This window comes from Sorex araneus, chromosome 3 (assembly GCF_027595985.1).
Source record: "Sorex araneus isolate mSorAra2 chromosome 3, mSorAra2.pri, whole genome shotgun sequence".
Taxonomy (NCBI): domain Eukaryota; kingdom Metazoa; phylum Chordata; class Mammalia; order Eulipotyphla; family Soricidae; genus Sorex; species Sorex araneus.
Window position 1 is genome coordinate 174,352,568 of NC_073304.1, and position 124,528 is coordinate 174,477,095.

Below are 124,528 nucleotides of genomic sequence, written 5' to 3' on the forward strand. Positions count from 1 at the left end.
TTAAAGAGGACTTATTCCCAATCCTCTTTAAGATTTTCCAGGAAATTGAAGTATCAAAAACACTTCCAAACAGTTTCTATGAATCAAATATCACCCTGATACCAAAAACAGACAAAGACACCACAAAGAAAGAGAATTACAGACCGATATCCCTGATGAACACAGACGGAAAGATCTTCAACAAAATATTAGCACACAGAATCCAACAACTGATCAGAAAGATCATACACAATGAGCAAGTAGGATTCATTCCAGGGATGCAAGGTTGGTTTAACATTCGCAAGTCAATCAACATAATTCATCATATTAATAAAATAAATAATAAAAATCATATGATCATCTCAATAGATGCAGAGAAAGAATTTGACAAGATTCAGCACACGTTTATGATGAAAACTCTCAGCAGAATGGGCATCGAGGAACTTTCCTCAATATAGTCAGAGCCATCTACCAAAAGCCCACAGAGAGTATCATTCTCAATGGGGAAAAACTGAAAGCCTTCCCTCTGAGATAAGGCACAGGCAAGGTTGCCTGCTTTTGCCACTCCTATCCAATATAGTACTGGAGTCCTGGCCATAGAAGTTAGACAAGAAAAAGATATCAAGGGCATACATATAGGAGAGGAAGAGATCAAGTTATCACTATTTGCAGATGATAGGATACTAGGAAAACCCTAAAGACTCTACAGAAAAGCTCCTAGAAACAATATGTCTATATAGTAAAGTGGCAGGCTACAAAATCAACACCAAAAGTTCATGGCTTTCTTATATACAAATAATGAAAGAGAAGAAAGAGATATTTAAAAAAATCCCGTTCACAATAGTACCTCAGAAAATCAAGTACCTTGGAATCAGCTTAACCAAAGTGGTAAAGGACCTATACAAGGAAAATTACAAAACACTACTTCAAGAAATAAAGGAGGACACTAAGGAAATGGAGACACATCCCCTCCTCATGGATAGGAAGAATTAACATTACTAAAATGGCAATACTGCCCAAAGCAGTATGCAGGTTTAATGCAGTCCCTATCAGGATACCCATGACATTTTTTAAAGAAATAGACAAAACACTCCTGAAATTTATATGGAACAATAAACCCCCACGAATAGCTAAAGCAATCCTTGGAAAAAAAGAAGATGGGTGGCGTTATCTTCCCCAACTTCAAACTCTACTACAAAGCCATAGTAATTAAAACAGCATGGTATTGGGATAAAAACAGACCTGCAGACCAATGGAACAAGAGTTGAATATCCTGTCACAGATCCCCAAATATATGGCCACTTAATCTTTGACAAAGGAACAAGAAATGCAAAGTGGAACAAGGAAAGCCTCTTCAACAAGTGGTGCTGGGAAAACTGGATAGCTGCCTGCAAAAAAATGAACTCTGACCTCTGTCTAATGTCAGACACAAAAGTCATATCAAAATGGATTAAAGACCTTATTGTCAGACATGAATCTATAAGTTTCATAGAACAAAATGTAGACAGAACTCTCCATGATACTTAAGATAAAAGCATCTTTAAGTACAGAACAGTACTGACCATGCATGTTGAAGCAAACATAAACAAATGGGATTATATCAAACTAACAAGCTTCTGCACTTCTAAAGAAACAGTGACCTAATTACAGAAAAAGCCCACAGAATGGGAAAGAATATTTACCCAATACCCATCTGATAAGGGATTAATATCTAGGATATACAAGACACTTGTAGAACTGTATAAGAAAAAAAAACCTCCAACCTGATCAAAAATGGGGAGAAGAAATAAACAGAAGTCTCCTCAAAAAATAAATTCAAATGGCCAAAAGGCACATGAAAAAATGCTCCACATCGCTAGTCATCAGGGAGATGCAAATCAAAACAACAATGAGATATCATCTCACACCATAGAGACTGACACACATTCAAAAGAACAAAAGCAACCAGTGCTGGCATAGATGTGGGGGAAGAGGGATGTTCTTTCACTGTTGGTGGGAATGCCAACTGGTCCAGCCTTTCTGGAAAACAATATGGACAGTCCTTCAAAAACTAAAAATTGAGCTTCCATATGACCCCGCAATACCACTTGTGGGAATATATCCCGAGATTGCAAAAAAGCACCGTAGAAATGACATCTGTACCTATACATTCACTGCAGCACTGTTCAAAATAGCCAAAATCTGGAAACAACCCGAGTGCCCTAAAACAGATGACTGGTTAAAGAAACTTTGGTACATCTACACAATGAAATACTATGCAGCTGTTAGGAGAGATGAAGTCATGATATTTGCTTATAAATCGATAAACATGGAGAGTATCATGCTAAGTGAAATGAGCCAGAAAGAGAGGGACAGACATAGAAGGACTTCACTCATTTGTGGAATGTAGGGTAGCATCACATGAGGCTGACACCCAAGGATGGTAGATACAAGGGCCAGGGGGATTGCCCTATAGCTGGAAGACTGCTTCATGAGTGGAGGGGAGAAGGCAGATGGAATAGAGAAGTGATCACTAAGAAAATGAGGAACCAATTGGAATGGGAGATGCATGCCAAAATTAGTTAATGGACCAAACATGATGACCTCTCAGTGTCTGTGTTGTAAACTATAATGCCCCAAAGTACAGAGAGAGTATGGGGAATATTGTCTGACTTAGAGCTGGGGGAGGGTGGGAAAGAGGGTGTATACCCGGGATATTGGTGGTGGGGAATGTGCACTGGTGGAGGGACGGGTGTTTGATCATTGTGAGATTGTAACCCAAACATGAAAGCTTGTAACTAACTCATGGTGATTCAATAAAATTTAAAAAATAAAAAAAATATATAACATGGTCTAATAAGAATCATTAATCAACTAAGGAGAGGGAGGGTTAGGGTCTAGGTTGCAAGTGTTTCAAGAGCTGGTAGAGGCATCTTAACATCTACCGAGTTAGGAATTGAAAAATAATTCTGAACCAATGTGTGAAGGTTATCAACTTGGAAATGCTAGAGTTTCAGTTTGCATTCAGTTGGTTGCACCATTCCAACCCTTCATTATATATTCCTGGGAAACCACCCAATTCTCTGATTCACTGTTTGTGCTAACACCCACCTTAAATTCATGTTGAAGATTGTAAAAGATTAGACTTTACAACATCCATAAAAGTACACCCACCTATAAGCTCCATTTTTCCATAATTGAGCTGATTAAGATGAACACAGATTTTGAAAATTGCTACCTAATATTTCACAGAGGATAGGCTATTATTATTCAAATGTTCCTGAGATAAAACAATTTTTCTCACTCCAGAAGTGACAGATTTTTTCTCCTTACCAGTTAAAGAATGAACAACCAAACAGATCAAAACTTAAACACAAAACTCATAAATCTATAAATTGAGATGAGTAAGACAGAGAAAAAAAGGTAGGATTATGAGAACATATTTTCAATGAGAAATGTATATTATCCCAAACAACAATAAATAATAAAACTTTTAGAATAAAATTTTTCTGCTAGTTTATAAATGTTTCCTCATCCAAAACTCACCTTTACCTATGAAATATTACTGCAACATGATTTTCTAAATTACAGTGTTATTTCATAGGAAAAGGAGAAATGCTAAGAATAGTAGAGCAAGTGAGAAATTATGTGAGTTTCACAGTGGAGCCTTCTCTTCTCCATGGTGGCTACTCTCAGTGATGGTACAATTCCCTCTATAACCATAAGAAGGAAGAAAACAATTTCACAGTCTAAAACTGATAGAGAGTAGTTTCACTTCCTAAGGTATACAGTGACAAAACGGGAAGTGTCCCCAGGACCAAAAACAGAGTGGGTGGGGAATTCACAACTTGAAAAAGTCCCAATTAATTTACTTGTTCTTCTAAGTACTGTGCACAAATACCCTTGAGCTCTCTCAGCTGCCAGCATTTAATTTTTCCCTATACTACACTCAGAAGTTTCCTGCTCCCTGTGTCTTGGGATAAACTATGATTAAAGCTCCAGAGAGACTATGAGATAATTTTAAAAGCTGCAAAGATCAGGAGAGACTTTCACTTCTCACTCTGAGCAAATCACCCAGGAGAGAGGACAGAGAGCAGATTACAGCATCTTGTCTCTCAGTGATTTGACCGAAACAAGATAGTCTGGGTCTGTTGTTCTAAAACCCAAACCAAAGTCCATGGCCCCTGGGAGGCTGGGGATGAGAGCTCCACAGCACCACAGAGAATCTGCAGATGGAAGGAGGGGAAATTCTGTGTTGACCTCCCTGAGCCAGCCATGAACCCATGGACCAGGTGAGTGCTCAGGGCATCACTGCTTCTCCATTTTTACTTTCTCCTTCAAAGCCCTGTGCATCAACGATTTTGGGAGAGCTTGCAGAGAAGTAATCCTTCTTGTTTTACACAATGGAAAAAGAGGACTTTGCTCTTGTCCCCATATCAGACAACCTGCAGACATTTGCTCCTTTACACTTAGCCTCTAAATTATTAATTCAGCATCTCTCTCTATCTGAGCACCACGGAATCACATAGTTACTAATAAAATTTTCACTCAGGGCCATAAAGAATGTGTCTCAGTGATAGACTACCTACCTTACATGTGTGAAGTGCTGGATTCCAGCTGAAGAAGACACATGTACATACATACTAACCAACACAGGTCAGATAGTTCCCCAGTGGGGAGAAAATATGTTTCTATTTCTTAGGAAAAGATGACCTTTATGATGCACAGATATGGAAGTACATTCTTTTTGTCTCGGCTCATTCTCTAAAGCATGTGCATTTTACATAGTAAGGATAGCACACTTACTTTACACATGGCCAATGTGGGTTCGATCCCTGGTACTATATGTGGCCCCCTAAGTAGAGAGCCAGAAGTAAGCTGTGGGGAAAAAGTGATATGAAACAGTCTAAAGACCAACAGAAGCATTTCAGAGAGTCCTAAACATTTTATTAAGCAGTGAACATATTTATGCGGGCTAAAATTTCATAATACCTAGAGATAAGATGGTCACAATACTAGGTTACTCTATGGAACATAATCATAATATGTTCATAATAAATTCCCTTTTTAATTTTCTTATTTACATAGAAGATACTTAATTGCCAGCTATTCCCAGACAGTGTGAATAACATTGCTGAGTCAATCACAGATGTCTGTGTTTCCTGTAGATTTTCCAAATATCTTTCAAGTCCAAAAAAACCCAAATTCAATTTTGAAAGAATTTCTTTTGGTAGATGCTACAAACCAATATTTTCAAATTCAATCTTTCTTACAAGATAAAATTACAATTAGTATTAAGAATCTGAATTGACCTGTAATCATACTTCAAGAAGGCAGAATGTTCATAATTAAACAATTTTCATAAGCTTTGGCTCTGAAAAAAATTACAGAAATAAAAAAATGAAGCAAAAAACACTCTTTTACATAAGTCACTATTTTTTTAATCAAGACATTTAGGGGCGGGATATAGGGATATGGTGTTTGCCCTCCATGCAGCTGACTCTGGTTCAATCCCTGGAACTATATATGCTTCACCGAGCACAGCCAGGGTTGATCCCTGAACACAGAACCAGTAATAAGCACTGAACACCGCTGGATATGGTCCAGAAGTCCAATAAATATGATAAAAATAGAATAAAGTCAAAAATTATAATGGAAATTAATCCCATATTAGTTTAAACCTCTTTGACATTCACTTTGAGCTGACTTAACAATATTTTTTAACTAACAGAATACTTTTGTTAAAATTATAGAGGGAAACAGTATGGCTAATCAAAGGGTATGAAGTCAATAATGCAAGATGAAAATATTCCAGATATATGCTCAGCAGAATGCCTACAGGTAATACTGTATTATCCACTTTACAGTTAAGAGGGTAGATCTAATTTGTTTACCAAAATAAAAGCATTTAATTACATGAAAAATCAGAAAAAATATTTAAATTTCCAAACAATAAAAAGTTTGTGTACCTAAAAATCTAATTGCACCAATAATTCAAAAATTACAATGAACGAAGATCAAATGTCACCACTGATTGGTATGTGTATTCATCACCTAATTTACTAAAAAGTAACATGTATATAATACAACTAAACCTATAAACAACGTTGAAATTAAAGATAATATCCAATTACATCACTGCTAATTTTTAAATTTTCTTTGCAAGGCTTGGGTCACACAAGGCAGTACTCAAAGATCACTCCTGGTGGTGCTTGGGGAACCATATGTGGTACCATGAATTAAACCAGGGTTGATCACATGCACGATAAGTGCATTAATTCTGGTACTGTCACTCTGTCCCTAGTTTTAAAAATGAACATTGAGGTAATTAACACGAAGTAAGAAATTTATCAAATATGATCACAAAGACATGAACAAAACCTCAAATTCATTGTACTCTCCAATAGAGATATCATTAGAAGTGCAGGGATCCCAAAGTCTGTGGTGGAGGGGGATGGGTAAAGTGTGGGACATCTGAATTCAATGTCACATACACATGTGCTAAAGAATCCAAGAGCACAAGGATTCCAAGCAGGTATTGTTTCAAATAGTTTTGGACCCACATTCAGGAGAAAAATAGGATATCATGAAGTTACAAAGTCATGGATTTGCCTTATTCTCCTGAAAATAACTTTAGCAGAAACCCTATTTTCTTGTATCACTATAAAGATCAGTCATATGAATTGATTGATTGGATGATCAATATGCACATTTTGTGTCTGTCAATTTTTGGTCTCCATGTTCATGCTTTCACGAGTTTTGTCTCTCCCCAGATGAGTCCTGCAGGAACATGAGGAACCACACGAAGCTGAGTGAGTTCATCCTGCTGGGAATCCCTCAGACCCAGGGAGTGGAGATTGTGCTCTTTGTCGTCTTCTTATTCATTTACCTCTTCACCGTGGTCGGCAATTTACTCATCCTCATAGCAATCCTTTCCTCCTCTGCCCTTCACACCCCCATGTACTTCTTCTTAGGGCTGCTGGCCACTTTTGATATCGTTTTGCCCGCTGTGATCTGTCCCAAGATGCTGTTCTATCTCTCTGGCCAGAGCCGGGCCATTTCTTACAATGGCTGTGCCACACAGCTCTTTTTCTACCACTTCCTGGGGACAGCTGAAGCTTGCCTCTACTCTGTGATGTCCTATGACCGCTATGTGGCCATCTGTTACCCCCTGAGGTATTCACTCATCATGAGACCCGAAGTCTGTGTGGGGTTGGTCGTGGGAGCCTGGCTCCTGGGCTGTGTTAATGGCTCCATCCTGACCTCCTTCACTTTTAGACTGACCTACTGTGGTCCGAATCAGGTAGATTTCTTCTTCTGTGACATCCCTGCTGTCTTGCCCCTGGCCTGTGAAGATACCTCGCTGGCCCACACCGTGAGTTCCGCATCTGTTAGCTTTTTTATTTTATCATTTTGGTTGACTATTTGCTTCTCTTACACACACATTGGGATTGCCATTTTGAGGATCCGGTCCACAGAGGGCAGGAAGAAAGCCTTCTCCACCTGCAGTGCACACCTCGCTGCTGTTCTCTGTTACCTTGCACCTGTAATTATCATCTACCTGCTGCCCACACGCAACCACTTGGTTGATGCCATTGTGCAAATATTTACTAATATTGTCTCTCCTATGCTGAACTCATTGATCTTTTCTTTAAGAAACAAAGAAGTAAAGAGTTCCTTGAAAAAAGCATATCACAAAGTAGTACTTGTGTCTCGAGAATAAATGATGGATTTTATAATTGACTTAGAAAATGTATTGTCTCCTAACATTATCCTTCTGGTTCCTCTTCTTAAGTAAATAAGTAGCACTGTAGCACTGTAGCCCTGTTGTTCATCAATTTGCTCGAGCTGGCACCAGTAACTTCTCCATTGTGAGGCTTGTTGTTATGGCTGTTTTTTTCACATTAAATATACTAAGGACAGCTTGATAGACTCTGCCGGGTGGGCAGGATGCTCTCAATAGCTTACTGGGCTCTCCGAGAGGGACAGAGGAATTGAACCTAGGTCAGCTGCATGCAAGGCAATAGCCCTACCCGCTGTGCTACTGCTCCAGTCCTAGTAAATAAGTAAATAAACATATAATTGTAAAGGCTTTGTTCAGTGTGTTTCTTTATTTAAAACAAACACTAGTTAAAAAAATCTATACTTGTTTTTCTTTAGCCCATGAGAATCAATTAATAATAACCCTATAACTATTATATTTCTAACTATATTACTAATGGGTAAGAATTCTAAATGATATAGAAAATATCAGATACTAAACAAGTGTTATATACTTCTTTTCTTTCTTTTTTTTAAATTTTATTTTATTGAATCACTGTGACAAAAGTCACAAAGCTTTTAAAGCGTTTAAGTCTCAAGTCATATAATGATCAAACCCCCATCCCTTCACAAGTGCCCCTATTCCCCCACCAAGAACCCCAATACCCCTCTCCCGCCCACCCCCGCCCCCGCAACTGAGTGGCCAATGATCTTCACTTTATTCTCTCTATATTTTGAATACATTCAATATTTCAACAGAGAACTGACTATTATTATTCGGAATTTTCCCCCAACATTCAAACCTGCTGAAAAGCCATCATTTGATAGTTTGTTTTCCATGGCTGAGAATGAAGATTATAGGATTTGGTTTTGGATTTCTGTTGTTTTAGCTCAGTTTATAATCTAGATGCATTTCTCTAAGTCTCTGGGTGCCAAAATTGGTTAGTTGAACCTCCCGGATCATAGTCTTTAAGGAGCAGAGGGGCCGTGTCATGCTTGGCCGCTCCAGATCTCATCTGGGCCGAGGGCATACCAGTAACACCCCCATCCCATGATCTCTTGTGCGCCACTTCACTACAAAGCGAGTACCTCTGGGTTGTGAGTCCTAGAAAATGGTGGACACCACATGGGCACTGGTGCTGCTTCCGCTGCTCTCTTTCCCCATAGAAAGAAAGTGCCGGGAGAGAAAATTCTTCCCCCTCCCTGGGCGGCATGGGGTCATAACTCAGCTCACAGTCTAGATGCACTTCTATAAGTTTCTGTGTGCCAAAGTGGGTTAGTAGAACCTCCTGGATCATAGTCTTTAAGGAGCAGAGGGGCCGGGCCGTGTCATGCACGGCTGCTCTGGATCCAGGTGTTATATATTTCATATAGCAAAATAAACCACATTTTTCAGATCAAAATAATTTCATAACAGCGCCAATTCCTTGTTTGTAAATAAGTTGAGTTACAGGTAATCAACTATAAGGCAACTTTAAAAAACAAACAAACTAGAGGCATTCAACAGTGTAAATGGGACAGGCTGAGTTAAAACAGAGGTCATTATTTTCAGAAATTTATTCTTATTGCCCCCGACCTGCCCTTCCCGCGTCCCAGCCTGCACCTCGGACCCAGACCGTCCCAGCCGCCCCTTGCCCCACACCCAACACCAGATTGCTGCCCTGGCTGGTGGCACGACTATCCCCAGCACTGCAGCCATTTTCTCTTCCAGCCCAGGTGTGTGAAGTCCCCACCCCCCACAACCGCCCTTCCCTCCGTCTCAGCTATAGTGTGGCAAGGGGCGTGACCTAATCCTCAGGGGGCGTGGCCTCGGCCGAAGTGGGTGTGGCCTCTTTTGGGGCCTGCAGCCATTCATTCAGCAGCAGTTAATTTCTTGAAACCCAGCAATCTGTTCTTACATCTCAGCCTTCATTACCTATGTCCATGAGTAACATCCTAGCTATCCAAAAACCAGTAGAACAATAGGCCACTAGTCTATCCAAATTTTACCCAAACATCAATGAATACAAGTACCTGTGCAAAGCCCAATGTAAAAGAGCACATTCTCTGAAAGCATCACTTTAGGTCTCACATAAGGATTAGAGGAACATCTGAGAGTAAGGACATGTTCTTGAAAGGGAAAATAAAAAGGCAACCACCATTGATCAAGCCCATCCAGAATCCTTTTTCAGAACAAGAGGGAACAGGAATAGTGAACTTGAAGGTCCCTCTTCCATACCACAACATGAAGAAACAGCACAGTTCCCCACCACAAGGAGAGAATGATGAAAGGTGTCCAGAAGCCTCAACAGGCGTTTCTTACAAACCTGAACTCTCCGATAAAGAATTGAGAGTTGAAATGCTGAAGATGTTTGGATTGGAAGAATTAATATTGTCAAAATGGCAATTCTCCCCAAAGCATTGTACAAATTCAATGCGATCCCTATAGGGATACCCTTGACATTCTTCAAAGAAATGGAGCAAGCGCTCCTGAAATTCATATGGAACAATAAGCCCCCACGAATAGCTAAAGCAATCCTTGGGAAAAAGAAAATGGGAGGAATCAACCTCCCCAACTTCCAACTCTACTACAAAGCGGTAGTCATTAAAACAGCATGGTACTGGAACAAAGGCAGAGCGGCAGACCAATGGAACAGGGTTGAATACTCTGACATACACCCCCAAATATATGATCATCTAATCTTTGATAAGGGAGCAAGAAATGTGAAGTGGAGCAAGGAAAGCATGTTTAACAAATTGTGCTGGCAAAACTGGACGGCTACATGCAAAAAAATGGGCTTAGACCTCCATCTATCACCATGTACAAAAATCAGATCAAACTGGATTAAAGACCTCAACATCAGACCAGAATCCCTAAGGTACATTGAAGATAAGGTCGGCAAAACCCTCCACGACATTGAAGCCAAAGGTATCTTCAAAGCTGACACGCCACTGGCTAAGCTAGTGAAAACAAAGATAAATAAATGGGACTATCTCAAACTAAGAAGCTTCTGCAACTCAAAAGAAACAGTGACCAAAATACAAAGACAGTCTACAGAATGGGAAAGGATATTTATGCAGTACCCATCTGATAAAGGGTTGATAACAAGGATACACAATGCACTGGTTGAACTCCACAAGAAGAAAACTGCCAACCCGATCAAAAAATGGGCTGATGAAATGAACAGAAACTTTTCCAAAGAAGAAATCCGAATGACTAAGAGGCACATGAGAAAATGTTCAACATCACTAATCATCAGGGAGATGCAGATCAAAACAACAATGAGATATCATCTCACACCACAGAGACTGGCCCACATCCCCAAAAACAAAAGCAACCGGTGTTGGCGTGGATGTGGGGAGAAAGGGACTCTCCTTCACTGCTGGTGGGAATGCCGACTGGTTCAGCCCTTTTGGAAAACAATATGGACGATTCTTAAAAAGTTAGAAATTGAGCTCCCATTCGACCCAGCAATACCACTCCTCGGAATATATCCCGGAGAGGCAAAAAGGTATAGTAGAGATGACATCTGCATTTCCATGTTCATTGCCGCTCTGTTCACAATAGCCACAATATGGAAAAAACCAGAGTGCCCGAAAACAGATGATTGGCTAAAGAAACTCTGGTATATTTACACAATGGAATACTATGTAGCTGTCAGGAAACATGAAGTCATGAAATTTGCATACAAGTGGATCAACATGGAAAGTATCATGTTGAGTGAAATGAGTCAGAAAGAAAGAGACAGACATAGAAAGATTGCACTCATATGTGGAATATAATGTAACTAGGAAGTACAAGTTGGCAACGATGCAACTTCTGGCAGATATCTCTCTGGACTTAGTTACTAAAATACTAAATTACAGAAACCCAAAACTGAGAGGCCGCTAAGTGTGGTCACTCGACCTCATACCTCTTCATCCTCAGCAATGGAAAACAAATTATCTAATGCTTCCTTTTCAGCAGGTCTGATTTTAGGGGACAGACTCTCCAAACAATAATAGTAAGTTTTGTTGAAATATTGTATGCAATCAAAGTGAAAGTAAAGTGAAATTTATTAGTTACACAGGCGGGGGGGGGGCTGAGGGGGGGGCTAGGGGTGTGGGGGGGTTTGGGGTGTGAGGGGGCGGGGTGGAGCTATACTGGGATTCTTGGTGGTGGAATATGAACACTGGTGAAGGGATGGGTATTCGAGCATTGTATAACTGAGATTTAAACCTGAAAACTTTGTAACTGTCCACATGGTGACTCAATAAAAAATTAAAAAAAAAAGAAATGCTGAAGATGTTTAATTAACTCAATGTAAAGATTGAAAAGATATCCATTAAATTAAAGGAGGACCTGACAGAAACAATAGAACAGACAGCCAACAAAAATACAAGAAGAAATGAGAGCAGAAATAAAAAAAAGCTACAAAAAGAAATGTCATGAATGAAGGATTCCGTAGATGAAATAAAAAACTCAGTGGGTGCCCTCAACAATAGAATTGCTACAGCGGAAGACAGAATCAGTGAGCTTGAAGATGAGCTTCAGGAAGCCTACAGGCAACAACAAACTATGGGAAGAGAACTCAAAATAGTTCTAGGGCAAATCAGAGTTTTAGGGGATAATTTCAAGAGGAACAACATTAGAATCATTGGAGTACCAGAAGGACAGGGACGCAACCCCAATGAAAAAGCCACAGTCAAAGAAATCATTGCTGAAAAGTTCCCAGAGCTGGAGAATGCAGGTATCTAGATTCAAGGAGCCCAAAGGGTGCCAGCTAAAAGAGACCCTAACAGAAAATCTCCAAGACATGTCATAGTTAGAATGATGGATATCATGGATAGAGACACAATACTGCAAGCAGCAAGGTCAAAGAAGGAAATCACATACAAAGGAACACCTCTTAGATTCACAGCAGACCTAGCAGAGGAAACCCTCCAAACCTAAAGACAGTGGTGGGATATAGTGAAAAAAACTCAATGAAATGAACACTTCACCAAGAATACTTTATGAGGTGAAACTCTCATTCAAACTCAAAGGAATGATACACTATTTTGTAGATAAACAACAGCTCAGGAACTTCAAAGACTCAAAACCAAACCTAAAAGAAGGACTAAAGGGGCTACTGTAAGGCAAGAAAACCCCCCAACAAGCACAACAAACCTTTACAGAAAGATGGCGCAAAACCCCATAACAATAATCTCTCACAATGTCAATAGTCTACACTCACCAATGAAGAGACACAGAGTGGGAAAATGGATTCAGAGACTAAACCCAACATTCTGCTGCCTTCAAGAAACACATCTGAATAGCCAGAACAAACACAGACTCAAAGTCAAAGGATGGAATACAATCCTGTAAGCAAACAACTCTCAAAAAAGCTGGGGTGCCCTTACTAGTATCAGACAACATAGATGTCAGATTGAAAAGGATTAGAAGGGATAGTGAAGGCCATTTTTTATTAATAAAGGGATATGTACAAAAGGAAGAAATCACACTCCTAAACGTGTATGCACACAATGAGGGACCAACCGAATACCTACAACAACCGCTAATAGACTTAAGAAAGACATTTCGAGCAACACGATAGTAGTTGGAGACTTCAACACCACCCTATCTGGATAGATCAAGAAGATTAAAAGTCACCAAGAAAATACTGGCTTTGAAGGAAGTCATAGAAGAGAGAGGGCTAATAGATCAATACAGGGCTTTATATCCCCAAATAAAGGAATACACATTCTTTTCCAGTGCACATGGAACACTTTCAAGAATAGAACATGTGCTGGGCCACATAACATACCTTAACAGAATCAGGAAGATAGACACTGTATAAGCTATCTTTTCAGACCATGATGCACTGAAGATAGAAGTTAATCATGTACAGATGCAGAAAACCAAATCAAACACCTGGAAATTCAACAACTCGACGTTGAACAATGAGTGGGCCAGGAAGGAAATCAAGGAAGAAATAAAAAGGTCCCTGGAAACAAATGTGAATGAAGACACTAGCTACCAAAACCTGTGAGACGCAGCTAAAGCCATGTTAAGGGGAAAATATATAGCTCTGCCAGCATTTCTCAGGAAGGAAGAAAGGGACGCCATAAATAACTTGACTTCTCAGCTTAAGATTTTAGAAAAGGACCAAAAAAAGGAACCCAAACGAGGCAGAAGGAAAGAAATAATAAAACGTAGAGCAGAAATCAACGAGATGGAAACCCAAAAGACAATCTGAAAGATCAGTGAAACCAAGATTTAGTTCTTTGAGAAAATAAACAAGATTGATTAAACACTAGCAAGACTCACAAAGAGAGAGAGAGAACACTTTTAAACCGAATCATAAATGAAAAAGGGGATATCACAACAGAAATTAAAGAAATTCAAAAGATCATCAGAGACTACTTTGAAAATCTGTATGCCACGAAACGACAGAACCTAGAAGAAATGGATAAATTCCTGGATTCCAAATAATCTCCCAAAGCTGAACCAAGAAGACCTGGAGTACCTGAATAATCCACTTAATATCAAGGACATTGAAACTGTAATCAAAAGTCTTCCCCAAAACAAAAACCCAAGTACAGACGGATTCACTGGCGAATTCTACCAAATATTTAAAGAGGACCTATTGCCAGTTCTCCTCAAACTTTTCAAAAAAATTGAAGAAACAGAAATCCTCCCAAACAGTTTCTACGAGGCTCATAACTCTCTAATATCAAAAGCAAACAAAGACACACAAAAAAAAACCTACAGGCCAATATCCCTGATGAACACAGATGCGAAGATCCTCAACAAAATATTATCAAACAGAATTCAACAACTCATCAAAAAGACCATACACCACGACCAAGTGGAATTAATCCTGGGGATGCAAGGATGGTTTAACATCTGGAAATCAATCACACAATCCATCATATCAACAAAAGAAAAGATTAAAATCATATGATCATATTAATAGATGTAGAGAAAGCATTTGACAAGATCCAGCACCCATTTATGATGAAAACGCTTGCCAAAATGGGTATAGAAGGGACTTTCCTCAATATAGTCAAAGCCATTTATCACAAGCCTACGGCAAGCATCATCCTCAATGGGGAAAAACTAAGAGCCTTCCCTCTAAGAACAGGGATGAGACAAGGATGCCCACTCTCTCCACTTCACTTCTGTTCAATATAGTACTGAAAATGCTTGCAATAGCGATTAGGCAAGAAAAAAAGATATTAAGGACATTCAGATAGGGAAGGAAGAAATTAAGCTCTCACTATTCACAGATGTTATGATACTATACTTAGGGAACCCTAAAACCTCTATCAAGAAGCTCCTAGAAACAATAGACTTGTATAGTAAAGTTGCAGGCTATAAAATCAATAACCAAAAGTCCATCGCTTTCCTATAAGCAAATAATGAGAGAGAAGAAAGCGACATGATAAAAGCAATCCCGTTCACGCTTGTGTCTCAAAAGATAAAGTACCTCGGAATCAGCTTAGCTAACGAGGTAAAGGACTCGTATAAAGAAAACTACAAAATGCTACTTCAGGAAATAAAAGAGGACACAAGAAAATGGAAAGATATCCCCTGCTCATGGATTGGAAGAATTTATATAGTCAAAATGACAATACTGCCCAATGCATTGTACAAAGTCAATGCGATCCCTATGAGGACACCCTTGACATTTTCAAAGAAATGGAGCAATCACTCCTGAAATTCATATGGAACCATAAGCCCCCAAGAATAGCTAATGCAATTCTTGGGAGAAAGAAAATAGGAGCAATCAACCTCCCCAACTTCAAACTCTTCTACAAAGCAGTAGTAATTAAAATAGCATGGTAATGGAACAAAGGCAGAACAGAAAACCAATGGAACAGGGTTGGATATTCTGACACAAACCCCCAAATATATGATATAGTCTTTTATAAGGGAGCAATAAATGTGAAGTGGGGAAAGAAAAGAATTTTTAACAAATTGTGCTGACAAAACTGGACAGCTACATGCAAAAAAAATGGGCTTAGATCTCCACCGATCACCATGTACAAAAGTCAGATCAAAATGGAATAAAGACCTCTACATCAGACCGGAATCTCTAAGGTACATTGAAGACAAGGCTGACAAAACCCTCCACGACATTGAAGCCAAGGGTATCTTCAAAGATGACACGCCACTGGCCAAGCAAGTGAGAACAGAGATAAATAAATGGGACTATCTCAAACTAAGAAGCTTCTTCACCTCAAAAGAAACAGTGTCCAAAATACAAAGACAGTCTACAGAATGGGAAAGGATATTTACCCAGTACCCATCCGATAAAGGGTTGGGACACTAACACCCAAGAATAGTAGAGACAAGAACCAGGAGGTCTGGCCCACATCTTGGAAACTGGCCTCACATGCTGGGGGTAAAAGCAGCTGAGATAGAGAAGGGAACACCAACTAGAGAACGTTGGGAGGACCCACTCGGGTTGAAAACTGCGTACCAAAAGTAGACTATAGACCGAGCATGATGGCCACTCAATACCTCTATTGCAAACTACAACACACTACAGAATAGAGAACAAAAGGGAACGCCCTGCCGCAGAGGCAGGGTGGAGTGGTGGGGATTGGGGTGGGGGTGGTGGGAGGGATACTGGCATCATTGGTGGAGGAAAATGGGCACTGGTGGAGGGATGTAAACTAAATACAAACATGAAATTTCATAAGTATGTAGCTGTAACCCACAGTGATTCACTAATAAAAATTTAAAAAAAATTTTTTTTCTGAAGAGAAAAAGAGAGAACCAGCTACTCCCAGAACTCCAGCAACTCAGAATGAAGTTGAAGACCACCTAAAGTTAGAGTTAGTCATGGCCTGAATTTCCCTGGATGTCATCCTTGTCTTGTATATGTGAATTCCTTGGTCACTTTTGCTAGAGGAAATGTCCCTGCTTAACAGGAACCAAACACAAAACTGTTCTATAAAGCCACGGAAATACTTTTTAAAAAATAAATCTTTGATAGGGGGCTGGGCAATAGCACAGATTTAGGACATTTGCTTTGCATGTGACTGACCCGGGTTCTATTCCCAGCATCCCGTTTGGTCCCCTGAGCACTGCCAGGGGTAATTCCTGAGTGCATGAGCTAGGAGTAGCCTCTGAGCATCTGAGCATTGCCAGGGCACACCTGCAAGGGGTACCACGCACAAGGGAACCCTGTGCATCTGCATGTAAAGCCTCTGCCTTCAGCCTTGGAGACACTGCTCTTGGTCTTGATGTTCTTTTGACCTACTTCCTCAGTTGGCACTAAAGGTGGTGAGCATGTTTCTTAGTTCATCTACATGTTATTCTGGTCCCAAAGATATTCCTTTACTACCCATGGACAGGGATTAAATTTCATGTTCAGCTTATGGATTTCTTCTCTTCGATTCTTCGGTGTAGATCTGGTTTGCCTGGATACATAAAATGCATCCAGACAATGGAGAGTCTTTCAGACCATGGAGAGTCTTTCAGACCATGGAGAGTCATTCTATTCTACAGAGATGTCTTCACAACTTCAGCACTCTCTGGAGGGTGAAGTTTTTCACATCTCCATTGTGAATAAAAGGGAGTAAAACTATGATGTGATTCGACAGACAGAGATATTGGTATGTATTGCTTTCACATTTTGCATAGAAATGAGCAGATGGATTGATGCTTCTAAACTCTACCTATTAGAAGCACTTCTTAGGGATTCCAGAGTCTCATCTGAAATTGATGTTTTGGGCTCAACCACATACTTTGTATTCAAAGTCCTTGTAATCATTTTTCTGCCCCAAATCCTGCATATCCCCTCAAGCACAGAGAGACCCTTGTACAGGTAGTTCCACTGGGTGTGGCACAAAACATTGACAGCAGCAGCACCACCAACCAGTAAAAATAAGGGCAGAAAACTTTAACACCTCTTTTGGAAATCATGCAGTTATATTAGAATACTTCTTGAGTAATATAGTCTTAAATAGCTAGACAAATAGTTTATATGAAAGGGGGATAGTTAGACTATTGTCCAATAAACATATGTCAAGGTACAGTTTTCACCAGTGGTGTGTGTCATCAGTCTTTCCATTCCTCCATCTAACCCCCATCAGGAAATGTTTACTATATTCAGCAGAGTGAACCCCTCTGGAAACCCTACAAATTTCCTCATTTCCTGCATATCTCCACTCACTGCTCAGCTGTGTTTTCTGTCACTGTATGTTACTTTTGCTTCCCCTAATTCCTGCAGATCAATGCAGGAATTGATCTTATTGTTTTTATTTTCAAGCTTATCATGTGTAGAGTTCATTCTTTTTTATTCTGAAGTAGTATCCCCATAGACTTATGTACGAATATGTTTACTTAAGCTGTGATAGAGGACGTTGGATTGGTTTTGGTATGGGGCTATATAAAACACAGTATTTGTGTCTGTGTGCAAGTGTTTTTGTGAGGCTTTTTTTATGAGTTTGTTTTATTTTATTCTTTTTAGTTTTAGGACCATGACTGATGGTGCTCTGGGATTACTCCTGGATCTGCACTCGGAATAACTCCTGGAAGTGCTCAAGGGACTATATGCTATGCTGGGGATCAAACCTGGCTTGGCAGTGTGAAAATCAGAAGGCCTATCTGCTGTCCTATTGCTCCAGCCCCCTTCTGTGTATTTATGCATTTATGCTTTTATTTCATTTCATATATTCACCTGAATAAATATATGAGAATGGAATTTCTGGATCATGTTCTAAGTGTGAATATAGATTCCTTTAGACTAAAACTATGTGGCCACCCAATCTTACATTTTAGCCTACTGTTTAACAGATTCACAGTTCTTCATTGATTAGAAGCTTTTATTGTGATTATTCTTTCCATTTTTAAAAAATCTGATATATGTGATTTAACACACTGGAGCAATAGCACAGCGGGTAGAGTGTTTGGCTTGCGTGAGGCCGACACAGGTTTGATTCTTCTGTCCCTTTTGAAGAGGCCAACAAGCTACTGAGAGTATCCCGATCACATGGCAGAACCTGGCAAGCTACCCATGGAATATTCGATATGACATTTTGAGTCATTTTGATCGATATGCCAAAAACTGTAACAAGTCTCACAATGGAGTTGTTATGGGTGCCTGCTCGAGCAAATCGATGAGCAACGGGGAATCAATTAAATTATATGAGTATAAGAATTATATAATACAATTAATGTTTTGAATTAAAAATTTTAGATTTTATTTTATAAAGTAGCTCATAATATTTGATTACATTTAATATTCAAACACCAATCCCACCACCATTACCCCTTCACACCACCATATTTTGAGTGTTTCTATCTCAAACCCAATCTCTGCCTCAAAACAGAACCAAAATAATGTAATATTTCCACTTATGGTTGTCTGCCTCCTTCTTTGGATCATCATCAAATGTGGTGGAGTACTCTTGGAGTATGGGCAGGGTGTGTCCTATGAAGTGTCACAAATGTGTGAATGTGGCTGAGTGGTTCAGGAAAAGATTCACTTGTGGGTAAGGCTCAGACAGAGCCTGTGGAGAGTGGTTGTGAGCATGGATGCAGTTTTTGGTTGCTGGGTCTGGGTCCCTTAGGGCATAGAGGGGTCTTACCCACTCCCCTCTGGGGCGTCCCAAGTGAAACAACCTGGTACAGGGTCCGGCAGCGGGGTTATAGTGAGTGTCATGACATGATAAATTGACTTTTGTACAGTAAAATGATACCCGGTAGGACTGCTGTGATCACTTAGTTCCAGAAGAATTTTAAATTTTCTACATAGACAGTCTTGACATTTTGAGTCAGAAAATGGTATTTTCCTGTATATTTTAATTTTTTAAATCACACTATTATTTCCCATATGAGCTTTCTTCCATTTGGTACCAGGAATCCATCTCAGGGCCTCATACATTATGTACCTGTTGTCTCTACCCTGGGCCACACGTCAGCTTCTTCCAGCACCAGTACAGTGGTAAGGAAGTAGATTAAGTGTCTTGTACTTAATCTTAGCAGAAAAGCATAGAATTTTATTCTATAAAGTACTATGGGGCTATAGAAGTCACATGTAAATTTGCGAGATAAATTCCTAATATAATTGCTCAAATCCATAAGAACATACAAAGGAGAGAGGAGACTTTTTATATAGATTATAATTGCTCCCATTAGGATCCTTTGTCATTATTCCAGGAGAATTCATCTAAATTGGCTCTAATGGTGGTAAAAAGAGTTAAAAATCTAAGAGAAGTTGTGAGTGTGCCATGATTCTGGACACAGAGCAGAGGGCTGGGGCTCTATATTGACCTGACTGACAACAGCCTCACCAAAATACTGCCTGTCTCTGTGTAATCATCTTCCTGTAATTCCAGTGGGATTCATCACCATATTCTGCCCAATGTTTACTCCTTCCAAGGAGAAATCAAGTACATTGGGAGTTCCAGTTTGCTGCTCTCCTGGGTGCAGAGATAATTGTGAATTGCTTTTCTTCTTCTTGGAAGAATTTCCCCTCTGAGACTGGTCCTTGGAGGATACCAGAATATTTCGTCTCCTTAGAGGTCAAAGTCTTGTGAACAAGTCCAAGTATTCCCTTGTTAGAAAGGTAGGAACAAGATACAGGAATCAAAGGAGACGAGATAACTGTTCACCTGTTGTCTCTAAACCTTAGTGCACTCACAGATCCTACAGATCACCCAGCTCCATCCTTTGTAGGAAAGCAGAGTGGACGGGCTTTTCCTGAAGAGACACAGTGACTTCATGACACAGCTGGAGTAGAAACAGAACTTTACGATGGTGAGATGAGGCTTTCTTTCTTTTTCATTTTCAATAAGTGCCCTTTGATTTCTTTCTTTATTTTTTTATTGATTAGATCCTGTGGCTTGTAACTCAATCGATAATGGTTTCTCACTAATAAAATTCCAATGCCACATTAAAAAAATCTTTGATGATGATACTTTAAAGCTAGACAGCAATTTACTGATAGGTAATGCCTGTCCTTTAACTGATGATGAGAGAAGATCTCAAATTCCATGAAAGAAAGCATATATTCCTGATACCATTCAAGTTAATAAATTCCTTTCCAAAAGCTTTCCCATGGATGTGGTATTATTTAGGGAGAATAGTATTACTATAAGAATAGAATGGTCTTCTGTACACTGATCTTCATTATACTTTTTTTGGCATATTGAATATGCCATGGGTAACATGGCAGGCTCTGCCGCGAGGGCGATATACTCTCGGTAGCTTGCTGGGCTCTCTGAGAGGACTGAGGAATCCAACTCATGTTGGCCACATGCAAGGTAAATGGCCTACCTGCTGTGCTATTGCTCCAGCCCAACTTTTGTAGGACTTAACAAAATCTTAATGTCACCATTAATGAGGTACTAGATATCTCAGGTTTAATCCTGACCTATTGTTGCTGAGTGCCTGCTTGTTCCAGATAGCAATTTAATCTATGAGAACACATATAGCAACTTTGATGGATCAGATATTCTATGAGAATTTTGAGCACAGTATATTGATTTAACTTCTTTATAACGTAAACATATAATTATAAACATAATTAAGTTTTATCATAATTGTATAAATAAAAATAAATTAGGACGTACTAAGATATGTACCATTTTAATTATTTTTATTTCTTTTACAAAACTTAAAATTATTAGTTGTCGAAACATATATTGTGTAATTTCTATGGTTTCTTTTTTTGAAGTCACACATCCCCTGTCTCCTGAAGGAAATGACCAGGTGCAATTATTCCACCGTGACTGAGTTTATCCTGGATGGATTAACACACCGGCCAGAACTCCAGCTGCCTCTCTTCTCCCTGTTTCTAGGAATCTATGGTGTGACGGTAGTGGGGAACCTGGGCATGATCCTCCTGATTACTCTCAACTCCAAGCTCCAGTCTCCTATGTACTTTTTCCTTGGTAATTTGTCATTTTTAGATCTCTCTTATTCTTCAGTTGTCACCCCCAAACTCCTAGGAAACTTTGTATTGGAGAAAAATGTAATTTCCTACTCTGGCTGTATGAGCCAGCTCTTTTTCTTCTGTGTTTTTATTATTGGAGAGTGTTTTATGTTGACAGCAATGGCGTATGACAGGTACGTAGCTATCTGCAATCCTCTGTTGTACAATGTCACCATGTCCCCCAAAATGTGCAATATGTTGGTTATTGGGGTCTATTCCATATCTACAATGGGCTCTTTAGCCCACACAGTTGCCATGACTAGACTTTCCTTCTGTGGGGACAATGTCATCCGCCATTTCTACTGTGACATATTTCCTCTTCTCAAGCTCTCCTGCTCCAGCACCCATGTCAATGAGCTTTTGTTGATCTTAATAGCTGGATTCAATGTCCTGGCATCTACTCCTCCAATCTTAATTTCTTATGCCTTTATTTTTGTCAAAATTTTTCAAATGCCTTCAACTGAGAGCAGGTCTAAAGCCTTTGGTACCTGTGGTTCTCACTTGACTACAGTAGGGGTCTTTTATGGCTCTGCCATATTTATGTATCTTAAGCCATCCTCCAGCAACATGGCCCAGGAGAAGGTGGCTTCTGTGTTCTATGCCACAGTGATCCCCATGCTGAATCCCCTGATCTATAGTTTGAGAAATAAGGATGTAAAGAATGTGCTGAGGAAGGTCCTGGGGAAAGCATAAAGACCTCCATTCTGGCTTACCAGGATTATAGCAGCCCTGGCAATCAACTATAAATATGTTTTCCATTACATGAAAGTGAAATCTCTTTCTAAGGGTTACATCCCCTTCTCATTTCCTGCATCATATATGTCAGATATTCCCCATTCATGTTTGTGTATGTACACCCCTTCCCGGTTGCATACAGTTTTACCTGTTCATAGAACAAGCATTTATGTGATATTATGATTCACTGGGTCATTGACACTGTCTGAGCCATTTGAAAAATACTTTTCTGAGGTCAATTTTTATTTTTTTGTTTTTTTCTTTTCCTTTAAAAAATTATTTTTTAAAAATTTATTTTTTCAATTGAATCACTGTGACACACAGTTGCAAAGTGGTTCATTTTGTGGGTTTTAGTTGTACAATGTTACAACACCCATTCATTCATGCAGTGGATTTTTACAGTCCTTATTCCTTTCATTTGAGGGGGACATGAACATGACAATACAGCCCTAACCATTGGAGAGAGTCCCCAAATAACTGGCAACTTGCAGATTTCCCAGGCACTCATACATCTTCTATGCACATTATTTCCCCTGAGAGTGTATTTCTCACATTAATAAACCTTCTTCAAAGTATATGAACAAATCATAATAGCAGGTATGTCAGTGAAGTAGTTTATCTGAAAGGATAAACTGAAAGTGATCTTGTGAAGTGAGATGCTACAGAGGGTTCTGCCTATCCAGAGTTCAACTCTGTAACCAACAGCTCTACCATTTGGATATCCAGCTACTGAGAATAGGGACACGTTCCTAAAGTCAGCCCTAAGGAAATCGGTGTTCTCTCTCTCCTCCTGTTTCATTGTAGATCGTATTTCCCAAGAAATCCCTCCCACAGGTTATATGGCTCAAGTGTGGTTGCCCCAAAGTTCTTTCCCCCAGTTTGGACTTGGATAGTGATTATTTTTCTCTTATTTCTCTGACTCTTATTCTGTTTTAAAAAATATTGAATCACTATCAGATAGACCATTACAAAACTGTTCATGATTGGGTGTCAGTCATACAGTGGTCCAATATCTATCTCTCCAGCAGTGTAATTTTCCAGCACCAATGTCCCCAGTTTTCCTCCCACCTCTCCTACCCCCTTCTCTCTCTCTCTCTCTCTCTCTCTCTCTCTTTCTCTCTCTCTCACCCCCCCTTTTCTGCATTGTGGTTTGCAATACGGATACTGAAAAGAAAGATATATATTCTTGTACTTTCAGCACTCAGTTCTTATCCAATGTGATCATTTCTAACTATTATTGTCCTAGCGGCCCCTTACCTGTCTTACCTACTCTCCACCTCTGACACTTTTGTGGTAGATTAAAACCATTGACCAGTTTTCGTGGCCCCTGTTTTCCTTGAATATTAGTCTTATACTATTTTTAATATACCACAAATAAATGCCGTCATTCTATATCTCTCCCTCTTGTTGTGACTCATTTTACTCAGCATGATACTCTCCATGTCCATCCATTTATAGACAAATTTCATGGCTTCATTTTTCCTAATAGCTGTGTCATATTCCATTGTGTAGATTTTCCATAGTTTCTTTATCCAGTCTTCTGTTCTCAGGCACTCAGGTGGTTTCCAGATTCTGACTATTGTGAATCATGGTACAGTGGACATAGAAGTGCAGCTGTTGTTTCTGCTGTGCATTTTTGATCCCTCAAGGTATAGTCCCAGTAGTGGTATTGCTGGTCTGACACTCAGTCTGAGAAGGGCACTCAGGGAATCACGTGGTAATGGTCATTTGATCCTGTGTGCTCTAATGTAAATCTTATATTTCAAGCACACCGAGTGGCCTCCCAGCTCCTGATATTCTCTTTGTTTTCTCAGCAGGCATAAAAGACATTGAGAAATTCTCTTTTGTTTCTCTCCTTTTTATTTTATTCCAAAGTTATCATTTTACTAACCTAAAGAGATAGAGTAATGTTTATCCAGGTCTTTGAGTGTGACTCCTGTCTGGTGATATAAATTAGCTGTACTCTCCAAGAGGGTCCTTGTAATTCCCAGATAAGTGAAGTATAGGTCAGGATCTTCCTTGTAATCCCCATATGAGTGAAACATTGATCATGATATTTGAGTATCAGTGGTTCTTGACCATCCAAATTCTCACATATGCATTAGTATAAAATAGGGAAGACTTTGTCATATAATTCAAATGATAGAAGACTGTAACGTATGTTGTTTTCACATTTTTCATACAATTAGTCAGATGGATCAGTGAAATTTCACTTCTGTAGTTCTACTCATATTTTATTCACTTAAGAGATTCCAGAGTCTCATTATAAATCAACATCTTGGGCTCAAACACATGCTTTGCACTGGTTCAGTCCATATCTGTATGTTCCCTGGACCATCAACAGGAGTGACTTCTGAGGCAGAGTCAAGAGCATCATTTGAGCACTGCTCAATGTGGATCAACGACAAAAATGAGGAAATCATACACTAACACATTTTGTTGGAGAACAAACATATATGTCAGAATCAGTCTTGATCAAGGATAATGTTAAGTAACCTAGTCAAATACCCTGTGTTCATGGGCTATGATTATTCTAATAAGATATACATATTTAAGTATAGTATTTGATTATCAATGACAGATATATGTGTATCTATCAATCTATGCATCCATTCATCCATCTACTCGTGGAATTGTCACTGTGTTCAACAGAGTAAATACACCCATAACCTTAAATGTTTCCCCATTTCCCTGGATTGTCTTTATCTATGACACTGCTATGTTTGTTTTTGTCACTGTTCAATACTTACATTCTCAAGAATAGGTGCAAATTGAGTCATTCAATCATACTACTTTATCTTCCCTGGTGTACTTATTTTTAATTTCATGTTGTTGCATATATTGATTGGTCAGTATTTTATTATTGAGATAGTATTTTGATATATGAATAAACCATATCAAGCTCATCTATTAACCTGGTAATGATGGATTTTTTTTTCTTATTGCGGCTCTAAAAATATAGCATGCATATCTGTGTGCAAGACTTTTTGTGGGGTTATACTTTAGTTAAATAAATGAGAATGGAATATAAGGATCAGACTACATGCATTTTGAGTTCTTAAACTAAAATTTGGTGGCCACCTCATTTTACACATCATCCTAAAGTTTATCAAGTTGCAGTTTCTGGATTGTTTGTTTCGCTTTGTGGTGTTGTTAGGGTTTGGGCCACACCTCAGGGTTCTCAGGACTTATTTCTGATTCTGTTTGGGCTTCACTCTTGGCAGTGCCCAGGGATTGAGCCAAGGTTGGCTGTGTGCAGGGCAACTTATCCCCTGTACTATCTGTCCCACCCTTTTTATTTTTTAAATTCAGGTCACTTTAATTTACCACATTGTGAATTTTAGCAACACAGCTCCCTCCTTCACTAGTTGTATGTTAGTGCACCACACCCATAACCAAAGTTTCAAGTTTGCACTTTTGTTTTATAGTGGTTGAACTTGGTCTTTCTAATGACTAATATTGCTGAACTTTTCTTCTCTGGTCTGATGGCTGTCTGGGTATCTTCTTGGTGAAAAAGCATATCCAGTATTAAAAAAATTTCCCATTGATGAATTTGGAAAGTTTTTATATATATTCTGTGTCATTTATCAAATAACACATTTGTAAATATGAAGAATAAATATAGTCAAATGGCAATACTCCCCCAAGCATTGTACAAATTCAATGGGATCCCTATAAAGATAATCTTGAAATTCTTCAAAGAAATGGAGCAATCACTCCTGAAATTCATATGGAAAAATAAACCCCCACGAATAGCTAAAGCAGTTCTTGGAAGAAAGAAATTAGAGGAATCAACCTCCCCAACTTCAAATTTTACTATAAAGTGATAGTAATTAATACAGCATGGCACTGGAACAAAGGCAGAACCGCAGACCAATGGGACAGGGTTGAATACTCTGACACACAGCCCCAAGTATATGACCATCTAATCTTTGATGAGGGAGCAAGAAATTTGAAGTGGAGCAAGGAAAGCTTTTTTAACAAATTGTGCTGACAAAACTGGACAGCTACATGCAAAAATAATGGGCTTAAGTCTCCACCTAACACCATGTACAAAGTCAGATCAAAATGCATTAAAGACCTCAATATCAGACCAGAATCCCTAAGGTATATTGAATACAAGTTTGGCAAAACCCTCTACAACATTGAAGCCAATGGTATCATCAAAGCTGACAGGCCACTGGCCAAGCAAGTGAAAACAGAGATAAATAAATGGGACTATCTCAAAGTAAGATGCTCTGCACCTCAAAAGAAACAGTGACCAAAATACAAAGACAGTCTACAGAGAGCGAAAGGATATTTACCCAGTACCCATCTGATACGGGGTTGATATCAAGGATATACAAGGCACTGGTTGAACTCCACAAGAAGAAAACTGCCAACCAGATCAAAAAATGGGGTGAAGAAATAAACAGAAACTTCTCCAAAGAAGAAATCCATATGGCTGAGAGGCACATTAGAAAATGTCCAACATGTGGGGCTGGAGTGATAGCACAGCGGGTAGGGCATTTGCCTTACACGCGGCCGACCCAGGTTCTAATCCCAGCATCCCATATGGTCCCCTGAGCACCTCCAGGGGTAAATCCTGAGTGAAGAGCCAGGAGTAACCCCTGTGCATCGCCGGGTGTGACCCAAAAAACCAAAAAAAAAAAAGAAAATGTCCAACATGACTAATCATCAGGGATATGCAGATCAAAACAATAATGAGATATCATCTCACACCACAGAGACAGCCCACATCCAAAAAAAAACAAAAGCAACCGGTGTTGGCATGGATGTGGGGAGAAAGGGACTCTCCTTCCCTGCTGGTGGGAATGCCAACAGACTCAGCCCTTTTGGAAAACAATATGGATCGTTCTCAAAAAATTAGAAATTGAACTTCCAGTTGACTCAGCAATACCACTCCTGGTAATATATCCTGAAGAGGCAAAAAGGTATAATAGAAATGACATTTGAATTTCTATGTTCATTGCAGCAGTGTTTACAATAGCCACAATCTGGAAAAAAACGGAGTGCCCCAAAACAGATGACTTGTTAAAGAAATTCTGGTACATCTACACAATGGAATACTATGCAGCTGTTATAAAAGATGAAGTCATGAAATATGCATATAAGTGGATCAAAATGGAAAGTATCATGTTAAGTGAAATGATTCAGAAAGAAAGAGACAGACATAGAAAGATCGCATTCATATGTGGAATATAAAGTAGCAGATGGGACACTTACAACCAAGAGTAGTAGAGACAAGAACCAGGAGGTCTGCCCTAAGCTTGGAAACTGGCCTCACATGCTGGGGGAAAAGGCAACTGAGATAGCGGATGGAACACCTAGTAGAGAATGTTGGGAGGACCAATGTGGGTTAAAAACTGCATCCCAAAAGTAGACTATAAACCAAATATAAGGGCCACTCAATACCTCTATTGAAACTATAACATACAACAGGAGAGAGAACAAAACGGAATGCCCTGCCGCAGAGACAGGATTGGGTGGTGTGAGTTGGGATGGGGGCGGTGGGAGGGATACTGGCATCATTGGTGGAGGAGAATGGGCACTGGTGGAGGGATGTATACTAAATACAAACATGAAATTTTATAACTTTGTAACTGTATCCCACGGTGATTCACTAATAAAGTTTTTTTTAAAAAAAGCAAAAAAAGAAAGGAATTTTTTCTGAAGAGAAAAAGAGAGAACCAGCTACTTCCAAGACTCCAGCAACTCCGAATGAAGTTGAAGACCACAAAGGTTAGAGTTAGTCATGGCCTGAATTTCCCTGGATGTCATATTTGTCTTGTATGTATGAATTCCTTGGCCACTTGTTGCTGGAGGAAATGTCCTTGCTGAACAGGAACCAAACACAAAACTGTTCTATGAAGTCACGGAAATACTTTTTTTTTAAATAAATCTTTGATAGGGGACTGGAGCAATAGCACAGATTTAGGGTGTTTGCCTTGCATGTGGTCGACCAGGGTTCGATTCCCAGCATCCTATATGATCCCCTGAGCACTGCCAGTGGTAATTCCTGAGTGCATGAGCCAGGAGTAGCCCTTGAGCATCTGAGCATTGCCGGGTGTGACCCAAAAAGCAATAAATAAATAAATAAATCTTTGATAACAAGACCACTGATATGCTAATGCTTTGAGATATCATCCCTGACAGTTGTAATTGTTGGGTACCTAGTGATTCCAATACTAGAAATCTTTGAGGGCACCTAAGGGTCAACTCTTGTTTGATAGACAATATATGTTTCAATTGCACGATCATGCTTTGTTCTTTTCTGTCCAACTACTTAATAATTTAGCAGACTAATGAATAGCCCTTTCTTAATTTCTGTGGTTTCTCTTTTTCCTAGTCACACGTCCCCTGTCTCCTGAAGGAAATGACCAAGTGCAATCACTACACTGTGACTGAGTTTGTCCTGGAAGGATTAACACACCGGCCAGAACTCCAGCTGCCTCTCTTCTTCCTATTTATAGGCATCTATGGGTCACTGTAGTGGGGAATTGGGCATGATCTTCCTGATCACTTTCAACTCCAAGCTCCAGTCTCCCATGTACTTTTTCATTGGTAATTTTTCATTTTTAGATCTCTCTTATTCCTTAGTAGTTAACCCCAAACTTCTAGGAAACTTTATATTGTAAAAACATGTTATTTTCTATTCTGAGTGTATGACCCAGCTCTTTTTATTTTGTGTTTTTGGCATTGGAGAGTGTTTTATGTTAACAGTAATGGCATATGATAGATATGTAGCTATCTGCAATCCTCTGCGGTAAAGTGTCACCATGTCCCCAAAGGTGTGCAATATGTTGGTGATTGGGGTCTATATCATGTGTAGACGGGGTGCTATAGCCCACACAGTTGCCATGACTAGAGTTTCCTTCCGTGGGGACAATGTCATCCACCATTGCTTCTGTGACATACTCCCTCTTCTAAAAGCTTTCCTGCTCCAGCATCCATGTCAGTGAACTACTGGTGATTTATGTGGGTGGATTTCTCGTGGTGACATCTACCTCGACCATTATCATCTCTTCTGCTTTATTATTGCTAACATTCTTTGGATCTCTTCTGCTGAGGGCTTTAAGCTTTTGTCCAAAGCCTTTGGCTCCCACCTGACTGCAGTCGGGGTCTTTTATGGCTCTGTCATCTTTATGTATTTTAAGCCGTCCTCCAGCAATATGGCCAGGAGCAGGTGGCCTCTGTGTTCTACACCACAGTGATCCCCCTGCTGAATCCCCTGATCTACAGCTGAGAAACAAGGATGTAAAAAATGTACTGAGAAACACCTTAGGGAAAAGGTAAAGACCTTACCCCCTTTGCTGCAGTTCAGAACGGCTTAAGGTTTGGGGATTACTGTGATTATGCTCTCTTTTGAATACATAAAACTAGAATCTCCTTCAAATATTTTCTTCCTATTTTGTTCCCTGCAACCCATTTATAAGATTCTAATATTTATATATACTCCACAATCACTCATACCTATTCATAGAGCAAGTGTTCACATCATAATATGATTCTATGGCCATTGATGATGTAAATTGTGTTTATTTGTCAATGTATTCCAAGATAAATTAGCATGGAGTATATTCCTTTTCCTCAGAGGAAGCCTGGATCAAATTAAGTCAGTCCTTGACTATAGAGTCCAAAATAGTTGGCCCCTTGGTGATTTGGTGGTCCTTTCCCAGGTCCTACTTTTTCTCTGCATTTATTTTTTCTGTCATCCCATTGCTCATCGATTTGTTCGAGCGGGCACCAGTAATGTCTATCATTGAGAGACTTATTGTTACTGTTTTTGGCATATCCAATACGCATGGGTAGCTTGCCAGGCTCTGCCGGCTGGGCCGATACTCTCGGTAGCTTGCCGGGCTCTCTGAGAGGGGCAGAGGAATTGAACGTGGGTCAGCCGTGTGAAAGTCAAACGCCCAACCGCTGTGCTATCACTCCAAGAATGATGTGCTAGGTGAGGAAAGCATACTCAAAAAAGAGGACCATGCATATATAAAGTAGAATAACTTTGACCAACATCATACTCAAGAGACCACACTGCAGGAGAACCCACATTTGGAAACTTAATTCTAGCAGACAAGGAAATCATGATATTTGATGATAACTGCTATTCATTGCTAACACCATGGAACAGTGTGAGCAAAAGTGGGGAGAAAGTGGGTGTGTCTGGCGAAGGATAAATGTCAGGACCAACCTCAATGAGGAAATAGCTATCTGATACATGGAGCCTGCAAGCATACATGTTTTGGGAAGTGATAAAAAAAAACTTTCCCCAAACTGTATGAAAAAAATCACAGATAATTTTATATATAATACAAGGTAAGCCATTAACACATTTTGTCAGAAATGAAGCCCTCTTCCAGCAAAGCTTGAGATAGCAGAGAGTTCTGCCTTTCCAGAATTTAGCTTTGTAAGTGATAGTGTTTCCTTAGAAACATCAAGTTACTGTGAACATAAATATGTTCCTAAGGACAGCCCCAGAATTCCCCTCTAGTTACTTTTCCCTCCTGTTTCTCTGTAGATGGGGTTCCTACGAACCATTTCCACAGGCACCCGTTCCACAAGGCATCTTGGCTAGGGATACGGTAGACTCCACCTTCATCCCCACCTCTGACTGAAACCGAAAAGCATTGTAATTTTCCACATGGTGATTCAATAAAATTTTAAAAAAACTATGTGGCCACCCAATCTTACATTTTAGCCTACCGTTTAACAGATTGACATTTCTGCATTGCTTTAGAAGCTTTGTTGCGGTGATTTTTCTGTTTTTTAAGAATCTGATAAATTTGATTTAACACACTGGAGCGATAGCACAGCGGGTAGGGCATTTGCTTTGCATGAGCAAACGCAGGTGCTATTCCTCCGTCCCTTTCGGAGACCCCAACAAGCTACCGAGCGTATCCCGCATTCATGGCAGAACCTGGCAAGCTACCCATGGCATATTTGATATGCCAAAAACTGAAACAAGTCTCACAATGGAGTCGTTACTGCTCGAGCAAATCGATGAGCAACGGGGAATCAATTAAATTATATGAGTATAAGAATTATATAATACAACTAATTATTTGAATTAAAAATTTTAGATTTTATTTTATAAAATAGCTCATAATATTTGATTACATTTAATATTCAAACACCAATCCCACCACCATTACCCCTTCACACCACCATATTTTGAGTGTTTCTATCCCAAACCCAATCTCTGCCCCAAAGCAGAACCAAAATAATGTAATATTTCCATTTATGGTTGGTTGCCTACTACTTTGGATCATCATCAAATGTGGTGCAGTACTCTTGGAGTATGGGCAGGGTGTGTCCTATGAAGTGTCGCCCAGGTGTAAATGTGGTTGAGTGGTTCAGGAAAAGGTTCACTTGTGGGTGAGGCTCAGACAGAGGCTGTGGAGAGTGGTTGTGAGCATGGATGCAGTTTTTGGCTGCTGGGTCTGGGTCCCTTAGGGCACAGAGGGGTCTCACCCACTCCCCTCTGAGCTCTGGCAGAGTGGTTATAGTGAGTGTCATGACATGATTGACTTTTGTATAGTAAAATTAGATCCTGTGGGATTGCTGTGATCACTTAGTTCCAGAAGAATTTTAAATTTTCTACATAGACATCTTGCCATTTGTGGTCAGAGAGTTGTATATTCCTATAAATTTTAATCCTTTTTTTTAAAAAAATCACATTATTATTTCCCACATGAGCTTTCTTCCATGTGGCACCAGGGATCCATCTCAGGGCCTCATACACTATGTACCTGTTGTCTCTACCCTGGGCCACACGTCAGCTTCCTCCAGCACCAGTACAGTGGAAAGGAAGTGGATTAAGTGTCTTGTACTTAATCTTAGCAGAAAAGCATAGAATTTTTTCTATAAAGTACTACGGACCTATAGAAGTCACACGTATATTTGAGAGATAAATACCTAATATAATTGCTCAAATCCATAAGAACATACAAAGGAGGGAGGAGAATTTTTCTGTAGATTATAATTTCTCCCATTAGGATCCTTTGTCATTATTCCAGGAGAATTCATCTTAATTGGCTCTATTGGTGGTAAAAAGAGTTAAAAATCTAAGAGAAGTTGTGAGTGTGCCATGATTCTGGAACACAGAGCAGAGGGCTGGGGCTCTATATTGACGTGACTGACAACAGCCTCACCAAAATACTGCCTGTCTCTGTGTGATCATCTTCCTGTCATTCCAGTGGGATTCATCACCATATTCTGCCCAACGTTTTCTCCTTCCAAGGAGAAATCAAGTACATTGGGAGTTCCAGTTTGCTGCTCTCCTGGGTGCAAAGATAACTTGTGAATTGCTTTTCTTCTTCTTGGAAGAATTTCCCCTCTGAGATGGGTCCTTGGAGGATACCAGAATATTTCGTCTCCTTAGAGGTCAAAGTCTTGTGAACAAGTCCAAGTATTCCCTTGTTAGAAAGGGAGGAACAGGATACAGAAATCAAAGGAGACGAGATAACTGTTCACCTGTTGTCTCTAAACTTTAGTGCGCTCACAGATCCTATAGATCGCCCAGCTCCATCCTTTGTAGGAAAGCAGAGTGGACGGGCTTTTCCTGAAGAGACACAGTGACTTCATGACACAGCTGGAGCAGAAACACAACTTTACGATGGTGAGACGAGGCTTTCTTTCTTTCTCATTTTCAATAAGTTCCCTTTGATTTCTTTCTTTAAAGTTTTTTATTGATTAGATCCTGTACTTGTAATTCGATCGATAATAGTTTCTCATAAACATAATTCCAATGCCATCTTTTTAACAAAATGTTTGGTGTTGATACTTTTAAGCTAGACAGCAATTTACTGAGCAGATACTGCCTGCCCTTTAACTGATGGTGTGAGATGATCTCAAATTCCATGAAAGAAATTGTACACTCCTGATGCCATTCAAGTTAGTAAGCTTCCTTTCCAAAAGCTTTCCCATGGATGTGCTATTATTTAGGGAGAATAATATTGCCGTAACACTAGAATGGTCTTCAGTATATCTTCAGTATACTGGTTTTTGCATATTGAATATGCCACGGGTAGCTTGGCAGGCTCTGCCGTGAATGCGAGATGCTCTTGGTAGTTTTCTGAGCTCTCCGAGAGGGCAGAGGAATCAAACCCGTGTTGGCCACATGCAAGGCAAATAAGCCTACCTGCTGTGATATTGCTCCAGCCCAGCTTTTATAGGATTTAACAAAATCTTTATGTCACCTTTAACGAGATGCTAGATATATAAGGTATAAACCTGACCTATTGTTGCTGAGTGCCTGCTTGTTCCAGAGAGCAATTTAGTCTTTGAGAACACATAGCAACTTTGATTGATCAGATATTCTATGAGAATTTTGAGAACAGTATGTTGATTTTGCTACTTTATAACCTAAACATATAAATATAAACATAATTGAGTTTTATCATAATTGTTAAGTAACAAATAAATTAGGAAGTACTAGGATATGTTCCATTTTAATGAGTTTTATTTCTTTGTCAAAACTAAAAATTATTAGTTGTCTAAACATATATTGCATAATTTCTATGGTTTCTTTTTTTCAAATCACACATCCCCTGTCTCCTGAAGGAAATGACCAGGTGCAATTATTCCACCGTGACTGAGTTTATCCTGGATGGATTAACACACCGGCCAGAACTCCAGCTGCCTCTCTTCTTCCTGTTTCTAGGAATCTATGGTGTGACGGTAGTGGGGAACCTGGGCATGATCCTCCTGATTACTCTCAACTCCAAGCTCCAGTCTCCTATGTACTTTTTCCTTGGTAATTTGTCATTTTTAGATCTCTCTTATTCTTCAGTTGTCACCCCCAAACTCCTGGGAAACTTTGTATGGGAGAAAAATTTTATTTCCTACTCTGGCTGTATGAGCCAGCTCTTTTTCTTCTGTTTTTTTATTATGGGAGAGTGTTATATGTTGACAGCAATGGCCTATGACAGGTACGTAGCTATCTGCAATCCTCTGTTGTACAATGTCACCATGTCCCCCAAAGTGTGCAATATGTTGGTGATTGGGGTCTATACCATGGGGACATGGGGTGCTTTAGCCCACACAGTTGCCATGACTAGACTTTCCTTCTGTGGGGACAATGTCATCCGCCATTACTTCTGTGATGTAGTTCCTCTTCTGAAGCTCTCCTGCTCCAGCACCCATGTCAATGAGATTTTGTTGATCTTAATAGCTGGATTCAATGTGCTGGCATCTACTCCTCCCATCATCATTTCTTATGCCTTTATATTTGCCAAAATTCTTCAAATGCCTTCAACTGAGAGCAGGTCTAAAGCCTTTGGTACCTGTGGCTCTCACTTGACTACAGTAGGGGTCTTTTATGGCTCTGCCATATTTATGTATTTTAAGCCATCCTCCAGCAACATGGCCCAGGAGAAGGTGGCTTCTGTGTTCTATGCCACAGTGATCCCCATGCTGAATCCCCTGATCTATAGTTTGAGAAATAAGGATGTAAAAAATGTGTTGAGGAAGGTTTGTGGAAAGCATAAAGACCTCCACTCTGGCTCACCAGTATAATAGCAGCCCTGGCAATCAAGTGTGATTATGTTTTCCATTACATGAAAGTAAAATCTCTTTCTAAGATTTACATCCCCTTCTCATTTCCTGCATCATATATATCAGATATTCCCCATTCATGTTTGTGTACATACACCCCTTCCCCGAAGCACACAGTTATACCTGTTCATAGAACAAGCATTTATGTGATATTATGATTCACAGGGTTATTGACACTGTCTGAGTCATTTGAAAAATACTTTTCTGAGGTCAATTTTGTTTTTTTTCATTGTTTCTTTTCGTGTGAAAACTTATTTTTAAAAAAAATTATTTTTTCAATTGAATCACTTTGACATACAGTTACAAAGTGGTTCGTGATTGGGTTTTAGTTGTACAATGTTACAACACCCATTCATTCATGCCATGGATTTTTACAGTCCTTATTCCTTTCCCTTTGAGGAGGACATGAACAGGACAATGCAACCCTGACCATTGGAGAGAGTCCCCAAATAACTGGCAACTTGCAGATTTCCCAGGCACTCATACATCTTCTATGCACATTATTTCCCCTGAAAGTGTATTTCTCACATTAATAAACCTTCTTCAAAGTATATGAACAAATCATAATAGCAGGTATGTCAGTGAACTAGTTTATCTGAAAGGATAAACTGAAAGTGATCTTGTGAAGTGAGATGCTACAGAGGGTTCTGCCTATCCAGAGTTCAGCTCTGTAACCAACAGCTCTTCCATTTGGATATCCAGCTACTGAGAATAGGGACACGTTCCTAAAGTCAGCCCTAAGGAAATCGGTGTTCTCTCTCTCCTCCTGTTTCATGTAGCTCGTATTTCCCAAGAAATCCCTCCCACAGGTTTTATGGCTCGAGTTGTGGTTGCCCCCAAGTTCCTTCCCCCCAGTTTGGACTTGGACAGTGATTATTTTTCTCTTATTTCTCTGACTCTTATTTTGTTTTAAAAAATATTGAATCACTATGAGATAGACCATTACAAAACTGTTCATGATTGGGTATCAGTCATACAGTGGTCCAATATCTATCTCTCCAGCAGTGTATTTTTCCAGCACCAATGTCCCCAGTTTTCCTCCCACCTTTCCTTCCTCCTTCTTTTTCTTTCACTCTTTCTCTCTTTCTCTCTCTCTCTCTCTCTCTGTCTCTCTCTATCTCTCTCTGTATCTCTCTCCCCTTTTGGGCATTGTGGTTTGCAATACAGATACTGAAAAGAAAGATATATATTTTTTTACTTTCAGCACTCAGTTCTTATCCAGTGTGATCATTTCTAACTGCTATTGTCCTACTGGTCCCTTACCTATCTTACCTACTCTCCACCTCTGATAGTTTTTTGGTACATTGAAACCATTGACCAGTTTTCCTGGGCCCTGTTTTCCTTGGATATTAGTCTTATACTTTTTTTTTAATATACCACAAATAAATACAGACATTCTATATCTCTCCCTCTCTTTTTGACCCATTTCACTCAGCATGATACTCTCCATGGCCATCCATTTATAGACAAATTTCATGGCTTCATTTTTCCTAATAGCTGTGTCATATTCCACGGTATAGATTTTTCCATAGTTTCTTTATCCAGTCTTCTGTTCTCAGGCACTCAGATGGTTTCCAGATTCTGACTATTGTGAATCATGGTACAGCGGACATAGAAGTGCAGCTGTTGCTTCTGCTGTGCATTTTTGATCCCTCAAGGTATAGTCCTAGTAGTGGTACTGCTGGTCTGACACTCAGTCTGAGGAAGGCACTCAGGGAACCACATGGTAATGGTCATTTGATCCTGTGTGCTCTAATGTAAATCTTATATTTCAAGCACACCGAGTGGCCTCCCAGGTCCTGATATTCTCTTTGTTTCCTCAGCAGGCATAAAAGACTTTGAGAAATTCTCTTTTGTTTCTCTCCTTTTTATTTTATTCCAAAGTTATCATTTCACTAACCTAAAGAGATAGAGTAAAGTTTATCCAGATATTTGAGTGCGACTCCTGTCTGGTGATATAAATTAGCCGTACTCTCCAAGAGGGTCCTGTATCCCCAGATAAGTGAAGCATAGGTCAAGATCTTCCTTGTAATCCCCATATGAGTGAAACATAGATCAGGATCTTTGAGTATCAGTGGTTCTTGACTATCCAAATTCTCACATATGCATTAGTATAAAATAGGGAAGACTCTGTCATATAATTCATATGACAGCAGTCTGTTGTAGGGAGCCATTTTACAAGCCCAGCTCTTATCCTCTAGTCAAGAGGAGGCTTACTTGGGATTCCTGTAACAAGGTCACCACTGCTGACCTTACTGATCTTATCAGTTTGCCATTCCTCTCTCACTAGCCAAAGCCCATGCCTGATCTGCCCAACGACCATGCCTGATCTGCATTTTACTATTGTTCCTATGGGGGTCCAAGCATGCATACCACCCCCTCCCACCAAGAGGTATAAGTATTGTAACTGCTGTGAATAAACTCTCTCTCTCTCTCTCCTCCTCCTTCAGGCTGTGCATCTGTTCATTCGGTTATGTCCCCTCCTTAGCCCCAAGAAGGGTCCTCCCTGCGGGACAGGAAGATGCCCGCAGGGGGGAGCCCACAGTCTGTGATCTACATTGTTTTTACATTTTGCATGCAATTAGTCAGATGGATCAGTGAAATTACACTTCTGCAGTTCTATTCATATTTTAGTCACTTAAGAGATTTCAGTCTTATTATAAATCAACATCTTGGACTCAAACACATGCTTTACACTCAGCAAGTCCTGGTTCTGTCCCTACCTGTATGTTCCTGGACCATCACCAGGAGTGACTACTGAGGCAGAGTCAAGAGCATCACTTGAGCACTGCTGAATGTGGATCAATGACAAAAATGAGGAAATCATACACTAACACCTTTTGTTGGAGAACAACCATATATGTCAGAATCAGTCTTGATCTAGGATAATATTAAGTAATATAGTCAAATATCCTGTGTTCATGGGCTATGATTATTCTAATAAGATATACAGATTTAAGTGTAGTTTTTGATTAGCAATGACAAATATATGTGTATCTATCAATCTATGCATCCATTCATCCATCTAGTCGGGGATTTTTCACTGTGTTTAACAGAGCGAATACACCCATAACCTTAAATGCTTCCCCATTCCCCTGGATTGTCTTTTGCTATGACACTGCTATGTTTTTTTTCTTTTTGTCACTGTTCAATGTTTCCATTCTCAAGAATAGGTGCAAATTGAGTTATTCAATCATACTTCTTTATCTTCCCTGGTGTACTTATTTTTAATTTCATGTTGTTGCATATATTGATAGGTTATTATTTTATTATTTGATAGTATTTTGAAATATGAATAAACCATAACAAGCTCATATGTTAACCTGGTGATGGATTTTTTTACTGGGGCTATAAAAATATAGCATGAATATCTGGGTGCAATTCTTTTTGTGGGAAAATACTTTAATTAAATAAATGAGAATGGAATGTACGGATCCTATTATAGGTATGCATTTTGAGTTCTTAAACTAAAACTAGGTGGCCACCATATTTTAAACATCATCCTACAGTTTATCAACTAGCAGTTTCTGGATTGTTTGTTTTGCTTTGCGGTTTGGGTTTGCTTTGCTTTGATAGGTTTGAGTCACACATCAGAGTGCTCAGTACTTACTTCTGATTCTGCTTAGGCTTCACTCTTGGCAGTGCCCAGGGATTGAACCAGGGTTGGCTGTGTGCAGGGCAACTTATCCCCTGTACTATCTGTCCCACCCTTTTTATTTTTTAAATTCAGGTCACGTTGATTTACCACATTGTGAATTTTAGCAACACAGCTTCCTCCTTCACTGGTTGTATGTTAGTGCACCACACCCATCACAAACGTTCCAAGTGTGTACTTGTGTTTTATAGTGGTTGAACTTGGTCTTTCTAATGGCTAATATTGGTGAGCTTCTTTTCTCTGGTCTGACTGCTGACTGGGTATCTTCTTGGTAAAAAAGCATATTCAAGTATTAAAACAAATTTCCTATTGATGAATTTGGAAAGTTTTTATATATATTCTGTCATTTATCAAATAACTCATTTGTAAACATGAAGAATTAATACAGTCAAAATGGCAATACTCCCCCAAGCATTGTATAAATTCAATGAGATCCCTATAAAGATAACTTGACATTTTTCAAAGAAAAGGAGCAATCACTCCTGAAATTCATATGGAACAATAAGCCCCCACGAATAGCTAAAGAAAGTCTTGGGAGGAAGAAAATAGGAGGAATCAACCTCCCCAACTTCAAAATATACTATAAAGTGATAGTAATTAAAACAGCATGGTACTGGAAGAAAGGCAGAACCGCAGACCAATGGAACAGGGTTGAATACTCTGACACATACCTCCAAATATATGATCATCCAATCTTTGATGAGGGAGAAATAAATTTGAAGTGGAGCAAGGAAAGCATTTTTAACAAAATGTGCTGTCAAAACTGGACAGCTATATGCAAAAAAAGGAGGGGCTTAGATCTCCACCTATTACCATGTACAAAATTCATTTCAAAATGCATGAAAGACCTCAACATCAGATCAGAATCCCTAAGGTATATTGAATAGAAGACTGGCAAAACCCTCCACGACATTGAAGCCAATGGTATCATCAAAGCCGACAGGCCACTGGCCAAGCAAGTGAAAACAGAGTTAAATAAATGGGACTATCTTAAACTAAGAGGTTTCTGCACCTCAAAAGAAACAGTGACCAAAATACAAAGACAGTCTACAGAGAGGGAAAGGATATTTACCCAGTAACATCCAATAAGGGGTTGATATCAAGGATATACAATGCACTGATTGAACTTCACAAGAAGACAACTGCCAACCCGATCAAAAAATGGGGTGAAGAAATGAACAGAATCTTCCCCAAAGAAGAAATCCATATGGCTGAGAGGCACATAAGAAAATGTCCAACATCACTAATCATCAGGGATATGCAGATCAAAACAATAATAAGATATCATCTCACAGCACAGAGACTAGCCCACACCAAAAAAAACAAAAGCAACCATTGTTGGCGTGGATGTGGGGAGAAAGGGACTCTTCTTTACTGCTGGTGGGAATGCCAACAGACTCAGCCCTTTTGGAAAACAATATGGATGATTCTCAAAAAATTAGAAATTGAGCTTCCATTTGACCCAGCAATACCACTCATGAATATATCCCGGAGAGGCAATAATGTATAGTAGAAATGACATCTGCATTTGTATGTTCATTGAAGCGCTGTTTACAATAGCCAAAATCTGGAAAAAACCAGAGTGCCCGAAAACAGTTGACTGACTGGTTAAAAAATCTTTGGCACATCTACACAATGGAACACTATGCAGCTGTTAGGAAAGATGAAGTTATGAAATATGCATATAAGTGGATCCACATGGATAGTATCATGTTGAGTGAAATGAATCAGAAAGAAAGAGAGAGACATAGAAAGATCGCACTCATATGTGCAGTAGAAAGTAGCAGAATGGGACACTAACACCCAAGAGTAGTAGAAACAAGAACCAGGAGGTCTGCTCCACAGCTTGGAAACTGACATCACATACTGGGGGAAAAGGCAGCTCAGATAGCAAAGGGAACACCTAATAGAGAATGTTTGGAGGACCCACTCAGATTGAAAACTGTGTACCAAAAGTAGACTATAAACCAAATATAAGGGCCACTCAATACCTCTATTGCAAACTATAACATGCAACAGGAGAGAGAACAAAAGGGAATGCCCTGCCGCAGAGACAGGATTGGGTGGTGTGAGTTGGGATGGGGGTGGTGGGAGGGATACTTCATCATTGGTGGAGGAGATGGGCACTGGTGGAGGGTTGTAAACTAAATACAAACCTGAAATTTCATAAGTTTGTAACTGTACCCCACGGTGATTCACTAATAAAATTTTTTTTTAAAAGCAGCAATTTTTTTTTTTGAAGAGAAAAAGAGAGAACAAGCTAACTTCCAGAACTTCAGCAACTCAGAATGAAGTTGAAGACCACAAAAGTTAGTTAGTCATGGCCTGAATTTCCCTGGATGTCATATTTGTCTTGTATGTATGAATTCCTTGGCCACTTGTTGCTGGAGGAAATGTCCTTGCTGAACAGGAACCAAACACAAAACTGTTCTATGAAGCCACGGAAATACTTTTTTAAAAAATAAATCTTTGATAGGTGGATGGAGCAGTAGCACAGAGTTATGGGGTTTGCCTTGCACTTGGCAGACCAGGGTTTGATTCCCAGGATCCGTGAACACTGCCAGGGGTAATTCCTGAGTGCATGAGTGAAAAGTAGCCTCTGAGCATCAGAGCATTGCCAGGTGTGACGCAAAAAGCAATAAATGAATGAATGAATGAATAAATAAATAAATAAATCTTTGATAACAAGACCACTGATATGCCAATGCTTTAAGATATCATCCCAGACAGTTGTAATTGTTGGGTACCTAGTGATTTCAATACTAGAAATCTTTGAGGGCACCCAAGGGCCAACTCTTATTTGATAGACAATATATGTTTCAATTGCACGATCATGCTTTGTTCTCCTCTGTCCAACTACTTAATAATTTAGCAGACTAATGAATAGCCCTTTCTAAATTTCTGTGGTTTCTCTTTTTCCTAGTCACACGTCCCCTGTCTCCTGAAGGAAATGACCAAGTGCAGTCACTACACTGTGACTGAGTTTGTCCTGGAAGGATTAACACACTGGCCAGAACTCCAGCTGCCTCTCTTCTTCCTATTTATAGGCATCTATGGGTCACTGTAGTGGGGAACATGGACATGATCTTCCTGATCACTTTCAACTCCAAGCTCCAGTCTCCCATTTATGTTTTCCTTGGTAATTTGTCATTTTTAGATCTCTCTTATTCCTCAGTTGTTAACCCAAAACTCTAAAGAAACTTTATATGGAAAAACATGTTTTTCCCTGCTCTGAGTGTATGATCCAGCTCTTTTTCTTTTGTGTTTTTTGTATTGGAGGGTGTTTTATGTTAACAGCAATGGCATATGACAGATATGTAGCTGTCTGCAATCCTCTGCTGTACAGTGTCACCATGTCCCCAAAGGTGTGCAGTATGTTGGTGATTGGGGTCTACACCATGGGGAGATGGGGTGCTTTAGCCCACACAATTGTCATGACTAGTGTTTCCTTCTGTGGGGACAATGTCATCCACCATTACTTGTGTGACATATTCCCTCTTCTAAAGCTTTCCTGCTCCAGCACCCATGTCAGTGAACTTCTGGTGATCTATGTGGGTGGATTCCCCGTGCTGACATCAATCTCGATCATTATCATCTCTTATGCTTTTATTATTGCTAAAACATTCTTTGGGTCTCTTCCACTGAGGGCAGGTCGAAAGCATTTGGCTTTGGTCCACCTGACTCAGGCTCTCACCTGACTGCAGTTGGAGTCTTTTATGGCTCTGTCATCTTTATATATTTTAAGCCATCCTCCAGCAACATGGCCCAGGAGCTGGTGGCCTCTGTGTTCTATACCACAGAGATTCCCTGCTGAATCCCCTGATCTACAGCCGAGAAATAAGGATGTAAAAAATGTACTGAGAAACACATCAGGGAAAAGGTAAAGACCTTACCCCCTTTGCTGCAGTTCAGAAGAGCTTAAGATTTGGGGTATACTGTAACTATGCTCTCTCTTTTTTGAATACATAAAACTAGAATCTCTGTCATATATTTTCTTCCTATTTTGTTCCCTGCAACCCATTCATCAGATTCTAATATTTATATATACTCCACAATCACTCATACCTATTCATAGGGCAAGTGTTCACACCATAATATGATTCTATGGCCATTGATGATGTAAATTGGGTTTATTTGTCAATGTATTCCAAGATAAATTAGCATGGAGTGTATTCCTGTTCCTCAGAGGAAGCCTGCATCAAATTAAGTCAGTCCTTGACTATCGAGTCCAAAATAGTTGGCCCCTTGGTGATTTGATGGTCCTTTCCCAGATCCTACATTTTCTCTGTATTTATTTTTTTCTACAAAAAACTTTCACCATAATGTATGAAAAATCACAGATAATTTTATATATAATACAAGGTAAGCCATTACCACATTTTGTCAGAAACGAAGCCCTCTTCCAGCAAAGCTTGAGATAGCAGAGATTTTGCCTTTCCAGAATTTTGCTTTGTAAGTGATAGTGTTTCCTTAGAAACATCAAGTTACTGTGAACATAAATATGTTCCTAAGGACAGCCCCAGAATTCCCCTCTAGTCACTTTTCCCTCCTGTTTCTCTGTAGATGAGGTTCCTCCAAAACCCTTTCCACAGGCACCTGTTTCACAAGGCATCTTAGCTAGGCATATGGTAGACTCCACCTTCATTCCCTCTGTTCATTCTCTGATGTTCACTCTGAGGAGGGCACACCTGGAAGGGGTGCCACGCACAAGGGAACCCTGTGCATCTGCATGCAAAGCCTCTGCCTTCAGCCTTGGAGACACTGCTCTTGGTCTTGATGTTTTTTTGACCTACTTCCTCAGTTGGCACTAAAGGTGGTGAGCATGTTTCTTAGTTCATCTACATGTTATTCTGGTCCCAAAGATATTCCTTTACTACCCATGGACAGGGATTAAATTTCATGTTCAGCTTATGGATTTCCTCTCTTCGATTCTTCGGTGTAGATCTGGTTCTCCTGGATACATAAAATGTATCCAGACAATGGAGGGTCTTTCAGACCATGGAGAGACATTCTATTCTACAGAGATGTCTTCACAGCTTCAGCACTCTCTGGAGGGTGAAGTTTTTCACATCTCCATTGTGAAGAAAAGGGAATAAAACTATGGTGTGATTCTACAGACAGAGATATTGTGACATTGCTTTCACGTTTTGCATAGAAATGAGCAGATGCCATGATGCTTCTAAACTCTACCTAGTAGAGGCACTTCTTAGGGATTCCAGAGTCTCATCTGAAATTGATGTTTTGGGCTCAACCACATACTTAGTATTCAAAAAATTTTTGTAAAAAAACATGTGTGCCCGAGAACAGATGACTGGTTAAAGAAACTTAGGTACATCTACACAATGGAAAGCTATGCAGCTGTTAGAAAAGATGAAGTCATGAACTTTGCATATAAAGGGATCAACATGGAAAGTATCATGCTAAGTGAAATGAGCCAGAAAAAGAGGGACGGACATACAAAGATTGCACTCATCTATGGAATATAAAATAACAGAGTAGGAGACTAATACCCAAGAATAGTAGTATATAATACCGGGAAGTTGGCTCCATAGCTTGGAGGCTGGCCTCACACGCTGGGGGAAAGTCATCTCAGATAGAGAAGGGAATACCAAGTAAACTGTGATTGGAAATCCCGTGCAGGGAGTGAGATGCGTGCTGAAAGTAGACTAGATACTGAACATTATGGCCAATCAATACCCCTACTGCAAACCACAACACCCAAAAGAAGAGAGAGAGAACAAACTGGAATGCCCTTCCACAGATGTTGCGTGGGGTGGGGGGGAAGGGATTGGGGGGCGGGAGGGATACTGGGTTCATTGGTGGTGGAGAATGAACACTGGTGGAGGGATGGGCTCTCGAACAATGCATGAGGGAAAAACAAGCATGAAAATGTGTGAATCTGTAACTATACCCTCACTGTGACTCACTAAATGAAAAACAAATTAATTAAAAAAACAAAAATTTCCTTGTAATCCTTGTTCTGCCCTATATCTGGCATATCCCTTCAAGCACAGGGAGACCCTTGTACGGGTAGTTCCACTGGATGTGGCACAAAAACATTGACAGCAGCAACATCACAACCCGTAAAAATAATGACAGCAAACTTTAACACCTCTTTTGGGAGTCATGCAGTTATATTACAATCCTTCTTGAGTAATACTGTCTTAAATAGCTAGACAAATAGTGTCTAATGGTGTGTCCAGGGGGGTGTATCATCAGTCTTTCCATCCTTCCATCTAATGCACATCAGGAAATATTTGCTATATTCAGCAGAGTGACCCCTCCGGAAACCCTACAAATTTCTTTGTTTCCTGCCGTATCTCCACCCACTGCTCAGCTGAGTTTTCTGTCACTATATGTTACTTTTGCTTCAACAAATTTCTGCAGATCAATGAAATATAATGTGTTTTTTGTGGGTTTATATTCCCAGTGTAATTGTTTTTATTTTCAAGCATGTCATGTGTAGAGGTCATTCTTTTTTATTCTGAGGTAGTATTCCCATGTACCCATGTACGAATAAACCATAATATGTTTACTTACGCTGTGATGGATGACATTGGATTGGTTTTGGTATGGGGCTATATAAAATACAGGATTTTTATCTGTGTGAAAGTGTTTTTGTGAGTCATTTTGGGGGTTTAGTTTAATTTTATTTTTAGTTTTAGGACCACATCTGATGGTGCTCTGAGTTTACTCCTGGCTCTGCACTCAGAATGACTCCTGGAGGTGCTCAAGGGACCATATGAGACCCTGGGGATCAAACCTGGGTTGGCAGTGTGAAAATCAAAAGGCCTAATTGCTGTCCTATTGCTCCAGCCCCCTTCTGTGTTTTTATGGAATAAAATTTATGCTTTTATTTCATTTCATATATTCACCTGAGTAAATATATGAGAATGAAATTTCTGGGTCTTGTTCTAAGTGTGAATTTAGATTCCTTTAGCCTAAAACTATGTGGTCACGTAGCCTGCTTGCCGCCGAGATGTAGTTCCGGGGGCCGCACATGTGCAGCCTCCCCGCAGCTGCATGAGCATGACTCCAGAGGCCAGCTAAACTACCCTTGATATCTGCAGCTTCTTGCAGAATGTCTCCAGACTGAGAACTAAGCCGCGGCCCCATGCCTGCCCAGGAGGGGAAAGGTATTTCTCTCTCTTGAGCCTTTTCCTTGCTGGGGGTGAAGGGCGGGGAGACCGCCGTATTATGAGGACCACAGATGAGAGTTACAAGCTTGCAATGATCCAATATCTGGAAGAAATTTCCCTGGACTTAGTTGCTAAAATACAGAAATCCAAAACCACTCGACCTCATATCTCTTCACAGCAGGTCTGACTCTACTGGGGAACTCCTAACAATAATAGTGAGGTTTTTGTTGAAATATTGAATGTAACCAAAGAAAAGAGAAAATAAAATGAAATTTATCAGTTCGGGGTGGGGAGCAGGATGGGAGGTGTACTGGGTTTTTGGGGTTTCTTTTTTTTGTTTCTGGTGGTGGAATATGAGCACTGGTGACGGATTGGTTGTTTCAGCATTCTATAACTGAGACATAAACCTGAAAGCATTGTAATTTTCCACATGGTGATTCAATTCAATTAAAAAAAAAAACTATGTGGCCACCCAATCTTACATTTTAGCCTACCGTTTAACAGATTGACATTTCTGCATTGCTGTAGAAGCTTTGTTGCGGTGATTTTTCCGATTTTTAAAAATCTGATAAATTTGATTTAACACACTGAAGCGATAGCACAGCGGGTAGGGCATTTGCTTTGCATGAGCAAACACAGGTTCGATTCCTCCGTCCCTTTCGGAGACCCCAACAAGCTTCCGAGCATATCCAGCCAGCATGGCAGAACTGGCAAGCTACCCATGGCATATTCGATATGCCAAAAACTGTAACAAGTCTCACAATAGAGCCTTTACTGCTTGAGCAAATCGATGAGCAAAGGAGAATCATATGAATTATATGAATATAAGAATTACGTAATATAATTAATATTTTAAAATTAAAAATTTTAGATTTTATTTTATAAAATAGCTCATAATATTTGATTACATTTAATATTCAAACACCAATCCCACCACCATTACCCCTTCACACCACCATATTCTCTGTCCCAAACCCAATCTCTGCCCCAAAGCAGAACCAAAATAATGTAATATTTCCACTTATGGTTGGTTGCCTCCTACTTGGGATCGTCATCAAATGTGGTGCAGTACTCTTGGAGTATGGGCAGGGTGTGTCCTATGAAGTGTCGCACAGGTGTGAATGTGGCTGAGTGGTTCAGGAAAAGGTTCACTTGTGGGTGAGGCTCAGACCGAGCCTGTGGAGAGTGGTTGTGAGCATGGCAGCAGTTTTTGGCTGCTGGGTCTGGGTCCCTTGGGGCACAGAGGGGTCTCCCCCACTCCCCTCTGGGGCTCCCTGAGTGCAACAACCTGGTGTAGGGTCCGGCAGCTTTGTTATAGTAAGTGTCATGACATGATAAATTGAATTTTTTATAGTAAAATTATACCCTGTAGGATTGCTGTGATCACTTAGTTCCAGAAGAATTTTAAATTTTCTACATAGACAGTCTTGCCATTTGGGGTCTGAGAGTGGTATTTTCCTATAAATTTTAATCCATTTTTTTAAAAAAATCACATTATTATTTCCCACATGAGCTTTCTTCCATGTGGCACCATCTCAGGGCCTCATACACTTGGGATGTGTTCTCTACCCCGGGTCACACGTCAGCTTCCTCCAGCACCAGTACAGTGGTAAGGAAGTGGTTTATGTGTCTTGTTCTTAATCTTAGCAGAGAAGCATAGAATTTTATTCTATAAAGTACTATGGAGCTATAGAAGTCACATGTGAAATTGCGAGATAAATTTCTAATATAATTGCTCAAATCCATAAGAACATACAAAGGAGGGAGGAGACTTTTTATATAGATTATAATTGCTCCCATTAGGATCCTTTGTCATTATTCCAGGAGAATTCATCTTAATTGGCTCTAATGGTGGTAAAAAGAGTTAAAAATCTAAGAGAAGTTGTGAGTGTGCCATGATTCTGGAACACAGAGCAGAGGGCTGGGGCTCTATATTGACGTGACTGACAACAGCCTCACCAAAATACTGCCTGTCTCTGTGTGATCATCTTCCAGTCATTCCAGTGGGATTCATCACCATATTCTGTCCAACGTTTGCTCCTTCCAAGGAGAAATCAAGTACATTGGGAGTTCCAGTTTGCTGCTCTCCTGGGTGCAGAGATAACTTGTGAATTGCTTTTCTTTTTCTTGGAAGAATTTCCCCTCTGAGACGGGTCCTTGGAGGATACTGGAATCATTCATCTCCATAGAGGTCAAAGTCTTGTGAACAAGTCCAAGTATACCCTTGTTAGAAAGGAAGGAACAGGATACAGAAATCAAAGGAGACGAGGTAACTGTTCACCTGTTGTCTCTAAACCTTAGTGCGCTCACAGATCCTATAGATCGTCCTGCTCCAACCTTTGTAGGAAAGCAGAGTGGAAGGGCTTTTCCTGAAGAGACACGGTGACTTCATGACACAGCTGGAGCAGAAACACAACTTTACGATGGTGAGATGAGGCTTTCTTTCTTTTTCATTTTCAATAAGTACCCTTTGATTTCTTTCTTTAAATTTTTTTTATTGATTAGATCCTGTGTCTTATAATTCTATCAATAATGGTTTTTCATAAATATGATTCCAATGCCATCATTTTAACAAAATGTTTGGTGTTGATACTTTTAAGCTAGACAGCAATTTACTGAGCAGATACTGCCTGCCCTTTAACTGATGGTGTGAGATGATCTCAAATTCCATGAAAGAAATTGTACACTCCTGATGCCATTCAAGTTAGTAAGCTTCCTTTCCAAAAGCTTTCCCACGGATGTGCTATTATTTAGGGAGAATACTACTATCGTAACACTAGAATGGTCTTCAGTGTATCGATTATTGCTTCACCCAATGCCTCTGAATTGAAGGGACTGAGTTTTCAGTTGCTTGTGGATGTGAAGAGAAGGCAGCAGAAAGGAATATTCTCTTGCCTGGGCTGTAATGACAGTACAGTGGATTAGGCACTGGACTTGTTTGTACTGACCTTACATCTGTTCTCGGGCATTCCCGAGGATCCCCCCAGCACCAAGTACTGCCAGGAGTAATTCATGTGTGCAGAGCCAAGCATAAGCCCTGAGCACTTTTGGGTGTGTTCCGCAAAGAGAACAAAACTATAAGAAATGTTTTCTTTTCCTCTTTCTTATGCATGTGACTTTGTCCATGGAAGCCACAATATACTGAGAAAGAAGAAGCAGAGTATTGACTCATTTGAATCCAAGAACTCAGAAAAATGTTAAAACCCTCCAAAACTAGGACTTTGCTTCCCTTTGATCTACACCTTGCCAGTAAGATAGGGCTGCCCAGACCCTTTACTGCTGGAGCTTGTGTGTTTGTCAAATCACTACCCCTGAAATCAAAGGCCCTATGAAATCACACAATAACTTTTATATCTGTCAATGTCACTGTCATCCTGTTGCTCATCAATTTGCTTGAGTGGGCACGACTAACGTCTCTATCGTGAGACTTGTTACTATTTTTGGCTTATCGAATAAGACATGGGTAGCTTGCCAGACTCTGTCGTGAGGGCGAGATACTCTTGGTAGCTTGCTGAACTTTTCGAGAGGAGGGAGGAATGCAACCGATGTTGGACACATGCAAGGTGAACACACTACCTGATTTGCTATTGCTCTAGCCCAACTTTTATAGGACTTAACAAAATCTTAATGTCACCATTAACGAGGTACTAGATATCTAAGGTATAATCCTGACCTATTGTTGCTGAGTGCCTGCTTGTTCCATATAGCAATTTAATCTTTGAGAACACATATAGCAACTTTGATGGATCAGATATTCTATGAGAATTTTGAGCACAGTATATTGATTTTGCTTCTTTATAACCTAAACATATGATTTTAAACATAATTGAGTTTTATCATAATTATATAGTTAGTACTATATAATTACAAAGTAAGAGAAAAGAAAATATTTCTTTATAAACTAAACATATGAATGCAAACATAATTGGGTTTTATCATAATTATATAGTTAGTACTATATAATTATCAAGAAAGAAGAAAAGAAAACATTTCTTATAGTTTTGTTCTGTTTGGGGAGCACACCCAAATAATTTAGTACTAATATATGTTCCATTTTAATGAGTTTCATTTCTTTCTCAAAACTAAAAGTTATTAGTTGTCGAAACTTATATTGTGTAATTTCTATGGTTTCTTTTTTTCAAGTCACACATCCCCTGTCTCCTGAAGGAAATGACCAGGTGCAATTATTCCACCGTGACTGAGTTTATCCTGGATGGATTAACACACCGGCCAGAACTCCAGCTGCCTCTCTTCTTCCTGTTTCTAGGAATCTACGGTGTCACGGTAGTGGGGAACCTGGGCATGATCCTCCTGATTACTCTCAACTCCAAGCTCCAGTCTCCTATGTACTTTTTTCTTGGTAATTTGTCATTTTTAGATCTCTCTTATTCTTCAGTTGTCACCCCCAAACTCCTGGGAAACTTTGTATGGGAGAAAAATTTTATTTCCTACTCTGGCTGTATGAGCCAGCTCTTTTTCTTCTGTGTTTTTATTATTGGAGAGTGTTATATGTTGACAGCAATGGCCTATGACAGGTACGTAGCTATCTGCAATCCTCTGTTGTACAATGTCACCATGTCCCCCAAAATGTGCAATATGTTGGTGATTGGGGTCTATTCCATATCTACAATGGGCTCTTTAGCCCACACAGTTGCCATGACTAGACTTTCCTTCTGTGGGGACAATGTCATCCGCCATTTCTACTGTGACATATTTCCTCTTCTCAAGCTTTCCTGCTCCAGCACCCATGTCAATGAGCTTCTGGTGATTCTTATAGGTGGATTCAATGTGCTGGCATCTACTTTTCCCATCTTTATTTCTTATGCCTTTATTTTTACTAAAATTTTTCAAATGCCTTCAACTGAGAGCAGGTCCAAAGCCTTTGGTACCTGTGGCTCTCACTTGACTGCAGTTGGAGTCTTTTATGGCTCTGTCATCTTTATGTATCTTAAACCATCCTCCAGCAACATGGCCCAGGAGAAGGTGGCTTCTGTATTCTATGCCACAGTGATCCCCATGCTGAATCCCCTGATCTATAGTTTGAGAAATAAGGATGTAAAGAATGTGCTGAGAAAGGTCCTAGGGAGAGCATAAAGACTGCCATTCTGGCTCACCAGTATAATAGCTGCCCTGTCAGTCAAGTGTGTTTATGTTTTCTATTACATTAAAGTCAAATCTCTTTCAAAGGTTTACATCCCCTTCTAATTTCCTGCATCATATACATCAGATATTCCCCATTCATGTTTCTGATACACCCCTTCCCCAATGCACACAGTTATACCTGTTCATAGAACAAGCATTTATGTAATATTATGATTCACTGGGTTATTGACACTGAATGAATCATTTGAAAAATACTTTTCTGAGGTCAATTTTGGTTTTTTCATTTTTTCTTTTCTTTTAAAAGATTTTTTAAATTTATTTTTTCAATTGAATCACTTTGACATACTGTTACAAAATGGTTCATTTTATGGGTTTTAGTTGTACAATGTTACAACACCCATTCATTCATGCAGTGGATTTTCACTGTCCTTATTTCTTTCCCTTTGAGGAGGACATGAACAGGACAATGCAACCCTGACCATTGGAGAGAGTCCCCAAATAACTGGCAACTTGCAGATTTCCCAGGCACTCATACATCTTCTATGCACATTATTTCCCCTGAGAGTGTATTTCTCACATTAATAAACCTTCTTCAAAGTATATGAACAAATCATAATAGCAGGTATGTCAGTGAACTAGTTTATCTGAAAGGATAAACTGAAAGTGATCTTGTGAAGTGAGATGCTACAGAGGGTTCTGCCTATCCAGAGTTCAACTCTGTAACCAACAGCTCTTCCATTTGGATATCCAGCTACTGAGAATAGGGACACGTTCCTAAAGTCAGCCCTAAGGAAATTGCTGTTCTCTCTCTCCTCCTGTTTCATTGTAGATCGTATTTCCCAAGAAATCCCTCCCACAGGTTATATGGCTCGAGTTGTGGTTGCCCCCAAGTTCTTTCCCCCAGTTTGGACTTGGACAGTAATTATTTTTCTCTTATTTCTCTGACTCTTATTCTTTTTTAAAAAATATTGAATCCCTATGAGATAGACTATTACAAAACTGTTCATGATTGGGTGTCAGTCATACAGTGGTCCAATATCTATCTCCCCAGCAGTGTAATTTCCCAGCACCAATGTCCCCAGTTTTCCTCCCACTTCTCCTTCCCCCTTCTTTCTCTCTCAGTCTTTCTCTCTCTCTGTCTGTCTCTCTCTGTCTCTCTCTCTCTCTCCCCTTTTGGGCATTGTGGTTTGCAATACAGATACTGGAAAGAAAGATATATATCCTTTTTCTTTCAGCAGTCAGTTCTTATCCAGTGTGATCATTTCTAACTATTGTTGTCCAAGCGGCCACTTACCTGTCTGACCTACTCTCCGCCTCTGACACTCTGTGGTAGATTCAAACCATTGACCAGTTTTCCTGGGTCCTGTTTTCCTTGGCTATTAGTCTTATACTACTTTTTAATATACCACAAGTGAATGCAGTCAATCTATATTTCTCCCTCTCTTTGTGACTCATTTCACTCAGCATGATACTCTCCATGTCCATCCATTTATAGACAAATTTCAAGGCTTCATTTTTCCTAATAGCTGTGTCATATTCCATTGTGTAGATTTTCCATATTTCCTTTATCCAGTCTTCTGTTCTCAGGCACTCAGGTGGTTTCCAGATTCTGACTATTTGAATCATGGTACAGTGGACATAGAAGTGCAGATGGTGTTTCTGTTGTGTGTTTTTGATCCGTCAAGGTATAGTCCCAGTAGTGGTATTGCTGGTCTGACACTCATTCTGAGGAGGACACTCAAGGAACCACGTGGTAATGGTCATTTGATTCTGTGTCTTCTAATGTAAATTCTACATTTCAAGCACACCGAGTGACCTCCCAGCTCCTGATATTCTCTTTGTTTTCTCAGCAGGCATGAAAGACATTGAGAAATTCTCTTTTGTTTCTCTCTTTTTTATTTTATTCTGAAATTATCATTTTACTAACCTAAAGAGACAGAGTAAACGTTATCCAGGTTTTTGAGTGCGACTCCTGTCTGGTGATATAAATTAGCCGTACTCCCCGAGAGGATCCTTGTAATCCCCAGATAAGTGAAGCATAGGTTAGGATCTTTGAGTATCAGTGGTTCTTGGCCATCCAAATTCTCACATATGCATTAGTAAAAAATAGGGAAGACAGTGTCATATAATTCAACAACAATGTACCTTGTTTTCATATTTTGCATGCAAATAGTCACGTGGATCAGTAAAATTACATTTCTGCAGTTCTATTCATATTTTAGTCACTCAAGAGATTCCAGAGTCTCAGTATAAATCAACATCTTGGGCTCAAACACATGCTTTGCACTGGTTCTGTCCATATTTGTATGTTCCCTGGACCATCACCAGGAGTGACTCTGAGTCAGAGTCAAGAGCATCATTTGAGCACTGCTGAATGTGGATCAAGGACAATAATGAAGAAATCATACACTAACACCTTTTGTTTGAGAATGTACATATATGTCAGAATCAGTCTTGATCAAGGATAATATTAAGTAACCTACTCAAATATCCTGTGTTCATGAGCTATGATTATTCTAATAAGATATACAGATTTAAGTGTAGTATTTGATTAGCAATGACAAATAAATATGTATCTATCAATCTATGCATCCATTCATCCATCTACTCGGGGAATTGTCACTATGTTCAACAGAATGAAAACACTTATAACCTTAAATGTTTCCCCATTTCCCTGGATTGTCTTTATCTATGACATTGCTATGTTTTTTTTTTGTTTACTTTTCAATACTTACATTCTCTAGAATTGGTGCAAATTGAGTCATTCAATCATACTTCTTTATCTTCCCTGGTGTACTTATTTTGAATGTCATGTTGTTGTATATATTGATAGGTCATTATTTTATTTTTGAGATAGTATTTTGATGTATTAATAAACCAAAACAAGCTCATATATTAACCTGGTGATGGATTTTCTTTCTTATTTGGGGTTCTAAAAATATAGCATGAATATCTGTGTGCAATTGTTTTTGTTGTTAATACTTTAATAAATGAAAATGGAATGTAAGGATCCGAGTACAGATATACATTTAGAGTTCTTAAACTACAACTAGGTTGCCACTTTATTTTACACATCATCCTACAGTTTGTCAAGTAGCAGTTTCTGGATTGTTTGTTTTGCTTTGAGGTGTTGATAGTGTTTGGGCCACAACTCAGGGTGCTCAGTACTTACTCCTGATTCTGCCTAGACTTCACTCTTGGCAATGCTCAGGGATTGAACCAGGGTTGGCTGTGTGCAGGGCAACTTATCCCCTGTACCATCTGTCCCACCCTTTTTATTTTTTAAATTCAGGTCACGTTGATTTACCACATTGTGAATTTTAGCAACACAGCCTTCTCCTTCACTAGTTGTATGTTAGTGCACCACACTCATCACCAAAGTTCCAAGTGTGTACTTGTCTTTCATAGTGGTTTAACTTGGTCTTCCTGATGGCTAATATTGCTGAGCTTCTTTTCTCTGGTCTGACTGCTGTCTGGGTGAAAAAACATATCCAAGTATTAAAACAAATTTCCTACTGATGAGTTTGCAAAATTCTTTTATATATTCTGTGTCATTTATCAAGTAACTCATTTGTAAACATTTTCTCTTTGCAGTGGCTCATTTCTTTCCTTAGTATCTTTTGAGGAACCAATTTTCTTAATTTTAATGAAACCAAGTTTGTCAATATATTTTTACTATCCTATGGAGATCATTAATAGCTCATGTTGTGTAGTTTAAGTGTACAGTGTTACGAGTTGATGCCCACATTTATTTCTATATACATATCGTGAAATCAATAGTTAACTTAGTAAGGACTTATTAACAAATCCTTACTGCAAATAATCAATATTTATTTTCATGATTAGACATGGAAGCTCTTCTCTCAGAATAACTTCAAATATATTTACACATTTGTTATGCATGCTGAACTTGAGATCTCCAATTATCTCAAAACTGAATGTTCCCCATTTAATCATCACCTACTATTTCCCCTAGCCTTTAGCTGACACATACTGCAAGTTGTGCATTTTCTGCCTGGATCATGTCTTCAGTGTTATACCTAAACCAAGATCACAACATTTTTTTTCCTCATAATTTTCTTGTAGAAATTTCACAGGTACAAAATGCAGGAAAATCTTAAAAGAAAGTCAGGACTTCGAAGAGACAGTGTAGGCTTTCCTCACTCCAGCATCTGACCTGAGGGCAGGACTCCTACAACATACAGAACAGCTAACACTCCAGTTGAAAATGTCAACAGTTGGAAGCTTGCCACAAGTGTGTGATGTCAAAGGGCAGTTAGGATAAGAAGCATTAGTATGACAAAAATTAAAATGATCACTCTGGACAAGAACTGAGTGTTGAAAGTAGGTAAAGGAATATACATGATAACTTTCAGTATCTGTGTTAGCAACCACTATGCCCAAAAGGAGAGAGAGAGATAAAGAGATAGATAGAGGAATAGAGACAGAGAGAACAAAAGTGCTTGCCACAGAGGCAGGTGGGATGTGGTTGGGAGGGAAACCTGGGACATTGGTGGTGAGAAATATACACTGGTGAAGGGATGGATGTCGGAACATTATATAACTGAAACCAATTATGAACAACCTTGTAACTGTTTATCTCATGGTGATTCAATAATTTTAAAAACTAAAAAAAATATGGAGAGTTTGAGACAGCTACAGAGACTAAAATTTTAAGGTAGCACTTCAATTGTTAGAAAGCGAAGCACAATGGTGGTGTGAAGGGCAGAACATATTTCATATATAAACTCTGCAGAAATACCTAACTCTTAAATCACACATGCACAGGTCAGAGTCAGAACTTCCTAATAATGATAAAAGATGGAGCAGATATTTGGACTCCTACCAACATATGTCTGTATCTTCTCTTCCTTTGTGAGCTTGTCATTATTCTGATATCCTCCAAGTTTGTCAGATTTATTTCTTGGACGTTCTGGAAATAGCCCAGGGTTAAGGTGTCTGTCCTACATGCAGCTGACCCCATTTTAATCCCTGGCACACAGGGCCCCCTGATCATCCTGTGGAGTGCCCTCAACACTTCGGGGTGAGGGGCGGTAGTCCGCAGAATCATAGGGCTCAAGAAACACCATGTCCTTGGGTTCTTGCATTGAAGTGCTGAACCCTTGATCTAGAATCACCCCTAAGAATCCAGTGCCCCACTTGGAAGCCCTCTAAATTATTCTATCATTTAAGACTTTCATTTTTAATTCTTAGACATGAATTTACCTGGAGAGGAAAGTTCATAGGTTAATATATTTGTTTTGGGGTTAGACTCGGTGATGCACAGGAGTTACTCTTGACTCTCAAATAGGGATTCACTCGAGGGACTATGTGGAACGCTGGGGATTGAATCTGGGCCAGCCACGTGCAATGCAAATGCCCTACCTGCTATACTATTGCTCTGGCTCCCATAGGCAAATATTTCTTAATGGATTTTGTGTTGGTGTGTGAAGCACAATTGCACAGAGTGAGTACTTTGTGGCAGAGATAATATTGGTTTGAGTTAACCTTTCTGCTTTGCAAGGTTCAAGATTTTATTTTCCTCCTCTACCAAAGATGATTCGTGTTTGTGGTGTGGGTTTCATGGAGGGAACTAAAAATCTCATCTTCACCTAACTCTCAGCAAAAAGCTGGGACTCTTGTCTAAAATGAAATGAGAGATCCCTGCGGGCCCAGAGGGAGGGAAATGGGGGTTGTCAAGTGGTGGGACTCCCCCCTTCTCCATCATCTTCTATTCAACTGACAGCTTTGTCTGAAATTCTCACCACAAAAGAGGCTTTAAGTTTTCTGCCAAAATCCAGTGGCAAAGTTTGGTGAAGTCAAGCAAGGAACCCTTGTTTGTGATCAATATTCTAAAACATAGGATGTTGCAGGGGGTTCAGCATGGTTTGGTTTGAAGACTGAATAAAGAAACATTTTACAAAAAATGAGAAATGGCCCCACGCAGTCTAGACAGCAGCCAAGTTTGTCCCGTCAGGTGAAAACTGCAGCATCCCTCCAGCCATGCCTGTCCTGTGTCTGGGAATCTGAGCGCCGACAGTGCTGGGGCAGCAGACCTGGATCCCTGGTTTCAGCAGGCTCTCTGCTACCCTTGAGCTCCTTCCCCTGCAGCCTGTCCTTCATGCTTCTCTGTGCAGCCTCTGCCAGTTCCCCAGTGCTGCTGGACTCCTGGGAAGATGGTTCTAATCCTTTATTCAGGGACAGTGGCACAGTTCTTTCAGGCATGGGCAGGTGCTAGTACTCAATCTAGCCTTATGGTAGGATCACATCCTTTTCCCACTCTGCTGGTGGTGCCTTCCCAGGGGTCCTCTCTGCTTGGTCTGGGTGAGAGTAATGGTGAAGCGCTCTTACAGAGCCCCAGTCGGCCACTATTTCTGAGTTATTCCACCCTCTTATATCTCACCTACTCCTGTATGCTCCTCAGTGGGCTCCTCCCCAGGTTAGAATTTCTCATCTTGGTGTCACTCTTAATGTTTTTATCTGCCATGCCTCTTTGCCTACACCCATCTTTTGTTCCCTGTGCCTCTTTGTCTACACCTGCCTTTGTATCTGGCCCTCAGAGGCCTAGCTCACAGATTTTGGAACTGGCAGCTCTCTTGTGCTACAGAGTTTCTTTAGGTCTGTCACATTCATGCATTTCAAGCCCCTTTGCGAAACTCTCTGGACAAAGAGAAGGTGGTCTTTTGTGTTTTAATACCCTGAACCCCACAGTAAATGTTAAAAGGTGTAGGCAATTTGTAGAGCAGATCTCACATTCTGGTAAATACATATAGTTACAAAGTGACCCGCACATTCAACTTTCATGTATTTCCTCAAGTGAAATGAAGGCAGATGTCACGCAAAGACCTGAACATAGTATCTTTATTCTTTATGCCCCCCAAACTGGGAACAAACCAATGGTCATCATGAGGTAACTGGACTAACACATTATGGCTGAGTCATCCGTCACATCTGACCTCAACAATGAAAAGGAGTGATCTAGGGATCCATACAGATCATAATCACAACACAGAAGAGTTATTTGCTGTATGGATTAATTTTTAATAAAATTCTTTTACTTAAATTAATCTGAGGTGGCAGCATGGCCATGCGAGAGAAAGAGGTCATTCAGGGAAATGAGGAAACATTTAGGGATGGGAATGCATCTGTCCATGGTACAGATCGTGGTGATGGATTTAAGATTGTGTGTCCAGCAACAGGTGATAACTGAGAGGAGGTAATGATGTCTCAGTGAGAGCTGGTGGGGAGCACTTGGGATCTTTCACAACCTCGTGCTGTGGGGAGGGAGAGTTTCCTAGGAAATTCAGTCTGCACGTGACACAGGGGGAAGCAGTGAGCAGAGGAGAATTAAACTCTGAGAAACTTCCCCCTCATCTCGGTTTGCTGAGGTTGCTGAGGAAAATCAGTCACTTATGAAGTTCAATGTTTGAAGGCAAAATGTGGCTTTGGAGTTGAGCTCTGCGAGGATGAAGCTTAGTTTCATGGGGGAACTTCGTTGCCCTACATGGGACTGTTCAACTTAAAATTTCTATTTGTAAAAGTGCATTAAGTTATTGACGGGGGTATTATTCTCAGAAAAAGTATAAAAGAAGGACCTAAGAAGCATTCGTAAGATAATCAGATGTCAATGACTTTTCTACTCTTCAAGTACTAAGATGACAGTTTCTTGTGATAGAGGCTTAATATAATATACTATGAGGGTAAAACAGTGAGTTAATGGAGGCAAAGTAGATCAATACTAATTATTCACCCAGAAAAAAAAGAAAAAAAATTCTGTGAAGAACTTTCTCAGTTGGGTGGCTGGAGCTATAGTACAGCAGATAGGGCATTTGCCTTGCTTGCACCTGGGTTCGATCTCCAGCATCCTATATGGTCCCCAGAGCACAGCCACGAGTAATTTCTGAGTGAAGAGCCAGGAGTAACCTTTGAGAACCGCTGGGTGTGATCCAAAAAGTAAAAAAAAAAAAGAATTTTCTCAGTTGGGTAGAAGAAAGAACATAAAATTCACCTGAGAAAAACCTCTAAAATATCAATTACTACTGAATCATAGTTTTATATAAAACCTCATACAGGGATGGGTGCATGTATATGTATGTGTGGGATTTTGTGTATTTTCCCAAACATGATCAAGAGATTAACTTTTGGGCCAGAGCAATAGTACAGTGTTTAGGGTTCTTGCCTTGCATGCAGGTTTGATTGACCCAGATTTGAACCCTGGCCCTTCATATAGTCCCCCAAGCACACCAGGAGTGACTTCTGAGCACAGAACTAGGAGTAAGCTCTGAGAATTCTGGGTGCGGAACTGACCCCTCCCCCACAAGAAAAGAGGGATTCACTTCTGGAAGGGCTGATCTAGGGAAGAAGATGGGATTTCACTTCTTGGAAACAAATTAATTCTAAGAAACAGAAACACATTTTGCCCGTGCCCCTGGGTGATTAATTCCTCACTTTACCTCTTCCCCAAGACTTTTCTCAGCACGTTCTTTACATCCTTATTTCTCAAGCTGTAGATTAGGGGGTTCAGCATTGGGACGACTATGGTGTAGAAGACAGAAGCCACCTTCTCCTGGATCATGCTGCTGCTTGCAGATGGCTTAAAATACATAAATGTGATGGATCCATAAAATATCCCAACAGCTGTAAAATGAGATCCACAGGTACCAAAGGCTTTGGATCTGCCTTCGGCAGAGGGGATTCGAAGAATGCTGGCAATAATAAAGGCATAAGAGACGATGATGGTCCCAGTTGTACTTAGCATATCAAATCCACCTATAAATAACACCATTAACTCATTCAGCTTTGTGTTGGAGCCCGAGATCTTCAGAAGAGGAACTATGTCACAGAAGTAATGGTGGACGACATTGTCCCCACAGAATGAGACCCTTGTCATGGCAAGTGTATGGGCTAAAGCTCCAGCTATTGCCATGGTATAAACCCCAGTCACCAAGACATTGCAAACCTTCTGGGACATGGTGACATTGTAGAGCAGAGGACTGCAGATAGCTACGTATCTGTCATACGCCATGGCAGAGAGCATAAAGCATTCTCCAATAGCAAAAACACACAAAAAAAAGAGCTGGGTCATACACCCAGGATAAGAAATAACATTTTTCTCCCATACAAAGTTTTCCAGAAGTTTGGGGGTAACAACTGAGGAATAAAAGAGATCTATAAATGATAAATTTCCAAGGAAAAAGTACATGGGAGACTGGAGCTTGGAATTGAAAGCGATCAAGAGGATCATGCCCAGGTTCCCAACTATCGTGAGCCCATAGATTCCTAGAAACAGGAAGAAAAGAGGCAGCTGGAGTTCTGGCTGGTGTGTTAATCCTTCCAGGACAAACGCAGTCACAGTGGAGTGATTGCACCTGGTCACTTCCTTCAGTAGACAGAGCATTGATACAAGGAAAAAGAAATATCACAGTTTGTCAGATATCTGTTTCTATCACCTATAATTTTTTTATTAATGTTTATCTAAAGCACAAAGGTCCCTCCCTACTGGTCACATATAAAGAGAACTGTTAATAACATATAGTGCAGTACAGTTAATATATTTATAAGTATTACATTTTCAGCAGGCTGGAACGATAGCACAGCGGTTGGGTGTTCACCTTTCATGTGGCCGACCCGAGTTTGATTCCTCCGCCCCTCTCAGAGAGCCCAGCAAGCTACCGAGAGTATCGAGCCCGGGTGGAAGAGCCTGGCAAGCTACCCATGCATATTGGAAATGCCAAAAACAGTAACAATAAGTGTCTCAATGAGAGACGTTACTGGTGCCCGCTCGAACAAATTGATGAGCAATGGGATGACAGTGACGTTTTCAGCTAGGCTTGTATTAATCTTCCAATAAATTTGAAAGTGATATAAAGGTATATAGCAAGAAATACGATAGAGTATGATTTTAATTAATTAATTATTTTATTTATTTCTCCCATCCCTCCACCAGAGTATGACTTTAAATTTGTTTGGAGAGTATGTGAGTGGGGACAGAGATGTTTCTTGTGTTCCTCCTGTGATTACACTTTCAGGACAAACAGACACTTGGTAACTGTGACTTGGCTACACTGCGGAGTTGGCACTTCTGTGTTAGCAACATCAAAGTTTTATTAAGAATCTAATTGATCTAGTTAAGGATCTCATCCCAGAGCTAGAGTCAGTACAGGGCAGGGTACTTGGCTTGAGTATGGCCCATCCTGGTTCCACCTCCAGAGTCAGATACAGTTTCTGAGTGCAGAGTCAGCAGTAAATCCTGAACCCGACCCCCACGGCTCCCCACAAAGGAACCTAATTTCAGGGTTTGTAGCAGGCACTGTATGGACACTGGTTGCCATTGACCATGGACTCAGTGCTCCTCCAGTAAGCACTGGGCAGTCTGCATTATCACCATTATCACAGGGTTCCTAGTATAGAGGAAAGTTCTGATCCTCAGTACTCCAAGTTAAGGAGAACTTTGCCGTAATTCTGCAGGTCTATGCAGGAGGTAAATGGGCACTCAGCTCTGCACTGCACTAATATCTCTAGGAGGAGCTGGAATTCTCTTGTGTGCACAGCTAGGGAAAGCAGTGAAGGAAGGAGAAAGTTAGAGACCTTTCCCCATGATTACCCCTGTGATTTTTCTCACTGTACACTCATAGGTAACAGAAAACTCTTCCTCCAGTTGCTTTGAACTCAGTAATAGCTACATACATTTGGGACTACTGTAGATTTCTGGCATTGTAAATGAATAAGTTCTAAGTGGTCCCATTTTGTGAGAATGCTTTTGGTAAAGGACACTCAGAAACTATTTACATAGACTGATGCCAAGTTTGTGGATTTTTTTCTTGCAATGTGAGATAAATTCACACATTTTGTTCTATGACAGGTTTCACGTGTCCCCTATATTTCAGATCTTATTTAGAGACTAGCTTACTAGCACCTTAATATGTACAAAAAGAAATCAAAGGGCAGCTCATGGAAATGAAGAAGAAATAAAGCCCCATCCTTACCATCTTTAAAGCTGTGTTCCTGTTCCAGTTGAGTTGCTGATTCACTTGTACCTTTTAGAAAAGCAATTCACCTTTTGCTTTTTAATAAAGAATGAGTTGGCTGGAAGATCTGTGCTCTACAATAATGTCACTGAGTAAAGCTGCAACCCTCTTCCCTCCCTATATCTGAACCACCATTTTGAAGCTAGGGAATACTTGGACCTGTTTGCAGTCCTCTTACCTCCGAGGGATGAATGAGCACAGTATTCTCTTAGGACCCCAAAACCAAGGGAGACACTCAGAAGTGAAATTGTCCTGAGAAGACAGAAGTTTACAAGGAATTGCATTTGCATCCAGAATAATGGTGTATGTAGAATATTGATGTCCCTAATGTACAGAATTCAGTGTTTGATTTTAATTCTTAAGGGGAGAAAACCATTTTGTAGGACTTGGAAATGACTCTCAACTTTAATTGCTGTAGGATTTTTATAGAGAGATATGATTCAATTTGATGGACAAACTTCTCCTGTTTTTCAATGAGCAGCTTTAGTTCTGAGCACTGTACTAAAAACACAGCATAATAACTCTTGCTCTTAGATTTTTTTTTAACCTTGTGCTATCATCCGAGTCAAGATTTATTCTTGAAGTTTCAGTGGATATCTTAGTAGTAGCAACTGTTTTCTTACTCAGTAAAGAGCTAGAAGTGAGTACCCTAAATACTGTCATTGTTTTTGTTTTTGTTTGGGGGGTAACACCTGGCAGTGCTCAGGGCTTATTCCTGGCTCTGTGCTCAGGGAACACTCTGGGAGGGGTGGAAAATATATAGATATACACTGAAGGATGGCTAGATTGTGTCTTATTAAAATGCTGGTGTTTCTTTGCTGAGCTTCAGTTTGGTTGATCTATCAAGACGTGAGAGGGACAGACATAGAATGACTGCACTGATTTGTGGAATATAAAACAACATAATATAAGACTAACACTCAAGGAGAGTAGAAACAAGGACTAGGAGGACTGGTTATCTGTTGGAAGCCTGCCTCGGTTGCTGTGGGAGAGGGCAGTTGGCATAGTAAAGGGACCACTATGACAATGATGGTTGGAGGCATCACTCTGGATGGGAGATGTGTGCTCAAAGTGGATCACATCCACAAAGGACCACACATGAAGGCCTCTCTGTTGCGTGAACATTCGTGAGGTCGAAGGTGCTGAGATAAGGCACCTGGAAGAAATGTCTGATTGGAGGAGTAAGGCTCTCTCTGGCTCTTATCAAAGGCAGAGGGCCTCATGGATCTCCTTTTATTGATCATGGCACTTCCAAAGGGCGCAATACATTGACGTCACCAAAGGCACCAAAAGATGTTACAGGAAGAACATTGAGGCAACATTATTTTCTTGTATCTGCAGGCCAGTAATCTAGGCCTCCAGAAAGAAGATACAAAACCAAAATGGAAACCTTCCTTGGACTGAAGGCACTCAGATTTACATCCCAAAGACTAGGCTGGGCTGCCACAGGAAATCTACATGTCAATTACAAACTAGGCAGCACCTGAAATCTACATCCCAAAGACTAGGCCGGGCCAGAGCCTGGAATCTACAATGTCAGGCCTGGCTAGCACCTAAGATCTGCATGTCAAAGACCAGCCAGGCTTCTGTGAGAAAAGGAAAACTGCCTCTGAAATTATTTTCTGAAGGCAGCTGAAAAGGGGAAAACATTCCTGTCTGCAGTAAGGTGTCCCCAACACCTCTCATTATCTATAATCACAAACCACAATGCCCTAAAGTAGAGAGAGAGTAAGAAGAAAAGCGACTTCCATAAAGGCAGTGGGGTGGGGTTGGCAGAAGGATACTGGGAACATTGATGGTGGGAAATATACACTGGTGGAGGGATGGGTGTTAGAACATTCTATGACTGAAACCCAATAACAAAAGCTTTGTAGCTGTGTATCTCATGGTGATTCAGTAAAAAAAAAAGTTATAAAATAAAATAAAATGCTGTGTACTATACAAGTTTTATACACAAAATTATTGCATAAATTTTCATCCTGACAGAAGAAGAAAAAAACCTTAATGTTTAATGAGAGCTTGAGATGATGGTTTCCAGTATGACAGATATGGTGGAAGGATGGAGAGGGAGAGAGTAGAAAGGGTAGGGCACTTGCCTTGCAGCCTACCTGAATTTGATCCCCGATATTACATCTGGCTGCCTCAGCCCCACCAGTAATGATCCCTGAGCACAGATCCAGGAGTAAGTTCTGAGCACTGCCAGGTGTGGGCCCCCCACAACAAAAACAAAACCAAAAAAGTGATATTTTGGGGGGCCCCATCTCCAGCTCCATCAGCAGTCATGTCTTTAGGTCTGTCTGCTTCTCCTTAGTGAGTAAACCAAATCTCATTTCTTCCTCCAACTCAGCCTGCCTTCTCCTTCCATCGCATAGAATTTGGTATGCTCAGGGAGCATAGCATCTTCTCCCTTGCCAGTTCCTAATGGAGTAGGTTGTTTGATATTTATCGAGTGTGAATTTATGGTAGGTCCCCTTTGAGAGAGTTAGGTGAGGTGTGTTCTTCCATTCAAAACTTAAAGACTTTTTTTTTTGGCTTTTTGGGTCACACCTGGTGATGCTGAGGGCTTACTCCTGGGCTCTGCACTCAGGAATCACTCCTGGTGATGCTTAGGGGACCATATGAGATGCCGGGGATTGAACCCAGGTTGGTTGCATGCAAGGCAAACGTCCTACCCACTGTACTATTGCTCTGGCCCCAACTTAGAGACTTTTCATATTTTCTCACCATTTTTGATAACCTATTAGTTTTCTCAATTCTATCTTTTAGGGGTAAAATTTCACATCTCTTCAAAAATCATGTTACCCTATCCTGACCCCACCCTTCATGTCCCATTCTCCCTCTCTTCCCTCCTTTGCCCCCTTTCCTGTGGGTAAGCCCAGTTCTGTGGTCTGAATCCACCTGTTCTTCTTTCCTTTGTTCCTGGGCTTTGCTTCTCTACACGCCTCCACATTGAGAATGTCATCCTTATTTGTCTCTCACTTGCTTGGCCCCCCTACAGTTTCATCTAAGTTGTTCCAAATGAAAGATTTCATTTCTTTCCTTAGGCATATTCAGTACTACATTGTGTTTGTAGTCACCACATTCTCTTATCCATTTTTCTGTTACTGTTCACTTGGATTGTTTGCACTCCACTATTGTAAATAATGTTTTGTTAAGCTTAGATGTGCATATGTCCTTTTGAACCAGAGCTTTTGTGTTCTTTTGATGTATACCTAGCAGTAGAATTTCTGAATCATGTGGTAGATTCATTTTTAATATTTAATGATATATAATATTTTAATACTCTATTATAGTCCATAGAGTTCAGACTTATTTATATTTCTTCCAACACTTTTATTTTAAGAGTGTTCTTTTATTCCTCCCCACACCCCTTCCAATACTTGTTATTTTGGGCCTTTTCTCTCTAAGCCATTCTCATTGGTGTGGGGTGGGATCTCAATGCTTTGATTTGCATTTCCTAATAAAAAGTGATAATAAACATTTATTCATACTAGACACCTGTGTGTTTCTATTCAACAAATGCATGTTCAGTTGTGCCTTTTTGTTTTTAAGCTTTAAAGTTCTTTATCATGAGATCTATTGACTCTTAGCTCCTTGTCAGATGTATTGTACTCAGATATCTTCTCCCATGCAGTAAGAAGTGTTTTCATTTTGATTATTGTACTTTTAGTTTGATTTAATCTCATTTATTTTTCCTTTTATTTTTCTTATTGTTGCAATGAGTTTCCAAAGACATCCCCTTGCAGTGTATTTCTGTGGTCTTATACCATTACCTTGGTTTATAAAATGGTTTCTGGTCTTATATCCAAGTCTTTATTTTGAGTTAACATTTACACATGGTTTGAGAGAGTAATTTAATTTTTTTATTTTTTGCACATGCCTATTTTGTTTTCCTATTCCGCATGACATATTGAAAATACTCTACTATCCCCACTTTAAATTTTGAATCCTTTATCATCATAAAATGAGCTTCCCATGTACCTGAGGATTTAATTCTGGGATCTTAATTCCATTTTATTGTCTGTGTGTCTGTTTTGATTCTGACACCTCACTGTTTTTTGATTACTATAACCCTGTAGTACAGTATGAAGTCAGGAAACATGATGCAGCCATTCTGCTTTTCTTAGGATTGTTTTGGATGTTGGGGATCTTTTCTAGTTCCATATGAATTTCAGTAACATTAGAAAACTTTTGCCGGGTCAAAGATTCAAGTGTACATTGTCAGACTCTTGTGACTGAATAGGAGTGTCGAGTGAGAAGACAAAGATGGGCAGTGTCAGACCAGGGGTGTTTAAGTTAAAATGAGTTAATAATCAGAATTTTTATTTTAAGGAATTTCAAGCAACCAGCTCAGCAGGAAGGTGACATTTATGAGGCCCATGTGCAAAGGTTAGTGGAGATGCTGAATTTGTCTGCAGAAATTATGGATTTACACCTAGCTTTACTCTCTTCCTGAAGCATGACCTTGATAAATTGTCTTTATTTCTTGACATCTGCATTTCTATGTTCATTGCAGCACTGTTTACAATAGCCACAATCTGGAAAAAAAGGCGTGTCCCCAAACAGATGACTGGCTAAAGAAACTCTGGTACATCTACATAGTGGAATACTATGCAGCTGTCTGAAAACAGGAAGTCATGAAATTTGCATATAAGTGGATCAACATGGAAACTATCATTTTGAGTGAAATGAGTCAGAAAGAAAGAGACAGACATAGAAAGATTGCACTCATATGTGGAATATAAAGTAGCTGAAAGGTACAAGCTTTCAATGATGCAATTTCTGGCAGATATTTCTCTGGACTTAGTTACTAAAATACTAAAATACAGGAGTCCAAAACTGTGTGGCCACTAGTGCGGCCACTTGACCTCATATCTCTTCATTCTCAGCAATGGAAAACAAATTATCAAATGCTTCCTTTTCTGCAGGTCCGACTTTAGGGGGAAGAAACTCCAAACAATAATAGTGAGTTTTTTGTTGAAATATTGAATGTAATCAAAGTAAAGAGAAAGTAAAGTGAAATTTATCAGTTACACAGGCGGGGTGGGGGGCTGGGGAGATGGGGGGATGGGGGGAGGTATACTGTGATTCTTGGTGGTGGAATATGTGCACTGGTGAAGGGATGGGTGTTCAAGCATTGTATAACTGAGACTTAAACCTAAAAGCTTTGTAACTTTCCACATGGTGATTCAATAAAAGAATAAATTCAAAAAATAAAAAAGTCTTTATTTCTAATTTCTAGGGCAATAAATGTCACATGTTGCTCTAAAAATTATAAAAAATAATTATAGAAGAAAGAAATTGCTATGAATGAGCCTAATTGGAAACATAAAAATGATAATATAAAATAGAGAAATGTTATGCCTGTCCACTCCTCAGGAACACCTTCTTCCCTGATTCCTGTTATTTTGACACTTCCCCAAAGTATTCCCCATCCCTCATCTGGTACATGATGTGTGCCTCGTCCTAAGGAGGCAGCAGACTGGACAAATTAGACATCATTTGCATAGAAGCCATCTCATCACCCCAAAGCCCTGTGATTAAGGCTATCTTGATTTTCATGCCATAAAACTGGATAATTTAGGCTTAGGGAGAATAAGGGGCTTGTCCAAGATGCTGTCTGATAAATCACTGAACAGGATAGAGTCCAAATGGTTCCTTGGATTCTAGAGCCAAAATTTTATTATTGAGTTGATTAAAACTGTTACTTTTGTGTCAGAAAAGAATTGCAGGAATTCACATATTTTGTTTTCCTCACTTAGAAAATTAGCACAGCGGGTACGGCATTTGCCTTTCAGGCGGCTGACCCAGGTTCAATTCCTCTGCCCCTCTTGGAGAGCCTGGCAAGCTACCAAGAGTATGTCTCCCACACGGCAAAGCCTGGCAATCTACCTATGGTGTATTTGATATGCCAAAAACAGTAACAAGTCTCACAATGGAGACATTATTGGTGCCCACTGAAGCAAATCAAAGAGCAGCAGGATGACAGTGGTACACTTAGACAAGATGTGGGTTAAGAATATGAAATTGTTTATAGGATTTTTTTCTCTATGTTCCCGAATTTTACACTTTTTATCTAGTTAATTTTAGAAATTTCATATTCTCAAAAGCCATAAAATTCTAGAAAAATAACAAGTTTCTCATAATAATAATAAAGAAGTATCATTCAGCCTAATGATAAAAGTTGGAAATTAAAAAGTTTGTTTCTTCTATAACCTGTTACTTATTAATATGAACATGTTAAAAGACATTTGTATATTCAGCCTTTATTAGTTATAGCAATTTTAAATTTGACCAGGTACTTTTAGTTTAGCAAGAACAATTGTACAGTGAGTTTTACGTACATGTATATACAGTATTCACACACATATTTGCATACACACATACATTTGTGTATATGTATTTAGACTTTGCAACTTTAAATACATGCTAATAATGCACATTGAAAATACACATGCATATATAGATTTGACCAGTAGTTGAATATATAGACTGAGAAATGTAGTTTTTGTGTAATTAGGTGACTACAATGAGTAGGATACATACATTGAAAATTAGAACATTGAAAAAAGATCAATAAATAATCCCAATGTTTTAAATTGTCTTTGGCTTGAGACTAACTAGTTACCCATAAGAATAAGGAGGTGTCATATGTAAGACAAAAATCTATGTTTAAAAGAACCTTTTTCAAAGCACTGCTTTCTATACAGATCTGGAAAGAATTTCACTATTAAGAATCTTCTTCAGAGATTCTTTGACATCCTTCTTCCTAAGACTGTAGATTATGGGGTTCAGCATGGGAATCACTGTAGTATAAAACACAGAGGCCACCTTCTCCTTGGTTGTGTCACCAGTAGATGATTTAAAATACATGAAGATGATGGAGCCGTAGAAGACCCCAACTGCTGCCAGGTGGGAGCTGCAGGTACTGAAAGCTTTGGACCTACCTTCCACTGAACGGATGCGCAAAATGCTAGCAAGGATGAAGGCATAAGAGATTAAGATGGCCAGCGCACATGCAAATACATTGAATGAAACCAGCATCATGACCAGAAGTTCCTTGGTGTAATCTCTTGAGCAAGATATATTCAGAAGAGGCAGGATATCACAGAAGTAATGGTGGATGACATTAATTCCACAGAAAGAGAGACTAGATATGTAGCTGGTATGAACCAAGGCACCAAAAGCCCCCATTATGTACACACCAGTGACCAACAGGAAACAGACTCTGTGTGACATTATAGAACAAAGGGCTACAGATGGCAACATAACAATCATATGCCATGGCTGTCAGCATGTAGGAGTCATCGATCCCAAAGAAGGATAAGAAGAAGAGCTGGGTCATGCACTCAGGAAAGATGGTAACATTCTTCTCAGACACGAAGTTCACCAACATCTTAGGAATTATGACAGAGGAGTAGCAAAGATCTATGAAAGAAAAGTTACTCAGAAAATAAGGCATAGGCATGTATGTACGATAACATTGGTTTGTCCTTCCTACCTTGCCACAAGGAGTTTAAGTGTAAGTGCTCTGGAGACACCCCTATTCCCTTCTTTATTTGTAAACTCTTCTCTGCATCCTCCTTCCCAACCAGTTAATCACTTTTTCCCTAATCAGATTCTATTATCTTGTAAGATCAGGTCTTTCTAAGGACTCTGAATTTATATTGTATTTGTCTTTTGCATAATTTACCTTAAAGCAATGTCCTTTCTGTATAGACACAGGAAGATAGTTAATATTATACTCTTGTAACTTGGGAGTTGGTTGACTCTGAATAATATTTACTCCTGGGCATCTGCTTTCTCAACTCAGTTGCCCTTAGTTCCTAGCACCCCAAAATCAGGGTCCCTACAAGGGATGGAATGGACCGAGGGCAAGCTGTAAGCTACCCTGGCATTGAACTGGCCAGGCCAAAGTGCCACAATACTCAACTATAGGTTGAGGGCATGATCATGGACAATGCTGTCATGATCCAAATGTAACGAGGAGACAAGCTAGGACTCTGCTGGGGTTAGGAAGATTAACCTGGCCTGAGGACTGTGGTCTGGAATATATAGTGAATGTCCTCAGGAAGAACCAAACTTAAGTCTGATATATCTCTTACTGTGCTCATACAGAATGACATTGCTAGAAATATTAAAAGTAAATTTACTATAACTATTTAAGCAGATTACTAGCTCACACCCTGACACACCCTTGTTTGGACCCCACCCTTGAGTGGATCTCCTAGTAATCTCATTAGTGAGATTTTGTTAATCTCCTTGAGAAATGGTCTTTCCCTTCTTCCCTTCTTTGTTGATTTGTTAATGTTCAACCCACCTTTGTGTTACTGCCCTATGTAATTTGCTATATAAACTGAGACTGAAGGAGAAGACAGGGGCACTGACGGGGGACAGAGAAAGAAGACAGAAGAGACAGAGGAGACACATACGAAGACACGAGAGAAGAACAGGGAAGACACAGAAGTAGAGGGAAGAAGGGGGGTAAACACACAGGAGAAAGAGAGAGAGAGAGAGAGAGAGAGAGAGAGAGAGAGAGGGAGGGAGGGAGGGAGAGGCAGAATGGGAATGGGAATGGAGATTGGAATAAACTGCAACTGATACTGACCAGCCTGGCACTCGTTCCTTTCTTCCCCTGCCTTGTCATTGCCATCAACCTCCCCAGGGTGGGGGAAGCGGCTGGAGGCTACTGAACGTGGGCGGCGGGAGAGAGAGAGCCCCTCGGCCTCTCTCTTCTTTTGTGAACACACACGTGTGAAGTTGAGAACTGATCCTGATTAAAAACACCAGATTTCCTATCATGGAGATGGTGTAGATCGATATAAACAGGACGAAGAGAGGGTGTTGGAGTCCCAGTTGGTCTGTCAATCCTTCGAGGATAAACGCAGTCACCAAAGACTGATTTCCTGCCTCCATTCTCCTAGTGGGGCAGACTGAGTGGTTCAGAGATTCTCATTAGACACATATGACCTTCCGGCCAGACCGTGCGATCCAAGATCTGATGAATGACATAATTTTGAGCTGACACAGAGTCCAGAAAACCAAGTGACTGAAATTCACACATAATGGAAACCATCACTTCATGTGGCCAAGCAAGAGTCAACTCTTGCTCTATTCTACTGATGTTGGAAATGGAAATCATTTTTGTCTCCATAAATTGAGTTTTAGATTCTTTTCAAAGTAAAAAGTAATTCTACGCTGACTTGGTCTTCTTGAGGGAAACCATGCAGTGTTGTTGACTTGCCTTGGTTTTCAGTTCTGCACGTGTGCTCTCCTCAGGTGACACAGAGCTCTACCTTTTCTTAATTGTTATACCTTGAATTTCCCTTTTGACTTGGATCTTACCAGAAGCCTTGGTTTCCTTCCTTTTCACTTGGCCTCCGAGTTACTAGTTTTGACTTTGGCATTTCATTCTTTTGTCACATAATACACAAACAAAAATGAAATAGGCATGCTGGAGCTAATGGTAGGAGGGCCATGGTAGACAGGAAGCTGTCCAGAGGTGAGGGAAACTGAGGAAGAAGATCAGCAAGGTACCAGCCTATGTTAGGGACATTTTATTTGTAATATCATTTAATCTTTGTAACAACCTCATGAAATGGGTTCAATAGTTGTTTCTATGGATTTATTAGGGTGGGGGAAGGCAAATAAGTGAATCATATGAATCAAAAAACTTGAAATTATGTAATTTTTTAAATTTTGATTTTTTTGTTTTATTTTGGATGTCACACTTGGCTGTGCTCAGGACTTATTCCTGGCTCTGCACTCAGCAATGACTCCTCGTTGTGCTTGGGAACCATATGGGATGCCAGGGGTTGAACCTGGTTCGCTGCTTGCAAGGTAAAAGCTCTACCTGCTGGACTATCCCACAGCCTGAAACAATATTAATTTATAGATGAGTTTCTTGAACATTTCAGTCACAGCTAGTGTAAGAATCAGAACTATTGTTTTTAATCTTTTAACTTTATGATTTTTTATTTGGGGCCAGTAAAATGTGTGAGGTGGAGGGCAGAGAACCTAGGATAAATCACATGTAGTTTCTACTAGGCTATTTCATGAACAGACGTTTTCTCTACATTTTACCAAACCAAACTGTTGTGTTCTCTTGGAAAATCAGATTTATTAGTGTTCCACAGATTTCCCCTATTTAATTTTTAATTGTCGTTTTCCTATGAATAAGTAAGATGAAAGTCCATCTTTTTTTCAAAACCAGTTTTAAAATATCATCTCCCATGAAATACCTGGTTTCATGTAGCTTCTATAGCTTCATTTTCTTCCTTCTCATGCACTTTATAACTCTAAAAGCCTATGATATTTCTCATAACTGTGTTTCAATCATTGTGGGATGGTAAAAAGTTGAGTTTCTTGTTAGGGCACGGATCGAGATCTCCCTATAACAACAAAGAGACTCCAGAGACTGCAAACAGCAAGCAGGGTTTATTGTAAGACTGGCTAGCCAGGGTCCAGCCGCCTACGTGGACACGCAGGTCCAGCAGATTGGGCAAAAGACCCCGAGCTTCTCCAAAGGAGATCTTATATAGGCCTTCTCTGGTCGTTACAGCAGAGCCCGCACATTTCATAGCCAATAGATTTGTAATATTGCGAACTTTCTTAACCAATCCATTTAAAAGGACATCACTCTTTAGCCTATGGTTTTAGAGATCAGTATTTGCGCCAATATTCAGGAATGTCCGGGTTCTGGGGGCAGTCCTGGGTCTTGTGATATGGGTCTTGTGATATGGGTCTTGTTATCTGGTCTGACCACCACCCTTCTTGAGACCCAGGGTGCCTGTATCCAAATTCCTTGCTCAGGGACAGATAGACAAGTTATTCTACAATGCCGGCTCCTGTAAAAAGAGTCTTAAGAAAGCTAAATAGATTCCCGTGGTCTGTCCTGGGCCAGTTCCTCACATTTCTGAAGTCAGATCAAACTGAACTCGCTTTCAGACATGGTTACATCCTAGCTGTGTGACTCTGAATTTCAGAAAGCTACCAATTTTGGCTGGAGCATTTTTATTGTGATTGCCAACTACTGTGCTAGATATTTAGATCCTTGCCTCTATACTTCTTTCTGACCTTTATTGCTTGACCTACTGTCCACTGGCACCCAGGGCAGTGGTACACCAGCCCATCTGCCTCCTGAAGGGACATGTCTGGAGTAGAGTCCTGAGATACCCTGATCTATGGCTTCTCTTTGATCTCTCATCCCTCATGTTCCACCTTTACAGGACATCTGTACACTTTGTCCCATTGGACTCCCAATTTGTCCCATTTTTGATAAAGCAACACTCTCAGATATGCATAAGCATCCATTGTTTTTATTTTGATGATTTGTCTTTGCCTGGGTTGCATTTCCCTTCTTTGTGTTTTGGGCTTTCCTTAGACATAGTAAAAAGTGAGTGAACCATACAGAGGGATATGAATTAATTCAGGGGCTGGAGAAATAGCGTAGGGAGATATTCAGAAATTTGCATTGTGCTGACTCCTTGAAATCCATCAGCATGCATGTTCCACAGAGCACTGGCAGGAGTGATCCCTAGCACAGAACCAGGAGTAAGCCCTGGGCACTGCCCATGTGCTTCCCCTCCTCACAACCCTCCCCCCCACCCCGCCTTCGAATATTTAGTGCTGGGTTCCAGGTCAGACACAGATCATCAAAAAGGCATTCTTTTTTTTTTTGCTTTTTGGGTCACACCTGGCGATGCACAGGGGTTACTCCTGGCAGCTCTGCACTCAGGAATTACTCCTGGCGGTGCTCAGGGGACCAAATGGGATGCTGGGGATCGAACCCGGGTCGGCCGCGTGCAAGGCAAACGCCCTACCTGCTGTGCTATCGCTCTAGCCCCCAAAAAGGCATTCTTGTGTGGATGAAGTGAATAAGATTAACTTGCCTCTCTCCCTTTAGCTACCTTCTTGTCATACACTAGAAACCTTGGCTGATCGATATTTGAGGAGTGCAGCTATTCAAACTTTGTAATCGAAGAAGTTTGAGGACTGGAATGCTTTAAGACCCATTTTTACTTATTTATATCAGGAACATTTAATTTAATGGATTTCTCATTCCTAGAATTACAACCAGGAGAGAAAGACAGACCAGGAAACCAGAAACCTGGAATAAAAATGTTAGAGACAAGCCAAAGTGCCTTCCTTCTTTCATGCACTTCCTGTATTCTCTATTGGGAAGCATGTGCAGAAAGACATCGTCTTTGACCCTAGGGATGGCAGTTTATGAAGTGAACCAGGAATCTGGAGCGAGTTTGGCTCCCAGGGTGGACACATTGCTAATCAAACGAGTAGGGGAACGGTAATGTCTGCATCCAAGAATTATATTACAACATTAATAAAAAAGTTTTATTAAAGTACCATTGGTTTGTAACATGGCATGAGTTTCGGGTACTGCACTATACCAACATCTATATACTCTGTACTACAGTGGTCAGCACCCAAACCCTAACTTCTCTCTCCCACCACAACCCTCCAGTTTCATTGCCTCCTGCCCCATCCCCCCTCAGGGCATGGCCAATCTGTTTTTTGTTTCTTTATCTTTAACATATGAATGAAATCCTAGGGAATCACTTTTTCCTTAAATTGTTTCACTTAACATAATAAATACTATGTTGTTATGTTGCAAATGAAAGAAAGGTTATAAGTACAAGATACTAATTCGAAGGCTCTGTGCATTCCTCTTGTCATTGAAACACTTTGCAAGTTATCCTAACCCATGTCCCTTGTTGGATGGATGGAGTAAGATGGATTACATATATATTTTATGCATACAATATATATTTTATAGATATATATGTATACATATACAGCATTACATATACATATATATTTTATAATGTAACACTGTATAGCACTGTATAGCACTGTCGTCCCGTTGATTTTCTTGAGTGGGTACCAGTAACGTCTCCATTGTGAGACTTGTTGTTACTGTTTTTGGCATATCGAATACGCCATGGGTAACTTGCCAAGCTCTGCCCTGTGGGCCGGATACTCTCGGTAGCTTGCTGGGCTATCTGAGAGGGACAGAGGACTCGAACCTGGTTGGCCGAGAGCAAGGCAAATGCCCTATTGAATCCAGGTCAGCTGTGTGCAAGGCAAATGTCCTATCCACTGTACTATCGCTCTGGCCCCCCAATTTTATATTTATGACTAAATACTCCAATGTATAAATATTTATATATATATTATAAAATGTTAACACAGTGATAGTACAGTGGATAGGACATTTGCCTTGCACACAGCTGACCCGGGTTCGATCCCTCGCATCCCATATGGTCCCCCTAGCACCGCCAGGAATAATTCCTTAGTGCAGAGCCAGGAGTAACCCATGAGCATCGCTGAGCACACACACACACACCCCTGAAAGTCAATCAATAAAATTTTGCAATAACGTGGCAATATTACATTATTTTTGCATTTGAAAAGGCTCTATGAATTTCAAATTCAGTGTAAATGAGAACTGTTACTTGTCTCAATAAACTTGCTTTATGGAAAGAACTGAGGTTTTGCTGTCAAAGAATAGCTCTAGGAGTGGACAGGGAAAGGGTCTGCATGCGTTGTGTTCTGTGTGTGCCCCGCCAGGAGGGTGAGTGAGGCAGACACTGCCTGCTGACTGCCTTCCACTGGCGGGAAAACACGGTCTGTTCAGGAGAGGCTTTCATTGCATCCTTCAAATTAATTTCAAATAGAGTAGCAACAGCAGAGATGTAATTTTGTTACTCACCTGAGTCCAATACCCATTAAGGTGATAATGAGCTTCAATCGGTTTTGATCTAAGGTTTCACACACATATTTGTCATCAAATGCAAAAACCCATAATATTCCTAATTCTGGCAAGTATATGTGTAAATGTCCAAGCTAAAACAACAAGGCTGATTTCAAAACTTGGTCTATAGGAGCCACAAGATGGAAGACCAGCTTCTGGACATCACAGCCCCAAGGGTGCGAATTAGGAGGAAACCAAGAGGGGAGAAGCAGTCCATCAGCCCCAGGCTCACTGAGCTCATGCAAGACCACTGGCAGTTATGTTGCATGATTATAGACTATATTAGTGATATGTTTACATACCACAGATATAATTTAGATAATACTACCGAGAGTATCCCACCCACATGGCAGGGCCTGGCAAACTACCTGTGATGTATTTGATAGGCCAAAAACAGTAACAACAATGGAGACGTTACTGCTGCCCTCTCAAGCAATTCAATGAACAATGGGAGGACAGTGCTACAGTGCTCCTACTACATATATCAATAATACACTGCTTTATGAAATAAATATACCATATTTTGTTTATTCATCCACCAATTAGTAGATATTTAGGTCATTTCTACTTTTTGCCTATAATGAATTAAGCTGTTTTTGGTCAACATGCATAATTTCTCTTGAGAAAAATACCAGGAATATTCTGTGCTGTGCAAAGACGAGCATATGCTTAGCTTGATTTTAAATTCCAGTATGGTTTTACATAAATTGCATGGCCACTAGCAACATTTGACGGTTCCTGCTGTTCCTCACTCTCTTTATTTTTATTCATTTATTGTTTGTTTGTTTGTTTGGGGGTCACACCTGATAATGCTCAGGGCTTAATCCTGGTTCTACAGTCAGAAAATACCTCTGGTGGTGCTCAGGGGGGACCATATGGGATGCTGGGGATCAAATCCAAGTCAGGTGCATGCAAGGCAAATGCCATACCTGCTGTATTATTGCTCCAGCCCCTGTGCTCTCTTTCAAAACCAGAGAGCAGCCCTCCTGCTTTTCACCCTTCTGGGTCATGCAGGAGCTGGTGGTCCTGCATGAGCTCAGTGAGCCTGGGGCTGATGGACTGCATGTCCCCTCTTGGTTTCCTCCTAATTTGCACCCTTGGGGCTGTGATGTCCAGAAGCTGGTCTTCCATCTTGTGACTCCTATAGACCGAGTTTTAAAATCAGCTCTGTTCTTTTAGCCTGGACATTTACACATATATTGTTAAATCAATATTTTTAATAATTTATTTTTACATCGTGAATATATTCTCTTAGGGCAAAGGAGGTAATTCAAAGGCCAAAGTCAGAGTTCAAAGCCAAGTTTGCTCCCAGCACTGTGGTTCACAGGATCCTGAGCACTGCACGGGGACCTCGCTCTTACCAAATAAGGGGAAAATTAATGTGAAAAAATACTTTAAAATGTACTTTTTAATTGTTTGATGCTAACTGTAGAAATTCAGTATTTTGTTGAGCTGTGCATTCTGAAAGGATGCTAAACTATGGAGACCTACTTTTAATTTTTCCTATTTAACTGTTCATTTTTATTGTTTTATTTTGTTTGTTTTTTGTTTTGTTTTGTTTTTTGATTTTTGGGTCACACCTGGCATTGCTCAGGGGTTACTCCTGGCTCTGAACTCAGGAATTACTCCTGGCAGTACTTGGGGGACCATATGGGATGCTGGAAATAGAACCCGGGTCGACTGTGTGCAAGGCAACCGCCCTATCCACTGTGCTATCGCTCCAGCCCCTCTTTTGCTTTAATGATTGTTATTCCTGACATCTCAGCAGAATTGCCTCCAGGTCTATCCATCTTGCCCCAAAGGGACACTTTTATCTTCTAAATGTCAGGGTTGTATTCCATTGAGTCTGGAAAACATCACTGCTTCGCCCAGTTATCTGCCAGTGGACATCTAGGTTGATTTTATGGGTTAGCAAGGGTGAATTATGATATGAACATAGGGATGCAAGTATCTTTTAAATGAGCATTTTCATATAAATGCCTCAGAGTAGTTTGCTAAATCAGATAGAATCTCCTACCCCCACTCCCCAACACACCTTTAATTTTATAATCTATACCATTGTCCATAGGAACTGCACACATTTGTCTACCCACCACCGGGCCTCACAGTGCTTTCTCCACGTCTTCATTAAAACTTGTTACTATTCCTCTGACAACAGAACCCGCAGAATCAGTTTAACTTAATTCCAAATTGTATGCCTCTCACTTCTTCTGTTTTGTCTGGTTGTAGAGCATCAATGACCCCACAATTGGCCTCTGACTTACCAGCAAAGATTCCCAGTAAGCACACGAAATAGGTTTTTTAACTTGCGAGTGGCATGGGAAGATATTATGAACACAGGGAACCACAGGTCCTGGCATCTAAGACAAAATACACTACTTGGTATGTCACCTATTAAGATAGGGATTCTTTGGTTAAATCTATAGTATAATCAATTCTGTTAGCCAAGGAAAATGGGCTATAAATAAAAAAGTTTGGGTCAGTAGTGAGGGGCACTGCAAGCACCCAAGGATCTGAATGTTGCTCTTGCATGAAGTTAGACTAAAAAGTTGATTCTTCTCACTGGAGAACATAGAAACTTCACAGTCCTTATTATTTCCTCTTCCCTTTTGGTTTAGGGGACATACCTGGCAGTGCTCAGGGATTATCACATCACTGTCACAGTCATCCTGTTGTTCATCGATTTGCTCAAGTGGGCACCAGTAACGTCTCCATTGTAAGACTTGTTACTGTTTTTGGCATATCGAGTATGCCACAGGTAGCTTGCCAGGCTCTGCCGTGTGGGCGAGATACTCTCGGTAGCTTGCTGGGCTGTCTGAGAAGGGCAGAGTAATTGAACCCAGGTCGGCCGCATGCAAGGCAAACTCCCTATCCACTGTGCTATTGCTCCAGCCTGCTCAGGGATTACTCCTGGATATGTGATCAGAGATGTGCTTGGGAATTCTGGGAATCAAACTCAGGTTGGTCACATGCAAGACAAGCCCCTTATCCCAAGTACTCTTTCTCTAGTCCCTTCTTTTTCACAACTGAATCATTTGCAGGTTATGAGAGAGCTCAAAGAGAAGGGAAGTACCCAAAATCCAGACTATGGAAAATACTCTACTAGAAATTAAGCGGCAAGAATTCTGAATCAGGAGGTGCCCAAATTTTTTAAACTATTTTTTTCTGATAAGCACTTATGCATTTATCCTTGGGAAAATGCCCACTCATGCTGAATACGTCACTTAAAAAGTTTTTTGATCTCTGAAACAGTACTTAAGGGCCATTGTTTTGAAGAATGAGTTAAAATAGTTAAACTTTAAAATTCTGCTAAAGCTTCAAGTGTGATCTTTTCAAGATTTTCTAAAGTAGATGTGAGCAGCTCATTGTAAAATTATTTTCAATAGAAAGTATCAGAAGAAAATAAAAAAAGAAAGAGGGGAGGGAAAATGTAGGAGGGAGAGGCAAAATATGTGAAGTTCTCACACTTAGAGAATTATGGAGAAAATTTAAGAAGGTACAGTCTTCTTCTCTTGTGCATTCCCAAGGCAGCCTCCAGATGAGCTCTGGGATTATCTCTAATCATTTAACTTGGTCTCAGGACTGGAAGATTTGGTGTTTCTGCAGCTCAGACCTGCAGGCTCCGACTCTACATAGCAAAGGAGCCTGAGGTATAAATCTGGGATAAGCAGAAAGGTTGACATCAGGAGTGAGCAGATCCACTAGGAGTCCAGCTAGATCAGGAAGATGTAGAAGTTACAATCCTGTTTTAAGAGAAACTAATGGTTAAGGTATGTGACTAGGAAGATAAGATGTATCAAATGATATAAAGTAAGATGCAACTGTATGCTGTGTACAGGAGGTGGAAAAGAGTCAAAGACAGAGCTATCTGAGAAGGGAGAGCTCAGGTAGAAAAGTTGGAGCGACTGTATTAGATTACAGATGTTTTAGATCTGTAATCACAATCACCAGAATCTCAAGGGCATTCTGGAGTGATAAAAGACTCAGTTATCCAGGGAATAAAAATATAAATGTATATTTGCTAGCAAATTATTAAAATAAAACTTGTTAGAAAGAAGATAAGTATGCACATTCCCAACTACAACTGGAACTGCAGTACTGCACAGTTTAGCAGTTGATGAGCCAGCAGCTAGAAATCAATTAACAACAGATGGAAGCAGTATCAAATCAGCCTGATCTAATGGAAATCAGTACAGCAATTTACATGCTAGTTGAGACATATATTCTTTTGAGAAGCACATAGAATACTCACTGAGATGGACTATAGTCATGGCCGTGAAAATCATCATCATCATCATCATCATCATCATCATCATCATCATCATCCCGTTGATCATCGATTTTCTCAAGAGGTCTCAGCAACGTCTCTATTTGTTCTAGCCCTGAGATTTTAGAAGCTTCTCTTTATTATCCTTCCCAATGGTGCCGCATTGGAGGCTCTACCAGCCAGGGGAATGAGACCCATCATTGTTATTGATTTTGGCATAGGAATACGCCACGAAGAGCTTGCCAGGCTCTTCCATGCAGGCAGGAAACTCTTGGTAGCTTGCCAGGTCTCCAAGAGGGAGAACTAAGCTATAAGATGTCGCATGGCCACTCGAGGCCATGTGCACTTCAGGGAGCTTGGTTTTATAGTCTCTGGATGTTGGCTGTTGATGGGATTACATGACGCTGTAGGCAGTTTCTGGGTGTGACCGCCTCACTACTGGAAAGTGGGGGATCTGGGCGGAAGAGGTCCAGTCCCGATCCGAGCAGGTTTGGAGATCTCAGCCCTGGGTCCCACACACCTGGGTTCCTCTGCCTCGTGCATCATTCCTTCATGCATGAGGCTCATCTGAAAATAAGTTTCATAAACTTAAATTTAAACTTAAATGATATAAAATACACTCTCAGAACACAAGCAGATAAAAAAAGAAGTAATAATGGAAAGGCACTGAGAAAAATGCCCAAATATTTGGAAATTGAACAACTTTTAACTGTTGCACCAAAAAAGGGGGCATTAGAAAATACTTTATTTAAATAGAAGAAAAATGAAAGATCAGCATTTCAAGTGTATATTTTTGCATCTAGAGTGTGTCTCCTTGTTCTGTTCCTGTGTCTCATGCCTCGTTTGTTCTTTGCTCCACTGGTACTCCCTTTATTTTTGTGGGTTTATTTTTTGTATACCCTTCTTGTTTTACTTTAATTGCTCCAGATGCATTGTTTTGGTTAATTTTGAGGCCATACCCAGAGCATTTGGGGTAGGGCTACTCTCAGCTCTATGTTTGGGGTCACTTTCAGCAGAGCTCTGGGGACCATCCGGTGCCAGGAATCAAACCTGAGCCTCTTGCATAATGAGGTATATGCCCAGCCCCTTGTGCTCTCTCCAATCCCCATGGGCATTATTTTCACTGAACAACTGTGCATATTCAGATATTGCAACAGATACTGACTAACAAGAATCCAATGTAAAATAATTACTCATGGAACTTTATAGACAAAAAAACCTTTGCTGTTCTAGTTGTGATGGTTGTGCAAACTTGTGAACGTTTGACTGACATTGTGTTGCATGGTTTAAAATGGGAAAGATGTGTATTTTTCCACGATGCAGTTGTAAATAGGGTCTGTTTCAACCACTGTTGGCAAGTTGGCTTTGAACATTCTTCCTGGTCCTGCTTAATTGGTAAGATTCAGCTTTACAAATGATACGGTTTTCTGCAGAAAATGTTAGATTCAGGGTTTCTTTTGGTGGTGGTGATGTTGGTGGGGCTGTTGGTATGAGGTTGGGCCATGCCTAGCCGTGCTGAGGGCTTATTCCTTCCTCTGAACTCAGGAATCACTCCTGGCAGAGCTCAGGGGTCCTAATGGGTGCTGGAGATTGAACCAGGGCAAGTGCCTTAACCCCTGTACTATCTCTCTGGCTCATAATCCAGGTTTCTTTTATGTTTCTAAGTCAATAACCATACTCAGAACTTCATTCTAAGGAATTTAGGGAATCGAGAGATTAAGTTAATAATGGTATTAGGCATGTGATCATTTTTTTCCCCAGGGAACTAAGTTGAATAGGAAGTACAAAATAAATACTAAGTAATTTTTATTTGCAATTTAAACAATTTTTATAAAGTTGTTCACAATATTTGTTTATATTTAATATTCAAACACCAATCCCACCACCATTACACCTTCTCACCACCATATTTCAAATGTTTTCATCCCAAACCCCAAACCCTTCCCCCAAAGGAGAACCAAAATAATTTATTTTGTATTGTTTATTATGAATAATCCACTAAAAATGATCCAAAAAAGTCTTTTAGATGAAAGTGTGTGAAGTTTCTTGTATTTCACCCAGGAGCCATTAAGCCCTTCTATAATACTATAATAGATTAGTAACACGTTGTTAAAGGTTGAGCCTTGTTTGCTTATATATATATAAACATATAAACATATATATATATGTTTCCCCCTAAAATTAGTTGCCTTTTACTTTAAACCCCATCAAATGTGGTGCACTACTCTTGGCATACTGGTGGTGTAAAGTACGAGATGTCCAGGAGTAGATTCACTCATGAGTAAGGTTCGTCTGAGCCTGTGGAGAGTGGCTGCGAGCATGGTGGCTGTTGAGTTCTGGAGGTTTTCCCACCAGGGCTGGCTCCATTGGGGTGGGGTGGGGTCTCAGCCATCCCCCTCAGGATTGCCCTGAATGAAACAGCCCAGCGTGGGGTCTGGCTTCATGGCTATGGCATATTGTTCTGTCCTCTCTCCTGAGAGATTTATTGATGAGTCTCTAGATCATGGCTGCTAATGAGATTATATGGTTCCAGAGGCAGCTTGTGGGTGTGACTGCCAAGCTGCTGGAAGAAAAGGGAGATGGGTGGAGATTAAGTAATCATTTTTTTAAAAAAATAGACAATAGGAATTTTATTTACTTAATTTAGAATAGGTAGTGGCTGGAGTGATAGCACAGGGCTGCAGCGATAGCACAGCGGGTAGGGTGTTTGCCTTGCACGCGGCCAACCCAGGTTCGATTCCTCTATTTCTGTCGAAGAGCCCAGCAAGCTACAGAGAGTATCCCATCCACACGGCAGAGTTTGGCAAGCTACAGTGGCATATTCAATATGCCAAAAACAGTAACAAGTCTCACAATGGAGACGTTAGTGGTGCCTGCTCAAGCTAATCGATGAACAATGGGACAACAGTGCTACTGTGCAGAATAGGTAGCTACTTTTAAAAATTGAGTATCAGGATAACTGAAAGAGCATTATGTCGTTTTTTTCTTCATCTCTCTTTGCTTGTTATAGAGGCTAATTATCCTCCCGGTATCTGTAACTCCTTCAAAACTCCTTCAAAAAAGAGTGGCATTTCTCATGATATTTAAATTCTGTAAACCTCAAATTTTCTGAGAAAATATAAACATATCAACACTTTAATACAGCTAGTTTATTTTCCACTTATTTCATTGTATTTTGTTGAAAATGAAAACTTAACAGATGTGTCCTCAGAACTATTGTTCTGCTTGCCATTGATTCTGCTATAATACATGGATATGTGTGTGTTTTGATGTGTGTGATTTTGTTGTGATAAGCAATAGTTGTAAGAGTAGAGAACTTCTATAAATATATTTTTTTAATATTTTATTTTATTTTATTTTAATTAGTGACTCACAGTGATGGTACAGTTACAGATTCAAACATTTCGTGCTTGTTTTTCCCTCATGCAGTGTTCGGGAACCCATCTTTCCACCAGTGTCCATTCTCCACCACCAATGAACCCAGTATCCCTCCCTCCCCCAAACCCATCCCCCCTACCCACCCTGCCTCTGTGGCAGGGCATTCCAATTTGTTCTCTCTCTCTCCTTTTGGGTGTCGTCGTTTGCAATAGGGGTATTGAGTGGCCATCATGTTCGGACACTAGTCCACTTTCAGCACGCATTTCCCTTACCACGTGGGATCTCCACTCACAATTTACTTAGTGTTCTATTCTCCATTTGGTATGACTTTCCCCCAGCATGTGAGGCCAAGTTCCAAGCTATGGAGTCAACCTCCTGGTATTATATACTACTATTCTTGGGTATTATTCTCCTACACTATTATTTTATATTCCACAGATGAGTGCAATCTTTCTATGTCTGTCCCTCTCTTTCTGACTCATTTCACTTGCATGATTCTTTCCATGTTGATCCACTTATATGCAAAGTTCATAACTTCATCTTTTCTAACGGCTGCATAGTATTCCATTATATAGATGTACCAGAGTTTCTTTAACCAGTCATCTGTTCTTGGGCACTCGGTTTTTTTCCAGGTTCTGGCTATTGCAAACAGTGCCGCGATGAACATACAAGTGCAGATGTCATTTCAACTATACTGTTTTGTTTCTCCAGGGTATATTCCCAGAAGTGGTGTTGCTGGATCAAATGGAAGCTCAATTTCTAATTTTTTGAGAAGGGTCCATATTGTTTTCCAAAGGGGCTGGGCCAGTCGGCGTTCCCACCAGCAGTGCAGGAGGGTCCCTTTCTCCCCACATCCTTTCCAACAGTGGTTGCTTTTTTTCTTTTGGATGTGTGCTAGTCTCTCTGGTGTGAGGTGGTATCCATGGTTGTTTTGATCTTCATCTCCCTGATGATTAGTGACACAGAGCATTTTTTCACGTATCTTTTAGCCATTCATATCTCTTCCTTGGAAAATTTCTGTTCATTTCTTCGCCCCATTTTCTGATGGGGTTGGATGTTTTCTTCTTGTAGAGTTCAACCAGTGCTTTATATACCCTTGATATCAACCCTTTATTAGATGGGTATTGGGTGAATATCCTTTCCCATTCTGTAGATTGCCTTTCTATTTTGGTCACTGTGTCTTTTGCGGTGCAGAAGTTTCTTAGTTTAATATAGTCCCATTTGTTTATCTCTGTGTCTACTTGATTGCTTAGTTCCGTGTGATCTTTGAAGATACCTTTAGCTTCAATATCGTGAAGAGTTTTGCCGACTTTGTCTTCAATGTACCTTATGGATTGTGGTCTGATGTTTAGGTCTTTAATCCATTTTGATCTGATTTTTGTGCATGGTGTCAAGTCAAGGTCTAAGCCCATTCTTTTTCATGTGGTTGTCCAGTTATGCCAGCACCATTTATTGAAGAGGCTTTCCTTGCTTCACTTCACATTTCTTGTCCCCTTATCAACTATTAAGTGATCATACATTTGGGTTTTTGTGTAGGGATATTCCACTCTGTTCCATTGGTCTGCGGCTCTGCCTTTGTTCCAGTACCATGCTGTTTTAATTGTTACTGCTTTGTAGTAAAGTTTAAGGTTGGGGAGGGTGATGCCTCCCATCATAGTTTTCCCAAGAATTGTTTTAGCTATCTGTGGGCATTTATTGTTCTATATGAATTTCAGGATTGCTTGATCCATTTCTTTGAAGAATGTCATGGGTATCCTTATAGGGATCATGTTAAATCTGTATAGTGTTTTGGGGAGTATTGCCATTTTGACAATGTTTATTCTCCCTATCCATGAGCAGGGGATATGTTTCCATTTCCTCATGTCCTCTTTTATTTCATGAAGTAGAGTTTTATAGTTTTTTTTTGTAGAGGTCCTTTACTTCTTTAGGTAATCTGATTTTAAGGTATTTGATTTTCTGGGGCACGATTGTGAACGGGATTGCTTTTTTTCATGTCCCTTTCCTCTGTCTCATTGTTTGCATATAGGAAGGCCATGGTTTTTGGGTATTGATTTTATAGCCTGCATCTTTACTGTACAGGTCAATTGTTTCTAAGAGTTTCTTAGTAGAGGTTTTAGGCTTGTCTAGATATAGTAGCCTATTGTCTGCGAATAGTGATGATATCTTTTGATATTGTCACTATTTTGATATCATCACTGAAGGAAGAAGTTTGACTTCTTCCTTTCCTATCTGAATGCCCTTAGTATCTTTTTCTTGCCTAATGGCTATTCCTAGTACTTCCAGCACTATATTGAAGAGGAGTGGTGAGAGTTGGCATCCTTGTCTTGTCCCTGATCTTAGGGAGAAGGCCCTTAGTTTTTTCCCATTGATGATAATGCTTGCTATAAGTTCGTGGTAGATGGCTTTGACTATCTTAAGGAAAGTTCCGCTAAAACCCATTTTGGTGAGAATTTTCATCATCAATGGATGTTGGATCTTGTCAAATGCTTTCTATGCATCTATTGATCTGATCATATGGTTTTTATCTTTACTTTTGTTGATATGATGGATTATGTTGATTTATTTTCGAATGTTAAACCATCCTTGCATCCCCGGGATGAATCCCACTTGATCATGGCGTATGATTTTTTTTTTTTTTGCTTTTTGGGTCACACCCAGCGATGCTCAGGGGTTACTCCTGGCTCTGCACTCAGGAATTACTCCTGGCGGTGCTTGGGGGACCATATGGGATGCCGAGGATCGAACCCGGGTCGGCCGCGTGCAAGGCAAACGCCATCCCCCCCTGTGCTATCGCTCCAGCCCACATGGCGTATGATCTTTTTGATGAGTTGTTGGATTCTATTTGCTAGTATTTTGTTGAGGGTCTTCGCATCTGTGTTCATCAGGGATATTGGTCTATAGTTTTCTTTGTTAGTGGTGTCTTTGTTTGCTTTTGGTATTAGGGAGATATGTGCCTCATAAAAACTGTTCGGGAGGGTTCCTGTCTTTTCAATTTCCTGGAAAAGTTTGAGGAGAACTGGCAACAAGTCTTTTTTAAATGTTTGGAAGAATTCACAAGTGAATCCGTCTGGACCTGGGCTTTTGTTTTTGGGGAGACTTTTGATTACTGTTTTGATTTCCTTGATATTTATGGGCCTATTCAGGTACTTCAAGTCTTCTTGGTTCAGTCTTGGGAGATTGTAGGAATCAAGGAATTTGTCCATTTCTTTTAGGTTCTCTGTTTTGTGGCATACAGACTTTCAAAGTAGTCTCTGATGATCTTTTGAATCTCCTCGGTTTCTGTTGTGATGTCCCCCTTTTCATTTCTGATTTGGTTTATTAGGGTTCTCTCTCTCTTTCTTTGTGAGTCTTGCTAGTGGTTTATCAATGTTACTTACTTTCTCGAAGAACCAGCTCTTTGTTTCATTGATCTTTCAGATTGTTTTTCGGGTTTCCATGTCATTATTTTCTACTCCAAGTTTTATTATTTCTTTCCTTTGATCTGGTTTGGGTTCTTTTTGCTGGTCCTCTTCTAAGATCTTGAGCTGCGAGGTCAAGCTATCTATATAGGCCCCTTCTTCCTTTCTGAGGAAAGCTTGCAGAGCTATAAATTTTCCCCTTAACACAGCTTTAGCTGCATCCCATAGGTTCTGGTAGCTTGTGTCTTCATTCTCATTTGTTTTGAGGTATTTTTCGATTTCTTCCTTGATTTCCTTCGTGACCCACTCATTGTTCAACAGTGAGTTGTTCATTTTCCAGGTGTTTGATTTGGCTCTCCGCATCTGTGTGTGATTAACTTCCATCTTCAGTGCATCATGGTCTGAAAAGATAGTTGATACAATTTCTATCTTCCTGATTCTGTTAAGGTATAATTTGTGGCCCAGAACGTGGTCTATTTTGGAAAACGTTCCATGTGCGCTGGGATATAATGTGTATTCTTTATTTTGGGGGGTGTATAGGCCCTGTATAGGTCTATTAGCCCTGTCTCCTCCTTTTCTTCCTTCAGAACCATTGTTTCATTGCTGCATATTGTTCTTGTCGACCTGTCCAGAGGTGATAAGGCAGTGTTGAAGTCTCCAACTACTATCGTGGTGCTGGTTATGTCCCCCTTAAATTCTGTTAGGAGTTCTTTTAAGTATTTTGCTGGTCGTTCATTAGATGCCTATATGTTTAAGAGTGTGATTTCTTCCTGTTGTACATATCCCTTGATGTATAGAAAATGGCCTTCGCTGTCTCTTCTGATCTTTTTCAACCTAAAATCTATGTTGTCAGAAACTAGTATGGCCACCCCAGCTTTTTTGAGGGAGTTGTTTGCTTGCAGGATTGTTTTCCATCCTTTGACTTTGAGTCTGTGTTTGTTCTGGCTATTCAGATGTGTTTCTTGTAGGCAACAGAAAGCTAGGTTTAGTTTCCGAATCCATTTTGCCACTCTGTGCCTCTTGATTGGTGCATTTAAACCATTAAATTTGAGAGAAATTATTGTCATGGGATTTTGTGCAATCTTTCTGTAGGGTTTGTTGTTCTTGTAGGGTTTTTCCTTGTCTTATAATAGCCCTTTTAGTCTTTCTTTTAAGTTTGGTCTTGAGTCTATGAAGTTTCTGTGCTGTTGTTTCTCCGTGAAATAGTGTATGATTCCTTCAAGTTTAACTGAGAGTTTATCCAGGTAAAGTATTCTTGGTGAGGTGTTCATTTCATTATGTTTTTTCACTATATCCCACCATTGTCTTCGGGCTTGGAAGGTTTCCTCTGATAGGTCGGTTGTGAATCTAAGGGGTGATCCTTTGTATGTGATTTCCTTCTTTGATCTTGCTGCTTACAGTATTGTGTCTCTATTCACAGCATCCATCATTCTGACTATGATATGCCTTGGGGATTTTTTATTTGGGTCCCTTTTAGCTGGCACCCTTCCGACTCCTTGGATCTGGATGCCTGCATTCTCTAGCTCTGGGGATTTCTTAGCAATGATGTCTTTAATTGTGTTTTTTTTTCTTTGGGATTGGTTCTCTGTGCTTCTGGTACTCCAATGATTCTTATGTTGTTTCTCTTGAGATCATCCCCTAAGACTCTAATTCATTCTAGAGCCATTTTGAGGTCTTTTGCCATTATTTGTTGTTGCCTATATGCTTTCTGCAGCTCATCTTCAAGCTCACTGATTCTGTCTTCGGCTGTAGTCATTCTACTATTGAGGGCTCCTACTGAGTTTTTTTATTTCATCTACTGATTCTTTTAATTGTGTCACTTTTGTTCATAGCTTTGAAATTTCTGCTCTCATTTCTTCCTGGATTATCTTTGTGGACCATTCTAAAGCTGTATCCATATCCTCCCTTAATTTATCGGATGTTCGTTCCATAGTTACTTTAATTTCATCAACCATCTTTACGTTTTCCTCTCTGAATCCTTTATCTGAGAGGAGGTTGTATTTCTGGGAAGTCCCTGTTGAGGTTCTGAGATCCTCTCTTCTATCTCTCCTGGTGGTGGGGATTTTCACTGTTTCTTCATGTTGTTATGGGCTTTACTGTCAGGCGCACTTCCTCAGCTTGTGAGGAGCCTCAGTTGAAGACGTGGGGCTATGTTCTCTTTACAAAGGACTTTTTGTGCAGCTTGATGTGTTCACTGAGAGTTTTTGTGAAATTAGGCTAGGCTAGGCTAGTTGATTATTAGCATATAGTGATTAAGTTGACTGGGGTATTCTTCAGAGGAATAGGTTATACCGATAGTGATCAAAGCATGATGTATGGAATGCTAAAAATAACTGCGGCCACCAGAAGGAGGCCACCGCTCCCTTTGAGACCACACCCCCTAAGGTGAGGACACGCCCCCAACAACCTTGGGAAGAGGCGGGAGTCAGGATGGAGCCAAGAGGTGACTGAGAGCAGGGAGGCGGGGCTGGGGATCGTCAGAACCCCAGACCCAGGCTGGGGGTGGGGGGCGATAGGAGAGCTCTTCTTCGTTGGGCAGGGTGGGGAGGGTCACTGGAGGGAAATCCCAATTGATTACCTGGGGGAAGAGGCGGGGGTCAGGACGGCGCCAGAGGTGACTGTATTAAGAGATTTCTATGTGCCTTTAGACCCCTGAACACAGTGCATTCTGGGATTGTGTGTTTTAGAATATTGATATGCACCGAACAAAGCCTGTGCTACAGTATTGGAGGACAGAAGCACCAGTGTCAAGAGAACGTTAAGGTGAAGGGACTGTGCAACTGGGACAATACAGACTGTTGTATTTTCTCTTGAAATTCATTCCGAGGCTCAGGCATCACACGCTGTTTTTGGTGCTCAGGTTAACTGTCTTCATTGTTCATTCTGTTCTGCATTATGTGCTGAGCAGAGAGGAGTAGAGAGAATGGGAGCAGTCATGGGGGGTGGGGGGCATAGAGTCCTTTGAGCCTTCTTGACCAGGGAGAGGACACATTCAGCAACTATGTAGAGTCCTAGCATAAACAAAATTGCTTTTCATTGTAGCATCTAGTCGATCAGTAAAGGGTATTTGAAACTCCACACATGAGAGAATGGAAACAACAGCATCTCCCTTCCTCTTTAAAACGTCGTGACTAATTTGTTTCTTCTTGGAGGTGCCGTTGATACCAGAGTGTTAATGGGATAATTATACATGGAGTTAAATGTGTGTGTGTGTGTGTGTGTTACACTGATGCACAACTTTCTCCTTAAAATTCTCACCGAGAGAATTCAACACCATACATTTTCACAAAGATTCCCAGTTGCTCCACCTAATTCCCAGGGTGATCAATCCTTTTTGCCATTGCAAACTCTCAAGAGGGATACAGACAGGAAGAGGTAAAATCGTCAGATGTAATAAGACCTGGGAGATCACTTCCCTACCTGACATGTGAACGGGGGAGAACCTGAGAGATTAATTAATCACAACGTCTTGTGCTCAGAGATGCACTTAAAGAGGACTCGGAACAATGGAGATAGTGACAGAAGTTACTTCAAAACAGTTGCCCAGCCGTTTAAGAAATGAGGCCCTTTTCCTGAATCTTACTTAAAAGGTGCCAATGGGCACAGGACTGGCCCCTGTTATTTGGGGATGAGCCTAGAACGCTCACCTCGCTCCTGTTGTGTCATCTCACATGCAGTGAACCATCACACTTGGTTCCCATCCCAGTAGAAGCCATTCTTTGGAACAAGGCAAACTGGGGAGCAAATCTCAGCTCTATCATCAACCAAAAGTTATCTGACTCATGTTATCTGATCTGACATCAATCTGACTTAGTCCTTAGTCCTCTAATTTTCTTGGAGCTGAATGACTTTTACAAAGTCCTTGATACCTGGCAGTGATTATCAACAGTCTGTTACATCTCCTGCTTCCTTAGGTCCATCTCTCATGAAGAAAATAGGGCTCTAGGTCTTATTATATACTATCTCTCCCCTTCTTGTACCATTAACAATTTATACCAAAATTTTCCTTATTTGACTGACACACAAATCCGTACTGATGTGGCCCAACCTAAATTCAACATTATTCATTTGTATGTGTATAATAATGTTTCACTCTTAGATTTTATTGAGCTCCAATGAGGATGGCCACATGGAGGGAAAATAAGAAGATTTATAATAGTCCAGAAGTTTGCTAAATTTTGCATTACATATAAATGATAAAATAATGTATAATATGTTTATGCTACAGTATGCACTATTGGAAACTATGCTAACACTTGTGAGTCATCTACATTATTCAGAAGATTCCTCATCTAAGTCAGAATGTTGAATTCAGAAAAGGAGTACGTCCTCAGAGTGTGAAAATGATGTCAGGCCAAAATGTCTTCTGATGGATGTATCGATTTTCTACCTCAGTAGTCAATAATCAGCCACCATAAATGGGAGCATAGCTATATAGGGACATAAAAAACCATGGAAATTCTTGACTACAGTCGAAATTTGTGTTTTGGACAATAGAGTTGGTCACTGAAGTCTAGCTTTCCCGTGGATTACAATTCAAATCTCCGGGGACTCAGTATATAGCTCAGGGGTAGAGTGTCTTTGCCTGTATGAGGCCCTGGATTCAAAGACATAAAATTAAAAGCCCTAGACAAACTACAGAATTCACTTATCTATGACTTCCTAAAAGCAAAAAGAAAATGAAATACTATAAAGAGACAAGACTTGGAGTAGAAAAATCTCAAAATATTACTTTTCTGCTTTTTCCCTTTTAAAAAATGCTTCTGAACTAGGTAAGGGTCATAAGACAAAACTGTAGTGGTTTCTGTAAAAAACTAAGGCATGCCGAGGGGCGCATGCACTCGCGGGCTCTCCGGGCAGCTCTCTCTCACCACCCGTGTTTGGTGCTCTGGAACCACAGTGTGTGGACTGGATTAGGATGGCCGGTGGTCAAGGACAAGTGAAGGAAGAACGAGGACCAAGCTGGTTGCTAATTAGTTACTGTTTATTCAATCTTCCATCTTTCTCATCTCCCGCACTGCCAGCTCCGGCCTCTCTCTCTCGATCTACTGATCTACTCCAGCCTTTCTCGCTTCTCTCCTCCTACTTCTCTCTCCCACCTTGCCCTCTAGGCTACACCCAGCCAGGTAGCAAAATCAACATAAGAAAGCCCTTCCTGACTCTTAAGGTTTTTTTCTTAGTCCAAACACTTATTAACATCTTAATACTAGTTATTTTTGTATGGTCATAGCAAGACATTCATTGAGGCTTGCAAGGCAGCTCTCCTGGCAACATCTTGCCACAGACTCAGACCACAGCACTCAGGCCAGATTAATCATTCCTCACCCTAACAGGGTCCAAATCTAGTTATCACTGTTTGGATCATGACAACATTTGTCCATGATCAAGCTCTTAACTTATAGTTAAGCATTAGGCACTTTGGCCAGGCCCATCTCGATGCCAGGGTAGCACACAACTCACAGCTTGCCCTGGGTCCGTCTCGTCCCTCGTCGGGATCCTGCTTTGGGGGTGCTAGGAAGTACGCGCAGCTGAGGCTTAGGTCAAGAGAACAGATACCCAGGAGGAAAATATATAGAGTCAAATGACTCCCAGGTTACAAAAGCATAGCATTTGCTAAGTCTTCCTGTGTCCATACAAAAAGGACATTGCTCTGAATAAACTATGCAAAGGACTCAAGGAGAAGAGAAAAACAATATTTACAAGTCAAAAGAACACTAAGAAAGAAGCTACAAATAAACAAAGAGGACTGGGAGCACTGTAATGGGAGTAACCCAATAAACCTAAACTACCTGAGGCTATGTTATCCTACAGTTTCTTTGGATGCAGAAACTCTGTCATAGACCATCCAAGGGTCAGAACATTATATGACTGGAACCCAATCATGAACAACTTTGTAACTGTGTATCTCACTGTGATTCAATTTTAAAAAATTAATTAAAAATAGACTATCCAAGGGTAGTCTCAATTCTAAATGATGTCACTAGTATCCTGGGAAAAACACCGCTTTCTGGAAAGAGAATCCTATAGTAGAGGAGAGAGAAAGAGAAAATGATGGAGAGGGAAAGAGACAAATGTGGGAATGGAAGGGAGGGTACTTGTATTTCTGGAAATGTGAACTAGAACACATAGTAACAGAAGGGCACACCTTTAAATTCGTCATGTGTGGAATGTATTAAAGAAATTATCACTGAACTCTACTTTGTAGGGTACATTTGAGGGACAAACTAAAAAGATGAAAAGATCTAGACTCTAATCTGAGCAGGAGGCTAAGAAGGAAAGCAGAAGGAAGCTGAGAAGTGAATGAGTACTCTGCAATCTCACCCTGCTGTGGAAACAAGCATTGTAGTGCAATGTTCTCTCCGGAACAGACTCTTGGCCACTCCCTTTTGCATTTTGTCCTTAAAGATGTCTCATCTTAACCTCAACCTGAAATCCCTTCTCCTGTGCCCAACGAAGAGCCGTAGGGTTCTCTGGTCCTTCCCTGTGACCAAGTAGCATGATTAATTTGCCTTTCCAAGCAAAATCCCTCAGACAATCCAGTGAGCCTCTTTGATTTCTAGGAAAGAGAGGTCTCTGAGCTCTGGAACTCTGAGTTGCTGACGATTGGGCCTTAGTGGTTCAGGGCATCATCAAGGGCAAAAGGTAGAGAAGTGAAAGAAAAAATAGCTGAACACTTACATTATCCATAAGGTGCAGGAAGAATTTCACACCGGTGTAGCAAGATGAACCACAATATGGTGTCTGGCTCCTGGGAGCACAGTGTGTGCAGGTGTGGAGTGTGAGATTTGTTGTTCCCACAAGAAAGTGGCTGGAGCACACACAGCAGCCATCTACGCACTTGTTCCCCCCGTCTCTCCCTTCAGTTCCTCAGACATTTCTCAGGATTAGGTTGGATGTAGCTCTGAGGGGAGACAGACCAATGTTAACCAAACGTATGCCCCCAAATAATGAGAGATTGTTTGAAATGGGACCCACATTCCTTTCAAGTTGATTTGCTTAGGCAATGGACTCCAATCCTGACCTTAAGGCTTCGGGCTCAGTATGTATTACAGGCCTGTCTTTGCAGTAGAATCTCCATTTCAGTCATGCCAACATTCACGGGCTATGTAGGTATCTAGAAGGAACATCAGTGTTTAAGGTTGAATTGAACAAATAACAGTCTTCTAGTAAACTATAAGGAGAGAGAGAGTAAGAGGGAATGTGCCTGCCATGGAGGCAGGGGGTGGGAAGGGGTAGGGGTTGGGGAAGGGATACTGGGAACATTGGTGATGGATAATGGGCACTGGTGGAGGGATGGGTATTCGAACATTGTTTGACTGAAACACAATCATGAAAGTTTGTAAGTCTGTAACTGTATCTCACAGTGATTCATTAAAATAAGGAAGTAAATAAATAAATAAAACAGAGCAATCAGACCCAGTTACCCACATCTCTTGCGTATTTGAGCTGGGCCACCGCAAAATTCCATGAAACACTCTACTGGATTGTTACTAATTCTGATTTTTCACTTCCAGTCAGGAGGAATAATCATTTCAAGGAGTTATTCTTGTGTTTCTTTATTTTTATCCTGTGAACTTGTGCTCACCTGATGCTTTGAACTGCCCCCATATTAAAAAAAAAGGACTTTGAAATCCAGAGTTCAAATTTTTTCTATAAAATAATGAAAGGCAAGTGCTACCCAAAGCTTCTGACTGCAGGGTTGTCACCGCTGTGGACTCTGCTATTCAGAGGGCTGGGAACAAAGTGCAGGTCTTCTCTCTCTCTCTCTCTCTCTCTCTCTCTCTCTCTCTCTCTCTCTCTCTCTCTCTCTCTCTCTCTCTCTCTCTCCATCAGGGCTCAAAGCCCTCCCGGTTTCCTCCTCTGGTTTTGAAAGTCCCTCAGACAACCTTCCTCCTCGAATGGTCTTTTTCTAACTATTGTCTGAATAATTTAGACCACTTTATTATAGCTCCAGAGAGGGAAGCAAATCTCTCAAGATCATATTGTACTTGAGCCCCAGTGCCCATGATAAAACAGAGGAGGAGCCCCAAGAGATGTAGCCTGGAGGATGTATTGCATCATGTTCACCTCTGGCAACAAACTGAGTTTGCCTGATTCAATTTAGATCTCCATTTCCCTTGACTGGAGGATCCGTGGAACAGGGAGAGCCCCCTCCATTGAGCAGAGAGGTGTGCAATGGAAAAAAATTTTTTTTTTCTTTATGGGTCACACCCGGCAATGCACAAGTGTTACTCCTGGCTTTGCACTCAGGAATTACTCCTGGTGGTGCTCAGAGGACCATACGGGATGCTGGGAATCGAACCTAGGTTGGTCGCATGCAAGGCAAATGCCCTACCCACTGTGCTATCGCTTCAGCCCCAACAATGGAAAATTTTAAGGCTCAGAAAGAGTGAGACAGAGGGAATGGCAAAATAAAATTTTTTTGGTCATCTTTCCTTAGAGTAGGGTTGGGCATCATCTGATTGCTGGCATAAAAGGCCTGCAAATAATGGGGTCTGACTTTGGTACATGTTTCTCACTGGCTGAACTGCCCTGTCTGTATTCTATAGCCTAACATTATAAATATCCAGACATTCCTGTGAGGAAATAAAGTTCCCAACCTCTCCATGGAAGAAGGCCAGCCTGGTAAGTTTTAATCCTACAGAAAATGCCAGCTACACCTGGGCAGAGATCCCAGATTGGATATATTTCTGCTTTTTTAGAGGTCATGGGGATAGCTTTGGTGGTAAAGTATGTGTGTAGTGCGTGGGTTCTGCATTTGCTCGCACAGCCTCATGTTTCCCAGCACCTCTGGGTGTAGGCGGGGTAACTCTGGTGTGCTATTGTCCCTTTCCTGAGCACTGCTGTGGGTGTGACCTCTATAAAAAATTGTCTGCTTTTGAGGGCAGTTGATACTGCAACTAGGTTAGGTATTCGGAGTTGGCCTGAGCAACTCCACTGAGGCATGTTTCTATTTCTAATGCCTTGTTTAGAAATTAAAACCTGTTTCTTTATTAACAAATACTAGAGAATCTTTAGGCAGGCGGGGCCTCACGTGGGGGTGGGAGGTGCCCAGGGCTTCCTCCTAGCTCTGTGCTCAGGGGGTTACTCCTGGTCTCTAGAACTGTATTCTTGCATTCAAGAATAAATAAGAAGTGCTTCAGAGACTTTTTGGTTGTTGACAATATTTAATGATTTGAGAAGGAGGTGCTCACAGTTTATCAAGCATCTGCTAAGTCATCCATTGAAAGATCTCAGGACCAATATTGCAACTGAGGATATTATTGTTATGCGAGAGTTCTAAATAGTACTTAAAGAGATTAATAGGTGTAGACTGCTGAACATGTACCACTTTTTCATGTGTACATATCTTAGGGGGGAAGTAAACATCAGGATAATTACCAAGAGACTGCTTGGGAATTGAAATTGTATTAGCTGGGATATGGCAATGACTAACCATGATGAAGGCTGCAGTCAGGGTGGATCTGGACAGTATTCAGTTACAAACGAGAATAATGTCAAAGCAGGGGAGATTGAATTGAGCATCACAATGTGTTTGTGGGTTTGCAACACAGATTTTTGAGGTCTGACTTGGTTTATTAAAGAAGAAGAAATAGCTCAAAGGTTTTCTGTAAGATATGATGGGAATAAGACTTTTCCATACAGACCATGTGAAAGAGCTAAAAAATAACATCATTTGGTTGATTTTTGGTCTTTTTGATGGGACTGATAAAAGATTGGTCACATTGATGGAAGATGGTACATGCATTATGATTGAGGGTTTTACAAAGTGCATGGAAGAAAAGTGGCAAGGTGACAATGCCATTAGTGGATCAATACATCCAGGGTATCCTTAGCATTTCTTTTAATTTCAGAGATCCTTACTAAAGGAATGAGAAAGAGAAAACAGCAATAAAAGGCCAATAAAATAAGAAATAATAATAAACTATGAAATTAGGAAAAATGTTGATAGATGGCTATAATTATATATATATATATATATATAGCATTTCAAGCAGCTATATTAGCCAGTGACTTTGAGCTAATAAGAAAGACTTCTACTATTTTTGTTCACAAGACTATTCTTTTCTCTTTAATTTTCTTCAGAGCAACATTGACATCCTTGTTCCTTAGGCTATAGATTAGGGGGTTCAGCATGGGCACGACGATAGTATAAAACACAGAGGACACTTTGCCTTGGTCAGTGGAGCTATTGGATGACGGCTGCAGGTACATGAAGGCTGCAGAGCCATAGAAGATTGTAACTGCCATCACGTGGGAGCTGCAGGTGCTGAAGGCTTTGGACCTGCCCTCTGTGGAGCGAATGCGGAGGATGGTGGCAATGATGAACACATAGGATGCAAGGATGGTCAGGCTTGGGGCAAGAATATTAATTGCACTAAAGATTAGAATGAGTAGTTCATTGACATAGGTGCTAGAGCAAGAGAGCCTAAGAAGAGAAATAAGATCACAGAAGTAATTATTGATCACATCAAATTTACAGAAATGAATTCTCAGCAGGCAGCCTGTATGAACAAAGGCACACACCACACCTATGGTATACACGCCCAGTATCAGGGAGAAACATGCCTGGTAGGACATGATGACATTATAGAGCAAGGGGCTACAGATGGCAACATAGCGGTCATATGCCATGGCAGCTAGCATGTAACACTCTGAGATAGCAAAGACAAGGAAGAAATAGAGCTGAGTTATGCACTCGGGATAGGAGATGATGTTCTTCTCAGCCACAAAATTCACCAGCATTTTTGGGGTGATGACCGTGGAATGGCAGAGGTCAATGAAGGACAAGCTGCTGAGGAAATAGTACATGGGGGTGTGGAGGTTAGAACTGAGGCTTATGAGGATGATCATGCCCAGGTTCCCCACTGCAGTGACCACATAGATTCCGAGGAAGAGGAGGAGGAGTGGTAGTTGGAGCTCTGGCTGGTCTGTCAGCCCCGCGAGGATGAACTTAGTGATCATGGAATCATTTCCTGTAGGCATTTTCTCTGGGTATTTCTGAGGGAAGAGAGAAAATAATGGTTGTTGATACCTCACCGTCATTGTCTCTTCAGAGTAGGGCACCACATAATTGCGATTTATGCTCAGGTATATCTTGATCTATAGCTATACACTGGGAAATATTATTATATTAAGTAGTACATGTATGTTAAAATTTGGAAGAAATTTACAAGCAGTTTTCACAGTAGCTGAGTCAGCAGACATTCCCACAGTTCTGTAAGTTGGGGATCTACATGCATTCTGCACACAATGCATAGGTGGCTTCTGTGAATCTAAGAACAAATCAAGCTCCTTGTCAATTTATTCTAGGAAGCTTTTGTAATTTAAATAGGGCATAGATCATTGTATCACTGTCATTGTCATTCCATTGATTATTGATTTGCTGGAGCAGGCCTAGTAACGTCTCCATTCGTCCTAGCCCTGAGATTTTAGCAGCCTCTTTTTACTCGTCTTTCCCAATGGTGCCACATTAGAGGCTCTGTCAGGGTCAGGGGAATGAGACCCATCATTGTTACTGTTTTTGGCATATGAATATGCCATGGGGAGCTTGCCAGGCTCTTCCATGAGGGCAGGAAACTCTCGGTAGCTTGCCATGTTCTCTGAGAAGGAGAACTAAGCTATAAGATGTTTTGCAGATGCAAATGCGCCCACACACTTCCAGGAGCTTGGTTTTATAGTCTCTGGATTTTGGTTGTTGATTGGCAGTTTGTGGGTGTGGCTACTGGAAAATGGGGGGTCTGGGGTGGGGAGGAGGCCCAGTCCCAATCCGAGCAGGCTTGGAGATCCCAGCCCCAGATCCCGCACACCTGGGTTTCTCTGCCAGTTCCTTCATGTGTAAGACAGCATGGCTGTGGCTGGGTTCCAGAGGTCTTCAGCTGCTGGGGTTCTGCTGGTGTGGGGAGGAAAACTCAACCTGCCACACTCTGAGGGGCCCCGGTTGAAGACAGCCAGGCATGGGGTCAAAGATAGTAATGGTAATAAAGAGTCTCACTGGAGCTAATTCATGAGATTCCAGATCATGGAAAAGCCAAGAACATGTCTAGCCACTGAATATCATAAATACTGAAACCTTTTCCTTCTACCCTTCTATTTACTTAGATTGTAATAGTCATGGTAGGAAGTATAGTTAGAAGTAATACTTTCCAACTATTGAGGACTTAGTACTAGAGCACCAGATGATGGTCAGCTATTTACATAAGACCCATAACATAGTTTCCTGACTTATGTGCCATAGAATTGGAATGTCACAGCAGTATTATAATGGAGCTAAGATTTGGTTCTTTTAGTTTAAAGGGTTGTGGGATAAGGCTGTGTCATCTGGAGCCTTTTATCTGGTGACCTATAACCACAAACTGTGTCATCCACTTACCTGATTATGTCATATTAATAGATCAGTATTTTCATACACACATGAGGTGAGCACTGAGTCTGCCACACTTAACAGATCCTACCAGAGTTCCAGGTTCTTTTATGGAGGGACAAAAGACTAGATGAAAGATAATAAGGTATTTTAAGAACATGGAGGATATTTAAAGGTAATTTGAAGGTATCTCGTATGTCCTGAGGGACACAAAAGGGAAGAGCATTCATTTTGTGCGTGAAATATATAAGAATACACCCTTTAATCAATGCAAGATAATATTTTTCCTAGTATTTGAGTTCTTTTTTTTTTCCATTTTGAGTCACACCCAGCAATTCACAGGAATTACTCCTGGCTCTTGCACTCAGGAATTGCTCCTGGCAGTGCTCGGGGGACCATATGGGATGCTGGTAATTGAACCCGGTCGGTAGAGTGCAAGGCAAACGCCCTACCCGCTGTGCTATCACTCCAGCCTCAGCATTTGAGTTCTTATTTGTATAATTAGATACTTGTTTTTAGTCACAAAGTACTCTGAACAATGCATCAGATACTGAGTCTTACTCAGGGGTCCCAGTGGAAAAATTGCTTAATTGATTTAGATAAAGTTTCTAAATGAATATCTTTGCTCCACTCCATCCTAATTTCTGGGGCTGCTCCTTCTCTATAGCAGAATATTTGTCTTTTTTCTGGAAACATGAAAACATGTGTATTCTTAATTCTGCCTTTGTATTTGCTCTTATTTTAAAGTGAAATAGTTTTATCAAAACTCCTGCATCTCATTTGTGTGATAAATAATTTATCTTTTCAAATCTCACTTGAAACTGATGTCATCATGGAACTCTTCACCAGTTCCTAGTAACCAATCAGCCCTAGTAACCGATTCCTGCACAATCCGAATAATGCCATTTCTAAATAGCATGTTCCAAATTTGAGCTACACTCTAGAGAAAGGACCAAATCAGACTCACTCAACTCTGTGTCCCAAATAGCCAGGGATGTTGGGCATAGTCTAGAAGGTTAAAATGTTGTGTTTTAAGAATTCAGTGAATAGAAGGAAGTGTTGAGAAATATTTGCCTGAATTCCTAAGTTGATTACTTCCAAACCCAGTCATATCAAATCACAAATTTGCAAGGAATATTCTTACCTGTTTTTCTTCCTAAAAACTCAGTTCCAACTCTTGGTTGCTCCTTGTTCTCTGACCTGGAGAACAGAGCTAGAGCCGCTGTTGTGAGTCCTGGAGATCCAGCATTCCACTCTCCCTGTGCAGAGAGGGCAGGCCAGGCCTGACTCAGGGACCAGGCAGGGGTCAGGCTGCATCACAAGTGTGCCAGCATCTCCTCTGCTCACCTTTGGCTTGGGATTTCCCCTGCATCTGCACAGTCAATGTTGAACCTCGAGTGTCTGAGGGCTGGACTGTGTTTGCTGTGCTATAAAGGCTTTTTCTGATCTCCCTCCAGGCACCAAATCCTCTGGAGAAAAAGACTCTCCCTGGACTTGTAGATCTCAGGGCAGAAGCCCTTGAGGAACTCAGCAATTACCACTGCCATTTGTCTAATTTGTTTCTCCAGGTAGGATTCTTTCTGGATTGTGAATTAATCAACTAGTGCCAAAGACTGGTTCACGGGCACCATCTAAGGACCTTATGTTTAATGTGTAGGTTCTAGTCAAACATAATTGAGTGGGATTTGAGATTTTTGCCTTTATTATAAACCCTGAGTCAGGGCTATGGATTTACAGCCCATACACCCGAATAGCTGGGTTTGATGACAGCCCAAGTCTAGGCATATTATCTTCATGTTAATAGGGATGGAGATTTTAAAATAATAAACTCATTTCTAACATATGGGAACATATACATATGTAATGTATTTAATTGATTCAGAAGTTAGACCAATGTAATTGGATTTGGGGTTAGAAATAGGATAAAGATTTTTCTTGTAGGATGAGAATTTATAACATAAATGTAAAATTTGCCTTTTCTATTAATAACTCTTTTTGTTTAATTATACCTATAAAGGAAGCATTTTATCATTAAGCATCTATATTTTAAATTCCATGTTTTTGCTTATGTACTATAACCCTTTCCCCACCAAAAGAGAAATAATTGGAAACATTCATAGAATTGTGTTTGAATTGAAGTAAATTTGACACACTCATGGAGCATTTATAAAATATGGTTAGATGTATCAGGTTCAGTCCCATTTCAAAGATTTTAAACTTGGGTTAAATTAGTGCTATATAAACTACTATGTATGATAAAAGATTTTAATTAGATTTATTGTGGTAGTCAATAATTCATACAAATACTTAATCATTTTGTGCTAATCATTTGAGCCAATATAATGTGTATATGAATTATTATTCAATAAAAATACATGCAAATTTGCCTAAGGACTATGGGCACTTAATTGTATCACTGTATCACTGTATCGCTGTCATCCCATTGCTCATTGATCTGGCACCAGTAACATCTCCATTCATACCTGTCACGTGCTAGTGTAGCCCAATGGCATCTGCTCACTCCAGGAACATGAAGTGCAAGTTATAGTTACTGTTTTGGGCATATCAAATATGTCGCGGGTAGCTTGCCAGGCTCTGCCATATGGGCGGGATATCCTAGGTAGCTTGCTAGGTTATTATTAACTATACTTAATTATTAATATGCCAATTAACTATTCTTAATTTTGCATAGTTCTTAAAAAGACTGTGCATAATTCCTAAGTACTGAAAAAAGGAAACATATATAATGCAAGGATTAGAGAGGAGTCAGGGAGATATCTCAAAGTGCTAAACAAAGAATTTCTTTGCATATAGGAGGCCTGGGTATGATTCCTAGGCCTAGGACTGAGGATGATCCTGCAGCATCCAGCTAGGAGAAGGCCTGAAGCATCAATGAAACAAAGAGAAAAAGAAAAAAAAAGAAATAGAATGAGTTAGGGGAAAGGGTGAAAAATAAACAACATTAAAAGAAATATCAAAACTTACTGGCGCGCTCTCCGCCGAGATGCGACTCTGCTGCTCATCGACCACGATCTGGAGGCCAGTTAGACTACTTTTGGTACAAGCAGCTCCTTGTAGAAATGTCTCTAGACTGTGAACTAAGCCATAACCCCATGCTTCCCCAGGAAGGGAAATGATGCAATTTCTGACATAAATCTCCTTGGACTTAGTTAGTAAAATACTAAAATATAGAAATCCCAAACTGCGTGGCCATGATAGTGGCCGCGAAACTTCATATCTCTTCATTCTCAGCAATGTAAAACTAATTATCAAATGCTTCCTTTTTTGGGAGGAAACTCCAACAACAATAGTGAGTTTTGTGTTGAAATATGGAATGTAATCAAGGTAAAGAGAAAGTGAAGTGAAATGTATCAGCTACGCAGGATGGGGGTGGGGGTGGGGGTGGGAGTTATACTGGGGTTTTTGGTGGTGGAATATGTGCACTGGTGAGGGCCAGGTGTTCTAGCATTGTATAACTGAGACATTAGCCTGAAAGCTTTGTAACTTTCCACATGGTGATTCAATAAAATAAATAAATTTAATAAATGCTAAAAAAAAAGAATACCAGTCACTGATAGTATCTATTTATTGCCAAAAATAATGCAAAAGAATCCTGAAATAAAGCATTCAGCCATGATAAAACATAAAACTAATTTACAAAAGTTTTCTATGATTGGGGCAGAGGGCAGTTAGGATAGAGAAGGAACCAGTATGACAATAATAGTTGGAAATGATCACTCTGGACAAGAACTGAGTGTGAAAAGTAGGCAAAGGGATACACATGACAGCTCCTCAGTATCTGTATTGCAAACTGTAATGCCCAAAAGGAGAGAGACAGACAGAGAGAAGTGCCTGCCACAGATAGAGGCAAGTGAGGGGGGAGGAAAACTGGGGACACTGGCGGTGGAAAATGTACACTGGTGAAGGCTCATCTGCTGGAACAAAATATGACTGAAATCTAATCATGAACAACTTTGTAACTGTGTATCCCACTGTGATTCAATAAAAAAACCCAAAATTTAAAAATATAATAAAATTACGTACTTGTGCTGTATTTAAAAATATAAAAATAAAATTCACTTTCAAAAAAAAAAAGAAATATCAAAACAGATGAAAGAATTGTGAAAGTATGTAAAAGTATATAGTTAAGTTATTTAGGTTTAATGGTATCACCCTGCCGAACCCCTCTTTTTACGTCAATGATCACTTCCTTGTAGAATGGTGGGATCCTGGTGATGAATCTGTAATACAGCTCGAGGAGGATCTTGATATACTGAGTTTGAACGCCCTGTTTAGCTAAGGCTTCGATGACCGCTTCAGTCTCAACAGAATCCATGACCTTCTTTAAATTGATGAACGAGAGACAGAGCTGCATCTTGAACTCTCTCGAAACTTCGATGAGTTTGGCACCGTGTGGATATGGTCGATCATGCTGAATCCTTTTTGGAACCCAGCTTGCTCACATGGTTGTCCTTCGTCTAGTGATCTGCCTATTCTATTCAGGATGACTTGAGTGAATAACTTGTAGACGACGGATAACAGGTAGACTGGGCAAGTTACCAATGTCATGGTTATCTGTCTCCCTTCTTGTACAACAAAACAGTCCTGCTGGTTTTCCATTGAAACAGAACCTTGCATTCAAACAGGTAGCATGTGAAGAGCTGAGCCAGTGTATAGACGAGTACTGGTGGCAGATTCTTCAGGTGTTTGGTTCTGACCTTGTCTGGACTGGGTGCTGTACACGTCTTTACAGATGAAATGGCATGTCAGATTTTGGAAGGGAGAATGTTGGGAACGATATATCCATCCTGTGGAATTTGGTACATGGACAGTTGGATGTGGCTGTCGAAGAGATCCAAGTAGGAGTCATGAATAATCCTCTCCATTGCCCTTCTGGAAGATGTGATAGATCCATCAGGACGTTGGAGGGCAGTCATCTTGGTCTTGTGGTTGGTGAATGACAGGCAAGCATTGCGAATACTTTTCCCCACTTCTGCTGCATCAGCCAACACTGCTACTCTTCTATCCTTTGAGGTCTTCCTTTATCACTTCTCTGCACAGAAAGCGTCCTGGAGCGTGGTGGTGGCTGGGTAGTAGAGGTAGTGGAGGTTGGCCGGTAAGGTATTTATCTGGCTCTGGTAGGGCAGGTAGTCTGGGTTTGATTCCTGGGGTGGGGCGCCTGAGATTGTAGGAGTTTCCCTGCCCCGTTGAGCCTGGAGTACAAAGTGGCAAAGTTCTGCTTTACCTGGTTCTGTGGGCTTCACTCATGCGTGAGGTTTGGCCGTGCAGTCCAGAAAGTGTCCTGAAGCATGGTGGTGGTTGGGTAGTGGATCTTCAGTGCCACTCTCGAGAACGTCATGTGACTACTGGAATGGGAAGGAACGGAAGTGAAGATAGACGGTTGGCAACTACAACACCTCCACTTAGCTGATGACATCGTTCTCATAACACCAAACATTAGCCAAGCGGCACAAATGCTGTCTGACTTTGACCACGAGTGTGGAAAGGTCAGACTGTAGCTGAATCTCATGAAGACAATGTTGATAAAAAATGAACTAGTCCCTGACATTCCATTTGCTCTCAATGGAATGAACATCTCCAAATGCAGCAGCTATGTGTACCTGCGTCAAGAACTCAACATGAGGAATGACTTGGTGCCAGAACTGCATAGGAGGAAGAGAGCAGCGTGGAATGCCTTCAAGAGCATTGAAGAAGTGGTTAAGAGGACAAAAAACCTCCAGCTCCGGGCACATCATTTTTACTCCACTGTTCTTCCTGCACTAACATATGCCTAGAGACCTAGGCCCTATGCAAACAGGATGAGAATGCTACTCGGTATCCCAAAGAGTAATCGAAAGATCTATGCTAGGAGTATCACATTTCACTCAAGTGAGAGAAGGAATCCAGAGCTCTGACTTCCGACCTCCAACCTCTGGCAATGATCAAGAATCAGGGACGCTGTCTCGTTTGCCAAGGCATCGAAAATCAGATGGGCCGGACACGTAATGCGATTCAGAGATGACCACTGCACTAGAGCTGTTATCGACTTGATTCCACGGAATGTCAAAAGACCACGTGGCCGCTCTCCAATGAGATGGTCAGACTTCTTCGTCAAAACCCTGAAGGAACGATTTGAGACTCCTCCTGTTCCTGGAGCGAGCAGATATCATTGGGCTACACTAGCATGTGACAGGGACAAATGGAGACGTTACTGGTGCCCGCTCGAGCAAGTCGAGGATCAACGGGATGACAAATGATACAATTGACAAGTGATTTAGGTTTAATAATATTTCAACTTGTGTTACAGCTGTATTTTTAAATTTTGCAAATATATTTCTAATCATCAGAGATATATGAACCCTTATGTTCATTATAGCACTGTTTGCAATACCTAAGATATGGGAAAAGCCTGAATGCTCATTGAGGGGTGTGTATTCACTAAGTAAAATGTGGGGGTGCTGCGATGCCCTGCGCCTTCAGTGGCCCAGAGATGCCTCCTGGTCCTTCCCAGGCCTCCCAAGAAAAGAGACAGAGAGACAGGAAGACAGAGGACAACAGCCCAATGGGAAAATGGCTCGTTTAATGCAGAACTGCTAGCATACTTATAGAACATCTAAAGGGGGTTGAAGTAAGGACTTAGGTGAGATTATTCACTTACATAAATAAATATTTGGCAGACGAAATTCTCTTGGGAAGATTAACTGGAGGAGACACTCTGTCTCCCAGGGACATCTACATTGCTTTTATCTTTCCTCTAGTGTATAAGTTATCAATACTTGCAGTTGTTTGTATAAATACAGTAAGAGGCAAAGATCCAACACTCACTTTTTTTTTCCTGGCACCAGGAAGGTTTATTCCCCAACCCCTTCCACAGGCTGCACTAGGCCGGACTTGGTCCTCGGGCTGGACACTGCTCTCGGAGAACAGCACTTCACAGTGGCCAGGCCTGCGGGACGCCCCACGTGGGAGGGCAGTGTCCACAGGTCCCCAACACAGCACGAGTCAAGTGACGATCTGAGAGACGAACACCTATGGGAGTCCCACAGGACCCCTTCCCTGGCCCCGAAGGACAGACTCTTCCCGGTAAAGGGAACTTGGTTCTGGCGGGCAACACCTGGTCCTGGTGTTTCTCTGGTGAATTTATTGAGGTTTTCAGCTGATCTCCAGCTAGGTCCATGCAGGCGAAGGTCACACCTGGTTCCTTCAAATAAGTTAAAAGATCTCCAAAGTGTTAATCACCACAGACATGATTCTGAGAGAATGACAATACATAGACAAGATTAAAAAAAAATTCACCATTCCCCAGAGCCAATGTGGCCAAGTGCCGTGTGTCTTCTCCAGGAAGATGGGGGGTCCCGTGGGCCTGTTTCTAGCAGTCTCCGGCCCAGTACAGGATCCCAGGGTTTAAGTTAACAAAAGTAGTGTCTGGCCAGCAGCCTGGGACCAAAGGGGTTCCGGGGTCCCTGGGCTGGGGTGCAGGTGCCGGGGGGACTCTGATGGGTCCCGACCTCCAGGCCAGGGAGCAGGTCTGGGTGCAAGGGGCCAAGGCCAGGCCCAGGATGGCCCAGAACACAGGGCCTGAAGTGATTCATACTGCAGGATGCCTGAGCCGGCAGCCGGCACATAGCTTCCACTGGTGTGGAAACGGGGAGCAGGTTGAAGGACAGCACCATTTTTTGGCTAAGAATGTTCCAGCACTTGGTGTGCACTTCAGGCTGCGGGGACTCATACAGTTTCTCCCCCGTGGGGCTGGGTGCTAGAGGGACGGGCACCCCCCCACACACACTCAATTCTCTGGCCTCTGAGAGCAAGGCTTTTACCATAAATCCCAGACTAATTCCTCAGGTCTCAGGTTAGTTAAGTTTGTCCTTCCCCATGGGGGTCCTGTCTCTTAAGTTGTGACAGGTTGCATCAAGACCATGCATTTTTGCTTATATGCATATAAAGCATTGCAGTGTATTTGGAAACTACAGGCTATCAAACGTATAATATTGATCTGGCAATTGGTTTTATTTTTCTTTTTGGATCACACCTGGCAATCTGGCAATTGTTAATAAGCAGTATGGTTTGAATTGGGAAAAGAGAGAAGACAATTGAGAATTCAAAATTTCAAGGGAAATCATGCTATAGGATACAAAATGCCCATAAGCAGAAAAATAATAATAGAATAGAATAGAAGAGATGGTTTAAGGATAATATTGACATGAAATAGCAACTATCTATAAATTATGGAGCAAAATCTCATGAACCATCTGAAATTGATTCTGCTGTGTAGGATTTTTGTTATACTTTAAAAGTTGCTTCATGAATAGTTAAACATTGCTGGTATAAATAAATATAAGGCAATGATGTTTTTCTGCTTTTTTGTACCAATTACTGTTGTCAAGACTAATAATTTGAGGACTGGAGCAATAGTTCAGCAGGTAGGGCATTTACCTCACACACGGCTGACTAGGATTGGATTCCCAGCATCCCAGATGGTCTCCCTGAGCACCACCAGGAGTAATTCCAGAGTGCAGAGCCACGAGTAACCCATAAGCATCACCAGGTGTGCCCCCAAGAGCAAAAACAAACAAACAAAAGAACACCCAAAAAACAAAGACCATAAGACTAATAATTTGAGTCTATAAAACCTTTATACTTAATCTCCATTTTTAATATTATTTTATCAGCACAGATTTGGAAGATTTTGATCATTTTCACTATAGCACATAATATAAAATGAGAATAGCATTGATGGTCTGTGGAACAAGATAATAGAATCATATTAGGAGAGAATTCTTGGGGAATACATAGATTTTCCTAAAATTACCTGGAGTCCAACTGTTCCTCTGAATGAAACCATTACTCTCAGAGTCAGACTCTTACATGAATTGCTTGATCAATCATTCAGTATATTTAAGAGCATGGGTATCTATACAAACTAAATGAACTTAATTTAATCTTGATTAGATGGATAATAATGTAGATTTTGCCCTGAGGAAATTCTAAAAATAGTAAATAAAATTATTCACGTCACAGTCTGGATACAGAGCCTGGTAAATGATAAAAGCTTTGTATTGTGGGTTATTATCATCAAAACCAGTCAAAATCACCCCATCACCACTGCTGCTCTTGTTTGTGCTAATACTAAACACGAAACTATCATTCATTTAACTCCTAAGATTGTGGAAATTTATTCCTAGTACTTATTCATAAATAAGCAATAAGTAAAGAGTCAAAGGAAAAGTGTCCTCTAGGGGAATTTGGAAATGTGCTCTTTAGGAAAGTGGCACCGAATTTCTCAAATTCAACAGTAAATCTATTACATCACATATATAATCAAGCAAACTACTTCTGGCATAAGTTTAGTAGACACGGTCTATTCAGGAATGTTTTCTACTCTCCAGGATTTTTTTCAGGGCTAAATTGACATCTTTATTCCTCAAACTATAGGTCAAGGGGTTCAGCATGGGCACAATGATGATGTAAAACACAGAGGAGATTTTCCCTTAGCCCATGGAGTTCACAGATGATGGCTGCAGGTATATGAAGGTCAAGGAACCAAAGAAAATAGTAACAGCTGAGATGTGGAAGCTGCAGGTGCTGAAGGCTTTGGACCTACCCTCTGTGGAGCGAATGCGGAGGATGCTGGAAAGGATAAAGGTGTAAGAGGCAAGGATAGTTAAGGAAAGGACCATAATGTTAATTGCACTCATGATTAGAAGTATCAATTCATTGATGGAGGTGCTGGAACAGGATATTCCAAAGAGTGGAAGAAGATCACAGAAATAATGGTTGACCACATTGGCCTTACAGAAAGACAGTCTTAACATAAAGCCTGTATGGATTGAAGAGCCAATGATGCCCAAAATATAAACTGCCATGGTGAGCAGGAAGCAGATGTGAGGGGACATGATGACATTATAGAGTAAGGGGCTACAGATGGCAACATAGCGGTCATATGCCATGGCAGCTAACATGTGACACTGCAATAGCAAAAATGACAAAGAAATAGAGCTGAGTCATGCATTCTGGATAGGAGATGATGTTTTTCTCAGCCACAAAATTCACCAGCATTTTGGGGATAATGACAGTGGATTCACAGAAATCAATGAAGGACAAGCTGCTGAGGAAATAGTACATGGGGGTTTGGAGGTTAGAACTGAGGCTGACGAGGATGATCATGCCCAGGTTCCCCACTGCAGTGAACACATAGATTCCAAGGAAGAGGAGGAGGAGCAGTAGTTGGAGTTCTGGCCGGTCAGTCAGCCCAGTGAGGATGAATTCAGTCACTGTGGAATCATTTCCATCGCCCATTGACTTCTCAGTAGAACCTATGATTCTAAAGAATAAAAGCATAAATGAATGTTTATGTGCTTATGAACATATAAATGTGTGTGTGAAAAATCACTCTGGAAAGTCAGTCCTCATCAGGGGGCATTAATAGATCAGGGATCTCCTATTCTTTCCTGGATGGGATGTTATTCCCATCCAGCAATAGAAGAAATTGGACTTAATACCTCATAATTAATTTTATTTATAAAATTATGAGGAAACTCCTATATTTGTTATTTATACTTTTAATTCATGTTATTGATATATATTTTGATTACTGGCCCACAATGGGTGATGCTCAGAGCTTACTCTGGCTTTTCGCTCAGGGATCACTCCTAATAGTACTCAGTAGACCATGAGTCCAGTGCCGGGGATTGAACCAGGTCAGCCACAAGCAAGGCAAGCACCCTGCCCACTGTATCATTGCTTCAGCCCCTATATTTGCTTTTTATTAATCCATCACAATGTGGATAGTACTAATGCTATTTTTAGGAATCCTCTTTCCTTCTATTTCTTATTGTATATCTTAAAATTATGCATCACAAGTAGCATATTTCACTTTACCATAATAATAGTTAATACTATCTATGATAAACACAGCCATCTATAGTCTGAGACACATAGTGGATACCACTTGTGGTACTGGATATGTTTTTAATAATAAAAATATTTTTCAGGAATGTTTATTGAGACAGAGTGATATACAAAGTTCTTCATAATAGAGTTATTTCAGGCATACAACATTCTAATACAAATCCCACATCAACGTCCCTTTCCTTCCACCTGTATCCCCAAGTTCCCACCCATTACCCAGCCTACCTCTTTCGCAGGAATATGACAAATTTATTTCATATTATGAGGTAAAGTAAGATTTAAAGAAATAGCAAATAGAATGATCAGAAAATCAATAAAAGTCAATTTGGGGTGATGAAAGTGCTCAGGATCTCTCCAAGGCCAGCCATGTACAGGACACACACACTCTTTGTACCCTCTGGACTATCTGTGGCCCTAGCCTTTTATTTTTTTACACATTGAATTTCTTAAGCAATATTCTCTTCCACTCTGTCTCCTCTATACTATGAAATCTACTTCATTAGGTTCTTTAGCAGCTTTAATAATGAAGCCCCTAGTTAATAAATTTCTGTGCCTTAAAAGTCAGATCAAAGTGGATTAAAGACCTCAATATCAGATATGAATCTATAAGGTTCATAGAAGAAAATGTAGGCAGAACTCTCCATGACATTGAAGCAAAAAGTGTCTTTAAGGACGAAACAGCACTGACCATGCAAGTGGAAGCAAGCATAAACAAATGGGACTACATCAAACTAAGAAGCTTCTGCACTTCAGAAGAAACAGTGACCAAAATATAGAAAGAGCCCACAGAATGGGAAAAAATATTTGCCCAATACCCATCTGATAAGGGATTAATATCCAGGATACACAAGATACTTGTAGAACTGTAGAAGAAAAAACCTCCAACCCCATCAAAAAATGGGGAGAAGAAATGAACAGAAGTTTCCTCAAAATAAAAATACAAATGGCGTTTAAAAGGCACATGGAAAATGCTCCATACCACTAGTCATCAGGGAGATGCAAATCAAAACAACAATGAGATATCATCTCACACCACAGAGATTGGCACACATTCAAAAGAACAAAAGCAACTAATGCTGGCGTGGATGTGGGGAAAAAGGGACCCTCCTTTACTGTTGGTGGGAATGCCGACTGGTCCAGTCTTTATGGAAAACAATATGGACTAGTCCTTCAAAAACTAGAAATTGAGCCTCCACATGACCCCGCAATACCACTTCTGGGAATATATCACGAGGATTCAAAAGAGCACAGTAGAAATGACATCTGTACCTATATATCCATTGCAGCACTGTTCAAAATAGCCAAAATATGGAAACAACCCGAGTGCCCTAAAACAGATGACTGGTTAAAGAAACTTTGATACATCTGCACAATGGAATACTATGTAGCTGTTAGGAGAGATGAAGTCATGAAGTTTGCTTATAAATGGATGAACATGGAGAGTATCGTGCTAAGTGAAATGAGTCAGAAAGAGAGGAACAGCCCCTGCGTCCCGTGCCCGCCCGCGGCAGCGGGACAGCTCGGAGCACCCCCTCCCCGCCGGGCAGGTCCCAGTCATTCGCCCACCGCGCCTGATCCCGCCCTCCCGTGTCCGACAGGTATATTGGCTCTTCCCCTTGGAGACCCTGTGCCACCTGGAAAAGCGCCCCCTGCGTCCCGTGCCCGCCCGCGGCAGCGGGACAGCTCGGAGCACCCCCTCCCCGCCGGGCAGGTCCCAGTCATTCGCCCACCGCGCCTGATCCCGCCCTCCCGTGTTCGAAAAGGTTAGGGGCGTGTCCTGTCATTTGGGGGCGTGGCCTTAAAGTGGGCGTGGCCTGTTTCCAGAGCGGCGGCCGCTAATGCGGCCGCAGATATTTTTCTACCATTCCACGCATTGTCCTTTGGCTACAATTGATTGAACTCATTTCTCCGAAGAACTCCCTCATCATCTTAGTTACTATATGTTGATACTCAACTAACCTAGCCTATCCTAACTTCACAAAAACTGTTAATGAACACATCAACTTGCACGGAAAAGTACTTTGTCAAAAGAGCATAACCAAAAATCTTTAGTCGAGGTTCCTCCCAAGTTAACGAGAGCTCCAGATAGTAAAGCCGATAACAACATGAAGAAACTGAGAAAATCCCCACCACTAGGAGAGAGCCAAGAAAATATCTCACTAACCTCAGCAGCGACCTCCCAGAAATACACCCTCCTCTCAGATAGAGAATTCAGAGAGGAAATTGTGAGGATGATTCATGAACTCAACACAACTATGGAGCGAACATCCAATAAATTAAGGGAGGATATGGATGCCGCGTTGGAACGCTCCATCAAGATAATCCAGGAAGAAATGAGAGCAGAAATTTCAAAGCTACGAACAGAAGTCACACAACTAAAAGAATCAGTAGATGAAATGAAAATCTCCGTAGGAGCCCTCAATAGTAGAATGACTACAGCCGAAGACAGAATCAGTGAACTTGAAGATGAGCTGCACAAAGCATATAGACAACAGCAAATAATGGCAAAAGACCTCAAAATGGCTCTAGAGCGAGTTAGAGTCCTAGGGGACGACCTCAGGAGAAACAACATAAGAATCATGGGAGTGCCGGAACCACACGGAACCAATCCCAATGAAAAAAACACCATTAAAGACATCATTGCTAAAAAATTCCCAGAGCTAGAGAATGTGGACATCCAGATACAAGGAGTCCGAAGGGTGCCAGCTAAAAGGGACCCAAATAGAAAATCCCCAAGGCATATCATAGTCAGAATGATGGATGCCGTGGATAGAGACACAATACTGCAAGCAGCAAGATCAAAGAAGGAGATCATATACAAAGGCGCACCCCTTAGATTCACAGCAGACCTATCAGAAGAAACCCTCCAAGCCCGAAGACAATGGTGGGATATAGTGAAAAAACTTCATGAAATGAATGCCTCACCAAGAATACTCTACCCGGCTAAACTCTCAGTTAAACTTGAAGGAACCATACATTATTTCATGGACAAGCAACAGCTCCGGAACTTCATAGACTCAAGACCAAATTTAAAAGAAGGACTCAAAGGGCTACTATAAGACAAGGAAAAAGACCTATAAGAACAACAAACCCTACAGAAAAATGGCACAAAATCCAATGACAATAATCTCTCTTAATGTTAACGGGCTAAATGCACCAATCAAGAGGCATAGAGTGGCAAAATGGATTCGGAAACTAAACCCAACCTTCTGCTGCCTACAAGAAACACATCTGAATAGCCGGAACAAACACAGACTAAAAATCAAAGGATGGAAAACAATCCTGCAAGCAAACAGCCCCCTCAAAAAAAAAGCAGGGGTGGCCATACTAGTATCCGATAGCATTGATTTCAGGCTGAAAAAGATCAGAAGGGACAGCAAAGGTCATTTTATATTCATCAAGGGATATGTGCAACAGGAAGAAATCACACTCCTAAATGTATATGCACCTAATGAACGACCAGCGAAATACTTAAAAGAACTCCTAACAGAATTTAAGGAGGACATAACTAGCACCACGATAGTAGTTGGAGATTTCAACACTGCCTTATCACCTCTGGATAGATCGACAAGAACAACACTCAGCAAGGAAACGAAGGCCCTGAAGGAAGAAATGGAGGAGACAGGGCTAATAGACCTATACAGGGCTATATACCCCCAAAAGAAAGAATACACATTCTTTTCCAGTGCACACGGAACATTTTCCAAAATAGACCATGTTCTGGGCCACAAGTTATACCTTAATAGAATTGGAAAGATAGAAATTGTATCAACTATCTTTTCAGACCATGATGCACTGAAGATGGAAGTTAATCATGCACAGACTCGGAGAACCAAATCAAACACTTGGAAATTAAACAACTCACTATTGAACAATGAGTGGGTCACGGAGGAAATCAAGAAAGAAATTAAGAGATACCTCGAAACAAATGAGAATGAAGACACAAGCTACCAGAACCTATGGGACGCAGCTAAAGCTGTGTTAAGGGGAAAATTTATAGCTCTGCAAGCCTTCCTCAGAAAGGAAGAAAGGGCCTATATAGATAGTTTGACGTCGCAGCTCAAGATCTTAGAAGAGGACCAGCAAAAGGAACCCAAACCAGATCGAAGGAAAGAAATAATAAAACTTAGAGCAGAAATTAACGATATGGAAACCCGAAAAACAATCCATAAGATCAATGAAACAAAGAGCTGGTTCTTCGAGAAAATAAATAAGATTGATAAACCGCTAGCAAGACTCACAAAGAAAGAAAGAGAGAAAACCCTAATAAACCGAATCAGAAATGAAAAGGGGGACATCACAACAGAAACCAAGGAGATTCAAAGGATCATCAGAGACTACTTTGAAAGTCTGTATGCCACAAAACAAGAGAACCTAAAAGAAATGGATGAATTCCTTGACTCCTACAACCTCCCAAGACTGAGCCAAGAAGACGTGAAATACCTGAATAGGCCCATAAATATCAAGGAAATCGAAACGGTAATCAAAAGTCTCCCCAAAAACAAAAGCCCAGGTCCAGACGGATTCACTGGCGAATTCTTCCAAACATTCAAAGAAGACTTGTTGCCAGTTCTCCTTAAGCTTTTCCAGGAAATCGAAAAGACAGGAACCCTGCCGAACAGTTTCTATGAGGCACATATCTCCCTAAAACCAAAAGCAAACAAAGACACCACTAACAAAGAAAACTATAGACCAATATCCTTGATGAATACCGATGCGAAGATTCTCAACAAAATACTAGCAAATAGAATCCAACAACTCATCAAAAAGATCATACACCATGACCAAGTGGGATTCATCCCAGGGATGCAAGGTTGGTTTAACATTCGGAAATCAATCAACATAATCCATCACATCAACAAAAGTAAAGATAAAAACCATATGATCATATCCATAGATGCAGAAAAAGCATTTGACAAGATCCAACACCCATTCATGATAAAAACTCTCACCAAAATGGGTTTTGGAGGAACTTTTCTCAAGATAGTCAAAGCCATCTACCATGAACCTATGGCGAGCATTATCATCAATGGAGAAAAACTAAGGGCTTTTCCTCTGAGATCGGGGACAAGACAAGGATGTCCACTCTCACCACTTCTCTTTAATATAGTACTGGAAGTATTAGCAATAGCCATCAGGCAAGAAAAAGATATTAAGGGGATTCAGATTGGAAAGGAAGAAATCAAGCTCTCACTATTCGCAGACGATATGATACTATACCTAGAGAAACCTAAAAGCTCTAGTAAGAAACTCTTAGAAACAATTGACCTATACAGTAAAGTCGCAGGCTATAAAATCAATACCCAAAAATCCATGGCCTTCCTATATGCAAACAATGAGACAGAGGAAAGGGACATGAAAAAAGCAATCCCATTCACAATTGTGCCCCAGAAAATCAAATACCTTGGAATCAGCTTAACTAAAGAAGTAAAGGACCTCTACAAAGAAAACTATAAAACGCTACTTCATGAAATAAAAGAGGACATGAGGAAATGGAAAAATATCCCCTGCTCATGGATAGGGAGAATAAACATTGTCAAAATGGCAATACTCCCCAAAGCATTATACAGATTTAACGCGATCCCCATGGGGATACCCATGGCATTCTTCAAAGAAGCGGAGCAAGCAATCCTGAAATTTATATGGAACAATAAACGCCCACGGATAGCTAAAACAATTCTTGGGAAAAAGATGATGGGAGGCATCACCCTTCCCAACCTTAAACTCTACTACAAAGCGGTAACAATTAAAACAGCATGGTACTGGAACAAAAGCAGAACTGCAGACCAATGGAACAGGGTGGAATATCCCCACACACAACCTCAAATGTATGATCATCTAATCTTTGATAAAGGTGCAAGAGATGTGAAGTGGAGCAAGGAAAGTCTCTTTAACAAATGGTGCTGGCACAACTGGACAACCACATGCAAAAAAATGGGCTTAGAACTCGATCTGTCACCATGCACAAAAGTCAGATCAAAATGGATTAAAGACCTCAACATCAGACCACAAACCATAAGGTACATTGAAGACAAGGTAGGCAAAACCCTGCAGGATATTGAAGATAAAGGTATCTTCAAAGATGACACGGAACTAAGCAATCTAGTAAAAACAGAGATCAACAAATGGGACTACATTAAACTAAAAAGCTTCTGCACCACAAGAGATACAGTGACCAGAATACAAAGACTATCCACAGAATGGGAAAGGATATTTACACAATACCCATCAGATAAGGGGTTGATATCAAGGGTATATAAAGCACTGGTTGAACTCTACAAGAAGAAAACATCCAACCCCATCAAAAAATGGGGCGAAGAAATGAACAGAAACTTTACCAAGGAAGAGATACGAATGGCCAAAAGACACATGAAAAAGTGCTCTACATCACTAATCGTCAGAGAGATGCAGATCAAAACAACCATGAGATACCACCTCACACCACAGAGGCTAGCACACATCCAAAAGAACAAAAGCAACCGCTGTTGGAGAGGATGTGGGGAGAAAGGGACCCTTCTACACTGCTGGTGGGAATGCCGGCTAGTTCAGCCCTTTTGGAAAACAGTATGGACGACTCTCAAAAAACTTGAGGTTGAGCTCCCATTTGACCCAGCAATACCACTGCTGGGAATATATCCCAGAAAATCCAAAAAGTATAGTCGAAGTGACATATGCACTTATATGTTCACCGCAGCACTGTTTACAATAGGCAGAATCTGGAAAAAACCCGAGTGCCCTAGAACAGATGACTGGTTGAAGAAACTCTGGTACATATATACAATGGAATACTATGCAGCTGTCAGAAAAAATGAGGTCATGACGTTTGCATATAAGTGGATCTACATGGAAAGTATCATGCTAAGTGAAATGAGTCAGAAAGAGAGAGACAGACATAGAAAGATTGCACTCATCTGTGGAATATAGAATAATAGACTATAAGACGAACACCCAAGAATAGTAGAAATAAGTACCAGGAGGTTGTCACCATGGCTTGGAGGCTGTTCTCTCATTCTGGGCAACTCAGAGAAGGGAACAGCAAGTAAAATGTGGTTGTTGGTCATGTGGGGGAAAGATGATGCGGGCCAAATATAGACTAGAGACTGAACGCAATGGCCACTCAACACCTTTATTGCAAACCACAACACCTAACCAGAGAGAGAGAACAAAAGGGAATTCCCTGCCATAGTGGCAGGGTGGGGTGGGGGGAGACGGGACTGGGAAGGGGGGGTGGGATGTTGGGTTTACTGGTGGTGGAGAATGGGCACTGGTGAAGGGATGGGTTATCAAACTTTGTAAGGGAGAAACATGAGCACAAAAATGTATAAATCTGTAACTGTACCCTCACGTTGACTCACTAATTAAAAATAAACTATTAATAAAAAAAAAAAAAGAAAAGATGAAGTCATGAAATTTGCATATAGGTGGATCAACATGGAAAGTATCATGTTAAGTGGAATGAGTCAGAAAGAGAGGGACAGACATAGAAAGATTGCACTCATTTGTGGAATATAAAGTAACAGAATGGGAGACTAACACCCAAGAATAATAGAGATAAGTATCAAGAGGAGTACTCCACAGCTTGGAAGCTGACCTCGCATGCTAGGTGAGGAAGCAGCTCTGATAGAGAAGGGATCACCAAGCAAAGGGTGCTAGGTGGGCCCACTAGGGATGGGATATACAGACTGAAAATAGACTATAGACAGAACAAGATGCCTACTTAATACCTCTGTAGCAAACCACAACACCCAAAAAGAGAGTGAGCAAATGGGAATGCCCTGCCACAGAGGCAGGGTGGGGTGAAGGGGACAGGGTGGGGGTGGTGGAAAAAAAAAAAAAAGAAAGAGAGGAACAGACATAGAAGGACTGCACTCATTTGTGGAGTGTAGGGTAGCATCATATGAGGCTGACACCCAAGGGTGGTAGATACAAGGGCCAGGAGGATTGCCCCATAGCTGGAAGACTGCTTCATGAGCAGAGGGGAGAAGGCAGATGGAATAGAGAAGAAATCACTAAGAAAATTATGGCTGGAAGAAACAGTTAAGATGGGAGATGCATGCCAAAAATAGATAATGAACCAAACATGATGACCTCTCAGTGTCTGTGTTGCAAGCTATAACGCCCAAAAGTAGAGAGAGAGTATGGGGAATATTGTCTGCCATAGAGCCGGGGGGGAGGGTGGGAAGGTGGGGTATACCCGGGATATTGGTGGTGGGGAATGCGCGCTGGTGGAGGGATGGGTGTTTGATCATTGTGAGATTGTAACCCAAACATGAAAGCTTGTGACTATCTCATGGTGATTCAATAAAATTTAAAAAATTTAAAAAAATAAATTTCTGTGCCTGTGGAAAAAATTCTCTCTCGAAGGGAGCGGGGGAACTCTATGACCAAGTGCTGACAGATGTGAGAATGTGGTTATGTGAAGTAAAGCCACACCCTCTGCATGCACTCCTTCCCAGACCCATCCCACGGTCCATATAATTCTTATATTTAATCTTGGCAAGAATATATGAAATAATGCATCAAGTACTTAATCTTGCTATCTCTTTCATTTTCATTCCTTCTGGACTAAGATGGCAAAGTAAACACAGTGGTTGACATTGTGTCTTAGCTACAGCCAGCCTCAATAAATGATATTAATAAAACTACAGAAGCTCGACCCACCCTCGGCGCCATCTTGCTGCCACAATCCACAGAGAAGCGGCAGGCATTCTGGTGAGCAACGCGGCCCGGACAATGCTCCGGACCCGAATCGGGGCCAGCAACACCGGGGGGCCGGAAGGAGGAGGTGCCACCAGCACACCTTCTCCAGATGGAACCCTGGCGACACTGAGCAGCAACTAACACGGCTCCAGGATTCGGGACTGGGACACATCTGAGCCGCCAGCCGCCCGACTTTTTCTAAAACCTGAAAACATACAATCTTTTAATGGAAAACTTATTATCAAATGCCTCCTTATTAGGGTTATCTTCTTTGGGGATATAACTCCCACAACAATAGTGAGTTTTGTGTTGAAATATGGAACCTAATCAAGGTGAAGAGAAAATAAAGTGAAATTCATCAGTTATACAGTTGGGGTGGGGGGCGGGGGGGTATACCAGGGATTTTGGTGGTGGAATATGGGCACTGGTGAAGGGATGGTGTTTGAATACGGTATAACTGAGACATAAACCTGAGAACTCTGTAACTTTCCACATGGTGATAAAATTTTTAAAAAAATAAAAATTAAAAAATAAAAAAAATAAAAATAAAACTACAGAAAGTCAGTTGTAAGCTACTGTAGGCTTAATACAAGCAAATAAAGCCCATCAAACATGAGTTTAGATGTCGGAATAAAATCGTGTTTGTTGTTGTGTTATTCAGCAGGGACAGGAAGAGAATGGGAGCTTTGCTCACCAAGAGAGTGATGGTGAGAGTGAGGACAGTGGAGACTAGTCAGTGCCCAGGTGCATCTTTGGTGTCTGGAGGGACCTGGGGGAGAGGACTCAGCTGGAAAACCAAGGGCCAAGATTCAGGTAGATTTCTTGTGGCCCCCAGAGGCTCAGTTCTGTGCACTTGTCAACTGTTTCTCTAAAGAAAACGTCCCTTTGTTGATGCAGAAGTAGTTTGATTACTAACCTTAAGACTCTTGGTGCCTAGGGCTCATAGCCTAACTGTCTTCATTGGAAGAGCTGAGAGTCACTGGTGCTGAAGTGGGTGGACATCTGTATGGGGCAGTTTAAATGATGTGATGGTTTTATACTCTGGGTGCTAAAGTTAAGAGCCCCGGAAGGAACAACAATGATAATAGCCTCCCTCTAGAATCTCATCCCACAAGTGCCCACTCTGGGGAAAGAAGCAATTAGAATTCCCCTTTCCCTCATTGATTCTCCAGGGTTCAGTGGTGTCACATAGGAGTGATTCACTGTTACTGCTGAGTACTAATTGGAGACACGATATGATATATGCTGCTAGAGATCCTGTAGTTCAAAAGTTCCGGATACTTTAACTTTATTCTATAGGACTATTCTAAAGGGATTTTCCATATGAAATATGCAAATGTTTCTATTACTATTGATATCAAGTCTAGTCCTACTCTTCACGAAGTACTCAGAAAACAGTAGCACTTGAGATATTTTAACCTGGGACTGCATGACACCTTCTGCCAGATAGTGATATAAATATATGAAAGGCCACATGAAAAGTTCTTTCTTTTTTTTATTTGCTTTTTGGGTCACACCTGGCAATGCACAGGAATTACTCCTGGCAGTACTCAGATGACCATATGGGATGTCCAGAATTGAACCCAGGTCAGTGGCATGCAAGGCAAATGCCGTAGGCACTGTGCTCCAGCCTCACATGAGAAATTCTTAGCCGGTCTTGTAAAGAAAAATGTCTCTCTCCTCAAATTAAAAAATCTTTGTTTGAAAGAATACTATAGAGCTATATGTTATAGGTACTATGTAAAGAATTAAATTATTTTTTAGAATTTGTAACAAGGTTTATTATTTGATTCAAGTAGTAAGTAGAATAACATTTAAGGTGAAAATTGCAATACACTTTGTCATTAAGATGACCTTTTTTCCTAACTTTGAGACATAGTTGAAATAATGAAGTATAACACTGCTTATGCTAAAGATGTGTGGGTTTGACTTGGTTCACTTAAATATGGTGAACTGATTAACTTACCATTGGATAACCACCACCAATATCATGTCTCGAACTTGTCCTGTTATTACCATTTTTTGTGGTGAGATTGTTTTAAATAACTTTCTGAGAAGTGTATAGAATAATGTTTAATGAACTATTGCCATCAAGGCATACCTTAGCTTATTAAAACAAACTGTCTGATGACTTGAAACTTGTGCCCAAACACATATGTCCCCAGTGCCTACAGTAACCACCACTCCGTTTTGTGAGTTTTGGCTCTTTTAGATCCCTTAAAATTCCACATATAAGAGTTAATATCCTGTCCGTGTGTTTCTCTGACCTTATCCACTTGGTCTCATGCACTCTGATACTTTGTGTAGTTACAAATGACAAAAGTTTCATCTTTCTGATGCCCAGATACTGTGACGTGAATATAGATGGCAAATGGCAGGTTTCTTCAGCATCTTGGTTGACTGACTCTACTTTGAAATTCTTTGAACTGTTGCTAGATGTGAGACTTTGGCCCTTTAAAAATCAAAAATAGTGGGCTGTAGTGATAGCACAGCTAGAAGGCATTTGCTTTGCATGAGGCCAACCCTAGGTTCGATTCCCAGCATCCCAAATGGTCACCTGAGCACTGCCAGGAGTAATATCAGAGTGCCGAGCCAGGAGTAACCACTGTGCATTGCTTGGCGTGACACAAAAATCCAACAACAAAAAAACCACAACAACACCCAAAAATAGATATACTTTTCAAATTTCTATGAAAAGGCCAGAACTGGAAGAAAATTCCCCCAGCAAAAGTTGCACACTGATGGTGAAGTAGCTTAACCAAGGAAGTAAAAGACCTCTACAAAGAAAACTATAAAACGCTACTCCACGAAATAAAAGAGGACATTAGGAAATGGAAACATATACCCTGCTCCTGGATAGGGAGAATCAATATTGTCAAAATGGCAATACTCCCCAAAGCATTATACAGATTCAACGTGATCCATATAAGGATACTCATGATATTCTTCAAAGAAATGGATCAAGCAATCCTAAAATTCATGTGGAACAACAAACGCCCACGGATAGCTAAAACAATTCTAGGGAAAAAAGACGATGGGAGGCATCACCCTCCCCAACCTCAAACTTTATTACAAAGCAGTAACAATTAAAACAGAATGGTACTGGAAAAAAGGCAGAGCCGTAGACCAATGGAACAGGGTGGAATATCCCTACACACAACCCCAAATGTATGATCATCTAATCTTTGATAAGGGAGCAAGAAATGTGAAGTGGAGCAAGAAAAGCCTCTCTAACAAATTGTGCTGGCACAACTGGATAACCACATGCAAAAGAATGGGCTTAGACCTCGACCTGACACCATGCACAAAAGTCAGATCAAAATGGATTAAAGACCTCAACATCAGACCACAAACCATAAGGTACATTGAAGACAAGGTCGGCAAAACCCTCCACGATATTGAAGATAAAGGTATCTTCAAAAATGACATGCAACTGGCGAACCAAGTGGAAACAGGGATCAACAAATGGGACTACATTGAACTAAAAAGCTTCTGCACCGCAAAAAGTACAGTGACCAGAATACAAAGACTATCTACAGAATGGGAAAGGATATTTACACAATACCCATAAGATAAGAGGTTGATATCAATGGTATATAAAGCACTGTTTGAACTCTACAAGAAGAAAACATCCAACCCCATCAGAAAATGGGGCAAAGAAATGAACAGAAAATTACACAAGGCAGAGATACTAATGGCCAAAAGGCACATGAAAAAGTGCTCTACATCACTAATCATTAGGAAGATGCAGATCAAAACAACCATGAGATACTACCTCACACCACAGAGACTGACACACATCCAAAAGAACAAAAGCAACCACTGTTGTAGAGGATGTGGGGAGAAAGGGACCCTTCTACACTGCTGGTGGGAATGCCGACTGGTTCAGCCCTTTTGGAAAACAATATGGACGATTCTCAAAAAACTAGAAATTGAGCTCACATTTGACCCAGCAATACCACTGCTGGGAATATATACCAGAGAAGCAATAGAGTATAGTCGAAATTACATCTGCACTTATTCATCGCAGCACTGTCTACAATAGCCAGAATCTGGAAAAACCTGAGTGGCCTACAACAGATGACTGGTTGAAGAAACTTTGGTACATCTATACAATGGAATACTATGCATTTGTTAGAAAAAATGAGTTCATGAATTTCGCATATAAGTGGATTAGTATGGAAAGTATCATGCTAAGTGAAATGAGTCAGAAAGAGAGAGACAGATATAGAAAGTTTGCACTCATCTTTGGAATATAGAATAACAGAGTAGGAGTCTAACACCCAAGAATAATATAAATAAGTACCAGGAGGTTGACTCCATGGCTTGGAGGCTGGCCTCATATTCTGTGCAACTCAGAGAAGGGAACCCCAAGTAAAATGTTGTCGGAGACCATGCGGGGGAAGGGTGATGCGTGCCAAATGTAGACTAGAGACTGAACACAATGGCCAATCAACACCTTTATTGCAAAGCACAACACCTAATTAGAGAGAGACAACAAATGGGAATACCCTGCCACAGTGGCAGGGTGGGGTGGGGGGAGATGGGATTGGGGAGGGTAGGAGGGATGCTGGGTTTACTGGTGCTGGAGAATGGGCACTGGTGAAGGGATGGGTTGTCAAATATTGTATGAGGGAAATATGAGATCAAAAATGTATAAATCTGTAACTGTACCCTCACAGTGATTCACTATTTAAAAATGAATAAATTAAAAAAAAGGAAGTTGCACACCGATGGTTCTCTACCACTTGAAAAACAAACATGGCTCTCTTCAAGGCATACTGACTTTTGCCTGAATTTGATGAATTCAATAGAAAATTACAGGCACTCAGATTCCATGATCTCAGTCTTAGTTAGGTGATCAGACCTTATACTCTGAGGAGTGAATTTGCAATCCAAAATCCACTGAAGTGGTTTTATTTGTTTAACTTATGCCAGGGACTGAATTGAGGTGGGGTGTGTGTGAGGAAGGTACCATGAGAGTCCCGTGTCTCCGTGCTGGCTTATGGTGGCCCTGATGAGTTTCCCAGTCAGTGATGATGCATGAACGGAGCATCAGTGGGAGCAGTAGATGAGCGTGACCAACATCATAGGTAACAGCTCCCCTTTATTCCACACAGGGGACAGTTCATGGGAACGGCAAGCTGAGTTAAGTTTCACAGAAATCAAGATGAGCTGAGAACTTGGCAGAATTGGTTTGATGGGACTTAAAGATGATGCCGATTCTGACAGGAAATCCTGACTCACTCCAACAGGAGGAGAGCCAGGCAGGTGCTGGAAGAGGGGGCCGGGTTGGTCTTTATGCACTAATTTCTGTTAACATCTAATCATGTTGGGGACGAGAGATGGCCTTGCCCACACCTGCCCTGGGTCAGTCCTAGCACCCTCTGTGATCCGCTGAGCACTGCCAGGAGTGATTCCTGAGTGCAGAGCCAGGAGGAAACCCTGAGCATACTTGGTCTGACACAAAAAACAAAACAAAAATTTGATCATCTTTAAAGTAGAACCATATTTTGTTAAAAAAAGATTTATTCTTATCATTTCTGATAGCTACCGAGAGTTTACTGCCTGGAGGTGAGAGCCTGGCAAGCTCCAGGTGGCATATTCATATGCCAAATACAATAACAATGATGGGTCTTGTTCCCCTGATACTGAAAAGCCTATAATGCGGCACAGTTGGGAAGGATGAGTAAAGAGAGGCTACTAAAATCTCAGGGCTAGATGAATGGAGACATTTTTTGGCCCTCTCGAGCAAATCATTGATCAACGGGATGACAATGTATACATACCTTTCAGAGAGCCTGGCAAGCTACCAAGAGTATCTCACCTGCATGGCCAGAGCCTGGCAAGCTACCCATGGCATATTTGATTTGCCAAAAACAGCAATGATAGGTCTCATTCCACTGACTCT

At 40.6% G+C, this 124,528-nt stretch overlaps 7 protein-coding genes and 1 pseudogene across 7 annotated transcripts; 4 read left to right on the forward strand and 4 right to left on the reverse strand.

Moving 5' to 3' along the window:
• Positions 1 to 6,748: 6,748 nt before the first annotated feature.
• Positions 6,749 to 7,681, forward strand: LOC101536831 (olfactory receptor 148-like). Its single transcript, XM_004605118.1, has one exon. The coding sequence runs from the start codon at positions 6,749 to 6,751 to the stop codon at positions 7,679 to 7,681; it is 933 nt and encodes a 310-aa protein (XP_004605175.1).
• Positions 7,682 to 21,380: 13,699 nt separating this feature from the next.
• On the forward strand, positions 21,381 to 22,304 carry LOC101537098 (olfactory receptor 151-like). Its single transcript, XM_012931868.2, has one exon. It carries the CDS (start codon positions 21,381 to 21,383, stop codon positions 22,302 to 22,304), a length of 924 nt encoding a protein of 307 aa, XP_012787322.2.
• An 11,610-nt stretch (positions 22,305 to 33,914) lies between these two features.
• LOC101547652 (olfactory receptor 151-like) lies at positions 33,915 to 41,626 on the forward strand. The gene is made up of 3 exons (XM_055132188.1): positions 33,915 to 34,820; positions 36,072 to 36,089; positions 41,483 to 41,626. Exons 1-3 carry the CDS (start codon positions 33,915 to 33,917, stop codon positions 41,624 to 41,626), a joined length of 1,068 nt encoding a protein of 355 aa, XP_054988163.1.
• Positions 41,627 to 49,868: 8,242 nt separating this feature from the next.
• Positions 49,869 to 50,792, forward strand: LOC101538174 (olfactory receptor 151-like). Its single transcript, XM_004605119.2, has one exon. The coding sequence runs from the start codon at positions 49,869 to 49,871 to the stop codon at positions 50,790 to 50,792; it is 924 nt and encodes a 307-aa protein (XP_004605176.2).
• A 107-nt stretch (positions 50,793 to 50,899) lies between these two features.
• Positions 50,900 to 60,198, reverse strand: LOC101538978 (olfactory receptor 151-like). Its single transcript, XM_012931869.2, has 3 exons — positions 59,255 to 60,198; positions 56,258 to 56,313; positions 50,900 to 50,979 (listed from the first exon to the last, which is right to left on the reverse strand). Exons 1-3 carry the CDS (start codon positions 60,196 to 60,198, stop codon positions 50,900 to 50,902), a joined length of 1,080 nt encoding a protein of 359 aa, XP_012787323.2.
• Positions 60,199 to 68,530: 8,332 nt separating this feature from the next.
• On the reverse strand, positions 68,531 to 70,744 carry LOC101539236 (olfactory receptor 8D1-like). The gene is given in 3 exon segments (XM_055132189.1): positions 68,531 to 69,065; positions 69,067 to 69,321; positions 70,581 to 70,744. Coding segments are annotated over 3 exon segments (954 nt in total).
• A 25,948-nt stretch (positions 70,745 to 96,692) lies between these two features.
• On the reverse strand, positions 96,693 to 97,628 carry LOC101558949 (olfactory receptor 8G1-like). Its single transcript, XM_004604773.2, has one exon. The coding sequence runs from the start codon at positions 97,626 to 97,628 to the stop codon at positions 96,693 to 96,695; it is 936 nt and encodes a 311-aa protein (XP_004604830.2).
• A 10,743-nt stretch (positions 97,629 to 108,371) lies between these two features.
• Positions 108,372 to 109,305, reverse strand: LOC101539761 (putative olfactory receptor 8G3; annotated as a pseudogene).
• Positions 109,306 to 124,528: the final 15,223 nt, after the last annotated feature.

Bases quoted from the DNA above. Each gene is read 5' to 3' on its own strand.
- LOC101537098 (XM_012931868.2), top strand. From the start codon at position 21,381: ATGACCAGGTGCAATTATTCCACCGTGACTGAGTTTATCCTGGATGGA.
- LOC101538978 (XM_012931869.2), bottom strand. From the start codon at position 60,198: ATGCTCTGTCTACTGAAGGAAGTGACCAGGTGCAATCACTCCACTGTG. The intron at 56,314-59,254 runs GTAAAGTGAGGA...CTTGCAAAGCAG, and splicing joins AGAAAAGTCTTGGGGAAGAG to AAAGGTTAACTCAAACCAAT. The intron at 50,980-56,257 runs GTGCTTCACACA...TTCTATGAACAG, and splicing joins AGTACTCACTCTGTGCAATT to GTATAACTGTGTGCATTGGG.
- LOC101547652 (XM_055132188.1), top strand. From the start codon at position 33,915: ATGACCAGGTGCAATTATTCCACCGTGACTGAGTTTATCCTGGATGGA.
- LOC101558949 (XM_004604773.2), bottom strand. From the start codon at position 97,628: ATGCCTACAGGAAATGATTCCATGATCACTAAGTTCATCCTCGCGGGG.
- LOC101538174 (XM_004605119.2), top strand. From the start codon at position 49,869: ATGACCAGGTGCAATTATTCCACCGTGACTGAGTTTATCCTGGATGGA.
- LOC101536831 (XM_004605118.1), top strand. From the start codon at position 6,749: ATGAGGAACCACACGAAGCTGAGTGAGTTCATCCTGCTGGGAATCCCT.